The 103,514-nt window shown below is 36.1% G+C and overlaps 6 protein-coding genes across 11 annotated transcripts; 3 read left to right on the forward strand and 3 right to left on the reverse strand.

The window, feature by feature from the left end:
* Positions 1 to 11,567: 11,567 nt before the first annotated feature.
* On the reverse strand, positions 11,568 to 19,749 carry LOC575803 (ribose-5-phosphate isomerase). Its single transcript, XM_030986295.1, has 8 exons — positions 19,500 to 19,749; positions 18,520 to 18,580; positions 16,985 to 17,100; positions 14,906 to 14,970; positions 13,816 to 13,884; positions 13,263 to 13,404; positions 12,573 to 12,675; positions 11,568 to 11,780 (listed from the first exon to the last, which is right to left on the reverse strand). Exons 1-8 carry the CDS (start codon positions 19,674 to 19,676, stop codon positions 11,692 to 11,694), a joined length of 822 nt encoding a protein of 273 aa, XP_030842155.1. The 5' UTR covers positions 19,677 to 19,749; the 3' UTR covers positions 11,568 to 11,691.
* A 22-nt stretch (positions 19,750 to 19,771) lies between these two features.
* Positions 19,772 to 22,411, forward strand: LOC762611 (protein FAM136A). Its single transcript, XM_011662807.2, has 3 exons — positions 19,772 to 20,006; positions 20,882 to 21,013; positions 21,777 to 22,411. The coding sequence occupies exons 1-3, from the start codon at positions 19,899 to 19,901 to the stop codon at positions 21,969 to 21,971; spliced, it is 435 nt and encodes a 144-aa protein (XP_011661109.2). The 5' UTR covers positions 19,772 to 19,898; the 3' UTR covers positions 21,972 to 22,411.
* Positions 22,412 to 23,551: 1,140 nt separating this feature from the next.
* On the reverse strand, positions 23,552 to 65,442 carry LOC762621 (exocyst complex component 4). 2 transcript variants are annotated; one of them, XM_030986296.1, is made up of 23 exons: positions 65,272 to 65,442; positions 54,931 to 54,977; positions 54,118 to 54,206; positions 45,563 to 45,764; positions 40,781 to 40,946; positions 40,096 to 40,300; positions 39,193 to 39,341; positions 37,726 to 37,796; positions 36,662 to 36,800; positions 35,997 to 36,056; positions 35,612 to 35,703; positions 34,629 to 34,764; positions 33,812 to 33,954; positions 33,206 to 33,309; positions 32,537 to 32,749; positions 31,313 to 31,500; positions 28,397 to 28,504; positions 27,908 to 27,997; positions 27,405 to 27,551; positions 26,706 to 26,824; positions 26,049 to 26,144; positions 25,478 to 25,589; positions 23,552 to 24,960 (listed from the first exon to the last, which is right to left on the reverse strand). In XM_030986296.1, exons 1-23 carry the CDS (start codon positions 65,341 to 65,343, stop codon positions 24,802 to 24,804), a joined length of 2,907 nt encoding a protein of 968 aa, XP_030842156.1. In that variant the 5' UTR covers positions 65,344 to 65,442; the 3' UTR covers positions 23,552 to 24,801. The 2 variants fall into 2 exon arrangements, with proteins under 2 accessions (XP_030842156.1, XP_011661108.2); XM_011662806.2 differs by lacking the exon at positions 65,272 to 65,442 and adding an exon at positions 56,772 to 57,709.
* Positions 58,486 to 72,355, forward strand: LOC576064 (ubiquitin-like domain-containing CTD phosphatase 1). 2 transcript variants are annotated; one of them, XM_003724210.3, is made up of 7 exons: positions 58,486 to 58,622; positions 67,120 to 67,297; positions 68,307 to 68,422; positions 69,039 to 69,137; positions 69,484 to 69,620; positions 70,086 to 70,199; positions 70,773 to 72,355. In XM_003724210.3, the coding sequence occupies exons 1-7, from the start codon at positions 58,601 to 58,603 to the stop codon at positions 70,923 to 70,925; spliced, it is 819 nt and encodes a 272-aa protein (XP_003724258.1). In that variant the 5' UTR covers positions 58,486 to 58,600; the 3' UTR covers positions 70,926 to 72,355. The 2 variants fall into 2 exon arrangements, with proteins under 2 accessions (XP_003724258.1, XP_781503.1); XM_776410.4 differs by lacking the exon at positions 58,486 to 58,622 and adding an exon at positions 65,685 to 65,871.
* A 593-nt stretch (positions 72,356 to 72,948) lies between these two features.
* LOC105441837 lies at positions 72,949 to 76,987 on the forward strand. The gene is made up of 4 exons (XM_011673353.2): positions 72,949 to 73,431; positions 74,318 to 74,357; positions 75,022 to 75,160; positions 75,513 to 76,987. The coding sequence occupies exons 1-4, from the start codon at positions 73,190 to 73,192 to the stop codon at positions 75,650 to 75,652; spliced, it is 561 nt and encodes a 186-aa protein (XP_011671655.2). The 5' UTR covers positions 72,949 to 73,189; the 3' UTR covers positions 75,653 to 76,987.
* Positions 76,988 to 77,496: 509 nt separating this feature from the next.
* On the reverse strand, positions 77,497 to 94,049 carry LOC587307 (eukaryotic translation initiation factor 2-alpha kinase). Of its 4 annotated transcripts, none has more exons than XM_011673352.2 (16): positions 93,650 to 94,049; positions 92,223 to 92,352; positions 90,991 to 91,188; positions 90,378 to 90,508; positions 89,954 to 90,167; positions 88,945 to 89,098; positions 87,774 to 88,046; positions 86,993 to 87,122; positions 86,112 to 86,315; positions 85,361 to 85,483; positions 84,352 to 84,498; positions 82,904 to 83,807; positions 82,139 to 82,306; positions 81,533 to 81,634; positions 80,737 to 80,799; positions 77,497 to 80,211 (listed from the first exon to the last, which is right to left on the reverse strand). In XM_011673352.2, exons 1-16 carry the CDS (start codon positions 93,865 to 93,867, stop codon positions 80,047 to 80,049), a joined length of 3,324 nt encoding a protein of 1,107 aa, XP_011671654.2. In that variant the 5' UTR covers positions 93,868 to 94,049; the 3' UTR covers positions 77,497 to 80,046. The 4 variants fall into 4 exon arrangements, with proteins under 4 accessions (XP_011671654.2, XP_792135.4, XP_030842157.1 ...); XM_787042.5 differs by having other exon boundaries at positions 82,904 to 83,810; positions 93,650 to 94,047; XM_030986297.1 differs by lacking the exon at positions 85,361 to 85,483 and having other exon boundaries at positions 82,904 to 83,810.
* Between the last annotated feature and the right edge of the window lie 9,465 nt (positions 94,050 to 103,514).

Raw genomic sequence — 103,514 nt, forward strand, 5'->3', positions numbered from 1 at the left:
GCAAATGACATTTATTTGTAATCTTGAACATTCAGTGTAATTTTTGTTTGATTCTGTGAGAATTAATTTTCTTTTTTTATAACTAGAACTCACCTTTATCTTTAAAGATAAAGACCAGTATTGGAAACGCCCCAATTTCAAAAAATGAAATGGAAGCTCTTATTACCAATCATGTGAAAGAATATGTTTTGACTAATACATGACAATAACAATTTTGCCGGGAAACTGCCTACTAATTGATATATTTGGTAAATTAGTTTATCTATTGGTGTGTGAGAGATAAACGCATGTGTCGCACAAGTGTGCGTTGTCCCATATACATCTTTCTGTGTACAGTGCTTGTAACTTTACGAAGACTAGGCCAAATTTTTTATCATTTTGATGATTCCAGAACCGTGCAGTACACACCAATACTTATATGCTAGATGATAAACCTTTTCTGATCGATTCCACAACGTTTCTTTCACAAAGCAATCGCATGACCATAACTGGTCTTCATTTTCTGTGTATTTAGGAAGCTAAGGTGAGAACAATCTAACATTCATTCAGATTTAGAAATGTAGGAAGCACAAAAAAGGTCTCTCTTTTCTTAATCATTTTTTCTGAATATAACTTCTGTACCATTTTCAAATTGAGCCCAAACCTAGGTTTGACTAGCTGCAGACTTGAATTAGAAGTATGAATAATGTTACTTATTATTAGATAACATTACTTGTGTTTGGTGAACTGTAGTAATTTAATTTTATCTTGGAAGCAAAAGGGGTGATTATATAATACTAGTAGGTGACCAACCAGTGTGTACTGGAAATGGGGATAATAAGATAAAATGGTTGGGAGTTTGCAGACTAACTTTGTTGTATGTCTGACATGAAGGCATAGCTTCAATACAATATTGAAAACTTAAGTTATTTCACTCCTGAATGTTTCATTTCTAAAGGATCATGTAAACCTATTACTCAATAGAGCTCTAGATGGAATGCAGAATACAATGACTTTAAACCATCCTAAGAGCAAAAATATGAAAAGACCATGAATCATCAAGGCTTATAGTTATCCACTCTGATAACAAATAAAGCTGATAGTTCCGGGCACTTGAATCAATGCTGTGAAATGTCAAACAAAACTCCACTTTCTAGGAGCTCAATCTACAAGTTTATTGCTTAAGATTTCTCACCTTGAATGAGGTTGAAATATTAACAAAAAGGAAGTGGAAAAATGAGAGGAAATGAAAAAATATTTCCTCGCACTTTTAAAATAATTCCTTCCTACGTGAACACATCAAGCTATTTACAAATCGAAGCTTTCAAATCGAACTTGAAATCCCTCAGAAATAAAGGATATGTTAATATACAGTTTTTAAGGAATAAGAGGAAATATAAAACTATGCATTCATCTGTCCACTACTTTCAAGAATTTAAGAAGAGGGATTAGTTGGAGCTTCTGTCAAAGATATCAAAGATATTGTAGTGTTAGGAGTTTTTTTTTCCTCGAAAGATCCCATCTGTCCAGCACTTTCAGGAAAATATAAGAACAGTGATCACTTTTTTTAAATAGAACTTAAAGTAAAGTTTTAGAAATGATGGTAGCCCCAATGGCTCATAGAATTCAAGAAAACATGAGAATTAAACATCCTGTTTTAGAGCTTGACTGAATGATACAGGAAAGTTTTGGTAGTGGGAACTGCCCCATTGGTAGCAAGGATGTCTCATCTGTCTTCCAGGCTTGATTCAAAGAGAGACGAACCATGTACTGCTCTGAGGAGTTAAGACCTGGTCTTGCGGATGATAAGGATGGCATACAGACACCTTATGAATTTTAAGAATGAACGAAAGAGGAGGAAGCTTTAAAGCTTACGGACAGATGGAGTTCTGGAAGTATTTCATTTAAATATTCTAAAGTGCTAGCTGCCCAGTTCATAATACTGCAGTGTTCATTGTCTCCAAAGCCACAGTGCATAGAATCTGCAATCCATTTACTTTAAATTCTGGCATTAGATGTATACAGGGAGGGAAATCAAATAGGTTCAAGTAAAATTTGGAATTCTTCATGGTACTGATGACTCCAGTCTTCAGAAGAGAATCAAGAGATTCTTTTCTGACTGAATATTAAGAAATGATGATTAATGGATCAAAGTAGTTTGGTGTGACTAATTTGTATGTGAATGGGACCAATCTGTCTCATGTGTTCAGCATATGTAGAGAAATGTGGAGATATGGAGTAATATAGTAACGATGAAATATATCTTATGTTAAAGATAAAGAAGCAGGGATGATGAATATATATGGCGTAAAGGTTAAAAGAGGTTGCTCTGAAGACGGAAGTGGAATACTAATCATGAACTTTGAGGATCATTCATGCAAACATCTGACCAGAATTCAGATTATTTACTACAGATCACTTGAATGATCCAAACTTCTATATGCACAAAGTAAATAAATGTCATTTTCAAATTTATGTGAAAGTTTAAGAGCCTTGACAGATTTTTCATTTGTTCAGATTCAATTAACACAAACAATGATATTTTTATGGCTATTCTTTCATTGCTATATATTGAAAGGGTATAGTTAAAATTGAACTGGGGATCTCAATTGCTATTCCTGGTAGAAATCTAATTTACTTTTTCAACGACAAAAATAACAACAGCAAAAAATGATTTGAGAAACACTATTGACTGGAGGGACCATTTGTCTTCATTTTATAAACTATTGCACAGCAGGCTACCTCAATATTGACTATCACCAATATTGCTTATTTGTTCTCTTGAAATAAAACATCTTTATTGTTTTCAGAATGAAATCTTGTTGGGTGATATAAAGTCTGACCATGGGTCATCAAGAGTTTACTTTGATTTCATACCCGAACGAATATATACTACTTCAAGAACTGACCACAGGATGGCAGTATATTGATTCAGAAACACCTTAGCATGAAAGAGAAAACTGGGGGTCAATAGTCTGCATGAAGTAGCACATATTTTATGTAAGACTATATTTCTTCCAATTAATACTTCACAGAGTTCTATTTAATTCTATAATTTGTTAACATACTTTATTTCTTTTACTAAGTGACATTCTGTTCCTTGCCCCCACTTCTCTCCTCCCCCTTCCCCTCCCCCTCTCTCTCTCTCCCTCCTGTTCTCCCTCCCCTACCATTCCCTCTCTCTGTTTGCTCCTGCCTCTCTTTACATTATCTCCTTCGTATTACCCCCATCCCTCCCTTATTGGCATTCTCTCTCTCTCTCTCTCTCTCTCTCTCTCTCTCTCTCTCCCTTTCTCTCTTTGCCTCAATCTCTGTCTGTCTCTATGTGTGTCTCTCTCATTCTCTTTCGGTCAGGAATCACTTTCACCACCAAATAATAAAGAGGTAACATGCAGACAGAGTACAACTAATTATCCACCCCTCAGTCTTGATAGTACCCCATTCACACCTAGATTTGATGAAGATGCACATTTTTCTAAGCTGCTCAGATCTCTCTCAAGAGTTACAATGGATGAATGAAAGTTAATTATCATAAAATACAAAAGCAGCAACTTCAAGAACTATGTGAAAGTGGAAGAAATATGAACAATATAACAATAGAGTAAGGGGTCATTTTACCTCCTTTTTAATTTCTCATCAATCTCTTTCCATTGATTGCAGTGTACAAACAAATTCATATCAGGACAACTATCCCTAAGGATTGCCAGCCCAGGACAATTCCTCCCTGGACAACTACCTCTAATGACAATCACCCCATGCCAACATAAAACCCCTGGGAAAACTACAACTGGATAATAACTCAGGTTAACTACATCTTCAAACAGCTTCTCCTAGGACAACTAACCCGTGGCCAAACTGCTAATATCATCCTCTACTAGGTCGTGGTGGTAGTCCTACAGAGAAAATTGTTCTTAGAATAGTTTTCTTAAGGCATTGACATCTGAAGGTTGTCATCAGGTTGTCCCAACATCAAACATATCAAATCAAAATGAAAATACTTAAATACAAATAAGCATTTTTAACTTTATAAAAGTGAAAGAAATGTGAATGAAACGAGAAAGTAGGTGAGGGAATCATTTTACCTCCTTTTCATTTCTCTCATTGCTTAGAGTGAACCTGACTCTGCACTTTGAGCTAACTCACCGCTTCTTGGTATCCACGCAGGCAGAACAGGTCTCCGGGTTTCTTTGTGGTCTGTTCCATCGGACTCCAAGCCAAGGAATGCTGCTAGCTAGAGACTATTAATACCCAAGCCACATGTTCGGAGCTGTCAACGGAGGTGTCTGCTGGGCCGCCATGTCTTGTAACTGATAAACCGATGACATGATCTAGGATTAAAGACAGGGTTTGACAATATGTATCTCTCCATTTTGATTGCATTAGTTGCCAATAAATTGAAGAAATTATGTATAGCTTAATTTATAACAAAATAATTGTAAAAATGATCAAGCTATATGCTCTATTGGACCATAAGTTGCCAAAAACCAAACTGATCATTCATTTGTTCAATTTTAAATGTTGATTTATATTTTGTCAATAGCGACATCAAATTTATCGATTCAAACAGGCATTAACCAGGGGCAGGTGTAACATGAAATATATTAGACTGCTAGAAGGTATAATATTCTCCCACAGGAATTTCCTTTTCGTAGTTCTTGCAAAGATTGCATGGCAAAGATGGGAAATAAAATTTCTTGACATGCTTGATGTTAAGGGACCATCAAATGTTATGTATCAGGTAGCCCATCTACCGGGTATATTAAATTACAGTTTGACATATTTACAAGCCAGATTATAATGACAATGTCTTACCAAACAAATGCATATGGAACATACTATAAACTTGACAGTCTTGAACACTAGCTGTTCTTCTTGGAACATAAACCTTACATTTGTTAACCCTTTATCTATATCCTTTCCAAACAAGCCTTTCTTTTGCATATATTTGGATGAATTGCTTGCTCCCAAAATGGAAGTTTCAGAAATTTCAAAGAGTGGGGAAATGCAATTCTAGATGCTTAAAACTAGAATTGTATTTTGACAAGGTCTGTAAGAAGTCATAACTATATTGATCCAATGATCGGGGTAATAATATATTTGTAAAGCGCTTAGAGACATTTGTATTAAGCGCTATATAAAAATTAAATATTATTTATTATTATTGTATCTAAGAAGTCAATTTGGGTCTAGTTGATACATACATCAGCAAAACAATTTCACTAATAAAAAGAATCTCTATTGACCTCCATTTGTTGACCACATTTACCACAAGCATGCTCATCAAAGCCAAGCGGCGACATTGATGCGTTCGATGAAGATGCGAAAGGATCGAAACAGGGCAGTGTCGTCATTTAAACAGATCACCAGGGCCGTACCATACAAGATGATACACAATGAGAAGTAAAGCTTCATTGATGCAAGGTATATTTAAGTGAACCTCAGCATTATGAATGGATGAATGATGAAGCCAGACAAAGAAGGAGGAAAGCCCCCTTCAGGGGGCAATGAACCTCATATTGTAAGCAATTTGTGACAATTCATCGTCCATTGTAGCTCCCATAGATGCTACAATCTGATCTGGATTTCAATTACAGCAAAGCTATCATCCTCCTGATTCCAAATTAACCAGTACCCCAAGACCCTTGTAAAAAAAGGGAAATATTAAGCTAAAGTTTCCCCCAACTTGATTCCTTTCCTGAGGGTTAAAAACTGTTAAGGGGGTTTTAATAGCCTGGCAGGAGACAAGCTAATTTCATTTAAAATTGGATTTGTTCTGTCCACTTTGTGCAAGAATATTGCCTCCACTTACAAAGTTTTTATCTCTTTCTATCAAATTATTCCCTCTTATTATTCTATCACAAAAACCTGGAAATGGCAAAACAAGATTTTAAAAGTGCATAATGCCTTGAAGACATTCTTGTAAAGTACACATCCCCTCCATAAACTGTTAAAAGTGCAAACTTGTTGCGTTACAGAGTAGAAAATGAAGCACATGTGTTTCACATATTCCATATAGTAACAATAATTTAATTACAAAACCAGTGTAAAAATTCAAGGAGTTTGTAGGAATGATATGTATGATGACATGAAGCCTACCTGTACGTGCATACTCACTGGAGACTGTGAAGACAATTTCTATAATGAATTGTCATTTAAATCATTTGTCTGGAACAAAATTCCCAAGATGTGCTGGTCATGTCAACTGAAAAACTATTTACTTAACAATCTGAGGTCCCGCCCATATCTTCACTAAAAAAATATGATTTTAGAAAGCATTTCATGCTATTTGTCATTTATTTTACACAGACTAAACATGGAAGGGATCGCACTGGCTGAGAGGTAATGCTGTGTATTCAGATATATGCATATATAATTCCATAACTACATTACGCATGTAGTTGAAATTCTTTGATCTTCATACCGGTATGTATATCACTTGTGTTAGGTGCTTTGAGAACTCAATCTGAGTTGACTTGCACTACACAAAAATGTTACAATGCCCTTATCATCAAAAGCTTCATACTTTTTAGCAGATGTAATGCTCTCTCTTAGGAATGTAACTACCCAATGACTGTATGAAATAGACATTTTAATTCTATTAAACAGAGGAATTGGATAGTATTATACATACTTGAAATCACCACAACAAAGGTACCAGACAGCGATATGACTCAACTATGATTGTATTCTGTCTGAAGGTTAGGATAAGGTCAAAAGTAATTGACAAACCATCAGCTTTTTGTAAAAAGATGTCTCCATCATAGTACATAGTACACAAGACAAAGATTCTACTGACAAAATACTGCATGTATACCCTCATTGAATTTTACTAGATCCTTCAGAAAGTACATATATATTCTTCATGGCATGTACCACTAATGGTATCCTTCAACATTTTTGTTGCTTCATTTAAAGAATAACAAGGACTTGTCTTGGAATATTTTGCCCTTATGAATATCACCACTTTCAAAATCAAATCCTAGCCCTTGAATTTTAGTAACATTAGTCATTACCAGCTGCAAACATTACTGTTATGACAACATGCATTTTTGTGCACATGATTCCAACAACTACAAATATAATAGTACAATGAAGAGGTAGGAGTTGGTGCAACCCGTAAGTCAAATCTTTGACAATGAATATTAACCACAATTCTTTTATGACTGTATCACTGGCTTGCTATTAAAAGTTCTAATTCCGTCCCGAGGCTATCAAAATCAATTTAGCGATGCCATTACAATGAAACCACAAACTATACTTCACTATACTGTAAATAATATTTCCAACAACAAAGTTGGAAATGATTTTGAAAAATTCACCTTGGAATGACATGTCAAGTTACATTGCTAGATCTCCTCTAATTTTCACATCAAACTATCAAAGCTTGAATTATCATCACCTCATCCTCACTCAATTGTAATTAATTAGCCAATTTTTTTGTCCTCAACCTCCTACCCCTTGAGTAGCAAAACAAACAAAAATCAAGAAAAAAGGGGCATTTAACAACATTCCCCGCCTTTTGAGTAAGAAACTTTGAAAAAAATCAGGAAAAAATCAGAGAAAAAAAAAATTAAATCGGGTAATTATCATGCCTGAACACATTATTCAACAGAAGCATATCCAGAACTTGGCCTCAGAATGGGCAAAACATTTCACCTAATAATGATCCAAGGAGGGCCCTAAACTTGGGATCTCCCAAAGTCACGCGAGGTTACCCTAGGCTTCAGCGGGTCACGAGTTCGATGGACGCCCAGACTATTGGCTAGGATTTGCTGAACGTTAGGGTAGATTTCTCGACCACTTATCATGGCATGGTCCCGAATGTTGGATGGAGACAACATACTATCATTAAATTCACTTTTACATTTCACTCTTCATACTCCATGTAATCTAGTTATCACAACCACAATCTCACCTTATCGAAGACATGACTTGTGCAAACATTTGAGAATACTTTAGGACAAAGTTGATCAGCTTCGGTGTGCTGGCTCTAGTCTGGATTTCACGATCGCTAAATTTGAAATCGCATAGCGCCCCCTTCGACGTGAGACGTTATCGTCTGATCTGATTGGACAGAAGTTTTATTGCCAGGGGGAACCGCTTGAAGAGCTTGGTGTGCTCAAGTCGACAATTGCTCCGGCCTCCATTTCGTCAAAGATTTTAAGTGTGGGGTTGCATATAGGTTTTTAGCTTAAGTTAAGGATTAGGGTTCAGGTAAGGTAAGTCATCTTGACTGCAGAGCATGTGTCCTACAGTCCTACAGCCCGTCATAGTACAGTAGATATTTCCAGCCTTCTCTTCCAATATGAAGATATGATATTAATTTGCAGTCTCAGCCAACACTATATACTTAAACCAAACTTTTTTCATCTTCTCCCTTTTTGCTTTTCTTGCTCTATTCCTCTCTCAACTGATTTGTTTTCTGTTTACTTATTTTGTAATCATACTTGTCAATTTCATTCCACTCACGATTTCAACTGTCCATCTATTAACTTCAGAGAAATATTATGATTTCCATATAATGGAAAACATGATCTCTCAGATATTCTTGCTCATATAAACATGCAGTGACCATTACTTTTTTATCACCTACACTCATTATTTCCTACTGTAATTTTTGTTTTGATTTTATTTTGTGTTAACAATGTTGCTGTACAAAGTCGGTAAAATCAAAGTACAGATTTGTTAACGGTATGATAAAACCAAACATAATTAAATAAAACTTTTTTTTTTTAAATGGTTAGTTTTTTTGTAAGAATTATGATTTGCTATAATTCTTTCTTTTCAGTTCATTTTAGAAAATTTACATTGATGTTGATGTTTGAACATTTTGTTTGCCTTTATAATGCATCTGCAAACAAATTGGGACATAGTTTCTCATCTTTTACTTTAGTTTTTGTCTGTCATTAACACAATATCCACATTAAATACTGATAAACTGAAAGTGGTTATAATTGCCAATATGGTGACCATGCAACAAAAATAATTTACAAAAGACACAATAATAGATCTAATTTTTGTTAACAAAAGTTTTACTTTTGAACCTGTATTTACACGAGACAAATATACATAATCAATTATGAGTTAAAATGCTGTAAAATATATTTCATAATCATCACCTTGATAAGATCATACAACATACATGAATAATTTATGCAACTACAACTGATTGCATAATGAATTTTGTGATTGCCAAAATATAATAAAATGTTAATTTATTTGGTGGAACGTCAGGGTACAACAGGACTATTGTATAAAGTACTGAACACCCCCCGATTATGAAGAAATGAACATTTCGCAACACTTATTTAGTTCTTCTTAATCAAAATGGAATGTAAAGTCTAACATATAACATGTGAAACATAGCCACCCGGGCATGGGATGTTTGGTTGCCCGAAGTAGTATTACAAGTGCTGGTCATATGTGTACAATGGGAACTCATTAAAATAGTAAAGACATCAGGGGGGTGTTTCACAAAGATCCTAAGTTGGACTTAACAATAATGGAAAGCTGTTAGCATCAATGAAAATATTTTGTACAAGTTATTTCAAAAGGCATAAAATGTTGATTCAAATCATTCATATTTTCTCTTATCAAGGAAATTTCATGTTCTTGATGTGGAATTTATGAAAAGTCTAAAATACTTGAATTTTCACTATTGATCTTATTTTATTTTAAGGCTACTAATGACTCTAAGTTCAACTTAGGATCGTTGTGAAACACCCCCAGTTCCATGAAAATTACCTTGTTGTATTAGGTATCTCCTTACTGTAAAGCAGTTATTTTTGTGCTATTTTTTTATTTTCGTGAATCAATTATTGATCAAAAATTGAACAACACACTAAAATATTTCAAGCAGGGATCGTTGAATTATGAAATCACTAAAATAAGCCCTGTCGTATGTCCCTAAGTGGCTACCACTATAACATGAGCAGTCACCAGGCCATGCAAAACAGTTTGAGACCACAATGACCGTAATTGGACACTTCAATAGATACATAATTGGTAGTCGTTGTGGCATTACCCGAATTTGTCCTTAAGTCCTTGATCCAAGAAAATACCTTAACGCAAAAAATATTGCCTTATACGATATATTAGAGCTCTTTACCATAAGACTCCACTGTACAAAGCTCAGCTAACTCGTTACTTTCAAATTTATTTGCCCTGTACCGGTAGTCCATTTTCTTAGCCTTTGAACTTTATGCAAGCTCTTATCTAGTTAAGAATAAGTACAGTGATTCTTTTTTCCTGTATGTGTAGATATTTCTCAGTGCTTCCAGCTACCCATAATCATAAGTTTGTTCTTCTTTACCATCATAGACTGTTCATCATGCATTATTTTCTCACAAGAAAAATAAGTAGTAGTTTTTTTAAATTTCAGTTAGAGTTCCAACTATATCTATACTAGCAATCTGAGCATATCTTGAAATGCTTGAGTGTTAAATCCAAATTACCCTTAAAATAGAAGGAAAGGTCTAAATGTCTTTAAATGGACAAACACAAAAACTTAAGAGATACATTCAGCCTTAAACTACATTAAAGGATTTTTTGTGTACATAGAAAGAGGAGCCATAAAATTATATTTTAAAATTTAATATCCCCATTTCCAAATATGAAAATAACATTTTCTATGCACAATAATTTGAAATTATATCACATGGTTTTATACTCTGCAACTTATTTTCATGACAGATGAAATTGAACAAAATATAAATATTTAAAAAACTAGAAGTGTCTTAGTCATCTCAATATTGCCATGCTAATGACTAAAGCAAGGTATTTAACTGGGATAAATGAATACAAAGTACAACAAATACATTTAGAGTGGCAAAGCTACAAAAAGAACTACAAGGTAAAGCAAAAGAACTAGGTGAACTTACAGTTCCTTACAAAATATAAATAGGTAAAGAAATACCTTACTTGCCACTATTGCATTTTAATTAATCATATGTATTCAGTAGTAGGAAGGGATAAGGGAAAAATATGCCTAAAATTAAATTATTCACATTATTGACCATGTAACAAACAAAATAAAATCAACAGTAATCACATTTAATTAAGTGTGTTTGATAAATCTTACTGTGTAAGCTGTTTACAATTAACTACATGTATTTTGTTACAAGTAACAAAGATTGAACACACCTTTCCTCAAGAAAAGAATACAGTCGCCCAAATACTTCCTGAAGCATTCAAATGATGACAAAGGTAGAACCGTGATTGTAAGGACGTTTCACAGCGATGTTCACACACACCTTAGCAGCGTAGGGTCAGCTTATGATATATTTACTATGCACAATACAAAGAACTCCAGGCATTGTGCATAACCAGCTGGCCCTGTGCAGCTCAGTTGCACACAAACATTATTGTGGAGTGTCCTTAAAGCCTATCTGCACTCGTTTGGCCAGGAGGGATTGGACCTCCCTGCGTGGTCACTGACAGGTGGTCATCTCATCAAATCAGCTCTCAATTAACATAAGAAAAAGGGGACCATGGGGGACCAACTGATACCGCTTAGACATTGTTTGCTATATAGAGGGCGCAAGAAACTACAAGTAGTGAAGTCCCGCTTTAAGACAGAATATTTTTTAAATTTCTTCTAATGGAAGACTTGGATTGAATACCAGCTCATAAAGAAACTCATAATGGAAAGTCTCTCTTCCTGAACAACTAGATTTGTACTAAGAGCCTCAAATGTAAACACAGCTGATGAACTTATGGGTCCTGAATCTGAACGCTCCCATCAGCCATTCCAAAGTATGCCCTCTTTGCCATGTTGATGAACAACCCTGTATCTACCACACCTGGTTGAAAAAAAAATGATGAAAGATTGAGAAAGATGGTGAATGTTTTTTGTTTTAATTGGCTATTTTCATAACAAACAATCAGATTTTAATAAGAATATCAAAAGAAAAAGATTGAGAATGATGGTAAATGTTTTTTTTAAATAAATTATTTTCATAACATACATGTATGATCAGATTTCAATAAGAATAACACTGCAATTTTTATGATGTTACATACAAACACTATTCATCTAAATGTTAAACCTTTCTTCCAAATTGCCCTACATTGCACATCTCACTGTATCATTAATATATTTTTTTTTAATCAAAACCAAAATTAACACAAAATGAATAGCAATGTTACTCATTGTGTCTTCAGTGAATACATACAATATGATAACAACAAACTTGTTTTACTAATAGAAAGATACACAGTAGCCTGTTTGCTCTTTAATACAACAACAACCAATGCCAACAAAAATAATAATATGATCCTGTTTACTAAGTGTAGCATCACTAGTACTAATACTTCTGGAGGGTCATGCAATCATATCATCTTAGCTTCAGCCTGGCTACCATCAGGTGCTCAAGCATTCATGGATTTTCTTCTTATGAAGTACCCTTTTACTTCACCTTAGTGGAAAGTGGCAAAATGAAGATCAATAATGTCCTGCCAAAGGATATTAGTGATTTGGTAGAGATTTGAATCCCAAACCTTGTGCTTCATAATCTGGAAACCTATACACTAGCCCACAACATCTTCAGAGAGAAGAGTTCTTAAACAGAGTTTAAAATATAATGATGACATACCTGGAATCATCATAAGTTCCCTGTTGACTGTATCCCACTTCTCAGGGTTCTTATCAAACTTCCAGTCCAAGATGAAATTGCCGTTATCCGTCACTACTGGACCCTGCAAAGAAGAAGTACAAGTTTTTTTAAATAGTTAAAGTGAAAACACACAAAGGAGTAAAGTAGTAAGGTTTTATGCATTACAGTTTTATTTCATACCATTTTTTGGTCACTTTGAAAATATGCAGAGTACAAGGCTGTTCCAAACGGCTCTTAAATTTTATTAGAAACTAAAAGTGCAGGAGAAAGAGAGTATTTTCAATTCATCCCTGTGTTTGTATTGGATATGCCACATATATGTAAAGGGCTAAATGTTTAAAGAAGAAAAGTCGACATTGAAAAACCAGATGTAATAAAATCTTTCTTGACTCCTGTGGCTGTTATTTGTGGCTTCAGTTATGAAGGGTTATGTCGCCCTCTACTGTAGAATACTTACAGCTTTTGCTTTAGCCATCCTGAGTTCTGGCGAGCCACCAAATTTGGTCTGAATTGTCTTGATGACTGGGCCACATACCATTAGAAAACAGGTATATTCAAGATGTATTTTTCTGAAACTAAATTGTTTTCTTCACTACTATGACTATTATCTATTTGTTTGGTTTAAATTCTAGACGAGAGTTATGCAGCCCCCTGGTGCAAAGAACTTACAGCTTTTGCTTTGGCCATCCTGAGTTCTGGCGAGCCACCAAATTTGGTCTGAATGGTCTTGATGACTGGACGATAGGCCATGGGAATGACTTCGATTGGAATGCCTTTTGTCCAGTTGATACCTAGATCTGATGACTGTTTCCTGCAGTGAAAAGTTTCAGAAAGATGGAAATCTTGGAATAAATAGAATGGTCACATTACTTTGGAGTGAAAGTGTACTTTGAGACATCATCTCTGAAAATTATTCAGAGTTGGTGATCCTCCTTTAAATAAAAATATCTGAGTTATTGATGGTTGATCCAAAAAAGTATTACAAAAGTGGCAAATGTTGCTAAAGAACAGTTAATATGTGGAAATTTCTGTCAAGAGTCCATACTAAAGAACATAATGTGTTTTATATATTAAATAAATCATTCTCCACAGTACTTTTCCTCCCTGTGAAATTGTGTCTGCAAGGGAAATTTCTTCCAGGTGGAAAGTTTAACCCCCAAAGAAGTCATCCAGTAAATTTAAATCCATCTTATTGAAATTAGTGAAAGTGTGATGTACTTACCTGTAGTCTGCTATGACAATGAATGTATTGGCATTAGCAGCTACAATCTTTTCTTGTGTCAGGCAGCCTCTAAAATAAACACAAAGAAAATGGAAAAGTAAGTTTTTTAATCCCTGTACTGATTAACATTAAAATAGAGTTTGCATAAACTAAGACTTAAACTGTATTGCAGTTTTAAGGTACTATGTCCCATTTGCAGGCCAAAAAAATGAAAAAGTTAAATTCCAACTGCATTTGAAAGATAATACTAATTTAGAACTTCCCTAAAAAAGGTGGGGCTTGAAAATGTCTTCAAGTGGGAAAATAATGACTATTAGTTGTCAAATCGACTTCAGGGCTATAGAGCCCAAAAGTAATAGTCTTGATTTTCAGACAATTGTACCGAATGGTCATATGTTTTATGCTGTGCAAAGATTCAATCAGTTTAATCTTGGCCATCACAAGAAGTGGGTTATTGATGTAGACAAATGCTCATGTACCCTGCACAACTCTTTTCATGTATGTTATTACCAAAGAAGAAAAAAAGCCAGTCAGTCACTCAATAGTGTCTGACAGTGAAGTCTAGCAAGTAAACGGGTTTCCTTGCATAATTTGAATATGAGGACACTGCTAATGTTTAAATTTCACAGATAGGACATACATGACATATTCATAATTCCTGTAAAGTTCTACAGAATTTGAGGTTGGTTGCAAAAGGGACATAGTACCTTTAACACATATCAATTTTCCTTCAGTTTTCATATTAAAGCCATCATAATTGTAAATTTGTAGTCACATTACAAGAAAGGAATGTTCACAGGTTTAAAATTTCCTGATGCCTGCCATCTTGTAAAACATAAAAATTCACAAACTGAATAGAAGCACTTTAAGACATAGAGGTATACATTTTTCCTTGGGGGGGGGGGGGGGGGGGGGGGGGAGGGAATTTTTGTATTATTCTATCAATAGGGGACTGGTTCTTACTTCTTTCTCATCTCATCCAATACTTGATCTCTTGAACTTTGATAATACAATGGACATAAATATATTTAAAAAATATTCTCAATTGGAAGATAAGCAATATTACTTGAAGGAAGGAGTGAGTACTTACCCACCACCTTTAATACATGTCAACCCACTATCCACTTCATCAGCACCATCGATAGCTACATCTAGCTGGGGTCAGAGGTCAAATGAAAACAAACATTCCCTTTACAATCCTCATTAAAAATCATATTGACTTAAATTCCAATATTTATTACACCTATCTAGTTTCAAATTATTTCTGACAGCGATCATGAATCTTTACTTTTGCATGCTTTGTACCTTTTAACCCTTACTGTACTGGGCTATTTTGAGTACCCCGTGACTGGGGGGGGGGGGGGGCTGGGAGGCCCCCCCCCCCCTATCCCAGCCCCTCCCCCCTATGATTTTGGCCGTCGAAAGTCCGATGAGCGCGAAAATTTGCATGTTTGTAGATATTTACGTAAGGAACAAAATGGTATAATTAGTTTTTTCCTAATATGCACATTTTTGTCGTTATAGCCTAATTAATTATGCAAAATGCTAATTTTATGCATTTAACAAAAAACTCTTCATATTTGTCTGTAGACTTGTGAAGAATGTTGAAAATGTATTGAATAACTGTTTCCTTCATCTCAAATTCATGAGGTTACATTATTTTTTAAATAATAATAATAATAAATTTATATAGCGCAGCTTTTATACAAAATATATTCAGCATAAGTTAATTTGCATAAATTATGAATATGCATTCATGAATATCAAATCTAGAAATATACAGGGAACTAGAATCTTTACAAAAATTGTCAGACTCCACTTTTGAATGTTAATTGAAACCCATTATTCCTATGAAACTGCTTTTCTAACATAAAATGGTTATTTTGATGTAATTAATAATGCAAATTTATGCAAATTTGATGCAATTTTCAAATATTTAATTTCTTTTGTATTTTATTGTTTTTTATTTCAAATTATATCTATTGTTTCATTTCTAATAGATTCTTTTGTTCTGGAATACATCAAGTTACTTTGAGAAACATATAAAAGCAATTTGATATCAATTCATAGTATTCACATTTCTGCTTGTACATGAATATATGCAATTATAGCATATTTTTGATGACATGCGCATACTAATTGTTATGTAACACCTTACAGGTATATCCGATTTCAACAAAAATGGTATCAAAATGTGCGTAAGACTTGAGGGGAAAAAGTCATGAAACGACAATTCAAAAATCCAAGCGATTGCGGCGCAATCTCCGAAAATGTCGAGGGGGGGCCTCCCAGCCCCCCCCCCCCCAGTACAGTAAGGGTTAATAGCTTCTGTTTATTGTGTGATTTCGGCTTTCATTCTTGCTGTTTATTGTGATGAGTGCAAGTTTAAAACCTGAAGTATGTCAATCTCTGCTACTCTTTCAAGAATGTATGAACAAAAGAAAACATGAAAATAAATTCATTTAAAGCTACAAAGATCATTATCCTGTTTTACTTGTAACACAATCAAGGAAATTACATATAAAAATTAAATTTGGATATCTATGCCAAATTAAGCTTTACTGCTCCACCAAATAAAACAAATAATCAAAATGAGACCCTAGTCATTTTTTGTAAAATTCAGAAAATATAAAACCAATTGAAGAATGTCACATTTAGAATTTTTTGATCTGGGCCCCATTTCACAAAACTTGTCATCAGTGAAAAACTAGTAAAATCCTTGCTTCTGATAGGTTATCAGCAGATTTGTCACTGATTTTTTTCATTTGTCATTGAAACAGGCTTTATGAAACTAGTCCTTACACTTGAATTGTTGGTATCTGTTAGTGTTGAGCCTGCTGTAAGTCTGAGAGCAAACAAAAGAATGTCTAGTCAACACATGCCACATTCCCATGTAATGTATGGAGCTCCATACATTACATGGGAATGTGGCATGTGCACTATGAATATGACGAACAAAGAAAGCGGACAAAATATACAGTTCCTCAGGTAGACAAGGGAACATCCCTTCACTGCTATTATGTAAAAAGGTGAATATGCATGTGACACCTGTTCTACATAATAGCAGTGAAGGGATGTTCGTTTGTCTACCTGAGGAACTGCATATTTTGTCCGCTTTCTTTGTCAGTTATGTTCATAGTGGTGTTGACTAGACTAGAGGTTTACTTACCTCTGGTGTTCTCTCAAGGTCACTCAGGGTCAGCCCATTCTCTACGATGAGCTGCTTGGCTTGGAATGATGTAGGTACACATGTCACTTGCAGTTTCTCTTCTTTCACTCTTTCAGCTACATTCAGAGAATAAAAGAATAAAAGAGGAATGATAAAATGATAATAACTTTTAAATTGACACCATTTTTATTTCCCAAGTATCGATCCAAAAGGTTAGTCAAGGCACACATAGGAGCATCACTATCCTGGCCGTGTAGTAAAAGCTATGCTTTTGATTCTCAACATTTCAAACACCACTGTACAAAACTCAACTGATTTCACTCAAAATCGGTACTTTAGTGACAATTGATGACACCTAAATAGCAGTAAAACACATTTTTTTAAACTTACTGATGTTAAAAAGAATAATTTCAAAATTCAAAATTTAATTCAGTGTTTACAGCTGCATCAACATCAACATCATTGTGTGCAGTCTATGCAATATTGTGTGGTGTGTATATTTGTGTATAGGTCTAATAATACCTGCCTCACAGCAAGCATGCAGTACTACAGGTCAATACACATTAGCATTGACTCTCTATGCTTTGCTGGAGTGAGTCAAGGCACCTACACAGTTGATCCTGGCTTTAGTCAATCTGCCTGGGCAGGGCAATAAAAGCATTCAAGGAATAACACTTTCTACCAGGTACCCATTAACTAAGCCTGGGTAGAGAGAGGAAACTGTAGATAACTGTCATGCCAAAGGATAATGGTGCCACAATCTAGCAACACATCACACCACTACTAAGAACACTGCGATATAGTGTACTCATTACATAACACATTTAAATATATTTTGGGAATAGCCCAATGGATATCTTTAATATACAATGAATCAAAGTTTACTTAAAATGTAGTTAGAAATTACTTGTACATATATAAGTCGCATTACCTCTCCTTATAGAACTGCATCTACCCAAAGCTAATATAATGGAATGTGACATAGGGAAACATGTGCCCTTCTCACAGCAAGCAAGTACACTTAATTAGGTTTGGACAAAAATACATGCTCTGTTGCCCCCTACAAGGATCTGTTAGTGTTAACCTTTGGCAATGGAATAAAATTTGTATAATTCAATTTTATTGCGGCTTTAACTGATACACATATTATGCAGACCACACACTCATACCAAACTGTTCTGAATACAACATGTATCTATTTTGGCGGTGTATTTAATGAAGAGAAACCAATGAAAAGACATTTGAAACAAAGGTTTTTTTTTGTAAGCGATCCACTCATATTGTTCGATGTTTCTTCTCCATTTCCTATGATTTCACAAAATTTAGAATATTTGCTAATCAAATCGTTGGCACCAAATAAAATCAGACATTTTTTTCTTCTTCTCTTTTTCATGAATTTGATGTCTACCTAAATGGCTGAACAATGACCATGAACTCTTTGATGCAAATTAAGAAAACAATTTGGGAGCCCTCTCCATAAATTTGATGAACCAGCTAGGTCCGACTTAGTTAGCTTTTATGCCCATGATACAAACCTAGTCTTTCAACGGCAAACACAATGGTAGAGCCACTTCCTACTCCCAGTCTGCAGTGGTCCTGAAAATTGAGAGAATTCAAATAAATTCATATTTTGTAAAAGAGATGATAACGATGACAAAATTGGTATAGTGCTGTGATCAAACGTTTAAAGTACAAGTCCACTCCACTGAAATTTGGTTACATTACGAAAATAGCCTATTGTCAGAATTTATACTGCTGGCACTTTCGTTGTGAGGAGCATACCTCACATCCGTGGCAATTTAAATGTTTCGCTCTAAATAACCGAAACAAAAATCGCTCTTAAAAATCACCTGATTGAAGTACGCCCGTGATATTTGGCAGTTTTAACCTAGATTCTATGATTTATTTACAACATGCTATAATTTTTGAAAATTGGATTGGACTTGGGCTTTAACCGTCCGATATCCGTCCATGGCACTATCCGTTTTCAATTTGGCAGTTTCGAATACATTTACAGATAAATATATCAAAGGGGCTGTAGCATGGCATGAGAAATAGATAGGTCTAGGTCTAGAACTAGCAGAAGTCTACTGGTTGACGCCAACTATGTCTTCTTTTGGACAACTGCACATAAATAACATAGGTCTATGGACTTAATTAACTGGGTCAGCACGCTAGCATTCGCGAAACAGACCGAAGTTCTCCTCGGTTTTGTGTATGTTTCACGCACGTAACGTATACTGAGCTGCGGCTGCGTCGTCCGTATATACCTGATTCATTGGCCCGAGTCAGGCCACGGGAAAGACACATACTGACATAGTCTTGTCATGCAACAGCCCCTTTAAAACAGAGAAGAACATGAAAACATGCACATGCATCATCATAGCATGTGACAATTCATTTGTGTCATTCATTGTTTTTGACAAAATAAATGAAAATCATTACTTGTTTTGACAATGTTATCTCTTCAATCTCATTTACTTTTATAGTTTTGAATTTTTATTAGACTGAATACCTTCACGTGGTTGTTGACTGCGGCACATGCTGCAGCCTTCTTGGCCTGGTCAATCAGATCCATTGCTGAGGAATGTCCAACTCCGTTTGTTGTAGCCAGACGACACAACCGTTCTGTAGAAATGCATGCATTCCTGATGCAGTTCTTCGCAGGGTTAATTGCACTGTTCGCCAACATTTCTGAGTGGTTTTAAACAATTAACACGGAAGTGGATCAGGCGCCGAATTGGAAAAGCCGTGCAGGTGCATACAAATTAATAGAATTTGAAAGAACTTGAGTGCGGAGACAGGTGCGCAATAAATCACTTTCCAACATTAATTCACTAGCTTAGGCGGTTAGCCCATGTGCTTTTAGTTAATCAACTTTTCTCGATTGATGAGAGCTTGTTTTTTGTGAAAAATGGCAGATTCCGTATCAGCAGCGTTGCACGAATGCCAGAGTAAGGTTGACTCAGGAATGAAGTCACTACTCAATGACTTAGATAATACAGTTCTTCGTAAATTACAGGTAAATTTACAACGATATTTGATGGTTCTAATTTTACTGTCTTCGGTCCCAAGTGTTGAGTTTGGTGTGTGTCTGGTGTGTGTCGGAATTTTCTTTGTAATTGTAGCTGTGTGTTCCCTAACTCCGGGAAGCTCCAACACCGGCGCGCAGCTGCGCGCCGGTGTTGGAGCTTCCCGGAGTTATGTGTTCCCATCAAACTGGCAGAGTTTCTGAGATTTTCATTGTTTCAGCTTGTGTTAATTATTCAGTTTGAATATCTATGTTTAAAGTACATTTGGAAAATCAGATGTGTTGAGAACAAAGTTCAGATTTTAAATGTTATCAGTAGTCTACTGGGCGCTGGTCCGACAATAAGGATCGTCTGCATAAATGAAGATCGTCTTCGTAAATACTAAACGCGGACGGATGCGTCCTAAAAAATAAGGATTGTCTGCATTTTCGCAGACGATTCATATTTTTGATCGGCGCATTGGCGATGCGAAAAACGATTCCGCGATGATTTTCTTGGTACATTTTACATTGACTTTGTACAGAGACTTTCACATTATGAGCAATAAATCCTCGGGAAGACGGACAAAAAATGCAGACCATCCTTATTTTTGAGGATGCATTTTGTCCGCGTTTATGAGGATCGATATCCTCGTTTATGAGGACGATCCTCATTCTCGGACCAGCGCCACTACTGATAAAGCGCGGCTTACCACCGAAGTTTCTAACTTAGTGCTATAATGTAATAATAATGTCTATATAAATCTAGGCTCGATGATTTTTACTTTCACTTTGTCTTTGGCTTAAACTTTAAAGTTTCATAAAGTTTAAACTTCTCAATTTCTAACATTTAACATATTTTACTGTCATTGTTTTCATTTTTGTAGAAAGAGATGTATCTGTGCAGTGCAAGATGCTGTGATCAATCATCAGGAGATCGGCAAGGATGTATACAGAGATGTCAGCAGCCAGCACAACAAACAGAAGAATACGTGCAGAAAGAATTGACAGATTTCTTAGTAAGAAAGGGTCATTTTATTTCATTTTGACTTTTTAAATTGAAGCAGAAAATATGCAAGACCGAACAAAATCATTCTTTGTCAGTCAGGATATGGTCCACTGAGACCACATCTGGCTTTGCCAAATCGCTCTCCCACATCTGGGAGTTGGAGGAGAGCATGATGGACAGACATTATTGTTTGTTTTTTATAATCCATACAAACAGATTTTTTCTGTCTTAAAGCCCCTCTGAAGTGTTGGGAGCCCAAAACTTGTTTAAAAAATAACTTAAATTGTACAATGATGTGATAGAGTATGTCATTTAACACACACTTCTGCAAGGATTTTCAAAAGAAATGTTTTTGAAGATGAGTATTGATGACATAATTCCATATTTGGGTTTACTGTTGTAAGGAGAAAACCTCAAATTTGATTACCGGTAAACGTATTGTTCAACATCTAGGGTAAAAGATGAACGTGTCCTAAATAGCTTGAAAATCATGTTGGAAAGTTGCAAGCAAACTTTCCAAGGAGAAAGGAGAAATAATTCCCATATTTCTTTCTTGCTAAAGTGCACTTGAGGTATTGTAAATTATTTTGAGATGTAATGTAGTCCGCAAAATTTTGCATGATTATTTTCCAAGTTATCTTGATCATTATCTTGATGTCACAAACACTCTCTGACAGTCCACTATATATGATACTATGGATATCGGTAACATCGGGTTGAGATTATCATATTTGAGCCATAAAGTTGTACCGTCATCTTTGTTTTGTTTTCAGGACCGGCTCCAGAGGTGCACCCTCCAGTGTCAAGATGAAGCCAAGGACAAGATCCGAGACAAGATGTCGTCTGCCGATGAGGCTAAGGTCCGCAAGAACCTCGAGGGCTGCCTCATCAAGTGCGGTGACAAGCACACTGCCATGTTCCCTGCCCTAAACAAGCGATTGACGGACTATGTCAACCAGTTATTATGAGATATGGTGTAGAATAGAGAACATAGTATTCGTAACTAAGCTATTCTACTAATAATAATATAGCACAGATATAGTGAAGAAATAATTATGTTTCATGAAGTAACTTCTTATTTGTTCCTGATAACTGTGCACTATTCGTCTCTAATAGAAAATTGTGTGTGTGTCAAGAGCCAGAAGTGTTAACTCTTTATAAGTATACCGATACGAGTCAACACCTTTCTCGCTTGAAGCTATGTGACTTGTGTAGGAATTTGCCTTTTCTATTGAACATGTTGTGTTTCATGTACATTTTTTGGTCATGGCACAACATTGGCAGGCCATGGTAGACCTTTGTTCATGACATATATACACAGTATTAAAAATTCAACAACTGCAATACCTCTGCACAATGCCATATCGGGAAGTGCATTTTTTGTTTAATTTGAAGAGAGTCGACAAAATGACACAAAATTATATGTATTAGTTCACTAGAACTTGGAGAGACCTTCAGTCCACGATGCCATGTGACTATTGTATGTTGCCTACAAGAATATCGGAAAACCTGTACAAATGAAGTTTCATCTCTTTAGGTCATTTATGATTAACATAGTAAATTATTATGATTGTTTATCATTCACCAGTCAAGAAAATTAATATTTCTTTTTCTTCTATAGATGTTGTCTTGATCAATTGGATTAAGGCTTTTGGAATCTTCAAAATAAAACTTATTAAATGGGCATTTATTGATCATTAGGCTAGCTTGAAAACTCACTGCATCTTGGATATAAATCATTGTGAACAAAAAGAGATTTTTATGGAGCACATGTACATTATTAAACCAAAGATTTTAATATGGGATTGTGGTTACTGTAAATTTCATTTTTTGGATGAAGACACAGCATTTTGATGAGTTGCCAATTTGTATTTGATTGATCACAACTTCAATAATTCATAACTTTCTTATTTTCATTCAGAATTTGCTCAAACTTTCACTCACCTGATTTTCTTATTATTCTGCCTCTATCGAAACAAACTTATTTTTGGGGTGGACTTTCCCTTTAATGATGAGAAACATTTACTGAGCTCACTTTTAACCATTAATAATAAATCACCTGAAACTAGTGATTTCTTGTTTGAGACCCACATGGCCATTCTTGATCAAGCAGACAGTATTTTTGTCCCATATGTTAGAGATAGAGAGTTAGAGACCTGTACTTGATGTTCATATGAATTTTGCAGCATTCCTAGAACTTACATCAGAAGAAATATCAAGCACAATTACACTTCTGATTTAAATGTCTATTCATAATGGGGCACGGAATGAACATAAAAACCCTGGACTTACCCACTCAACATCCAAGCCACACTAAGTGGTAGAAAATGATGGACATAAGAATTTAAGCTCAATAATATCTGTCTGGAGGTTGATAAGAGAATTTGAGATGGTTTGTCACATATCACAACAGTTGGGGGCTGAAAAATACATTTCCCCCATTCCCCATTTAATGCTTCTGATTTCTCTTGAAAAAAAATCCACATCATATACAAAAAAAATATAGAGTAAAGATTGAACACACCATACGATTTTCCATACCCATAACATGCAACTTCAACATGCATAATTTACAATGAACTACATTATATACGAGTACATATTATTTGGTACAATACTCCTATTGCACATACTTTGTTCAAAAATAACTACTTTGGTTCTATAAATTAAGTAGAAGCTCAATAAAGATTAGGATATTCAGTCATAAAATAATTTAAATTATGAATACAGGAGCTCATATCCCAACAAACTTAGTTGATATGAGGGAAAACAATATTTTTCCCACCTGTCGTTGACTTGCATAAAAATAATGCATAAACACCCTGATATACTTTTGACAGCACTAAATGGAATGCCTTGTCATTGTATATAGTTTGGTATCATTTCATAGAGTAAATATAGCACTTAAATAATTTGCTAAAGTGACAATAAATATATGTATTACAAATTACAAAAATCATAAAAGCTATTTCACAGGGCAAGATATACCACATTATCATGTAAGTATATCAGACATTCAGTGAATAATGATTAAATTCAACATGGGAGAATTATTTCCCTACAAGAAGTAAATTTTGATGATTTGGGATTTTAAGATTAATAACGGAAAATGGCAAAAACTGTAAGTCTGTCATATTGAGACTCATAAATTGTTTGTATTGCTATCAATACCAATATAAAAGAATAAATAAATAAACAGTGTGCTTGTGGGAAGTTGCCGTACAAAATTGAATGAACTCAGGTATATTGAGATCAAAATAATGTTTGGAAATAAAGCAACCTCAAAATGCGGTTTACTGCATAATACAGGCCAATTGAAGTTAGTGCATTTAATCTTTCTGAATTTCTCATTGAAACTTCAACATGTTTGTAATCAAACTGATTTCATTGTACCTTTCACTTGAAATCTTGATTTATAAAAGAGCAGAGATTCCCATTTAAAGCCAGGACACTAAATTAAAATGCCCCCACCCCACTTACAAAAAGGAGGGGGAGGAAAAAGAGGGGACAATAAAGTTTGTCAGAGAATTCTTAAGCATTAAATCTTCTTTTGCCACACTTGACCCAGATGAGGTAAATGGGTACCTGGCAGGAATTAATTCCTTGATATGCTGGAGCGCTGTAATAGCAAAAAGAAGGTGCGCCTCGGAACAGAATTTCTAGAAAGACGCCGCTATAGAAATGCCTATTATTATTATTAACCTCACAAGAAAAACATCTTTTGTTTGCTTGTCACAGAATTGTGCACCCTGTCTGGCAGAGAATCCTGGGTCCACCACTGCCAAATGTCTGCTTAATTTACACAGCTTCAGTCATAATCTCTTCAAGCTTCTTGAGTCTCTGTCCGACTGATTTCTGATCGTAAGCCGGGCTGCTTCGATGAAGGAGGTTGATGATGTTCCTATACTCTAGCTCCTTGAAAGCAGCTCCTTGCTCAACGACGCTGTTCAGAATGTCCTGAAATATTCAAACAAAAATAGAGAACATTTTCATTTTTGTTGTTGTTGTAATAAATCTAGAGAATTTTCACATTAAGTTATAAATGCAGTTGGACTAAGGTTCAAGTTTCATTTGTTAAACATGACTTAGAATCAGGATAAGAATAATACAGGCCTATTCAGGGTAAATTGCACAACATATGTCAAGATGCTAAATTTTGAATTCTCTCATTTCCATAATCATAGGCTACATGCATATGTCAAAGGTTCTTGTAGCCAATAGGTCTATTTCTCACTACATGACTTCAAAGACTACCACTTCAATTCTGTCCCTCAAGGAGAAGAAAGAATTGAAAAAAAGAGAGAATAATTTCATCAAAATAGAATGAGAAATGGTGGGAGCATAGTTGCAAAATCAAATACATCCTCACAGAAAGGATGACAGGGAGATATAAAAATATAGTGAGGTAGACAGTTGTGACAAACTAAAAACAATGTTCATGTGGTCTTAAACATAGATTCATAGATTAACTTACATCAGTAGTCTTGTACATGAGTTCATAGTACTGCCTAGCATGGTCCAAATCAGTCTCTCTTGACATGGTGATGTTGGTCAGGTTCTGCTGTAAGATGAAGATGTTTCGGCACCTGTGAGGAAAAGAAGATGATTGTATGTCAGAATATAACTTTGTGCTATAATGGGAATTCTTCAACCAAAATAATAAAGTTTTAGCTGCTTTTTTATACTATATATTGAAGCACTAAAATACTTTTGACAATACAACCAATTCTATTACATACGTATTTGAACATTTCGGCTTCTCATCTCTCATCAAGGAAAGTATCAGTTCCTCATCTCATTAACTTTACTATTACTTTAGATTTATGAGCTTGATATACAAAGTATCCAAGGTATTTCTACCTGCTGTTCATCATGCAATACACCTTTGCAAATCAAATTGTTCTTCTAGGCATAAAAGCAGGCCAGATTTCAAACTAAAATATCAACATGATAATTCAATTAATACTAAATACAAAATGTTAATGTTAATGAGAATATAATTTATATTGTATCACATATGAGTCACATAACAAGCTGTAACTTACATCTTCTTGATTCCATTCTCATTGATTCTCTTGATGTACTGTGAGCTGTTGATCAGGAGATATGATACAAGATGACCTAGACCTTCAAACACATACCTGAAAGAGGGAAGGAAGGAAAGACAAAGGTATAAGTAACTTTAGAAAAAAATGGCATCACGTTCTCTCTTATAATCACTAAACACACAAACTCAATCTAAATTCTGTGAAGATCTTTTTTAAATTTTTGTTTCATTTATTATCATATCTACTGAAAATGTTGTTGATATTACAACTACCTGTACCGATAAATTATAACAGTGTTTGTCTTACCAAAAATAACACTTTGTTATTATCACCATCATCACAACAATCATATAAATCATCATTGTCATCATAATCATAATCATCAACACCACTGACACCACCAAGATCACCGTCATCATCTTCATCAGCAGCAGCATCTATTACGATAATCTATCATCATCATCACCAATATCATCACTGTATCATAGTATCACCCTCTTACTATTACCACCACCACATGCGCCACCACCAAGGTCATCATCATCATCATCATCACCTTCTACTGCCATCTCCATCATCATGTCTGATCAATGACAGGCCCATCACCATACAACAACAACAACAACAATGCCAACATCATACAAAACCACTTACTTAAACTTTGCTGGATGTAGACTGGTGTGCAACGCTTCCTCCAGACTGGTAAGATCCTTACTCAGCTTGATCACATTGGGGTCTGGATCCACGCTATCAACACTCGTGAAGAAACTTGACTGCAAGCAGATACAAAGAAAGTATTGTAGTACTGGCATGTAACTACATGTACTTAATTTCTCTAGGTATTTACATTTACACGTTCAAATTATTTTCTCCTTGTATACGCATGTACCTTTCTTATATCTCCATTAGCCTCTACTTATCTAATTTGTCTGTATGTATATCTGTATGTCTTTCAATATGTCTTTTCTTCTTTCGCAATACCCTATTCTTTTCTCTTCTCTAAATTTTTTTTTCCCCTTCTAGATTTTACTTCTTCTCCACACTTTCACATCTTGAACTCCAATGTAAACAGAGAACAATGTATAGACATGTGTAACAAACAAAATTCTTAAATTCAAATAAGAACAGAAGAAAAGCTCATATTTCACATAACACAACAAAAGGCCTTGATTACATTTATTTCTATTACTACCCACGTTTATAACAATCAAATTAAAAGCTACTAAAATGCATTTCCAACAACAAATACTGCATTGTTGTGCTGTATATGAATACAAATGCTAAAATAACAGAAATATGACGTGCTATCAGTATCTGATCATAATCCATGCATGAATAGTTTTAGATTCTTACCTGTTTAGTGACTGGCATGAGGAAGAAGAAACAGTGAAGTCTCACTTCCAGATGAAGGACTAACAGACATGTATCAGCTAGGTCCTGGAACTCTTTGGCTAGACCGATGAGGGAATGTAGAAGACTCATATCGACAGGAGGGATTTCCTGTGGTACAAACAAAATATAATAAACAATATATCAATTTAAATCATAAAACCATAACAGAGGATGTCAAATCATGTTTTTCTTCTTTACTGACTTTCAATTTTGACTTAAAATCATAAAAATAACATATTGGCCCCTATAATACTACAAAAGAGCTTACAGATTATGTCTACATGCTCTTTACATTAATATGAGCCCATATACAACAGAAATCCCACCCCTGTCCCCCTACAAACAAACTGCATTTCTCAAGCCAAGATTGTAAAGCAGATATTTAACATTAGGCTCCTCTATCCATATGAAGCCCTTCGACCACTAAAAACACTTCCAAATTAAAAATGCTGCTCTAGACTTACCAATGAGACTGATCCTTGGACTGTAAGCGTGTTGAATCCCTGACTGGGTAGTTGACCGGCAAAGTTCCTTACCCGGCAAGCAAACCATTCCTGCAAGAGGTGGAGATGAACAAATAACATTAACAAAAGAATAACAAATTATTACCGTTCATACATACACAATTCAAATTAAATTCAACATAACTTGTTATAGACAAAACACTCAAACTACTATGTAACTAGTGATTTGTACATATTTTTATCATTTTATCTGCATTCTTATCCTTTCCTTGGACAAGCCAGCACATCAAAGTAATCCTACCATCAATAACTGACCATACATTTTGCAGATGCTGCTGTTTATTCCAAACCTGAAATTAAGCACATTTGTAAATGAGGCTAATCACTTGTTGTTATTACTTGTTTGAGCTGAAACAGAAATTACATAAACAATTACCGCCTGAATGAAAATGAACAAATATCAATTGTATTGTCTTTTTTTCAACTTACCAGACTCTCATGAAGATTAGCAAGTAATCTCAAGGAACCTAGATCAGTCAAGACCTCATGGGTTTGAAGAAGTTTGTCTCCTAAATTAGTCACTAGTAATTCTGACTCCTGTTAACAAACGAAAATTGAAAAATGTTTTATTGTTATGGTTCTGCTGGTAATCTAATTTTTAGAAATAAAATTGTGTTCACATATGACTATATAAACATATAAAAGTTGAAAAGAAATCTGATGTCAAACAACACTATCACAATAGCAAATTATGAACACCATAAAATCATCCTTATCATGAGATCATTATCTCAATCTGAATATTTTGTATCCACAAAATCATCAATATCATTTACAATCACAATCACAAATATCGGTTGGATAAACCACTTTTAAACAATGAAGAAGCAATATTTAAGAAAAATCATTTAAAAATGGGCTTTCATACATTCCACAGAATCCATATATAATGCTCTTCAGGGGGTGTTTCACAAAGATCCTAAGTTGAACTTAACTCTAAGTTGGATTTAACTAGATGGAACTTCGGCTGCGCGCAGTCGAAAATGATGCCTCCGTCATAGAGCAATTTTACAAACCAAAACAGAAGAATTTTTTTAAATTCCAGTTCAATTGTAATCCATTAACAGGTTCTCAGAATATCGTGATTACAAGTGTTTCGCCGAGCGATGATTTTTGCTTGGTTTAGATTTTCTCTTTTTTTGCTCTTATAAGCTACCATAGGTTAGGTTCGGCACTGTCGCCATGTTCTTCAGTCAGCACTGATGCAGTCAGAAATGTAGTCCAGTTTGACTCATTTACCAGTTAACCCGTCAGTTGCCATTCAAGTATTCCCGACGAAGTTTTGTCCCGCCACAGAAGTGAGTGTTTAGATTAATATAAACTGGAATGTGAACTCATAAAACGGAAAATAAGATAGATTCAAGTTGTACTGTAAAATGGATTCTAAAAAACTGTATTTAACTCATTAGCATAATGCACGTGTGGCATTAATTCCAAGATGGCTGCGCCTAAAATGGCCGCGCCCATAAGACGTACTTTTATTCATGTGTTTTTTCCAGTTCAATAATAATTGTCAAAACAGAATTACAGTAATAGGCAAATATCGTTTTATGTCATTTATAGAGTAAACAGTGTATATATGTAGAAGTCCTAAAGATAAAGGATGTTTATATTTGTGCATGCTAGAATCTTGGATTTTATGCAGTTTGTTTGGGTGACAAAAGTTAGTCTGTGGAATTTGATTTAGCTTGCTTAAAAGTTGCAAGCCACCATTTATTGACTAGCTGATAGGTTAAGCTTTGCACCTCTGGCATAGTATTTGGACTGAGAATTGAAAGAAAGTGTTTAATCATTTTAAGAGTTAATAATGAAACTCGAAAGGATTGCTGTAGTGTAGTGCATGTGTGGATTACAGGAGTAGATTACAGATGTAAATTACAGGTGTAAATTACAGGTGTAAATTACAAGTTATGCCAGATAGTTTATTTTGTATTGAAGTGTAATCTCTAGATTATTACTGGGAAGTTTTATGCAAGTCAGATATTTAAGTTTAATTCATCAAACAGGGTTAAATTGTATGAAGTCATTTTATAAAACAGTTTTTCTTAGACGAGCATAAATATGCAAATTAGGTGCCTGTCAAAGTCAGTGGAAGGTCATACGATACATTTAAAGTGACAATCCAATGTTGAGGTTTCTAGAAGAAATTATTCTGTGCATATAAATGTGAATAATCAAGCTTGTGTATAGATGCAAGATAGAGATGTTTACATTTATTTTGGTTCATGCAAATTGACATTAATCTGTTTAAAGGGAAGTCAGGTCTGTTTGAGAAACTCTGAAAGTATGAGTGTTTGAAAGTAATGCATATATTAGAGAATGCAAAAGGTTTTGTAGCCATTGGCTCTGAACATCTGATAGTTAAAGGACGAGGTCAAGATTGACAGTTAATAGTTCGGAGGCAAAATGTGTTTAAATGAATCTTTATAGATTACTTGGTTTATTCAGATGTTTGGTATTGTATCTCATGTCAAGAATGATATACTAAATCTGTCACTGTTATTTTATCTGTTTTTTACAGATCGAATAAATAAGCTTCACAGCTTAATATCTCCATTTACGGCTGGACTCCCAAACTTCATTTTTCCCTTTCTTCAATTATTCAACAAGCAATTTCTCATATACATATATGACCCTTTGATCTTTGACCTCATGACCCTAAAATCTACTCAGTTCATTGGCTCTGCAAGATGTCCTGAGTTAAATAGTAATCCATCTGTCAGTTCTAATGAGAATGCGTTCACAAGCTATTTTTGCATACATAATGAGCCCATGACCTTTGACCTTATGAACCAAGAATCTACTCAGTTTATTGGCTCTGCAAGATACATAAATGAAGTTTGGCAGGAATCCATCAATCTGTTCTAATGATTATACGATCACGAGCTATTTTTTGCATACATAATGTGCCCTGTGACCTTAGACCTCGTGACCCCAAAATCTAATCAGTTCATCGGCTCTGCAAGTAATATACATGACCTAAGTTTGGCAGGAAAACACGAAAACATAATGCCTCCGGCTACTTCGTAACGGAGGCATAAAAATTATGGAGAGCCATTTGTAGCCTTAAAATAAATATATTCAAAAGCGAAAATTTAAGTACTTTAGATTGTTCATAAATTCCACATCAAGAACGTGAAATTTCCTTGATAGTAGAAAATATGAACGATTTGAATCAACATTTTATGCCTTTTAAAATATTTACAAAATATTTTCAAATGTGCTAACGGCTTTCCATAACTGTTAAGTCCAACTTATAGATAAGTTCAACTTAGGATGTTTGTGAAACACCCCCCTGGTCATTTATACATAACTAATCTGGACAATATCATCCACGTTATCTACCTTCTCATTTCTCTCTCTGATATCTTCTATTGTCTCTGGGACCTGATCGATGGAGTCTTTATCGGCCTTTCTCTCCTCCTGTAGGTTGAGCCAGTTAGGTAGGTAGCGTAGACACTGGTTGATATCGGTATCCTTCACCCAGGATGCACTGAAGATTCTCTTGTCTTCTGACTCGGGTTGCACTAGACCTGGGCAATGCAAACCAACAGTATAATAGCATTTATCCTCCATAACCTTGCACTACACCAATAACAAAGGGTAAGGGAAGTCTTTATCTCACACACCAGGCAAGTATCCGAATCACAGAAACATAAGTAGAGCTGCAGAAGAAAGAGCAAGACGCCCTCTCACACCAAGCCTGGCAGAAATCATCGGAATCGATGGATAGTGCCAACAAACCCAACAATAAGCATTGACTGACTGTTTTGTTCTCAGCTTGGATACTAAGACAGAACGTGCTTGTAAGTACGCATCAGGAGGATCTTCTTGTCTACATCTTCAAGTTCTATCTGAGGGGCTAGAATCAATGCCTTGCTAAAGGGGACTTAGGTGGTAGAGCATCAGGTCAGTCTTGAAGCCTAACTCAGAACTCAACTCTAACCACTGAGCCATAATAGCTTCTCTATTAAAAAAAAACTACGTTCATACTGTATCTGAAAGGTCGACTGACTGTTTTGAAACAGCAATCCTTTTTCAGTTTACAACTAACTGTTTTGTACACTTTGAGCTAAACATAGCCATTAAAATATAGATATTCCTTAGGAGACAACAACAAATTATTTAAAGTACAAGTCCACTCCACTGAAAAGTTGAGCTGATTAGATGAGATAAAAATCTAAAAAAGCCCAAATATAACTTGGTTTTGGAAAATGGTGCTCAGATTTATTTTCAATAATTTTGTTTAATGAGCAAAAAAAAAAAGTTTAAAATGATCGAGCAGGTTTTCCCCCACAGTGCATTTTTTGTGACGTATGGTCCTCACAACACAGATTTGTAATGTAACCAAATTCAATGCATACATCTTTCTGAAGTGCCTCGAGCTATTGGATTTATTTCTTCATCATGGCTTGTCACAATTTCTAAACTTGTCATTTATGTCAATGACAGTAGCCCTATGAAGATAACATCTTTACACACTTATTTGTTATTCTCTCCTGAATGATATTTTTTGTCTCTATTAAAAAAATTCTCCAGTCTCTTTTGAAAAAAGATTAAATTTGTTACCTCTGTATGTAGCATAGCAGGTCTCCTTGTAATCCTGTAAGATAGTGCACAGCATCTGAAGGAACTGGTCAGCATACGATGGCAAGTCAGTGGTCAGTTGACGGAGCGAGGATACGGCCTTGTCCATAGTGACCACGGCCTGGAGTAGAGGACAGGGGGCGCCCATGGTCTTCTGGGTCTGCACGTCCACTAGTGACTTCAGGGATTCACTTCCTGTGAGGTCAAGTGAAAAAAAATTGATGAATCATTCACTTCCTCTATGGTCAAAGGAATTGATCAATTTATTGTACAGTCACACATTTAGGCATAAGTAGCCTAATTATGTTCATACACTCATAAAATAAGAGCAAATTGGACAAGCAATTTAAATCACCATATTCTTAACATACTGTACATGATATCACAATTATTTAGTCTCATAGATAGAAGAGAACATACAGCATCTTTGGAAATAAACTTCCTATCAGTAAAAAAAAAAAATTGCTCTAATTGAATTGGTGAGTTTAATATCAAAATTGTCATATGTCACAAATATTATTTGTTGCAATTTTTTTTTCAACATTAGTGCTACTACAGGTATCACCAAAAAGCAACCAAAATTCTTTACCATTATTCATAAAAAAATCCATTATTTATCTTTAAAAATAAATTTGAGCTGTTTTGACAAACCTTTGGTAGCAGCTTGTAGATCCTCCTCAATGTCACCTTGAAGATAACCTAGGAAGATCTCCTTCACAAAGTCACTTACAAAATGATGTAATGTGCAGTGATTTCTGAAAAATACAACCATGAGAAATCACAATATAACCTTGATGACAATATCCATTTGCCTCTTCGATAAAAAATTCTACAAGCTACAAACAATGTGTTCATCATTGATACCAGTATTCAAAGTTAATAGCTGATATTCATGGAGTACTAATAAAAAAGGATGGATCATAAATTTTCCCACTTTTTTGAACTGATTTAATCTCTATCTTTGAGAGTCTCTTCAGCTATTTTCCTCCCATATTGAAACTTTGCAATACTTGTAGAATACATAACTAAATGTAATAATTCACCATTCTAATTCCAAAACTAATTTCTTATTCTAGAGTTGGGAGAAACATGGCTCAATATTTTACATAAAGCTTTCAGGTTTATTATGAGACAGATCCAACAAATAACAGTATGTGATATATGCAGTTAAATAGACTTACTCATCCAACTGACAGCCTACATGTACATTCTTTTTTAGCCACCTATATTTTCTCCATTTTCTAAACCCAAACTCACCCATTTGTGACGTTCATAGAAGCCTCAATATCTTTGATGAATCTGTTGAGTGGTTTGAAGATGATGGTGATGTTCTTAATACTAGGTTTACAAACCATCTGAGTCTGTTCACTTGTCTCATCTTCTGCTAGCACTTGACCATCCTATGGAAAAAACATTGAAAGACATTCTTAAAAGTAAATCTGACTTTAAAATCTACAAAGCCCTTAATGCAAATGCTTTATGAAATTATCCTGTCAAGAAAAGAAAAAAACCAACAACCAATCATAAATGATCTATATATGCAAATGAAAATCATACCTGGTACAAAACAGTTTAAAAACAATTTCATATAAGCAGCATAAAGGCTTTCCCAATTTTATTATAAATAAATAAGGATAAGGATGGTAAATAAATTCAGAAGCCTGTAATATTAATGGATTCTTCTCACTCGAGTACTGTATTTTGTTTACAGTTATCTCAAAATAGTTGTGTAACTGAGCTACAGCTGTGTGTCTTGTAGTAAGATCCACATTTTCTAAAGAAAGGAGAAATGATTTTCTGTCCCTCAGGCAGATATGTTCTGGTATTATACTATAGGAGGCGGTGATGGCTCAGTGGTAGAGCTGTGGTAGAGCAGTGGTCGAGTAAACGGGAGGTCCCAGGTTCAAAACCAAGTAAATGCCTTCATGCCCTTTGGTAAGGCTTTAATGCTTATTACCAAGTCCCTTCAGAGAGGACTTTGAGCCATCAGTCCCCTGGTTATTTACTTACAAGCATACACATACTTTCCTAGCAGTCAGGTAAAACAATCCTCTAACAACATCACACTACTTACCGAGCCATAGAACTCTTGCTTCTGTTCTCTCATGTAGTTGGTCATACTGATCGCATGAGACGACATATCGAACCGGAATAGAGGAACCTTCCTCTGTCTGGCTTGCTTACGTCTGCTGAAATATGTATTCAAATCACTGCAGGAAGAGAGAAAGAGAGAGAAAATGAATAAAGATATGAGACATATAACATGTACAGCAAAGTTATCATTTTCATGCTCCTTCTATAATATTCATTTACATTATAACAGGAAGAAAGTGAGCAAATAATAGATACAAATTTAATGAAATTGGTATTTTACACAAAAATGACTCTCATTATCCTTATAAGGCCTAAAATAAAAACTTGTTGCATTGCCCTTTGGGTGCCAAAACATGGGTCGGTCGGTCGGAAAAGTTTTTTTTTTTGTTCGTTCCGATATTTTTCGTTTTGAATTTTTTTTTTCCCCTCGCCCTCTTTTGGCTGATATTTCTCAGTTTGTAGTGCGTTAATACATGTGTTTCAGCGTCATCATTCCATTCATATCTTTTTTCACCTCATAATAATCCATGGATTGCAATGTTGTGTTGATCGAGATGTTTACGCTAGTAGGATTTTGAAACTAGGGCAGTGAGAATTTGGGAATGATTTGATTTTATGCATTTATATCCCATTTATCCCAACAAACAAAATACATATTTTTGTTTATTCATTCATTTTTTTTTTTAGGCCTAATAGAAATTAATAAAGATGAAATGGCCAACTAATTTCACAACTTACTAATAAACCAATGGTAAAATTTATACTATTTCTTTGAAAGATAATTTTGCGTCCATGCCCTTTCCATGTGTCAATGAAATGTTATTAATATTATTTAATGAGTTACCTAATATCCATTAATATTTTCAGCTGAAGCATAAATAAGTTGTTGAGAGCTCATATAGTTAAACCTTGTTGATGCCATGACAAGGAAATGAACATTGTAAGAATAGTTATAATACTTACCTAGCGCTAACTTCAGTAAATGCTGTTGTGGCTTGCTGAGCTGTAGCTGTTACATTCCTTACATCCAGGTAGCTACTCAGGATCATTTGAAGCTGAGCAATAACAAAACAAAACAAAAATTAAAAGGTAAAGTTTATTGGTGACATCAATGAATGTGCAAAGAGAAGAGTAAAGGAACATTCAAATGCAAACTCCTTTCAAGACAGTTGTTTGCCAGATTATAGGTGAGCTATATTGTTCTTACAGATTTCTAGCCAAGATGAATGTCTGAGAACCAATATATTACATGTACATGTGATTCTATGTTTTGGAAATAGGGAATTTACAACCACTGTATTTTCATAGCTGCAATACATGAAATTAATGCAAGTGAAAGTGACTTTACCTGTGTTTGAATCTTGGACCAAATATCTCCCATTGTGTACAGCTGGACATCTCCACTTGCCTGAAAAGAACATGAGATAAAGATGCAGATTGACAAAATTAGTGTAATACACAAACCATCATTCGATCATACTGATTTTTAAATTCATGTATCAAAATATCTTCTCTCAGTTCAGAGGTTGATTGCAACATTTTTCCACAAATCTCTGTTTTCTGCCATCCTAGTACACTCTTGCAGAGTCATTTCACTCCATGTGTTGATGTTTTACTCCCAGTAAGTTCTTGGTTTCCCTCTTGGTCCCCCTCCTGGTCTAGTATTTCAGATATTTACTAGATTCATATTTTCTCCAGGGCTTTGAAAAATGTTCAGACATTCACTGTCTTGTTCACTCTGAAATTTGGGTATTGAAAGAATAAACCTTCCTTGAATCATCTGAAGTGGTCAACCACTTTAATAGCTGTGTAAGTAAATATACTATATGGTATTCCAGGTTGAAGAAAAGGGGAAAGGAGGAAGAGGAAGGGATAGTGAAGAAAAGAAAGAATAAAGGAAAAGGAATAGAAACAAGGTAGATGCCAAAAACCTGAGAATTAAGACAAAGAGGAATAGGTGGGGAAGGAGAAGGAGAAGAAGAAGAAGAAGAAGAAGAAGAAGAGGAAGCTTACTGTTATTCTCTGGAGAGCTCCTAGTACACACATATGAGCAGAGGCCACACACTTGAACCTCTCAAAGATGAGATCTAAGAGCTCTTCAAGGAGTTTGGGTTGGTTCTGCTGCATGATGTTCTCTCCGCGCTGTTTGGCACTATAAAACAGAAACAAAATATTCATCCATAATCAGTTACTTTTATAAATGTAATGCTTACTGGGAGAAATTTCAATTATTTAATTGATCTTATTTACTGGGTGTAAGCCACAAATATGTTTAAATAATTGATAATCAGTTATATATTTAATAATGTCTGTTATGTGCGAAGCTTCAAATGCTATACAAATCCAGATTAATATCACTAATTATATTTTGTCACTTGTCACTTCAAATGTCTGTTTTCTCACACTGTGGGATGGGTATTGCATTTCCTTGATGGCCTTTCTCCAAGCCACCTGGTCTTCAGCATTGCCCTAGATGAGACCAGACAACTCTCATAACTTTTTCTAATGTCTCTTTCCCAGTTGTGTAAGGTCTACCATAGGTAAAGTTTTAAGCTGACCACTGGGAAATTCATTGCTTTCTGTAGCCATTGGCTTCCCTCTTTCCTAACAACAGGTCCACACCATCTCGATCTACCCATCCTTATTTCCTGTGATATTTTTGTTAGTCCTTTGGATTGCAGATCTTTATGTATTCTCTCTGTAGAGAGGACTTACACATTTCAGAAGGCAGTAAAGTCTGTGTAAGACTTCAAAAGAAACATATCACATGACTCAAAGATCAATACACCAGTTTACGGTTGTATCAGTGCGCATGCGCAGACAGTTGACCTCAGGTCATTGGCCCTGAAACAAAGCCAATAACCTTTGACCAGTGGTATTTATGCGTAAATTAAAATTGCGCCCATGCAAATGATGATGTGCGCGCAAAACGCAGCGCGTAGGCAGTGATGTCATCATAATTTGCATGGGCGCAATCTTAATTTACGCATAAATACATGACCTCTAGGTCATTGGCTTTGTTTAAAATGGCGCACTCAACCGTAAACTGGTGTATTATATACTAGACATCAACTTACTTATCTGCAACCTCTGTCGTTGACTTGTGGACAATCTGAGCCAGCTCAGACTGTACTTCACCCTTGATTGCCTATGACAAGAAAAAAAAATTGATTGCTGTTTACAAATGTAATTGAACATTTATTCCATGACAAAGCCAGAGCTGCCAACCTTGTGCAACCAAAAAAAGGAACCATGATGGCAAAAAACAAGGAATTTCAAGCAAAAAAAAAAGGAATCCATTAAAATGAAACTTACAACCACGCACGACACTTCCAATGCAGAATGTCCATCCCTAATGCTGTTATTTCCATATTAGGACCTATAGTTTATTTACAAGTAGGTAATTTTTTTTTGTTGTTTTAGGGGTATTATCAGCGTTTCATTTTTTTGGACATTATTTACGCCTTTCACTTTTTTTTTCCTTTGTTTCTCATTTACTATTTGTAAATCATAAATCTCTATTGAAGTTTTCTATTGAAGTAGTGTTCAACATTTTAGGGCATTTGGTTGATGTGGTGTATGTGCAACAAAAAAAGTTTTAAAAAAAAAGTATTTTATGAAGAAAAAACGCATTTCCGTAATTTTGAGGGAAAAAACAGAATAATTCCACGAAAAACGTAATGGTTGGCAGCACTGCAAAGCATTCCATATGGTATCATGAAGTCAACAGAGAATCAGTACTGGCCAGTGTTTAAAAATCACTGAAGATTGTTAAAGAGCAGCATGAGAAGAAAAATGGAACAACATCCCAGCTCTCATTACAGTGTATGTAAATAATTTGTCATGCTACAAAGAAAGGTCCCTACTGATTCCCAAAGAGTGCACAATATGTGAGAATGGTACTACCACCAGTTACAAGTTACTCCTCAATCTCCTTTGTCACATACCATCTTCCAGTTTTCAAGCCCATTTAAACCTTGACCTCTTGACCTACGAGTATCGTGACCCAGTGTAAAATACTATTTAAGTGATATTCCTCACCTCTACAGCTTGGGGTAGAGAGAGAGAGAGAGAGAGAGAGAGAGATTGAGAGAGAGAGAGAGAGACCAAGATGGCAATGTAATGATCTACATCTGTCTCAGGATTCTTTCACCATACTTTGGCAGATTTTGCCTCATTGAGTAATTATCATCATTCATTGTCAACTATCTACCAGATTAGTTGGGTAACACTACTGGGGAGTGTTTCACAAAGACTAAGATCGACTTTAAGTTGGACTTAACTATGACAGGCTATTCATGCCACTGGTTGCTCTCACTATTGGTCTCTCAATTATGATTTTTAGATAATATTTTTTCCTTGAATAATGACTTATCAAAAATGTAAATTTTGTAGATTTGTGACCATGATTTGTACGTCCCTTGAGAGACTAATGCCTGTACGTAGTGAGAGCGAACAAAGGCATGAACAGCCTGCCATAGTTAAGTCCAACTTTAAGTCGATCTTAGTCTTTGTGAAACACTCCCCTGGAGTGGCATTCTCACCTCCACAGCCTCTGGTATTCTCTTCAGTAATGACAGTGACTCTACCAAGATTGCGATGTAATGGTCAACGTTTATCTCCGGATCTGTTGTCAGGTCTTCTGTGATTGGTCGATTCTCCTCATCGGAGCTAGCACTCAACAAAGGTGATTCTGTAGGAGGTAGAGAGAATGGAGTATAGGCAAAATGATATGAGGAAGACTCTTCTGTATTACATGTTTAATACACATCTTTAATATCAAAGGGCTAAGTCATATATGACTATTATGTCATATATGATATGATTGGTATTATCGGCATTTCATTTTTTTAAAGAATATTTTTCTCTTCAAGTATGTTTTCAAGTATGTTTTAAACTTAGTTTTCTATTGAATTTGTGATCAAATCAGCATTTTATGACAGTTGTTTGATGTGCGGTATGTTTAAACAAATATTTAAAAAAAAATTATAAATAAATAAATACAAATTTTAAAAAAAAATTAAAAAACGTATTTTATGAAGAAAACAGGTAGTACCGAAATTTGGAGGAGAACACAGAGTAATTCCGGCCAAAAACGGGAAGGTTGGCAGCTCTGCGTATTGTTTTAATAGTAGTTGCCCTGATTATAAAAGGGTGACAATCTTGGTGTATTTCGCAAGGGTGTAGTTGTCTCAGACTCTTACACTGGATGTATCAAAGCTTAATGCACTCACAAGAGTCCTGGGCCCCCGTCTTATAAAGAATTGCAATTGATCCAAATCAATCGTAAGTCCAAGTCCTCTAATCAATCGTAAGTTTGCAGCCCCCTATCCCTTATGTACATAGTTGCGATTGATATCGATCGCAAATAAGTTGTGATTAATATTAACTCTTTGTAAGGCCTTGATGTACAATGCAATAACACACCAAATGAAAGATATACATACTTCTTGGTGTTTTAGATGCAGCTTTCCTGGCTGACCCTGCCATCTCGATGAGGGCCTGTTTCCGTGACAACTTGGGCGATACTTCTCCGCTGATCCCTCCCGAGCCTCGAAGGGATCCTCCGCGGCTGAAGTTTGTTTGGAATGTGGTGGCCGACTTCTCATAGAGGTGCTCCCTGAGCTCCTTCAGGAGGGTTGTGTTGAGTTGCTGAAGATTTGAGAGCAAGAGGAGGGTGATTAATATTCATGATAGGATCATCGTTATCATACAGTGAAACCTGTCTATACAGACTGCTTTAGAGTCCTCCATTGTTGTTACCCAGCTGGTTTTAGCTATTTGCAATACCAGAGGCCTCTTTATTATAACTCATGGTTTTTCATGAGTCTTAAAATTGAATTTCAATCAATTGCATGCTATTTCAGGTTGTGTAGCTGATTTGTTTGAATAATATCTAAACTTCAAGGAGTACATTCTGTGATTAAAGACTTCTTACAAAGTTCTGACCTTTGACGATTACAAATAAATCTTCCTGAACTGAAATGTTGGTTCTAGAAGACCAGTGTAACTAAAATTACAATGCACTAAAAATTACTCTAATTAATCTAAATTGTCTTTTCAGCTTTGTACATCACATTCCTCTGGGGAAACCATGGATTTTAGACCTCTGTGACTGTACTGCCGACTTACATCTTTCCTGGCAAACATCTCTATCCTGGTCTCACTGAGGGCCTCGACTCCCTTGAGGTCCCCGTCCAGCTGGCCCATGGTCTTGGTCACGAGCTCCGTGGCATGGAGGTAGTGCTTGTTGGCAAGGAATGTGGCTAGGCGTGCTGAGACACTCTTTACATCTTCACTGTAGATAAAACAGAGAAAGAGAGTTATAGTAAAGTAATTTTCTATGGCACAAAATAATATCAAAATAAAGCCCCACTGCACTACTTATAGCTACTTGCGCCCTCTATATAGAAAAGCAATGCCTAAACAGTGACCATTGGTCCCCCATGATCCCTTTTAACTTATGTTAATTGAGAGCTGATTTGATGAGATAACCACATGTCAGTGACCATGCAGGGAGGTCTAATCCCACTGGCCAAAATAGTGCAGCGGGCTTTAATGCTAACAACATTTTCTCATCCATCTACAACATAGTGGTCATAAGCTCAAGGGCATGTACGCTGTGCTTGTTGGCAAGGAATATGGCTAAGCGTGCTAAGACACTCTTTACATCTTCACTGCAGATAGATTGAATGTAAACAGAGAGAAGTTGCACTCAAATGTTGTACTAAATGGGCTGAAATAATGTCAGTAATATAAAGACTTGATTCAACTTTATTTATATACAACATGTCAATCATAAGCTCTCTGGTATGAACTATGAAGATATTACATGTCATGTCATGTCAAAAGAATATTAATGAAGGAAAAAAGGGAAAAATCATGTTGCCATTTGCAAAAACTTATAACAACCGATTTCCTTTACAGAAAATAAATGAACTTATTTTTATAATCAAAATTATAAAATCTCTTCCCAAAACAAGATCTTGGTCATGGTGATTCTGACAGTTGATGGGGAACATGGATGATTGTTACTGGACAGCCTACCTAGACTCTGAATATCTTTTACAGGAGAAAAGCAAATGATGCTACATAATGCCTTACATAATCATTGGCAAAACTGTCCTTTATAATCATTCCTACAGACCTCATGAATTTTTCGTAGTATGATGCATGGAATGACTTCACTCTTTTTGATGTTCTAAAAAGTCAACATGTCATCAAGGAGTAAAAAGCAAAAGCTGTTATTTGAACTATCGTCATAGCCAACTTCTCAATGGCACCTCTCAATGGCACCGCTTTAGGCAAGGGAGTATCACTTCCAACATGAATTCATATGTAGAATACAACTTCCTGAGGATGTGTATGTCTGCTGAAAGAACAGCATCAAGGAATTGTCTGTGTGAAGTCGGAAAGTGATTCTCAAAGGAATATTCATTTCTAACAGAATTGGCATGGACTCAGCAATGACAGATGTATCTTGACGTCATCATACCGGGTATGCATTCTAGATTCTAAAGAGTAATGAAATCAAGTTCTGAGAGCATCAAGAATCTAAGATGCTGTCTTCCACCTCAAGTGTTAGTCCATTTGGTAGAACTTCAGTCTTACAAAACATGAAAATATGGGTTATTGTCAACATGGACATTGTTGTCTTAATCTTTAAAATGTGCATGCGATATTGACATTAATTAACAAACCTTATTTCCATTATATGCATGTATTTGTGTGCTCCTTTCAAGTTTGTGATAGAAAGAAACTTCCTAAACCGACAGTTGTGCTATTAAAATAACAATGTACAAATGTAAACGGTGTGTAATCATCAAACTGATAAACATATAAGTGTATGTATTTTGATTTCTGAGAAGAGCAAAATTTCTCTTTCAATGTCATAAATGATGTTAAAATTTTGAAAATCATTTTTTCCCCCTCCAACATAGCATTTAAAAATAAATTTAACCACAACAAAATCTTTCAATATTGTTGACTGTGACCTTTAAGTATCAAGCTTGGCTTGTCCCTGTAAGGCTTTCTCCTTTGGCAATTACCCAAACTCTTTTATGTCATGTGTATTGTCAGTTTGCTGGTACGCCATAGGCCTTCATCTAGTGTTTACATGTAGGCAACGTCCCATTATTATCCATTGCAAAAGGAGATATATTACCCAACTTGCAGTTTATCACTGTAATAGTGTACTAAAAGAGAATATTTTAGAATGAAAATCAATTTTATGTTGCACTTCATTTACCCCTCCCCACCCCCCCCCCCCCCACCAACGAGACACACTTGAAAGTCCATCTCTATTAATAGTTGTGTAAATGATCAATGTTTTTCCTGGTGAGAAAATGTTTCACAAACACTTGACAATGACCTGTAAAGACCGTAAGGTTTACGGAACTCATTACAATTTTTGGTTGGTCATTGTATGGCACATGCTCTAGCAACAATTTCAACCCTGTTCCTCAAGGTATTACCCTAAATTTGAATTGGAACCCAACCCAAGCTCTGATCGTTTATCCTATAGATATTACCATTACATTTTATTTAAAGCCTGTCTGCACTAGTTTGGCCAGGGGGATTAGACCTCCCTGCAAGATCACTGACAGGTGGTTATCTCATCAAACCAGCTCTAAATTAACATAAGAAAAAGGGGATCATGGGGGACCAACAGGCACCGATTAGGCATTGTTTGCTATATAGAGGGCGCAAGTAGCTATAAGTAGCGCAGTGGGGCTTTAACAAACAGACATGTATTATCAGAAAACCATCTAGTACCGAATGGGTTAACAGGTCTCAGCCGGTCTGTGCAAGGATGAATAACTTGATCTATACAAAACCAATCATTCTGATGAATCCTCAATTAATTTGACGCCATTAGATGTCATTGCATGCCTGTCTTTCCATTACAAGATCCATGACCTGGCCAAGTTCAGATCGGAAGTTTGGCACGAGTACAAAGATTTCAAATGTGAAGCAGAACTTCCACGGTACCCCTCCCCCAATATATAATTTTGATTTCACTGACCACAACTTTTGACGTAACAAGTCACGGAGAGCCCGATCGAGCTCTGTAACTCTAGCCAGCACTGCACACAGAAATGGGTACATGGGGCCACATGTATGCATGAATGTTTATAGTCCAATCCTTTCAGCTCTTTCTTATCATATTTAGAATATGAGGGCACTTAAAGACACTTTTCTATGATAAAAACCTTTCACATTAACAAAAAGACTTTAAATACAAATTACTGTTCATATTTACTAGAACTCAACATTCTCTTTCCTGATGAGGTTACTCCCCCCCCCCCCCTAGTTCTCATTTTACCCCCTTTTGCTGAAAAAATACTACCGTGACTCATGGTTTATTGAAGAATTCCTCTTGCAAAATTGCTGACACAATTTGTGGTAATGGATACTCAAGCTGAGCAAAAAGAGGAAACAATCTAATATTTAAAGAGATCACTAGAATTAAGATGACTTACAACTGACAATCCGAAGGAAAACCTTATTTGGGCTTAGTATCTGGTTGTTTTCCAGAGAATTTCACAGCCTGTATTTTAAAGTTACTTTACTTGTAATAATGAAAAGAGAACTTGCTTGGGTACTTACGGGGGAAACTTGATATACACCCTGTATATTGCTAAATTGAGAGCTTTGTAAAGAAGCTAATACATGTACATTTGTATATTCCCCCAAAATCTGTATAAATGTATCATGACTTGAAAAACATAATTTTGTACAAAGAGGGATTAAATTGTTTAACCAAATATATGTTTTTTATAATTTATTACAAATCATAGAATGACATTTTTGTCATCATAAATTCACTAAAGAAAGGGCTTTAAAATGGCTTTATTTTTGCAAAATATTCTCTCCTAACCACACTAATGGAAATAAACGTAAGTCCATTGACGTTATTTACTAGATGCGTCATTTCCTTAGAGAGAAAGGGAGAGCAGGATAGAACAGGATAGAGAGAAAAGAGTGATAGAGCAGAGGAAAGATTGAGATCAAGAAATAGGAAAATAGAATAAGGAGAGGGAGGAAGAGTGGAGGGGGGGGGGTGAAATTAAAAGAGAGGGAGAGGGAGAGGGAGAGAAAGAGCATGAGAGAGAGGGGAGATCAAGTGACATGAGACAAAGAGAGAGAGAGATAAAGGGGAAGTAGGACAACGGGAAAGAGTGAGAAAGGGAAAAAGAGAGATAGAGAGAGAAAGAGCGAGAGAGAGAGATTGAGAGAGAAAAAGAGAGATGGAGAGAGAGATTGCGAGAGTAGAAAGAGGAGAGAAGGAGATAGAGAAGAGAGACAGAGAAGAGAAAGAGACAGAGAGAGAGGGAAAGAGAGAGAGAGAGAGAGAGATAAAAGAGGGGGAGGCAAATTTGACATGAGGAAGAGTGCTGTTGAACTAGGTCTGTTTACACATATGACGTCAAACTCTCTCACTGCCTACACTTGTCACAGAGCGTTGGCATAATACAGGCTGAAATCGTTTCCTTCCCCCTCAACTGAAGCTTAAAATGGGAACACTTAAATTTTTTTTTTTTTCATTGCACCTGTTATCATTGTAATGCTAGAGTTCTTGTTCCAAAAGTAAGGGGAGCCTTAAATTATTTGTAAAAGTGAAATGATGAACTGCTACTTCGGTAGTTTGAATGTGTTATGTCTAAAATGATTCCTGAAACTAAACCTAAGTATGTTGTTTAATTCCTCTAATATTGTGACAATGAAATTACGTGAATTTCATAATATTCTAACAGCAATTCCATTAACTACAATTTTTTTTTTAATTCAATAATTTCTTGCATTGACCCATCTGATATATATATTTCCTTATTAAATAGAACTACAGAAACCTCCTGTTAATAGTTGCATTATCAAAATCTCCTATCAACCTCTTCTAACAAGTCTTCTTACATCTGGTCTAGTAGTGCCAGGACTTGCTTCTGTTCTATCCCCTCCAGCCATAGCTTGCGTAGCTCGTCCCTTCTGCAGTGGAGGAGTTCCTTGCATGAGAGAAGATCAGTCTTGACGAGTTTGGTCCTCTCCCGTGCGTTCTTGATGCGCCCTGAGATGCTGCTGTATGCCTGGATGGTCTTGGTCAGGGTGTCGTAGTTAACTACAAAAACGAGACGGGGGATAAGGAGGCAGACATTTCCGGTTAATCATCAAGGAGAGTAATATTTTGCTCAAATTTTGAGGAAACATAATTATCATTGAACTAAATACAATTACACAAATGAGGCAATGTGATAATTTATATCATTCAATGTAATGTATGCATAAGCACCTTCATCATGGCAGCTAAACACTCCTTGGAAGCGCATAGAGACATACATGTAGTTATTAACTGTGAATTGTGCTTACAAGAACTGAATAATATTACAACTACAGTCATCTTACGCAATTTATGATGTACATCATTTACAATGAACAAACCTGACTATGGGTGCGCTTATCGTATCTTGCCACTAGATATGTACATATCGAACCCCACTATACAAACGTGATTTGTGGGATGTCGCGTTTATCGTCTCTTCACGATTCAAAATAAAGGCCTTGTCTCTGCGCAGCTGCTTTGCGCCGTTTGACCCGGGAAGCAGACAGTTTCTCGGAGGTCAACTAAACACACATGGCAAAAAATTGGTCAATAAACGCACCCTATGTTGAACATTGGACAATGTGTGTTCGAAGACTAGGAGATGGATGTTTCACAGTTCCTTCCAAGAAAGTTTGATATTACTCATTTACATCATTCTGACTTGCATATTACACTGTTTTACCAAATATTGAAGAAATTGAAGGAAATGGAGACATTGAAGATATAGGCATTTAAAAAAAATATATCAGTCAGCGTTGTTGAATTTTGAAAAAATTGATTGAATTGGATATACTGAAGAACTAGAGGAAAGTACAAGACAAGGTGAGACAGTTTAAAGCCTAGAAATGAAATTTGGATGTACACATTTATTTCTTGCCTCTGTGAGGATAATGATGTAGGATCATGAGTCATATTTGTATAGGTGCATGCCTGACCTACCTATCGTGACTCTGCTGGTTCAAAGACAGTGCTGATCTATGACTGATTGTGACTGTGTTCACGAGGCATCATAGTAGTTTTAGAATTAAAGTTAGTAAAATATTACAGTTTCTAAACAACAAACCTCTAACAACGATGAAGGCTCACACAAGTGTTTGAAGTTATAAACTAAAAGCCGCCGAAACCTCAAAGTTAATTGAGAGGGCACGGATAAAACTTCAAGTGAGAACCCCCCGCTGCTTCATACTTTTTTAATCAACGATGATATCATTCACCGTGGTTTAAAACTTTGAGTAAACTGTTCATTTTTTTTAAACCATTAGTGTGTCAGCATGGCCCTACAAGATAACCTTTAATGTTTAAAACCAAGAGCTGAACTTAGTTTCTGGACTTCTTGTGTGACCCCAGCTAATATTGGCATAGCTGTCTGAAGAGAGGTGCAACACTTTGACACTTTATCTGGGAGTGGTATCCCTTCTCTGCCATAAAACCACATCCTGAGATCTAGTGGCTGATTTCCAAACTGGGGTCACAGTTCTTTTTTTTTTACAGTGTGGCCCTCTGCTCCTTTCTATCTTTATCTTCCCACGTGTCCATCTTTGTCTCTCTCTGTTTCTCTCTCTCTCTCTCTCTCTCTCTCTCTCTCTCTCTCTTGCTCTCTCTCTCCCCCCAATATGTATCTGTAACTAATTTTAAGTGAATATCACATGATAAGCATGTGACATTAATCACTGGATGTATGATGTATTGAAGGTATTGAACTTTCACTTTGTAGCATATGACGAGAGGTTCTTATTTACTATTTGCTAAAGAAAATAATCTTTATTTACGATAGAAATAATAATATCATTATCATCATCATCTCTATTATCACTATTAATTGATCGTGTGGCAGACTAGCCTTGTGCTAAAGAAGTTATTCTATATACATGTACTACTACTGTATGATGTATTGAAGGTATTGAACTTGCACTTAGTAGCATATGAAGAGAGGTTCTTATTTACTATTTGCTAAAGAAAATAATCTTTATTAATGAAAGAAATAATAATATCATTATCATCATCATAATCTCTATTATCACTATTAATTGATCTTGTGGCAGACTAGCCTTGTGCTAAAGAAGTTATTCTATATACTACTACTAATACTACATCATTATCATCATAATTATATTGTCACTCCATGGAGTTATAACTGGAAGATATGGTTTAACTAACAAGCATGCAAATATTGTAACTTCTAATATAACATTCAGTTCAATATCATAACTGGGGCAGGGTCCAACTTATATGGTACCCATGTTGTTTAGATGCTTTGTATGACCTGATGTACATGTACACTGTAGCATACAATTTAATTTCATAGGATAGATCGGATATACATCTACTGCAGAGGAACTGACCCTGGCTGAAAGAGGAAGGAAATAATTCCTGTCTGATAAACCCCAAATCAAATCTGGTCAATTAGAATGGGACAGCTCATCTTCAACTCACTCCCATGTACGTGTACAAGCCAATCCTAGAAAAATAATGTCTTACTTCCGAAAACAATCTTAATCATGAGCCTGTATTTTACTAGAATGTAAAACTTAACAATGGTCTAAGCTCAGTCTTAACTCTAAAGCCAATTTTAAAGGATGAGAGAATAAAGTCTATGTGTTCCCCAAGTAGTCTCTAAGAACTTGACCTAACAGTAGTCTTTTTTCTTGCAATTTGCATAAGTTTCTTGCCATGAAATAGACATCTTGAAAACTTTTCACAAAAGTTTCTAGTTTTACAGTATGGCTTTCACTGTCATTAGATTAGATTGAGGAGGCAGAATGGTTCAGTGAGTAGCGGTAGAGCAGTGGTCTCATAACTGGCAGGTCCTTGGTTTGAAACCAAGTCAAGGCACTCGGTCACTTTGGTAAGGCTTTAGTTTAATCCTCATTACCAAGTCCCACAGAGAGATCTCAAAGCCGTTGGTCCCCTGGTTGCTCACTTACAAGCATATATACATGAACATGTACATCTTAGCAGTCAGGTAAAACGATCATCGATCATCAAACATCAGATCAAGCAATAAACCAGTTATTTAATTTCACTTCCATGAAAACACTGATAAACCTACTGACATATCAATAATCAAGTAAGAACCTAGCTAGCAAGAACATTTTAAACACTGTCTAACTAGCCTATCCTGTTGGAACCTTGAAAACATTTTCAATGCTAACCAGTCCCTTTAAGAGTGATTGTGCATTGAATTTCTTGTAAGGATATCCTCTGGCACGGTTATCTATTTCCTTATAATTCCATTCATAAGTGCTTAACCTTGGCACTCTGAATTCATTATAGCTTAAGCATGATCCCCCCCCCCCCCCAGCTTTTAACAGAGTAAGGGCTTGTGATACAGTTTCTATGCAATGAGAAAGAAATGGACAATAATAAAAAATATGATGATTGTATTTTTGGACTATTCGTTTATAAAGATGAAATTCAATTCAAAATCATGCCAAAGCAAGATGTAGGTGTAGATCATTATTGTGTTAAAAATGCATAGGACACAAATCAAAACATTTGAAGAAAAATATAGAGATATTTGACAGTCAAGATTAAATCCTACGATATGTTGATATGTGAAGTATGCATTAAGGTAGTTTGTAAATACTTTGAAATTTCTTATAGATTCTCTGTTTTATTTCTAGTTACTGATCATAGCTTAGGGATAGTTTACTCTTGGTTCAAAACTCAACGTGCATAAAGACACATACATGTACACCTTATTTAATTATCTGTTTAGAGCCACTTGTTAATACTTATCATACCCATATAATTCATATTACAGGAGTTTATACCTTTCTTGCTCTAATCAGAAAAGTCACAATATCATCCCATGTTTAACCTAAATGTCTCTTTATTCTATAATATATCAATTTCATTATCTTCCTAAAGATTGCGGTGCACTACACAAGAAAGCACAATATAAATGAACAAGTACATGTTGTGTATGTACATGTATTAATCAAATGATTTCTTCTGTCATCTGTCATTGTTTATAATTGATTGCTTGATTGAGAAGACACACTATGAGGTTGCTATCTGGGGAGATATACTGATTAGAATCCCGGCTCAAAGGGTGAATCTCTTAATCTACAGGATGAGGTTTGTGATTAACCCTCCTGTTCAGACTAGCACAATTCATTGTATCACTACACATGATTTGTATATCTAAATGTATCTAGGTAATTTCCATATTTCTAGAATCTCGTATATAGCCGCTTAGCGGAATGCATGATTGAGCATTGTTTCAAAGTAAAAGCTTGACAGAGAATCAGGGTCCAGTTTTAGACTGAACGTTGCATCGTACAAAAATTGTATAACTAGGTGGGGTTTATCGTGAGCAGGCACTGAGGATTGGCCAGCTGTCAGGTCATCTGACCTATTCATAACTAATAATACATGAACTATTAATATAACGTTTCTTTGCACGATGATTTAATCTAGTCTGTATGCCCCTTTTGCTATACATGTACATGTAGATACAATGATTCTATACATATACGAAATTTCTTTACACGAGTTTCATATAATCTGAACAAGCTAATAATCTGCAGGATGAGACTTGTGATTAATCCTGTAGCAACAGGGAAACCAAGCGCTGTTTGTTGTTTTTCTTCTAGGTTCATCGTCATGTCAATGGAAGGTTGCTAGATTGGGTTTCATAACATGGTTTCAATGAGTGACAGAGATTTAGCTTGCTTTCAATGTTCTTCACGTGACAGGAGAAGATCAGTTTATGGAAATCACTGGTTTGTTGTCACTGAAGCACTTTTCTCTGGTTTACAAACGATACCTTTTACTATGACATTGGAACACTCATTGAAGAACTTAAAGGGAACCAAAACCTTCATACTAAGTTACTTTTATTGTAAAGTTTAAAAGATTTAAATAAAATCAGTGAAAATTTGAACAAAATCGGGCAAGGAATAAGGAAGTTAGAGCTTTTTGAAATGACTAGTCACTAGAGGGCGGTATTCAATTTGATGACATCATCTGTGGACAACTCTCCATGCCTTTTGTACAGAAAATTTCACCATTTTTTCGTTTTCTTCGTATTTATTTGTGTTCTTGATCCGACTTCATAACATGTGAAGTAGAATATCATTTTGCATTCTATACCTTGCTTTCAGGGGAGTACATTATCTCAATCACAAGAAAGAGGGACAAACATGAAATTTGATGTACAAAAGGTATGGAGAGTTGTCCAAAGATGATGTCATCAAATTGAATACCGCCCTCTAGTGACTAGTCATTTCAAAAAGCTCTAACTTTCTTATTCCTTGCCCGATTTTGTTCAAAATTTTCACTGATATTTTTCAAATATCTTACACCTTACAATAAAAGTAACTTAGTATGAAGGTTTTGTTTCCCTTTAAGACAAGATGAAATACTCTTGATGCTTTCAAAACTAATCTCCTAAAGCGTGAATATAACAATAAGAGTGAAACACATAAGCATTTTCAATGAAAGAAGGCAGATCTATTCATAAATACAATTATCAGGAAATCTCTCTGTTAACAAGACTGACAGATAATGAGCCCCTAATGTCGAAGTGAAAATGGAAAAAAGACTACGAAGTTGAAAGTTGATAAACTACTTGTGATAAGATTCCATGAAATGAACCCTCTAAACATTCATGTACAAGTGTAACGAGTGTACCAATAAGTAACTTTGCCATCTATATGCCGAGTTTAACATTCTTGTGACCAAAGGATTAAAAGGCACTCAATTTTCGTTGTTAAAGTCTCTCTAAAAAAATCAAAATGCAATACAGCTAGAAATTTCTTTAATGAATTATTTCATGTTATGCCAGGGTTTTGTTATATTGTTCTGTAAAATTGCAACCACCTTCTTATGTTACTTTTTTCAATGGAGAAGTAACGCTTTAATCAAATTCAAAGCTTATTAACTGACTAGTCATCAAGCCCACATTATTTCGCTCATTTTTCTCTTCATATTTCTTACTAAAGAAAATGCCTTCACTACAGAAGTGGTTTCAAGACTCATGTTTTCCATGTTAAAACACCTAGCTAATCTCATGTTCTTATCCACCAACCCTTTCCTCCCGATTTTCACCTGGCAAATCGTCCCGTCCTGAGGAAATTTCTGTACGTCATTAACATAGTACATGACTGAACTGGATCATAACTCCTCTACTGAACATGCATTCAAAAACCCTGCACATCTGAGCATCCTCTTGCCTAGGTAACATTGTTGTCTATCCTAAATCACCATGGCAACAATCATGGATGGAAATGCCAAATTAGTCACAACCAGGAACCTAAAATAACACCGGTTGAAGGTGACTGTTGCACTCTTTTATTTTTACGGTACCGGTAGTCAGGATCTGATAAATCTGTAGTTGATTCTGATGGATGGATGTAACAGCTAAAGGATTTAGACTTTGACAACTTCAAGGGAAAGAACATGAAAGGTGTATTAAGGTGTATTAAGTATATTAATAGCCACATTTAAAAGAAGGGCTTGCAGGATTTTTATGTCAAAATACCTTTTTAAAAGAATTATCCTTTCACATCTCATTAGTGGTTACATCATTTTTTATGATTCATTTACCGTATCTGTTTGTTATTATTTGGTAGCTCCTTTTTTTTTTCTTTCTTTTTTCAACATATTTTCTTGGAGTACCATTAGGAGACAAAATACAATATGAAATAATTTGATTATTGCTGAAGATTAAATTATGGGCCCTTGAGTTAACCTGAAGCCATTCTAAGCACGCATGTGTGATGCAGATCTTACATGTACCTACTGATAAATATTAATAATGGCCAATTATATAGCACTTGTATCCATCACGTAGTGACACTCATGGCGCTTAGACATCATTAAGTGGGTTAAAGCCGAGCCACCTAAGTAACTAACACTCAAGCATATTAGGTAACCATTTACACCTTGGTGGAGAGTAGCAAATGTAGATCAATGTCTTGCCAAAGGATGTTAGTGCAGGGCTGGGACTTGAACCCTGTACCTCGTGATGTACAGTCCAGTGACTTGCACACTAGACCACAGCATCTTTACTATGAAACACTTGTGAGCCTCAAAAAACATGTGAGATTGGATTAGTCCTACAATGGTCCAGAGGGGATCAAAAGCTACTCTTCTTGATCATGGCCTACTGTGAATCAGAGTCACACTAAATACAAAAGTTCATTATATTCTGCAACACATGTATATCTGACAAAGTTGTACCATGAATTTACACATTATTTGGATGCCTTAGAATAGAAAGGAGAGACCAAATTCAAATTCAATCATCAATTCTGCTCTTCCCGTTCTATCTGTTCAATAATGGCAGGGTATCTGTGCTTCTCATTCATAACACCACAACACATGGTATGTCTGCTCTGGTCTGGTCTAGCTAGACAAGTCCAAAAACTAAACATGTCTTATTAAGTATAAAATGATTTCTATCTTAATTGGCAAGCAGATTAAAGAATACAGACATCAGAAAGTTGTCTTTCGTTGTGCTAGGGCTACACCAAGTCTGGAAGGTAGGCCAGGGAAGACAATATGAGCAGGAAACCCACATGTGATAAACCTTTTCCTGTAAACCTATGTAACAAGTTTGTTTGGAGGGTAGACTACAACTGACAGACAAGAAAGACACATCCATGTATCAAGTTTGAAGTGTAGACAAGGAAAGACAGACACAAGGAGGAAACTCATTGGTTGTGATACACCCCCTTGTGATAAACTTGTCAAGTTTCCCCTAAACCCACATCACACATGAGTTTGGGAGGCAAACTATAGATAATACAAGGAACCTATAATACTGGACCCGCACCAAGTTTGAAATGTAGACTAGGTTTGACAGACATAAGAAGGAAACTCTTCAGTTGTGGTAGAACCACATGTAAAAAGCTTGTCAAGTTTCATATAAACCCACATGCAGGTTACAAGTGAGTTTGAAAGGTAGACTACAGAGGAAAGACATAAGAAAGGAAACTCTTGGTTGGGATAGTCCAAACATAGTTCAGAATATAGACTAACAAAGACAGACATTTAAAGTTTGAAATATAGAAGACAGAGGTTAAAGAGAGGAAAGTTTTGTTTGGGATAGTCCAAACATAGTTTAGAACATAGACTATGGATGACAGACATTTAGGCCTGAATTCACAAAGGAGGTTTAAATTTAACCCATGGTTTAACATAAGCGCAAATTGAGGCGAACCTTGCCTTGCAGGCTTGCACTCGTCTATTATTGGACCTCTGACTTGTGTCACGCTTATTTTGCGCTAATTTTAGACCATGGGTTATGTAAATGAGGGTTTAAACCATGCGTTAAATTTAAACCTCCTTTGTGAATTCGGGCCATAAAGGTAGACTGGAGGACAGCCAAGAAGAGGAAACTCTTTGGTTGTGATAGACCCACCTGTGATAAGCTTGTCAAGTTTCCTGTCACACTCCCTGTATGCCTTCTCTAGCCTCGCTTTCTCTACACCCCTCTGCTGCTCATCCTCACTATCATACGGAGGCAAGAAATGGGAAAACAAAAATGATTCATCGTTAAAAATAATTAATGATTGGTGACTTCAATGACATGACCTAAATAATAAATAAACACTTTAATATACATCCTCAACACATGAAATGTATACTGTACACTGTAGAGTACAGCACTGTTTCATGACACGTTGGTGATGGATCAATAATAGCCTTTAATTAACAAAATATACAAGGAGATTTCTCATGTACTGTTTAGAAACACAGGCATAAACTAGTTTTGTGCTCAACTGCTGCTTAATATAAAGTGGAATAACAGATGCAATGAATACTAGTAACAAAGGGACTCATCCCAAGAATCCAAGTTCACCAATTATCTTGCAACAGCCCCCCTGCCTATATATATAATTGCAACAGGTCCACAAATATTGACCTGTCAAGAGAGGCCAGATTTGAGGGCTAAAATAATAGTTCAGTACAAATTCAAAGATTTAACCATTTTTCTTCCAAAATGATCTAGTAAGGATAGGAAACTCCAAATCTTTTGTTTTTATTGGAGCACAGGTCCTGTTATGTACATGTAGATTGCATTGGACCATTAATATTTGACTTAATTCTTTCAGGGATAAATCTCGCAGGCTGAATAAAAATTAGAATAACTACACCACTTTTTTTTCTCCAGCATTTTGAAATAGATTCAAGCATAATTCACTAAAAATGTTAAATAGAATGATCAACTCACCTTGCAGAGAGTGTCCTGATGACAGACATCAACAGCCCAGTTCCTGACTGAAATGGAAAAGAAAGAAAACAAATGTATTTATCAATTAATTATTTAAAGGCATCGTTTAACAATGTTAAATCTGAGATGCACTGCCCTATGTGTTATCAGTGTTTGTGATATGGTGTAATATTGAAGCCCTAAAAAAAAAAATTGCGCTTCAGAATGATGAAGAGGTGCCTCAAAAAAGTAAAAATCTTTGAGTGACTCGTTTTCGCCAATAGACTGTAGTGTTATGAAAACTGTTTGGCAAACGCAAAATTTGGTTTGATTTCAAATCATAAATATCTTGATAATCAGACTTGTGATTGGCTTGTAAAAGTCATGGGGTTCCTGACTGACCTAAAGGTTTATAATCATCATTGCAGCATGAGCTAAATCCAGGATTTTGTTTTAGAATCTGAGACAACGTTACTGGATCCCTTTAAGAGATAAAATGAAACAGAATGCTAAAGTGAGTAGAAATGTAAAGGATGATATAATGAAAAGTCAGCAAAATCAGCATAGTTCATCTATAACATCAGAATCAGAAGAAAAAAAGAGCCAAGACCAAATTTGGTGGACAGAGGCATATATAACAATTTTTTTTTATTTTTTAAAGAGAAGATGGAGCTGATGTCCATAATGTGCAGATTTTTCGTAGCAGTTTGGACATTTGAAAACGGATCTTAGTTGCCCCGTTTATCATTTTATAATAATCAAACATGTAATGTTACCTCATAGATTATTTACTTACACAATTGTATGTTAAATCTATATCCATCGCCTTTCTTTCTCTTGTTTACCTGTCACTATCTCACTGCTAAATATATTTTTTCTCCTGTTTATTTACCAATAAACTTCTTCTCTCCCCCTCTTCTTCCCTCTCCTTTTCCTTCTCTGATTATATCTTTCTTTCCATTTCCTCTCTCCTCTCTAGTTTTTCTTTTCTTTTTACTCTCTTTGTTTCTATATGTTTTCCTTTTTTTTCATTTACTTTACCCAATGTTGTTCTTTTATAATTTTGAATATCCTTCGTCCTCTGTTTCAATATCTTTGATTCTCTTTGTTTTTCTAATGCCAGGTACTGTACTTCATTTGCACCTTCACTCCATTAAAGGTTTAGTATTTTTGTGAACCTATTTTTTTTAAATCATGGAAGTAATCTTATTCTCCTTCTGCCTGTTTTATCTGTTTTTGTTACTTACACAATATGTTTTTATAGTTTCAAGCTAAAATCATCAGTGCCGGTATCTTTTTCATTGTGATTATCACAATTTTACTTTTCAACTGACACATTACATCTATTTATATCTGCAATAAAATACCCAAGTATTAAATGCTAATTTATGTGAATGTACTAACATTCCAAATGTAAACTATGAGCAAATGAAATGGCACACTTATTTCCTTTTCTCAACACAACCCTTCTCTTCCTCTATCTTTTCTCTGCCATCTTCCCAAGCTTGTCCTTTTTCATTTATCCTTTTCTCTCTTTATTTTATAATTCGAGATTTGTTTGATGTTTATTACCAAGTGAAATATGTTAAACAATTACTCTTCATTTCTAACCTCCATTTTTGTTTCTTGTCAATTTTGTTGAATTCATTGGATTCTTTTATATAATAAAATATGAACAATGCAACTACGTAGTCTTTGTATGTATCAATCTTTGGACTGTTGTAATGTTTTTTGGGAACAAATTTTCTTTCAATAAACCCAAATGAGTGAAATCGTGAATGAATGAGTGATAGAGCAGGCAGCAAGAAAGATACAATGTTGTTTGCTTTTGGATAGTCAGAGTAATGATTTAATAGCCTTACCAAACCTTTTAGTCTTGGTTTGGTTTTAACCACCCTCAAGACGGGCCTGTACCCAGAGGACCTGTTTCCTGCTCTCCTACTAGGGGATCCCCCTGGATGGTCAGGAGGGGACGGGGCCTGCCTCTTCTTGGTACTCTCCCGCAATGACGACCACATACTGCTGCTCCCCCCACTGCTCAATATCCCACCGCTGCCACCGCTGCTAACACCACTGCTACCGCTACTCACTCCGCTGCTACTACTGCTACTGCTGCTGCTTACACGGCCGGAGAAATGTCCAGTGAAGCTGGGCTTGCGGAAGAGACCCGAGCTTCCTATACTGGCCGGTCTGCTCTTGGACATGGGCCTGAAGACGCCCGATAAGCGATTCAGCTGTTTGTTCTTGAAACTCTGGCTGCTCCGGTTTGGGGTAGAATCCTCCTCCATTTTGATTCACTTGATGACCGGTTATTTGAAAAGTTAAATCTTACGGTATGGAACACTGCTCCTCTTTGACTCGCTTACAATGGAGCAATTAATGAACTTCAACATGGATTTCCACTCAGATTATAATTTCTCTCTTGGCAACTTCGATCATTGGTGATCATTGATGACTACAGAAATCTATGATATTATCAACATTCATGTACATTTCCAAAATAAATGCACTCTATTAAAGAGTAATGTAAGCAGGGAAGAGACGACTCAGAGCTCTTATGAAATCAAATGATATCCAGATTAATCCATGAACATATATGAACAAGGCTACGGCCCATGATATCCTCTCATAAGTATTACACATTTAATAGTTGACCTAAAGGGTATTCCGGACCAGCAAGTGTTCCAATGCCTACCAGCACATTTACAGGGGGCACCGTAAATTGCCACTAGGAGGTGCCTTGTATTATGAAAGTTGTACAATAAAAAGACCCTAAACAAATTTGATTATGACCGACTCTATACTACTCCACAGCATAATTTCCATCCTGTTGTGTAAACCACATCAACAAAAACAATCAACATGGATAATCCCATTAATTAATCCACTAATCCATTTCATAGGCCGTGGTTTCTCCAAACGTCTGATCCAAAAGGACACAAAACACTATCCACAGATCTTCGTAGAAACACGACTCAAGTTTGTCTACGCATGGATGATGTCAAGAACTGATATGACGTTGAATCTCTAGCGTGATTGTTCTCAAGTCTACTCTAGAGCATGGGCAGGATACAATTGTTCCAACTACATTGTACATGTACATGTACATGTACACAGGAAAATACAACCAACCAATGCATTGACCGAGGGACATCAACGAGATAAAGATCAGCGCCAGGAAGTTGCCAACTGCTGGATCACATAAAAACACTGATTAGAATGGCGCAGTCAAACTTCATGAGCCTTCACCCCCACCCACTCCAAAATACTTTTCCTATAACTTTAATGGTTCAGGACAGGAAAATGTAGTGTATCCTTTAAGAGGAAATCCGCAGTGCAGGAAACAAAAGTTTTCGAGCGCTGTATACACTGTAACTGTAGCAAGCCAGGTTGGTTGGTTGGTGTTCAGCTTGATCAGTAGATTTTGTCTGTTGATTGCCAAGTTTAATTTCCTGGATCTCATGTCCATGCTCTGCGGTCGTGCTTGACACGGTCGATGTCACTAAAGAGTCCCATCCTTGCGGACACACTCCATGATGCAAGCTTGCACAGACACAGCTCCTTGGCTCTCAGAGTTCTTCTGTTAACTTCAAGGAATCACTTACTCGCTCGGTCGTCTCTACCAGCAGCAGAATTGGAGAACGACACACTTTCTCACCATGGGTGACAAGCAAAGAGACGGGGGAAAGGGATGGCCTCCGTGCCGTTGTTGAGTGAGTAACAGTATTCAAACTTTCTCCCCTGTTGTTTTTCACTTCCCTTTGGAGTGCTATGTTGTGGCTAAGTATGACACAGAAACGAAAGAGCCAGTCAGGGAACTAACTGTCGTCATACTTCAGATTGCTACCAAACTTGAGTGTTCCAGCTCTGTTGTTACCTTCATCAGGTGTCATGTGATGTGTTAGTCAATCCAATCTGTCTACTTGATCTTCTGATGATATACAACTTGCTAAACTTATAATGTATGTAAAAGGCACTTTGGATTTTTGCAAAAATATCATTTTCAACTGAAACACGATTTTGAAAATAACTTGTTGTTAATGAGCAATGCTCTAAAATATTAAAAGCCAAGCTAAATCTACATCATTTCCAAGTTTGTATGTGGAAATCGGTTCTTTTCCCACTAACTTCTAGGATTCCTGGTTGAGTGCAAGTCATATTCCTATGTAATGTTTGTACTGTACAGTGAATTTCAATTGTGTACTAGAATTAAATGCATTATATTTTGGCATTGCACGGTCCCAGCACTATAGGTGGCAGCATTGTATTATCATAGTAGTATGCATGATGGAAAGAAAGCACTGTCAGGGTACTAATGGTAGTTTTAAAAGCAAAATGTGACATGTAAAACAACAGTTTGAAGAAGAAAAAAAAATGACTATATCTGGCCGATTTACTACATTGTTTTAGATGTGTATTCGGGATAAAAGCTATTCATAGCAGATAATCATCAATCATATATCACACTCTGGTCCAAATATTCTGTCAAAGACATTTATGTAAGATCCTAGATGGGGATAGGAATATTGATATTTGTAGAAAGCTGCAACTTAACATGCAAATAATGTACATTGAATAGTTGATTTATCTGGAATGTCCATATTAGGAGTAAAAATTGACATTTAGAGTAGACTCCTGACATAGTTCTAGCATGGACCTACCACAAGAACTTCAAGAAGGGCCCCTGATAGTTCTAGCAAAGTTTCCAAATAGAACCACTAGATGGCAGCATTGCATGTCTCACAGTGTGCAAGATAGCCCCAAAAGGTGTTGTGAACTTGTGAAGACAGACTGGCATGCAGACTGGTATAATGATCGGAGTTGAGTTGAATTTATAGAGAGGGAACTGGAAATAATATATTTAAAGATTAAACTGTTTTTAGAATTTACTACCTTTGTTTAAAAAGGAAATGTTCTCTTTTTTAAATTATCAATCATTAAACCACAAACAAAGTATGAAGATACGTAATGAGAAATTATTCTGTGATACTAAACAAATAAACGCTTTGAAAAAAACAAATATTGTAAAACAAAAACCGACTTGATACACAGGAAGTATACAAACACTGTCTGAGTTATATTGACTAACAGACAATACAGTGGTGTTTACTGTGAGTTAAACACAGAGAGTGTGTGCTGGATAGGTCCATAATATAGCAGTATGCCCACACAACGGAGACACCTGATTTGTACCAACGTGTACATTTACAGTGCATTCGCCATGTAAAAATGTCTTTTCTAAAATGTGATTTGGTGTTTTAAAAAGCCATTACATGTATTACTTTACTACAGTATACTATATACATGAAGAAGTACATTCCAAAGAGAAAGGGAGAAACTGGAGCAAAGTTAAAGTTAAATCATGTATATCATTACTACATGTATGTTCATTGACTGCATGGTTAATATTTCTCTATTGCCTTAATTTAAAGGGATCGTTTAACAACGTTAAATCTGAGATACACGGCCCTACGTGTTATCAGTGTCTGTGATATGGTGTAATATTGAAGCCCTAAAAAAACTGCGCTTCAAAATGATCAAGAAGTGCCTCAAAAAAGTAAAAAATCCTTGAGTGACCGGTTTTACCATACTCATTTTCCCCAATAGACTGTAGGCCTAGTGTTATGAAAACCGTCAGGCGAACGGTTTTCAAAATTTGTAATTCCAATCATAAATATCTTGATAATCAGACAGGCGATCGGCTTGTAAAAGTCATGGGGTTCCTGACTGACCTAAAGGTTTATAATTATCATTGTATCATGAGCTAAATCCAGGATTTTGTTTCAGAATCTGAGACAAAGTTACCGGATCCCTTTAAGAAATATTCTATCATTCATTCACCCTACAAAAAGGCCTATATTATGACAAATATCTTTTTGTACAACCACTGTACGAAATGAAAAATTGATGAAATATTCTGCACAAAGCAAATTGGAGAATAGCTTGCAAGATACGTCAGTGTTGCCAATTTGTATTTCACTGATGACAACTTCAACAATTCAAAACTTTCCTTTCTTTTGCAATCAGATATTGCTCCAGCTTTCACTAAATTCTTTCTCTAATTTTTCTGCTTTTGTTGAAAGAAAGATATCCGGGTGGACTTCCCCTTTAAAGCTGCCTGTATTAAAGAGTGTTGTATTATAAAGCACAGACTGTACTATGGAGTCATGACTAATCATCATACACCCTGGTACACCCTGGCTTTCCTTACGCTTGACAGGAGGTACGCCAAGCATAGCAGGATGTGGTTCGCTAAGCAGTACAGCGAGGGTCCCCCAAGTGAGAGTCGGATACGAACACATTTGCGCAGGTTTCACATGATCATGTTACATTGTTCAAGACTTGAACCAGGCACAGTGTATAACTGGATATATGATTGCAAATCTTATTATTACTAATTTTACTGGTACAAAATGACTGTAGGTAAACTCCCTGGATTAGCAGGGAAATGCACCACAAAAGGTATACTAGACAAAGCAAAAACATTGAAGGACATACAGTACATGTATCCAGACAACATACTAATTTTATTATGAATTAACTCACAAGGTATTTAAGCATCTTTAGGAGATCAAGGAATGCCACAATGTTCAAGTGTATATATTATGTAGGTAAAGTTGTAAAATTAATCGGCAATCAATCTTTTGTTTTTGTATTCTGTTTGGACTGGTTTTGAACATTTTTTATGACGAGATCATGTTTCTATCACAGTATATTTTACATGTTCTAAATCTAGAGACAACAAGGCTATAATATGTTCTTGTAAAATATTGTGTTTGAAATAATCTGTAACATTTCTGTTTAATTCGGCATATAATCAATTGTTCTGTCATTTTTGTATGGACTATCCTTTATTTACAATGCAGATACTTTTATGTAATCTCTCTCTTTTTTCTTTTTTTTTTCTTTACATGTGCACCTTGAGCACTGGATGTCAAGTGGATTCGACAGTAGAGTAAACAAATTATCTTTAAAATAAGAACCTTGGTTTTTTCTGAAATAGTGTATTGTTCCGTAAAACATGCGCTCAAGGGATATCAAGGACAAAGGCTAGACCTAAAGAATTTTGCAGTTTAGGATGTAAATGATGATAATAATCAACAATTTCCTGCCTGAATAAAAATAGCATGCATGCAGTTAGAGGTATCCTTACAGGCTGGATAGGATGTGCACCTGTTTTACTTTAGACTGTACTGGATCTACCTTATGACAAACTTCATAACATGTTTATTTACAAATAAGAAAGTAAATTCATATACAATGTATATACCGGAACATATGTCCTTTTCCCAGTATAGCTTCCTGAGTGAGCTGCCAAAGGGATTACCCAACCAAATACCAAGTGCTTGTACATATAGATACATGTAGTATCATATGTTTCTGTTCTTCTTTAAGCTATAAAGAAACTCTGACTTTTCTTTACATTCATGGAAGCAAACTGTACTTTTTTGTCGTTCTTGTTGTTGTTACTGTTAATTGGAGCTTTATGTAAGAAATACATTACAGAAACTATGAATTTTCCTCAAAGGAAAGTGCTATGTTTTGGGGAGACTTTCCTCAGGACTCATCGCCCCCTTCCATTTTTCTTCTGTAGGTAATCAAAAAGTGCCCTATTCATTTCCAATCAGAGCCCATTTTCACTTCTTATATGTTCCTCTTTCCAATGTACTTGCCCTATTTTTAATAATAACACAACTTCAAACTATCGAAAGTTAGAGCCTTCACTTCTATCCGAATGGGATCGTTTTCACAACGAGTCGTCAATTTATGGAATGCGCTTCCAGCTTATGTAATTGATAGCCCATCTGTAAACTCATTCAAATCCAACCTGGAAAAAGCATGGAGAGCTAAATATGTACATGTACTAAAGAAATGTTTCCTTGCTATTGCATTGACCGAAGCTCCGACGTGGGTGCAATCCCCAGTACATACAGACATTAATCCTGCTGCAGAGGGGCATATAAGTAATTATACTTGAAGCCAAACATCAAGGTAAATCAAGGTAAATCAGGTAAAAAAAACCCACTCTAAAGTCTGATAAAGATCTAGAACTCTTAAGAATTGGAGCAGCTCTACATGTAGGCTTTACGAACAGGCACCCCTACCAATACTATGAAATGATAGAAGAGTTGAATGCAGCAAGGGTAAACACGCCTATGTTCACAGGCATATTTCTCTTAGTTAAATCAAAAATTCATATTGACCACTTATCTTTGTTATTATTATGTGTTATTGAAAAGAAAAAAAAATTGTACTTCATTTGAAATATATGTATGTTTATGAGAAATATGAAAATAAATTAAATGAAATGAAAATTTACAGTGCCACTTTTCAAAGATCAAACAAGCACCTTTTCACTGTTTCAAATTTTGTTGTGTACTTTAGTAGAAAAGGTTGGAAGAAATACCGGTATGTCCCCTTCGTACTAAAACATGCCTGTTTTTAAAAACTACATGTGTAACATGTGACATCCCTAGTATAGGGGCAATTTCAGACATATCAATCAATATTTAATACCGGTATTTCTTCCTGGGAGTACACCTTTCAGCACTGCATACATGTACAAGTAGATGTACAAAATTTGACTTTTTCAAGATTCTCATCTTAATGATTTTTCTACGCAATTGCTCAATTGTGCAAACTTAAACATTCATGTTTCCATAATTTTTCAAATGTCTTTCATACTATACTGTGAGCTACTAATTTTGAACATAATCATTTGGTAATAAAAGGTAATATTAACTTGAGGAGATCTTTTAAAAAAAATGTCGCTGCATGTGCCTCTCCGAACTCTTACAAAGTGCTCTTTTGAAGAATTTAGAAGTGATTGCCCTTGTACCTAAAGTTCCTCTTGGTCTTCACACTTCTGTAACCTCTGTTTTCCAAGTACCATTATCTTCTCAATTTTATTCATGATTTTGTGAATATCCATGGTAACATTAACAGGCAAGACAGCTAAAAATGTGTCCTTTTTTAACCTGCAACTCCTTTCTATAAAAATCATGCATATTCATTCCAATTCCATCAGCAATAAATTCCTGCCTACCGTATTTACCGGCGATAAGGCCGCACCCCCGATTTTGACGTTTAAAAAAAAAAAAAAAAAAAAAAAAAAAATTGTCGAAGTCGGGATTTGATCTCTTGCGTTTAAATGTTGATGTGACTAAAATCAGCGCCTTAGACCGCTCGGCCATGCCGCATTGATGCTAGCATATGGAGTTTTCTGTGATGTATACATTGCACCTCTCTCTTAAGTATTGAAATGGATTCAAAATAGCGACTTCGCGAGCTAGATGCTTCGCGGCAGCTCCGTTAAACGGGCCCTTCTTTTACTTTTGCAATGCATTGGCACGAACTTAGATCAAGATCTATCGGCAGATGTTGTTTTTGGAAGTTTATTTTCGTCTTCATGTCAACAATGCAAGATAAAATTGTCGGTAAGATGTGTGGAAATGTATAGTTATTGTACCGTTCGTAGATCTAGTCCCATATGTGCAAAATCGTGTTGGTTTTGATATACTTTTTAAAAAAATTTTTACTCTTTCGCCGCATAGGCCGCACCCCGACTTTTTGATATTTTCTCTTCCAAAAATACTGCAGCCTTTACGCCGGCAAATACGGTATTCACACAAATATGTGCACCAACTGAGTTGGCTCTAGACCGAAAATTTCTGTCTCTTTCGTTCTTTAGCCTCTGATTTCGGTAGGGTCGACTCCTCCTCTTTAGACGAGCCGACCTACCCAAATCAGAGGCTAGAGGAGCCAACCCTACCCAAATCAGAGGCTAACGAACGAAAAAGACAAGCCGATCCTATCCAAATCAGAGGTTAACGAACGAAAGAGACAGAAATTTTCAGTCTAAGTTGGCTCAAGCCTCTACGACACTTGTCACTAGACCGAAGATTTTTGTCGCTTTCATTTGTTAGCCTCTTAAGTCTTATTTGGGTAGGGTCAGAGGAGCCGTTTCGCGACCCTCCCCATTAAGAGGCTAACCAATAAAAGACAGAAATGTTTGGTTTTCTACGACACATGACAATAATAGTTTTTCTGGATGTGACAATATTATCATGATTATTATCAACAACTTTCTTATTTAAAATCAAAAGTAGGGTCTACTGCCAAGAGTCCCAATTATACCATTGGCATCCAGTTCACATCAATTTACATTTCATTCATGCATTCATTCATTTGAGTTGACAATTTAACTTTCATTCAAAACAATGTAGATCTAGATCTAAACAAACAAAAGACAAAACCAATTCAATTCAAATTCCATTTTTATTGTAAATTAAATCGGTTTTCCTTGGTTTGTTTTGTTTTTATTTGTTGTTCTTTTCTGGTCCTTCCTTAAATTATGCTTACCACATCTTTCTTGGCTTCTGCTTGCCCTTGGCCCCTTCCGCTGGTGGGTTGTTGCTGAATTTGGGACTCCATTATTTTCTCCGGATGTTATCTCGTCCTAAATCGTAGTTTATGGCTGGCGCTGCACTTCACCTGCACTAAATTAGCGCCGAGGTACATGTACATGTAGCACTGTACACACCCTCCACTAATGCAGCAGACATGTACATAAGCTCAGCTGGATGTGGCCGTTATGCAGGATTTAGTGGCAGGGACACTGATTCCAGTTTAAGTGAAGAAAATATTAGACTTATCATGTCATTTAATAGTCAAAATAAAATTTAAAAAATATTAATTTTGACTTAAAATATTTGTTAATTACTTATATGAGATATACTAATTAAAAATTATTTAAATTTAGAATTTACAAACTGATACATTTGTCTCATTCATATTCCAAGATGGCAGCGCCCATGAAGCTCATTGTTAAGTGGAGCGGTCAAGAATATGAATTCACAGAAGTTACTGGTACCGATACCGTGAAATATTTAAAAGAAGCAATTCATGAGAAAACTGGGGTATTACCACAACGGCAGAAAATTCTTGGATTGAAGTTTAAAGGTAGGCCTAGAATAGATCAATTGTTGTTTATAAAATTATGCAATCGCGCAACCCAGCGCTGGCTCAGCGCGCAGGCCCAGCTAGCAGAACCTCTGGCCAGGCCCGCGGGCGGCCGTGAACTGCCCTTGTCACTCGAGCTCTGGCCTCCGGCCTCCGCAGCACTGTTTAATAAAAAGTGTGGCGCTTGTTCAGCATTATGATTATCGTGATCTGGGTCGCCTCTTTTTTCTTTACACAGCTGGCTTTATTGCGTCTGCGTGTGGGGGGCTTCGATCCACCTCCATAGACTTAGCACGCAAACGTGTGTGTACAGTGTGAATGAGATAAGGCCTAAATTAATGAATCTAAAAGATGGTCGCAAAACTGTGTCATTGTGATTTCGATAAAATAAAACGTAAAACAAATACAAAGTCAAGACAGCCTCAAGAGTCAAAGTTCTAATTCAAAGACTAGACAGTGACCACATAAAACTTAAGTTTAGGTAAGAAGACCTCTACATTTCTTTAGCGCATGCGCATAACGTTCATCCAATCTCCGACAAGGGCCCTTCTTATTGGCTATCGCTGGCTTCCGTTCACTCAATATACTTATAAGATAGTGGTGCAAGGAGAAAGCTTGCGAATTTCTGTTTGATCCGATACCAAAATTATGATGCAGTAAACCCTCTATTTGTTACGATTTTTTCAGCATCCTAAAAAGGTTATTTTCCTTAAGTTTAAGTCTTACATAACTATTTTTCAAGTTTGAACAATTCTCATTTTTGTCATATTTAAGGTCCAAACTGGAAATTTTTTCTGAAATGTTTGTTGATTTTTTTATTTTATGTGTGTGCAATTTCATGTGTGCGTCACCTTTTAAAAATATGACATATCAAAATTGCCACTGAAGTTAAGTTGCGCTTAAGTTAAGTAGGCCCTCTCTCACTTAAATTTGAAGCCACTCGAGCAGATCGGCAAATGGAAGCGCGTAAACTCACTGTACAGCACTCAATGCGCAAAGTTCTTTGTGGTGAGTGGGTGAGCAAACCAAATACAAAATGTATGTCCCTTCAACTAGTACAGTACTAGTCTACTGTGTGTATAATTGGGTGACCAAAGTTAGCAGAGAACGCCAGAGATTTTATTGAATTGGTTCCTTCAAAAGTTACAACTAGTCGATTACAATGACTACAGAGTAGTATTAGTAAATATTTCAAGGTCTAATAATTATAGTTCTAATGGATTTTCTTACATAATTTGATATTTGAAGGCAAACCGCCAGGAGACGACGTCCAACTATGTGCCCTCAACATCAAACCCAACACGAAGATCATGATGATGGGGACTCGAGAGGAGACGATCATCGCAGCCAATGCCAAGCCAACTGACATCGGCGAGGTGGTGGATGACTTTGACATTGAAGATGAAGAAGTGTCAACAGAAAGAAGGTCAGTGAGTTAGTTACATTCAAAAGATGAATTTTCTAAAATCAAAGTTTCTCATCCTATTTGTCTTTCCATCTATAAAATAGCATTGGAGAGTGATATGTGGACATAAGACCAGTGGGCTTAGGATGCAGGATCAATTTTAGCACTATAAAGGCTTAAAGATAAAGTTGAGTTCTGGTCATGTGATTGCATTGTGAAAGAAACGGTGTGGAATCTATCAGAGAGGTTGATCATCTAGTATATAAGTATTCGTGTGTATTGCAAGGTTCTGGATTCATCAAAATGATAAGAAATTTGGCCAAATCTTGGCAAAGTTACAAGCACTGTACACAGAATGATGTATATGGGACTACACGAGCAAATGGCGAAAAAACCTACCCCCCGATTTTTACGATTTTTCATGTCATATTTAGAATATGAAGGCATTTGAAGAGCCATGCTTTTCAGGGAACATGTTCAATCTGATGTTCTTCCACTCTTGCATAATAACAATGATAACGCTCACAAATTATTTTTTACCTCTTCCCAGAACTCAACCGTCTCTTTAAGCTTAATCTCCAAATGAGATATAAAATATAAATGCTAGATGTTTAGTGCAAGTGGGAAGTAAGAAATAAGATCCGTTCCTTCTTCCCCAAACGAGGGCAAGATTTTCCAGCAAGGAGCATATTAAACATTCAGATTCAATATACTACATGAATAGCATTACAATAGCAAAGTGGGATGAAGAAAGATTTTTAAATTAGAGTCATTTTGAGAGTAGGGAATCATAGCAGAAAATCTATTTGAAGCCTGCCAATATTAGTGTTATGTTCTACTGACAACTTCATGACTATGAAAAATATAATTTTACAGTATTATTCAATTGTCAGGTGCTATGCATTTGATTCTCTGCTCCATGAAATTTGTGATGTATTCAGTATTTTGTCATAATATAAAGATTCACTAATCATCTTTTCAATCTTAAAAGATTGAATCATAAGTAAAACTGTGAATTGATTCTAAACAGGGAGGAGTACTTGCAGAAAGTGGAGCGGCGGGTCAAGGAATACGAGATCAAAGTAGTGAATGAGTCCAGGCCGGGAAAGAAACTCCTTGTTCTAGATGTGGATTACACTTTCTTTGGTAAGCTGCATTACATAAAAATTATGTATAGTCATCATACTTGTCTATTAAGGCCACCCAAAGGAAACATATTAGGTGACCACTCTAGACAGGTGGCCTTTATAAGCAGATTCTTCAATACATGTTTCCTCTTAGAGGGAGCAAATACAGGTGGCCACTAAGACAGGTTTGACTGTATAAGTTAAAGATGCAGTATAAAGCAAAGCCAGTGAAAGATATAGCCTGAACTCTCAATCATGACCTATTGAATAATACATACCTAATACAAATGCCTTGAGAGAAACTCAAACGATGTATGTCGATGTTCAACAGAAAATAAAAAATCAGAGGCATTTGTAAGCCCAGGCATATTCAAGACATTGATCTAAAATCCAAAAATGTTGATAGATGTTGATAAATGGATAAGAAAAGTATTAGGTAGTTACTTTATATAATAACATCATGAATTAACATTTTTTGTTTTTTCTCTGGACTAGGCATTTCTGGTCAAAACATTCACCTGTATAAAGATGGTTTGTGAACCATTTTAGTTTGATTTTCCATTTGCACAAATGTCTCTCTCTTCTGTGATATATATATTACTTGTGATTATGATTGTTTTCTGTCCTTTGCTTAGATCACCGATCTGTTGCTGAGAATGCCTTGGAGTTGATGAGACCTAATCTACATGAATTCCTTACATCAGCCTATGAGGATTATGATATTGCCATCTGGTGTAAGTTTTAAAAAAAGTGTACAGATTATGAACAGTAATGGTAGCAAGAAGAAAATTGGAATGAAACTTGCTAAATATAGTCTCTACTTGTATCAAAAGCTATATGTGTCATATATTTTGATGTATTGTCAATGGCTTTCTATAAATTCAGCGCAAAATATCTGAAAGAATTGTCAAATTGCACAGCAATCACAGAATTACGATGAAATTGTTGATGCCCTTAACAAAAGTGTACATAGGCTTACATGGAAATATTATTGTTAGATTTGTAAAAGTTCAATGTAGCTTTTGATAGATTTTTGTATAATATAAATATTGCTTCCTCTTCATTTTCACTTTGGTACAGCTGCCACCAATATGAAATGGATTGACGTGAAGATGAGAGAACTTGGAGTTGCTGATAATCCAAACTACAAATTAGCATTCATGGTAGACAGCAGAGCTTGCATCACTATACACACTCAGAAATATGGTATAATTGAGGTATGGAAACAACAGTTATTGAGTATTTTTGTATATCTCTTATTTATAAAAGATTTTAGGCTTTACAGTTAAACTCTCTCTCTCGCTCTCTCCCTCCTTACTCCCCCTACTCATATCCCTTTTCTTTTTTTTCTCATTCTGTATCCTCTCTCCCCGTCTCCCCCCCCCCCACCTCCTTCCTCCCTCTCTCTCTATTTCTATCTCGTTTATTCTACAAAATGGTAACCAATCTCATGATCTCATAGTGAATATGAAAGCTTCTAATTAATGGGTATATATATTACTTGTCAAATCAACATCTTGGCATTTGCTAGTCACTCAATATATCTCCTTTACTCTGTTGTATACATTTTGATGTACGTATAGCATAGCATTCAATGGGTTATGGAGAAACAATTGTTTAATTCCAGCTTCCCTATTTAAAATTAAAAAATCTGTTGACTGTTAATCTTTTTCAATTTTCAGACTAAACCTCTGGGTGTTATCTGGGGCAAATATGAGCAATACAACCCCAAGAACACCATCATGTTTGACGATCTACGGAGGAACTTCTTGATGAATCCACAAAATGGCCTCAAGGTAAGGGCAAAATGTATTTGTAATGATTGTTGTCTTGTCCTTTTTTCTCTTTAATTATCAGTTATCATCAACAACAACCACATTACTACATCACATGCTACTTCTTCCTAGCTTCTACTAATACTACTACTGCTACTGCTACTTCTGATATTGCTGCTTCTCTTCTTCGTCTGGCCCCCCCTTTTTCCTCCGTTGCCTTTATTCTTTTTCTTCTTCAAGATTTCTTAGGAGTAATATAATTTTTTCATATTCATGCACCAAAATGTGGAGATGTAATGGAAGTATATGTGAAATATACTTCTGAATTATACGTTTAAATTTTCTTCCCCATGACATCTTTAGAAGCAACACATTTTTCATCTTTTTACTCCACTAGGGACATACTCAAGTTCATAACCACCCAAGCCCCCAAACTAGTAAATTTCATTAGAACGTGAGTCATGGTGAAATTTTGAGCACAGCCTTCATCTCAATATTCATATTTTTCCATTTCTTCCTCCTTTTTTATGACTTTGTCATGTCGAACCTTTGTGTAATGACATTTTATTCTCGCATATACACCCTTATTTCCAGATCCGCCCTTTCCGGGAGGCCTATAAGAACAGGTACCATGACAAAGAGTTGATGAGACTGGCCAAGTACCTTCGTGATATCGCACCTCTGGATGATTTTAGTCATCTTAATCACAGGCACTGGGAGAGATACAAACCACCATCGTCACGATGATCATTTCAAAGAAGGGATTTTTATTTTTTGTATATTTTATTTCAAACAAGGACATTAAATTGAGGATATGTTGCAGGAACTTGTTTATGGACATTGAATTCATACACACATTTTTTTCATCATTATTTGTTTGGCGTCGCACAAAAAAGGAGACAAATTTATTGTTTGTTTGTCTGGATACTCCAGCACAGGTAATTTCTTCTTTGTCTGTATAATCCATGTTCATACATATTTTTTTTCTCTCAAGCATTCTATATTTGTTTCTGTTAATACTATTTGTTTATAAATTGCAATATTCATATTAATGTTAAAGTGACCTCTCTAGCTCTTTGGGAAAGCATTGTATTCGGATGGTGGAATTATTTTCTATTTGTATACAGCACAGGGGGAAATGCTCCCCCCCCCCCCCTACCCCTTGATAATTTTAGAATTACGGTAATTGTTCAAAGTATGGACTTTGCTATTCCTATTTTTTATGCCCGTAATCATAATGTGGAAAGAAGCCTGTGGCTGTACTAGAAACTTGAATTGGCACAAGCAAAAAACAACATATTTGTGATGTATTTATTTTGTGTACAACTAAAAAGGGTAAATTAGCTGTGCTGTCTTCCAAACAAATGTTTGCCTGAAGTTCATCAGATATATCTCATGGCCATGTGATGATTTAAGAGGTAGCATACAGTATGTATGTTCATGTTGCAGGACAAGATGGGTTTTTTTCCCCCCTAGGTATCATTTGTGTTTCTACAATTTAGGGAAGATATCATATTTTGTTTATTTTTACAACTGTTCCACGTGTTCCACGTGTCCCATATGGTTCTTGATGAGATTGAATTTCTGTTTGATAAACAAAGTCTCAAAAAGATTGCTGAATGTTTAAATTCCAAACAATTCTCTATATATGGCAAAAATACAGTCAACTCTGCAGAAGTTGAATCTGTTGAGACGTGTGCAAAATTTCTGCATAATTGGTGTAAATAAATGTTTAGCACAGTTTGGTCGGAAAATTGATTTGACTTAAGGAATAATTGACTTGTGCAACTTGGAGTTATGCAGAGTTAACTGTAGCAGCATATCTTCATTCCCGCTTTAGCCTTGAATGTTGGAAAACACTTATAATCATATTCTTTTCAACATGAGATGTGCTCTTTCTTCTTTGTATATGTTTATGCTTTTCAACTGAGTTGAACGTAAATATTAGTCATGCATGTTTTGCTTGAGAGATCAAGCAACATTGGTTTTTGTATTAAAAGAATGTATTGCAACTATGCACCAAGTCCAAATAGACCAAACTGCATATTGTTGGACCTTATGTTTGAAAGTAATTGTAAATGTGTAAATATATGAATATCATTTGACATTGTAACAATTTTTTTTAAATGACTTCAGCCTGATACTTGATAATAAATCTCTTTCAGTTGCGTACAATATTCTGTTTCTGGGTTCGTTGATATGTCTTTATAAGAATTTAATCTAAGGAATTTTACCTATAAAATGGTATTGAGATCATTAGTTAAATATGGTAAGGTGATATTTTTATAGGATGCCCTCAAGATCTGTATCTGTATGATTTGGTCAGCAAAATGTCCTTTCCAGACACATCCACGCTAACGTATTTGTAGACAGAGCACGCTGTGTGTGGGTTGACTCAAATCAAATTATTGGGAATGTTTAAGTAAATTGTTCTTAAAAGTGGTTAACGATGGGCTGTTTACTATGGAGGTTGGGAGGTTATTCCAGTCCTTGATGGTTGACACAAGAAAGGAATCCTGGTAGGCTCTAGCTTTGTGGCGAAGTTGTAGGAACTTCTGGTTGTTCCCCCTGGTTTCTCTGGGATTCGGTTGTACATAGTCATACAAAGGAATGTCGACCAGTCCATTCTTCATTTTGTATAACATGCTGAGGTGTAAAAGTAGCAGAGGAGAAGGAAACAGAGTAAAAGGGGTGGAAGGGGAGAGAAAGTGAAATATAGAGAAGATGTAGAAAGAGGAGATGGGAGAGAGAGAGAGAGAGAGAGAAAGATTGGGAGAGATGCGGGAGAGATTTTAAAAAAGAGGGGAAGCCAGAGGAGGGTGAAAAATAGAGAGGATGGAGAAAAATTAATTTTTGTAAAAAAAAAGAAACGTGAATTTTTTTTTTAATGTTAATGGATATAGATCTATGTGATTGACCAACTGATTGGTCGATTCATTTATTTATTCATGTATTCGTGACAAAACTTTCCGATTTCTTTGCTTTGCGAATGTGGTGCGCGTATTCAATATATGCGCGCGTGTGACGTGTGTGCATTCCTAGATTTGCATAACAAATTGATAATAATGGCGTTGGCGAACAAAGTAGACAACGGAATTCTGACATCGATTTCCCAGGCAACAACACAAGATATGACAGACAAAGGGAACGGCATTAGAGAATTGTTTGAAAATACATCTTCACGAACCGGAATGCCCGAATCCATTTGGTCATGTGGAGATTTAAATTCAGAGCAGCACGACGAGAGCAAGAAGTGAGTTTAGCCGAAACTGAAATTTTCCTCTTTTATTTACTGCCGTTCGGCTGCCGTTGGCTTTGGCTAGATCTAAGCCTAAGGCTGCCGTGGTCTTGGGTGGGGTCCAGTCAGCAATAGGGTCTAGACTACTGTGTATTATTTGCATTGAATGTAACTTCACATCTTCTTTAGATAGACTCAACTAGATGAGACGGAAAATTATTCGAGAAAGTTTTTATCATCTTTTGACTTTTGAGTTTGAGGCTCTAGTTTAAGCAGGGATTTGGTGAAAGCAGAAAGTCTACAGACTACAGTCAGATGGTGGAACATATCTCGAAAGGCGAAACAAACTTGGGCTTGGCAAGAATTGCAGAACTTACTTTTAAGTTTTACTTTTAGACAGGGCAGAACTTGGGTTGGGGCAGGCTTAGTTGTACTGGGTCAAAGCTATCTAGACCTAGCCTTGTTTGGCGCTACTGCAGTTCCGTATCCATTTTTTTTAGCAGTTTCATATCCATTCTTAGCAAAGGAATTTTAGCCCAATTTTTTTACGGAACTGCAGTAGATTCTAGCGCCCCTTGGGCGTTTTAGGTCTAAGAGTAAGATTCAAATTTGTTATCATTCCAGATTGATGTTCCCCATACCCAGATAGAGTCTTGTAATTTGTATGACTCGTCATTTCTTCAATAACTTAACAATAACAGCTAACTTTAATTATGTTTAAACTTTAATCTAAATGACTAAGATATGCTACATTAACATTTGTGTTAGTTTTACCATGAGTGTGTGATTTTATGTATTACTTTTTGTGTTGCTGCTGCCTATAGTCTGGTAGAACTAGTAGAAGCCTACTTGTTTGTTGTTTTTGTTTTTTAACTACAATTTTTTTTATTTTCTTTTGCAGGTTCATGCTTTCAGGAGAGCCCATATCAAAAACATTGCAGGCATGTATTTTTAATTTTCTTTAATACATTATTTTATTCTAGATCTACTTCTCATATTCTTCATTTTATGAGGAACATATTATTAGATGTAGATCTAAGTCTATCTGGAGAAATGGGTAGATTGAATTGGTATTGTATATGATGAAAGATTTGGGATTCATAAAGTCAAAATATTATCTTTTGAACACAAAAATTTAACAGATAATAATTTAACAGTCCTTATTATATAGGCTAGGCTTTATACATTTGAAGACTTGACCCTAAATATTGTCCCCTTTATGAAAAAAAAGATAAAACTTGATACTTTTCAAATAAGACAATAAACAATAACATCAGCGTTGACAAGTTTGCACTATATGCATGTCTGATTCAAATTCACTATAGGAGTATAAAACCAGAGACTGGTTTGGTAATTACCAGATATCAATAGGGGGCGTCATCAGGCATGAATGCCAAAGACTAATGTACATATTGAAATGTTTACCTTATATATATAACCAAATTCTACACAAAACCTGTTTCAGAAGCTACAGTTTCCTCTTTTCTTTGGTAATGCAACTAATTTAGATGATACTTGGGAGGTAAGGACCAATGATAAAGACAATTGGCTGATTATACTTACTCTTTCCTATGAATTGCTTCCTCTGTTTTCTTTGTTCCAAAGGACATGCCTGCTACAAGCTATGGGATGCCAGACGGGAAGAGCAGTGAAGGGGAATTTGATTACCAGAAAGAAATGCAGGGCTTAGAAAAGCTCTCTGCCGAGTTGGACTCTGTCAGACAGCAACTCATGGCTGACATCTGTGAGTAGACCTACCCCCAATGAGTTATTTTCTGTATATGTTTGAACCTCTATGTAGAGCTTTGCGCTTAATGAAAAACAAGAAAAGCAGGAAATTGAACTCTTTTTTGGGGGTGGGGGGGGGGGGGCTCTTCTACTTTTATCCACGGTGAGCAATTGAATTAATAAAATTATTATTTGTTTTATTTTTCTTTTCTTTTTTTCTTTATCAACTCAGTAGTACAGAGTATTCTGTGTATTCCCCAACATCATTCTATGAAAATCAATGTCAACATACCACATGCACTTACTCTGCATCTTGTGAGTAAAGAGTTAACGCAAAATTGCAATCCCCGTATTTGATCACCTTGCAGTACGTTGTCAACTCTTGCAAGTGGACCTGGCTACCCAATTCAACCCAGGACTTGTTCAACAGATGAGATCCTCCAAACTCTCATGTGAGAAATGTGAGGATATTTTGGATGACTCATTTGATGCTGAAGTGAAGAACTGAAAGAAACATGTAGACTTTCACATTGGACTAACATAGTAGCCTTGGAGTGAAGTTTAGTCCTGTAAATGCTTCTGATAAGATGTGCACTTTGGATATATGAACACATTTGTTACTGTACAATATACATGCATTTATAGAAATGTAATAATCATCATTTTGTTGGTTGACCTTCTAATTTAAAATTTGAATTATATGTTGCAAATATGTATGATTACCTCATATCATATTTCTATTACTGATTTGATCTTGTTTTTCTTTTCTGTTTCTTCTTCTCAAATCAATAATTTTACTCAAAGATTGCACCGGTATTCATGTAGTGTGATAAGTGTTTTCCTTGTTCAAAGAAAATTGTACATAGAATAAGAATATATGGTAATTTTGTACTTTACTAGCTTAGTGCATCGAGTTGGTAGAGTGAAACTTCACCAATACCCCCCCCCCCCCCTGAATAGCCATACTGTAGTATGATCTCAGTCTCAAAATGTTAAGAACTGAATTGAAGAAAAATTATGTGTAACAATACTGAGGTAATATTCTTGTTCTCACAACTCCTGATGTGCCCTGTCCCAACTTTCTCATAAATGTACTGATGAATATGCTGATAAACTATACTGTATGTTGAATCCTGCAGATTCAGTATTCTGCACTATGGTCAAAGCATTGTTATAGCAGGGTCAAGGCATGGTCAAGGCATGGTCAGGGCAAAGGACATCAATATTTTGGCTCTTAATCATATTTGCTGCTGGCTTTATTTCATCAAAGATTTAAGTGTAGTCTAGGGTTGGGGTTGCAATTGGGATATGGTAGGATCAGGTATAGTGTTAAGTTTCAGGATGAAGTTAGATATTTGTTGCAAAATGTGTGATAAAATAAACCTCAATGTAGAGTTATGAAGGAAAATACTTTCTCTCTACTTGTCATAAACTAAATTATATTTGTTTCTTTGGTTCACCAACATTCCACGTTGGTGTGAAGATTCAGATACCTCGCTAAGAGCCAGAAGAGTATTAAAAGGCAATCCAACCCTTGTTATAAGTAGATATACATGTATGAAAGAAAAATAACAGAAACAGAATGGCAAAAGTTTGCAATAAATCAGACAATTAGTAAGAAAGTGGATTGTGACGTAGGACGTGGATAAATCTCCCATTTGCAGTCTAAAAAATATCATTAATTTCTATTTTTCTCAAAAGTTCCTTCTCCCTTGAGGCTCTACCAGTACTCAGAATATATTGTAGATAGCATATTATTATAGGTCCTCTAAAAAGAATAGACCCTCTTGAGCCATGAAATTTTTGAAAAATTTAAATTGTAGTCATTTTATATGATGGAACAGATGGGAAAGTAGTCCGGCACTACATCACATTGACATTACTGCTTCAGCCAATTTGAAGTGCCCATACGTATAGTGATTACAACTTTCGAAAATTCATAACCTTCTTATATTTAGTCAAATTTAATTAAAACTTTGGTCAGTTTGGTCCTCTGATTTTTCTGCTTTCTTTTAGAGTAGTTGTCTAAATGCTACGAAGAATGATACAAGTAAATGCCCTTCTGACAACCAACAGACAATATGGTTTTGATGTACAGTATTATACCAACTTTGATTGAAGAAATAAAATATTTAATTTTCCCCCTTTCATCTGTTTTAAAACTTTTTTTATTTTAAGATTCTTTTGCAAAGAATGTATAATTTACAAGCCTACACTGGAAAAGTAATTCCGGTGATCATTGAAAAAATAATTTAAAAAAAAATCATATACCAGTAGAGGTAAATGACTAATGCTGGCATAGACTTGTATATTTTTAATACATATCTGTAATGATAAGACTGTACAGGCATATGAATTTGATCATATATTTATTTACATCATAATCCTTTAACTATACTTTACATTACATGTTCCTGATAGAATAACGCATCACAATGCTTACACAAGTACTTCAAATATTCATTTAAAATTTGCTATGGCTATAATTGTGTTGCAGTGAAATGGTTTACCATTGCTCAGATTATCCAAGAACATTGGACAAATATAATTGATATGGCATATATTCTCCCCCAAAAAATGATTTAAAAAAAATAAAGTTCTGAAAAATGAACTTACAAGAATAAAACACTTTTCATAATCAACTATTCATTTCTGAAGACATATGCATTTAAATGGAAGACATCATGATGTTAGGGTATAACTTTTCGAATGGACAAATAACAATAAAACACAATTTTTGGTATCATTAAAACCTATATGTAATGGAGGTATGAAGGAAATTAAAGAACTGTTTGTTTATGAAACATTCTATTTTTATATTGCTTGCTTGGAGAACTTATACAAAATAACAGGAAAGAAATTAAAGCCCTGTAAAATGTTAGCTGTCATTAAATGTAAAATCACAATTGTTGATCGACTCTTTGCACAATCTTAATCAAGATATACAATATCTTGTCATAACATAGGAAAAATCATGACCGGTTCATATTCTGTTTTTCATATTTCAAGTTTTTATGTTTCATTAACACTACAATGTATTGGGTTGTCTACTTTAAATCAAAGAAGGTACATGTAATTTGGGAAACAAAAATAAATACAAAGCTTATAAAGTAGACTGCAAATATACACAAATATAAAAAAAAAAAAAATGCAAAACTTACTTTACACTTGTTCACAGCACAAAAATGGGACATTTCAGTTTGAATTCTTGCAAGCTCTTTGCAAGAAGAAAATGTTGAGCACACTTTCATATGTACTAAACTTACAGAAAATATTTGTTGGATATAACAAAAACCTCTAATATACCATCGCCTATATGTATGTTCACAGAGCAATGATCATGTGACCGTAACATGTGACCTTACGCCCCCAAACTCTTTTTATTTCACCTTTCCATGCTGAAACATACTAGAATAGCGATGAATGTATATCTAAACTTAGTTTGGTTTAATTGTTACAGAAAACTCCATTAAACAAACTGACAAGGAGGTGAGCTGGTACAACAGTGACACATATCTCATACTACATACTAAAGATAAACACACTTCTATAAATTGCACATTATGGTGTTTACTTAACAGTTTCACAACTGTATTAACTATTCACCATTGGGACATATTGTCCAACAGCACTGTCAGGAATGCAGAAAAATCATAATTGATGCAATGCAATTATGTATTGATTCAATTCCAGTCCATTCATCCATGACAAAGTAGCAGCAAATTTACTTAGTCTCATTTACGGCCAGTCCTATTCATCCGTTAACAATAACTACATATAAATCCATACCAAATCAGTCTCCTGATGTTCATGTGAAAAAAGTATTGGCTATTGGCAGTGTAGGTCACATTTCAATTATTTAAGTTAACACTGATTTTCTCCTGGTGGCATCTATGCATTACCTTTTATGCATAAACTTCAGTAGGCCGATTTTACAGTTCTAGTTTATCAGTCAGATAGGACTGGTCATTTATGTTACCTCTCTATTACATGTAAAGATATTATTGCAGAATTCAAGGAATTTTGTTACTACCTCCCCGTAACTTTTTTACCAGGTACCCATCTTCTAATCCAACACAACCAAGTTGCTTCAAGGTATATTTAAACAGCTCAAATCATAAAACTAGGGTCGGGTGCAGTGAAGGTGACTAAAACACTTGATGTTCCATCACATTCTATCTCTAAAACTACCCTTTTCTTCTTCTTCCAAGGAAAGTGCTGCTTCAAGGCCTTGATGATTGCACTATTTATCCACAACACTTATATACAGCAGAACCATGTTATACAAACTTCTTTGGACATTACATCAGGGCTTAAAGACACAATAGAATAAAAGAAGTGTGACCTGCAAAGCAACCATGAAATAATGAACTTGTGTCCTAACAGTGTTCCTTATGATAAGGTTCCTAATACATATTTCCCTCTAATTTTCTAATGAAATACATAAAAGTGCATGAAATGCAACATGTCCAATATATGCAGTGAACTGAGTATTCCTTGTGCTGAATCAACATTAACATTTGTTAAAGGGGCTGTAGCATGACGAGACTATGCGCTGCCCCCGAGGCCCACTTGGGGAAAATCAGGTATAATACGACTACGGACGACGTAACCGCAGTAGGCCTACGTATTCACGTGCATGCAACATTATGCAAAACTGAAGTGTGAGGAGAACTTCGGTCCATTCGTGTACGTGCAGTTGTCCAAAAGGAGACGTAGATGGCGTCAACCAGTATTTCCCATGCTACAGCCCCTTTAATTGACTCCTGGAATGTGGATAAACAGTTCTGCAGGCTCTCTCCTGCATCTGTTCCTCCTGAATATGAAAAAAACTGGCTCTTGAATTCACACTGAAAATGTTCGACAGAGTCTGTATATATTTAGACTACCTTGCTGCCATCATTATCTCGATGAATTAGAAATTCCTCTGTTCCTAACATTGTGATAGGAAGGTGGAACGTAGTCCTCGTATAGTTGGCTAAAGATGTCACTGTCGCTCTCACTTATTTCATCGGTGTCAGGTCGGAGGTCAGGGTCGTGGGATAGCAGCCATTTTGCAAATTTCGCCTGGAGGAAAATGGAGACAACAAAAAACGAGAGTAGTACATTTATTCATTTTGGAATTTATTACACTTTATACAGAAAAGCGGATTCATCTCCAAAGTTCTCATTAATTAGGCACCTATTTCAAACAATTTGTTTCAATAAATTTGAAATTCATAACTACTACGATAAATAATTTTTTTTTCAAGATTTAAAACAATTATATCTCTCCACACCTTAAAATATACAAATGAATTATTCTATATATAGGAGTAACAACTGTCTGAGAAATACAATTTCTGTCATGGACAAATAAATGTATACTGCATTAAATTAAAATATATTCCAATGACAATAAAAGATCAAACACGGTTAGTTCATTTAAAATGTGAATCCTTCACCGAAATGATTACCATATTTTTTACATTTACTTTCGGTAGCCATTAAAAGTGGAAATTGTTTCTTCGAAAGTGATCGTAAGGATAATGAAGATGAGATTGAGGTTAAACTGTAGAAATTTGGATGGATTTTTTTTTTCTTCCATCTCACCTCTAGGGGTAGTTCTTTGGTGAATCTTTTAGGGAAATCCTGTCTCTTGGCTTTGCACATGACCTGAAAAAGCAAGATGAAATGGATACAAATCATTCATATACAATAGCGTTTGTTCTAAATGTATGTTTCAAAACAAATGTTCCAGGATAAATAGTGATATAATACAACAGTGCCAATGACAAAAAATGAGGCTCTAGTCTCAGTCTCATCAATAAATTAAGAATTTTAAAATATACATCACACAAGAGAAATTCCCAGACAAGTTCCCCATCTGGAGGTCAACACATTCTTTTATGGTATAATAAATCACAACCCACGATAATCACAAAGTTGAACCTGTTAGATTCACTCTACAATCCTCTTATTAATTGCTGCCTAATGGCTTTGCTAATACTCTTTTTCACAGTTGTTTTGCTTAACCCCTTGCTTTGATTAGCCCCATACTATCCTTAACCCCAGACTAACTTTTTACAAAGATCCTCAGTCGAACTTAACTCTAAGTTGGACTTAAAAATTATGGAGAGCCATATGTAGTCTTAAAATTAAATATATTCAAAAGCGAAAAATCAAATATTCTACATTTTTTATAAATTCCACATAAAGAACATGAAATCTCCTTGAAAATGGAAAATATGAATGATTTGAATCAACATCTTATGCCTTTTAAGATAACTTTTACAAAATATTTTCAAGGATGCTAATGGCTTTCCATAATTTTAAGTCTAACTTACAGGGTAGAAATAAGTTCAACTTAGGATCTTTGTGAAACACCCCCCAGAACAGCGTGACTTACGGTGATGCGTTCCATCTGGGTTGAGAAGGGATGGAACAGCTCAAAGAAGATGAGTCCAAGAGAGAAAATATCCACCTTGTGATCGTAGTTCTGACCAGAGACCTACATGTTTCAAAACAAGTAACAAGAAAACATGACATGAACACACTTTCTACCAGATGCTACACTGACATAATTCTTTGACCTATGAAAGCTGATTTAATGTCTGAATGTAATGTATTTATTCAACACACACACCGGGACCCTGTCTTATATTTAGGGTATGCATACGCATGTTCCCTCTTTTTGAAAGCACCCTCCTATCTCTAGTGTGAAAGTCAATGGCGGGCCCGATTTTGTCACGCGAAAAAGTACCCCTTTACCAGAGATTTTGAGAACACGCATGCGGTCCCTCCTAGTGGGGGGGGGGTGGGGTTGATAGTAGCAAATAAGTTGTGAGTAATCGCAACTCTTTATGAGACAAGGACCAGGACCATGGCAGAATAAACATAGTCAATATGTGTACTAATGTACTAATCCCAAATTACATTGGATCATTTTACTCTGAAGACAAAATAAGCTCAAACCACAATGAAAACTGCATGATCTGACTTAATTTCTTAGTACCTGTTCTGGGCACATGTACAGCTGGGTTCCTACTCTGCCAGTATGAAGATGTCCAGCAGCCCCATCTACAGAGTCTTCAGCTCCTTCCATGCTCGTATCAATGGCCGTCACCAAACCAAAGTCTCCTACCTTAATTTTCCCATCCACAGAGAAGAATATGTTGGAGGGCTGAAAGATCGAAAAAGATCATAGATGATATATTTGAGGACGAGAAAGCATGATAGTTGATTGGACATGGGTACATTTCGGTTAAAGGTATAGACCAGTTTTGGAAATGCCTCCCCTCTCAAAAAATGAAATGGAAGCTCCAATCATGTGAAGGAATATGTTTTGACTAATACGTGATGATACAAATTTTACCGGGAAACCGCCTAATAATTGAAATATTTGGTAAATTATTATATCTATCCAGAATGGATAGATATAAGGTTGTCTCATATACATCTTTCTGTGTACAGTGCTTGTAACTTTACCAAGACGGTGCCAAATTTCTTATCATTTTGATGATTCCAGAACCTTGCAGTACACACCAATACTTAGATATGCTAGATGATCAACCTTTGCTGATCGATTCCATAACGTTTCTTCCACAATGCAATCGCATGACCAGAACTGGTCTTTACCTTTAACATATTAAGATAGATATGTGCATAGTGTGACCCCCCACCCCAACCCCCTTTCCATCCTAACTTTGAAAATGAGAAATTATGAAAATAATTTCAGTAATATATTTAAAAGACTTCGAGAAATACTGAAATATCACACCTTGAGGTCTCTGTGAATCATACCACATCCATGGATGTAGTTGACCGCTTCCAGGATCTGATGGAAGATATGAAGCACTTTGTTTCTATCCCTGGACAGCGTGTTAGTACTAAGCCAATCCTTGAGGGTCTCCTTACGGCACAGCTGCATCTGAATGTACAGGTAGATCTTCTGCACTTTCATCACTGCCAACGATGTCGTGGTGGGGGTCTGGCTTGGATCCGTGGCATGGTGCGAGGACGTCTCTCTCCAATGTCCTTCCATGCAAGGAGCGCTGCTTGGTGTTGAACTATTTTTGGAGGATTTAGAGGTGTCCGACTGGGTGGACTCGGAGTCTGAATACCTAGGCTGATCGGTGCACCCTGAATCCTCAAAGACTATCTGGAATGATTCGCTTCGATCAAGGTCTCTGATATCCTTCGCATCATTAGCATAGTGCTTGAAGGGTACATCCATTGTATTATCAAGGGATGTGTCGGTACTTCTGTTGGATATGCTTTCATCAAAGGTGGCTAGATTCTGTGGAGTCTCTTCTCCTGTGTCTGAAATAACACTCATATTTTGACTGTTTTCCTCTTCTGTGCCTTGGAATACAATACTGAATGAACCACTCTCCTCAAACTCACAAACGGCTCCGGGAAAGAGGATGTCAGACTCCACTCCCGCTCTCTTGTTGTCTCCTTTTTGATCGACCCTGCCCTCACTGCTAACATTGCTATCATCCGACAGGTCAAATTTAAGGATGGGACTTTCCCTTGTTTTGCTGAAAGGAACATAGCTTGGACCCATGCTTGATCTGCCGCCCGTCTGCTGCATCAACTGATCATGGTTTCGGATGAGCTCGCTGTTTTTGTTGAAGAAGGCTGGAGTATCCAGAGAAGTTAGACCATCATTCCCACCAAGACTGCTACAAATAGACGGAATGAAAATTTAGTTAATGCCTTTGTCGTTGTCTGAGGTATGGAATAAATAACATGATCACAATGATCACAATGTCACATGTTCTTCCATCACTAAACATAACACACTTGAACAGCAGCAGTAAATTTTCATGCAGAGAAGTCTAACCTGACTGTCGACAAGACTGTCATGATTTCAAGTACCACTGAAATCCCAGATGACACTAGTAACATGATACAGTGTCCTCCACAATATCAATTAAATTCTTTATATATCTTATAAACATTTCCAGGTATTTTTGTGCATATCCCTAGATGCATATGACACTCTTACATCACAGCATTCCTGAACAAACCAAAACATGTAGAGCAAATTCACTTTACAATTCAATAAAACAAAATGCCCAACAAAAAGGTTTTACATCATGTTTCAATGTAAGATGGACTTCATTTGTGGGGAAGGGAGGAGTCACTGCCCCTAAGAATAAAAACCTTCCAAAAAAGAGTAATTTTATGAAAGTATCAAAATATAATATTATCTCCACTTACCTTTCACCCACAAATTTCTTATCCTGGATGTCTTGCCAACCTAGAGGGGGCTCTTCAAGCCAGGAGTTGAAGTATCTTACAATGCCTGAATGATCCAGTATAGCCAGGGTCCTGGCCTCTCTTAGGACTTTATCTCTCGCTTCCTCTCTGATAATGAACAAAACAAAAATGATTTTTGCTGTAAAGGCATCGTTTAACAATGTTAAATCTGAGATGCATGGCCCTACGTGTTATCAATGTCTTTGATAGTGTAATATTATAAGGTGTAATATTGAAGACCTAAACAAAATTGCGCTTCAAAATGAGCATGAAATGCCTCAAAAAAGTAAAAATCTTTGAGTGACCGGTTTTACCATACTCATTTCCCCCCAATAGACTGTAGTGTTATAAAAACTGTTAGGAAAAAGACAAATGAAATTTCGATTTCCAATCATTAATATCTTGATAATCAGACAGGCGATCGGCTTGTAAAAGTCATGGGATTCCTGACTGACCTAAAGGTTTATAATTATCATTGCAGCATGAGCTAAATCCAGGATTTTGTTTCAGAATCTGAGTCACTTTAAACTGTCTGCACATATCATAAGAAGTAATCATTGTAATAATTGTAAATACCAGCTGAAGAAAATAAATACCAAATTTCTTGCTGGTATAATAGGAAAACAAAGAAAAAGTCAATCCTTTCCTCTTGATAAATCTAACACCATAACATATTCATCATGCAGAGTTGCATCGAATCAAGGTACCTATAGATTATGTGCTCTGCAACCAATGCAGCTTATATAGTAGGACAATAATTCGATACAGAATCAAACTCGGGAATTCCCTTCCACCTATAACTCATGTGACATTGTCTCCAATGACCAGATTCTCTTGTTTCTATAATAATTTGAGCAGTTTTTTAGTAATCAAGAATTTAATCTGTAAGTCTGTTACATTCAGCTTGGGTGCTACAGGGTTAACATTTCTTCAATCTGCACCATCAATATGTAATGGTACCGGTATGTACCTGTTTGGGAGGGTGATTCTCTTGACGGCATAATTGTTTTCATCCACCTTGTTCTTTGCTCTGAAGACGATTCCAAACCCTCCTTTACCAAGGCACTCTGTATGCTCAAAGTCAGTCAAGTACCTGTAGCATACCATCACAAAGATGAAGGGGAAACATGTAATGTATGATATTGGCATCTTGCATAGCCCTCAACCTTGTTATGTGAAGACACGTCAGGCAACAACCCATCACAAACATATATCAATCTATGCATGAATGTGTTGCATGGTATTGGTACAATATGCAAAAGTCCTTTTGAAGGTTTTGAAAGCAATATGCAATTATGCATGACTGCAATGTAAGCAAGGGCTAATCGATGATGTAACAATGTAATGCAGTATCGTTTATGTAGTCACTGTAGTTCTCTAAGCTGAGCAATGTAGTGACTGATATCCTTGAGCTTTGTGTAATCAAATTGAGGGTATTCATAGAAAGTGATAACATGGTATATCTCTTGAATTGTTAGTAATACAATTGTAAGTGATAAAGGAAAAGTATTGAAAAGAAAGATACAGTGTGGTACTTCTCAAGATTTATCTTGATATAAGATTTGAAAGATAGAGCAAGTAGAGCAACAACCATTTTAGTGTAATTTGTCAGCTATATTTTTCAAAACAACGCCAATAAATTGTTAACATGAGATACAAATTGGATGAAGAGCAGGTATCGATCAAGTTTCAAACTATTTCCTTATGAAATCACCATTTACCTTGACTTGTACTCCTGAGCTAGAGGGTCGCTTGAACGGTCCAGTTCAGGGCTGGATGGTTTCCCCTGCTCCTTTTCTGTCTCTTCTCCTTCATCGTTCAGTTCTTTCTCAGCAGCTCTCCTTTTCCTTCGTGGTTTCAGAACGTAATGGAAGAACAGTTGCATCCCAATAGCAAGTAGCATACTGGTTCCAAAGATTTCCCTCCTGGAATTAGAACAGGATATATATATGTAACTTTTTTAATCTTCTAGTATTCATAACAGCGTGTTAACTTAAGTACAGGTGTAAACCCTAAGTAAGTCTGCACAAAGGGTCTACTAGTCTATGGAGTGCCAAGCGTTAACCTTTTTATTCTGTGAAAAATGAAATTACCATAATTCAGCAAATATGTGAATAAAGGGAAGTCAAGTCATCATTAATCAATTCATCATTTGATTCATTCCATGACTTAATGGCTTACATTTATTCATTTTGTTACAGAAGAAAGTAATTCTTACACTATAACAAGGCCATTGGCACTTAAATGAACCACCAATCAGTCGACTTAAGCAAAGTTGTTATCGGCCATCTTGGAAAATATGAGCTTATGGCTCTTGGTGTGTAATAAGAAATTTTGTATGGCTAGAAGGTCAGTATCTGATTAACAACATTTCAGACTGATTTAAGCTATGTTGAATTAATTGAAGTCATAGCATTTTTACATCAACCTGTCAAATCGGATTACTCTTTCACCAGCCCCTAATGAACATACTGCAGAGGAGTGATCCTCACTGCTACCTGCATGAAAGGAACCTGTCTATACAAAGCTCTATTCTTGCCTCCCTTCAGCAGTCTTTTTTAACAGTTTAGCTAAATTTCACCATTCTTAACTGATGACTTACCACCATGTCCAAACAGACACACTGAAGAGTATTTCTAAGCCGCCATCTTGACTTTCATTGCCCTCTAGCTGTCTATTCTGTGGCATCATGTGCATAGGGGTCAGCTGGTGCAGTAGGTAGTATCCATTGTCTGTAAGAAGAAAAAGGAGACATAGAGTGTTATTCACTGTTATACAGTGCGTCCCAGAAAAAATGAAACCGAGAATTATCAATGTTTTATCATAACTTAATCATCACAATTATAATTAATAAATTACACATATTTGTAAAGCTTAGATCTTCCTTTTTCATTTGATGCGACTCACATGATGCATATTTCATAATGAGCGATTAAAAACAATTTGAAGAGAGGGTACCAAATAGTCATTTGACGGGCAGTATCTGAATTTCAAAGAGAAAATCACATTTCTAGAAAGTTCATTTCTGCCCTTTCATATGACACCTCAATCAGGAAAAATGAACCAGGAATAACAAAGTTCTGTTTGTTTCAAGTAATGTTGCATTATTATAATTTGATTAAAAAAATTCAAAAGACTTGATGCATGGCTGAAAGTCAACGAAACGAAGTCAAGTCTTTTGTCAACTCTCTTTGTTGCTACGGCAGGCAGTCAGTGAAAACGAATTTGTTTAATCAATATCTAATATTCTTGGAACCCTTACATCAAGTCCAAAACATGTTTTTGTTCTTGATACAGTTTAAAGTAAAGTCAAACTTTTTCCATTTTCTTACAAAAATATATACAAAAAGTTGAAGGAAGGATTCAGAAATCCAAGATCTCACCAAAGGGGTACTGATTCCACACACTGACATCCCTGTTAGATTCTCCCTTGTCCTTGTTGCCAGCAGCCTGCAGGTTCTCCTCATTCTTGGCTGCTACGATGGTGGGTGTCCTGGAGACAGAGGTGTATGCATAGGGCCTCCAGCGTACCCTAGGTGCTGTAAGGCTACCGTCCTGAGGGTTAGCCTGCCCTCGCTGGGCCGCCCAAGCAGCCTGGGAGATCTCAGAGTTGGTGTTTGGTGACGGCTGGACGTAGAGCTGGTCCTTGTGCTTTCCTGTCAAGAGTGAATTAAAGGACCAACAAAGTTATTACTCTGCTCCACTAAAGGATCCACTTTATTTTTCCTCATTTAGTTCAAGCTGTAGCTTGACTACTTCCTACAAAACAGACATCTTTTCAAGGTTATCTATCTAATATCTTTCATAGAGAAGATACCTTTTTAGATTAACCTTCGACAACTCTTACAATATGAGGAACCTTTTTAAGGTTTATCTTTTAAACCTATCTTTTTGTATCTGTAGGAGATTTAATTTGCTACTAACGAATACACCAATTAGGATCATAGTTTTAGATCCTTTATAAAGCTTTGGGTACCACTTTAGTATCTAAACGATCCCCAGGGGTAATATAAAACTATCAGGTATTTCCTACTTACCAACTGATATAACAGGTTGAAAATAATCACAGAAAAATGCGGATTCCCCAGTTGAGAAAGCACCAAAGTAGTGCTAAGGGGCTAAATTTTCAACCATTGAATGCAAGATGTAGGATCATATTTGCATAAGATACAGGTAAACCTGTCTATAAAGACCACCCAAGGGAGACAAGAAAAGTGGTCTTTATAGGCAGGTGGTCTTTAAGTACAGGTGCCTATAGTACAAGGGAAACAAAATGTAGGATCATCTTTTCATAAGATACAATGAAACCTGTCTAAAAAGACCACCCAAGGACGACAAGAAAAGTGGTCTTTTTAGGCAGGTGGTCTTTATGTACAGGTGCCTATAGCACATATTGCAATGAGAAACCATTTTTCAATGGAAGCAAAAAATGGGGTCTTTGTAGACAGGTTGTTGCTATAGCAGGTTTGACTGTACTTTGAAAAGCTTGGGTACTACTCCACAATTAATTACCCAGCAAAAATTATCATAAGTAAGAACAAGTTTGCTACTCACCTATGAACAGCATAGGTTGGGAATAATCAGAGAAGAATGGGGTCATCTGAGGGTCAGCACCAGAGGAAAGGCCAAGGGTCACAGGTTCAAAGAGGTCAACCACCCTCACAACGCCATCTTGGATTGTCCATGCATTTGCTATGCAGCTCTCCAACTATGAAGAGAGAAAAAAATAATGACAATCCAATGAGTTGTGATTATTCACTGTACCTCTGTAATGTTTGTGGTGCTAATGCTTTCTGAAAAGTTATGAGTATTTTGTTCAATATTTTGTATAAACTCCAATGTATGTGTATTACAAATAAAGTTTACAATTTCTTTGGGTTTGTAGATAATGGATAAACAGAACTACATCCTAAAACAACACTAAAATAATATTAGATATGCATCAAACTTGTGTACACATTAGATTGTGATGATTACGAAAGTTACAGATGTCCAGAGGGATGAAAAACATCTGTTAAAAGTAAAGGGTTTGAATCTTATCTGGTATGCAAACAAAGGAATGGGTGAAATGCAAATATAACCTTAGATTCACACAAGTGATATCTCACCAACTGGACTTTGTACTAATAACAGCATTGATCAACATCCTATTTATGTTACATTTATGATAACATTAGATGTACAATGCACCCACCTCCCCTGGTGCAAAATAAAATGGAACTAAACTTTGTTTAAATATCAGTCCCTTTCTGCTTTTGGACATACTTAGTCCAAACCCATGCAGAACCTGTCTCTGCTGTCCCAGAATAACAGGTAATGGCACCATAACGTAAAAGATTATAATTGTCTGCCATGGCTCAGTTTGATAAATCTGGATATAAAAAAAAAGTTGCAATTAAAAGCATCTGAAATCATTGCATGCGCATTGTTGATTATTTTTAAAAAGAAGTTTGACAGTTCATGTTTTTTTATACACAATTCCCAAAGCGGAAATATCCTCCCAGATCTAGGAAACATGAAATCCCCTTAATAATTAATTAAATTCATATTTTACGGAACCTACCTCGTGAGACCAAAGCAGTTGTCTCCCACTAGCCCCGCCCTGAGCAAAGACTGTTTTGGTTGCCATGTCTACTTTCACTGATGGGATGTTATCCTCAGAGTCGTATTCATCGTCCACTTCGCACACCACTTCTTCTTCCTCCGCTAGATCATCGTTTGAGGGCTGCTTTCCTTTCAGGAACGTGACATCATGCTGGCCCACGCTGAAGTTCCATCTGAGGATGTTAACATTACCATTAGGTTAGAACCAAAAATGTAATCAACACGTCGATTGTGAACTACACAACAGTATTTACTATACATGTTGTAAATACTATAGGCCCCTCCTTCTGCAAATTAATAACTGTCATGTCACAAAACAAATGACCATTATCCTTCCCCCCACCCTATTCTCTTTCTCTCTCGCTACCTATCAATACACTCACTTTTCCATGCCGTTTCTTTGGTCTACTGCCCTCACAGTTTGCCTGGTATGCTGAATGACAATGATATCCTGGTCATCTTCTGCTTCATCTCCATAAAGCTGACATCCGCCAGTTCCACAAATATAGTGCAACTAGAGAGAGATTGGAATAGATCAAGGAACTTAATCATTATCATTTGAATTCAAATTTTAATCATGAACACAAAAAGAGCCGTTTTCTTTAAAAAAAAATAACTTCACTATTGTGTATAATGTTCAATATGCCATACCTGAAATATAAAATATCATGTAAAAGATCTTAAAATTTCAAATGTATCTGCATGACAATTATTGCCACTCCATAGGTATACCCAAGGGTATACCACAGAATTTTGCCCATTTTAACATTATAAGAACTTTCAGTAATCATTTTGTAAAGTCTACATAATTTTATGTAACATAAAGGGAGAAAAAAAATCGAACAACTTGCTTCTTTTAAGTATAGCAGAACAGTGTGTGGCATCCATTACAAGCATTCTCATCAAGTGAGAGATGTTTATGTAAGTACGAGATAATTTACCAAAGAACATTTCCCTTGAATTTCTCGGAATATTTCAATGTTTACCACAACGTACCTCTCCAGTTCTAGCATTAATACCAAAGGTGTTAATCTCCTTTCCACCGACCATCATCGTCTCCTCATTGAGTCTGTAGGAGGTACTGAGAAGAGTCTCTGCTGTGAGCGGAACTGCTTCTAGAGTCTCTCCATCCCATTTGAACAGACCTCCGTTCAGTGAGGGGATCACCTTGTATAATCCCTCTGGACCCATGATCTGAAATAGAAAAATTGTGAGTCAGGTATTGTCCTTAAAGATACTATGTCCCTTTTGCAGCCAACCTCAAATTCTGTAGAACTTTGCAGGAATTATGAATATATATGTCATGTATGTCCTATCTGTGAAGTGTAAACGTTAGCAGTGTCCTCATATTCAAATTATGCAGGGAAACCTGTTTACTTGCTAGACTTCACTGTCAGACACTATTGAGTGACTGACTGGCTTTTTTTCTTCTTTGTTAATAACATGCATAAAATGAGCTGTAAAGGGTACGTGAGCATTTGTCTACATCAATAACCCACTTCTTGTAATGGCCCAAATTAAACTGATTGAATCTTTGCGCAGCATAAAATGTACGACCAATCGGTTCAATGGTCTGAAAATCAAGACTATTTCTTATTGGCTATATACCTCCTAAGTCGATTCGTCAACTAATAGTCGTTATTTTCCCACTTAAAGACATATCAAGCCCCTCTTTTTTTAGGGAAGTTCTAAATTAGTATTATCTTTCAAACCACACGATTATTTATGGTTTTCTTTGAAGGTGTCACATCACTGTGCAACAACCTCTAACAGTAAATTCTCCCAACCTTTTTTGAATTTTCCCAACCGTTTTTCCATGATAAAACAGGCTTCATAAAATCTTTCAACACTTAAATGTCTGGAAAGGTATATAGAGCCAATTCATTGCTTTGAGACGACTTTCATGAACCTAAAATGTAATTAAATGGTAATAATATAATTGGGGGAATTAAGGAATCGATCCGATCAGTTTTACCCAATTTGTATCATAAATAATGGTCTGTTTTCACTCAAACTTTCAGATTATCTTTATTTGTACATCTAGCATTGAAGTCACAACCTTTTCACCATTTTATAGCATCTGAACATTGTTACCAGGTCCCTTTAAGCTTTAATAGCTCATACATACATGTGTGGCTAAGAAATCCACAACAATATTATGTAAATATGTAAATGAATGGCAAAGGGGATTAAAACAAAATAAAGGAATATCCTGAGCTAAATCTTACCTCAAATTGACTGATGGATGATGAGAGAAGAGGACCAACCCCAGCATCCATACTCCACTGCTGTTGACCGGCATTCTGGATGTCCAGCGCAAGAACCTTCCCATCCACAGTACTGACGATCATCATCGGTCTGACATTGAAGGAGAAGTTTGATAAAAAGTCACTGAAGAGTTATCACTATAGCGTTAGGCAATGATCCAAATGAACGCTCAGATACTTTGTAAACTAGGGCAACATTTCACAAAACCGTTATCAGTACAAATTCACCAAATCTGATTAAAGTGCTTGTAAATTTAATACGCACGTTTCAATGGAATGGCATTGAGCTTGCACTTTAAAGCCTGTCTGTACTAGTTTGGCCAGGAGGGATTAGACCACCCAGCGGGGTCACCGACAGGTAGTTATCTCATCAACTCAGCTCTCAATTAATATAAGATAAAGAGGATCATGGGGGACTAATGGGCACCACTTAGGCATATAGAGGGAGCAAGTAGCTACAAGTAGTACAGAGGGGCTTTGATATGATGGTTTTGCGAAGCTACACGCTTTCTTCAACATTTTAAAAAAAAGGCATGTATTGTGTGTGATACAGCCCGTGTTCGACCGCAAGTGCCTCTATCTTTTTAAGTTTTAACCTCTTTGGACATGTTGGAAGAATGATGTGACAAAAGCTGTCAAGTTTTACAAGTGATGGACATTAGAATTGATGATGGTGTTGGCTGCCCGTGATCAGGATCGTCCTTCCCTTTATTTAACTCTCACCTTCTCTGCTCTCCCTCTTTCTCTCTCTCTCTCTCTCTCTCTCTCTCTCTCTCTCAGGTCGGTAACAAATTAAATCTTGTTAACGGCCTGTACAGTAAATTTTCCTTATAGTTATAGTATAGATGCCTTTAAAAGGGCATTGAAGGTAGCGTCCAACTGATGGCAGCACACCGCTTTCCACGTTTTTAACAGCACATCACTGTATATATATATTTTGCATTGGATTGAGGCCTACACACATTTTGGACATGGCACACACCACACTGCAGTGCGTAATCTCCGTAATCTCTGTTGTATGAAGGTGCATTTACCGAGGAAGAAGAAGAAGAAGAAAATGGTTTCCAAATTAATGGGAAAATGGTGAGTCAATCAACATCAACACACAATTTAAAAAAAAATGCAAACCCAAAACAAATTCATTACATTATCCCTAAATCTACATAAGATTCTACTATTTTTCCTAAAAAATATGTGCACATATTCATAATTCCAGTGTGATTCCCTTGCCCTTGGCCTCGACTTGTGGACAGATTTTTAAATTGTTTGCACAAATACAATTCAAATTTCAAAAATGTTTGTTTTAATAATCAATCTCAAAATCCAGCAAATTGTAATTATTGAATTGTGCATGGCATTACAATAAGAATCAACGATAAAATTATTACCTGTTGACACCTTGTGAGTGAGAGGCTGTACACCTTTCTGATGACGGGCGATTCGCAACATTTCCAATACCTGCGCCATCTCCCAAACGGTCACTGTCATTCTCGCCTAAAGTCCCGGGGTTCCCCTCCGTTGACGCAATGCTGTTGCAGACCACTGCAATGCAAGCTAAAAGTGAGCAAATTCTCCTTAGATTTGCTCTGTTGTTGGCTGCATCCATCAACCATTTGTTAGTTCCAACCAAGGGCAACCAAAAGGGGATTTGGGGAACGATGACTCACCACTCCTGCAATAGGTTTCACTCTATAAAGTCTAACATTGTTCTTGAGACTGGATCTGAATGATGTGGAACTTTCCGGGCTGATTTAACCTGACGTGTATTTACGTTTTGCTAGCTATGTCACGTGACCATTGATCCATAACAGGTCATGTGTACGTGTACCATCATCCGATCCGAACCGAACGCGCGCATTTGAAACCGGTTAAAAGTTCTTTGTATTTAATTCCAGACTCAGCTGCAAGAGCAGAGATCCATATAACACATTTACATGTAGATATAAACAATGAACGATAAGGCCTAATAATTAAGGGAGTTTACAGATAGCACATGGTACAAATGACCCCAAATATCCACAGATCTTTTACACATGGATAAGTTCCACTTTGAGCATCCAATCCAATCCAATCTTAGAATAAGTCCTAGATGTGCTTCATGAATACCATTTGTTTGCCCTCTTGAAAAGAATACTTCCAACTGCGTATCTTAGAATGTAGCCTTCCGTTGGTGCATAAATGAATAATGTTACATAACTTTCATGAGCTCATATCCAGTATTCATCTCGTGAGTTTTACCTTTTTGGTACAAATCGGACCTTTATCTGCCCATGCGCAGTTTGTATCTGTAAACTTTCTTATAGAAAACGTTTTTGACTAAAACGTGCATGTATGAAAAGGATGGGAGTTTACAGGAGTAACGGAAATTTTCCTTAATTTGAAATAAACAGCTCAAGACGAGATAAAAAAATATACCTACCTTTCTCACCGTTCTAAAAGTGACGCCGCCCCCCCCCCCCCAACCAAAAAACCCACAGCAATTATCACTAAGGGAGAAATATCATTATTGATTAATGAGGAAATCTCGCTGATAATAAGTTATAGTTATTGAGTGATAATCAAGTGATAATCAAGATTTTCATTTAATTATTAACTTACGTGTAATTAGCCTATATAGGTTTACATGAACGGCGTAAGGGATGACCTGGGGCAGAGTGTTTGCCACATTGGATTTTGCAAATACCTCCACGGAAATCACCCAGTTTTTTCTCTCTCTCAATCTTGCAATTCTAGAGACTAACCTCATTCACTTGACACAGTGAACTATTTGAGCTATCAGTACAAAAGTTTTTGGACAACAAGTCTTTTCATACTAGGTTATAAAGGTCTTTTATTTTCAAATACATGTAAGACTATATTTTACAGGGACAACAACAAAAAATGGTTACAAAAACATTTTTGATATATAGTGTAATTCATTTTGCTTTTTATTCATGGAAAGGAATAATAATGATAATAATAATACGATAATAATCTACGATGTCTCTATAAGCGCTTTGCAAAATAAATGATATACTATTACCCCGGTCATTGGATTCAAAACTTGCCCACACACACTGTGTGCACAATCTCCACTTCCTGGGGCAGGCGCGGATCCAGGGGGAGGGGGCACCGGCCAGCGGCCAGCTCCGCCCCTTGGACCCAACGCCTATTCGTGACCTGCCAGTGTCACAAATAAGGTATCAAAATTTGCTCATCTGACGGTAATTTAATGTATAAACCTCCTGCGCTTCTGGGGGCTCCGCCCCCTGGACCCCACACCATTTTGTGTCCTGCCAGTGTCACAAATATTGAAGGTATACAAATATGCTCATCTGACCGTAATTTAATGTATAAATCCCCCGAGCTTCCGGGGGTTCCGCCCCCTGGATCCCACGCCAATTCGTTACCTGCCAGTGTCACAAATAAGGTATCAACATAAACCACCCCCACCTACTTAAAGAAATGTTCAGCGGGGCCTGCATGTAAGAATGGGATGATGCGTCTTTTTTTAACCCCCGCCCCCCCCCCCCAAAAAAAAGTTTTTGCTCATTTCGCCACTGCTGGTGTCACCATTACGTACCAATATTTTGCTCGCATAATTTCAAATTTGGGCCCCCTCCCCCTAAGAAATCCTGGATCCGCGCCTGCACTGGGGAGTGTTTCAGCCAGGCGTTACTGGACGCTCAAACACTGTTTTACCAACAATTATGCATAATTCATATCATGAAATCTCTGCATAGCTGACAAAACAACTGGAGTGAGTACTTTGTAAAACTACATGTATTTCCAGACTATCATGAGTTATTATTCTCACATATTTTAGAATCAAGAGCAGACTGTTTTAGAAGTCCATTTTTCTAAACTTAGCGCAGTAGGTTGAGGAATCAGACAAAAAAAAAGAGATTCTTCCTACTACTGTCTATACCTAGTCCTCCCCCTCGTTTTTTCTCTCTCTCTTTCTGCCTCTCTCTGTCTAGGCTATCTGTATATCAGTCTGTCTGTATGTTTCTCTCTCTCTCTCTCTCTCTCTCTCTCTCTCGCTCATCCCTCGCTCTCCCTCTTATATCTTTGTCTCTGGGAAGACTATTGCGACCCGGCCGACCCCATGTCACAAAAGTCAAGACAAGTACTCCATGAGATAGTTTGGAAGAATATCATTGGGTTTGTACCCCCGGCCGAGTACAGTGTCACCTGACAAAGTGAAAAAAATGGCTCTTTATATGCATTATGCGAGGTAAATTGGACCATACTTTCATGCCACATGTGTTTGTAGTCCCATACAAAAATTTCAGTGTTCAGTCGGGGCACAGGATTTGGGGCAAGATTGTGTGAATTTCTTGCTCAACAATAAAGACCCACAGTCTTGGGTAAAGAGGTCCATTATTGTTTTCAGTTTTTTTATTCTGATTGTGGGTGTCTATTGGGTTTTTACAGACGTGTATCAATCAGATATGATTATTTACGTCTGGGGACCGACCTTTAAACGTCACCATCCGAAAGACGTGACTCAGTTTCGAGCTTGCGTCCTCGCCTGAATCAGTTTGTGAATTTCACTGTTAGTGTTAGCTGGATTACAGGCGCACGCCACAACGCCTAGTTGACTCCCATTTTGACTCCCAGTTTCTCCTTTATACCCCATGTTATTGGTGTCATTTTTTTCTTGTCCCCCATGATATTGGCTTTTCCTTCTCTTTTTTTTAATTGGACACTCTCTGAAGTAGTTAGAATACGTCTTTTGCTACATCTACAACAAAAAGTATCAATATGAAAAAATACATGGGGATTACCAGTGTGACACATTAGTCTAGTGGATAGACAATCGCCTGGTAACTGGAAGGTATCAGGTTCGACACCCAGCTAGTGTTTTTTAATTTATTTTTGAAGAAAAAAAACTGATGTTAAAACCCATTTTATCTCATTCAAAGTCCATATTTACTGCTGTTCTTTTAATTGATCGATACAAAATGTCTCTCAAAATACAAACGACAATGAATGTTATACTGTAAATACTTTTCTTCTTTAAAAAAAAAGAAGATTTTAACGAGATGGTCACTCTCATTTCAGAAATGGGAAATGACAAAATGTAATTGTTAGGGAGGAAGACAAAAAGAAAAGCTTCGTGTAGCTATAGGTTGGCCACGTATGTGCTTTAATACTAGGTTATTATGTTCCATTTAGGTGTTGTACGAAAGGGGTTTTTTTTTTCTTTCTTTTCTTTATAAATAGCTATAAATCTTGGCTTTCTTGGCTTATTCTCACTCTTAGTATTATTTTTCCATCTTTCTTTATTCCTTTTCTGCTTTTCTCTCTCGAGTCTCTCTCTCTTTCTTTCTCACCTCCTTTTCTTTCTTCTCACTTCTCCCCTTTTCCCAATCTTTTAATATCAATACATCTTACTCTTGATATAATTTTCTGTTCATTCATTTCTCTTTTGTGGGTCTCTCCTATCCTGTGCACAGTCTTGAGCCCTTCTATTTAATCCCATTTTGTCTGCACATCTTCCCTCATAGTCTTTCTGTTAATGAGTTTTGCATACGCTTGTTTATAAGGCAAAAAGAAAATACGTGTTCATGCATATATTCTTGCAAAATCTGTATCATTTATTATCTTCTTGTATACTTGAACAGTACATCTTTAGCTTCAATTTCTGTGTGAATGATAATTTAATGCTCTGGTTTTTAACCTGAGCCAGTCTCCAAGTATCCCTCCCCTGCCCTTTTCTTCCCTCTCACTTACGTCACATTTCCACTCTATGTTACCTACATGTACACCCCCTCCTCCTCTCTCTCTCTCTCTCTCTCTCTCTCTCTCTCTCTCTCTCTCTCACTCTCTCTCACACACACACACATTTTCTCTCTCCCTTCTGCTTCCTCTTCACTTTGTTTTCTTTACAAATTCACATAGGAATAACATTTACTTTGATTATGATACTGTTACTTTAATATTCTCCACGTAGATATTATCTACGATGTTGTACAAGTATGTTATATACACAATCATTTGTAGTAATTAAACAGATAATAGGCACATTCAATCAAGGAAGAACACCATTTTACAGATTCTTTTGCAAGTGAACTATAAAGTATCCTGCCATATTCGGAGAACAAGCCCTTCTTGTATGATGTGATTTCAACCATTTACATTCAAATACTGGGATGTTCAAGTCCAGACCGTCTTCCATGCACCGAAAAGCTCACTTCAGCTTCAAAGTGCCTTGTCTTTTCTTTTGAATAGTTAATTCATGACATCTAATTCTCTGTGTCAAAAATCAAAACATCTGATACATAAAGATCTACCTGTACGTGACATCTGTTCATAGATGACACCGTCTCGGACTGACGATGTAAAGATGGGTCCAATTTTCACTTTTTGCTATGCTGCATAAGTTTATCTATTTTTGTAAGCCAGCATTTAAAATATTAAATATATAAAATATTATTATAATCATCATCATTATTTTATGTGATTGTAATTCTAAAAAGATCCTGTGCATCATGATAAACATGACTCAGTGTTATTTAGGGTACGCATATGCATGTTCCCTCCTTTTGAAAACACCCCCAAGTCCGGTGTGTAAACTCAATACGGGCCGGATTTTTGTGTACTACGAGCCGGACTTTGGTGCGTGAAAAGTACCCCTTTACCGGACATTTTGGGAACACGCATGGTATCCCTCCGTTCGGAGTGGGGGGGGGGGGGGGGGACGGAGACAGAGTTAGATATGAGGGATTCAGAGAGATGGCAAGTGAGAGATAGGGGAGAGGTGAGGGATGGAGAAAAAAGGAGAGGGACGGAGAGAGAAAGAGAGGGGGGGTTCTAGATAAAGGATTGAGAGAGAGAGAGGGAGAGAGAGAAGGGGGGGGGGTATAATATGTTTTAAATCTAAGTTTTAACACATTTATTTAAGGCTAGCCGAATATCCCGTAAAATTATCAAATATCTAGACTATTTATTAGTTGACAAGGATCGAGATCCCGCATGAGCGTCAAGTCGTGACGTAACATTTAATTCAAGTCTGTTTCCAATTCTACACTTGTTCACCAAATCATACACGAATACAGGTATACAGTGCGTCCCAGAAAAAAACGAAACCGAGAATTATCGATGTTTTATCATAACTTAATCACAACTATCATATTTGTAAAGCTTAGATCCTCTTTGCATGAGCGATTAAAAACAATTTGAAGAGAGGAAACCAAAATGTCATTTGGAGGCGGTATCTGAATTTCAACGAGAAAATCACATTTCGAGAAAGTTCAATTTCTGCCCTTTCATATGACACCTCAATCAGGAAAAATGAGCCAGGAATAACAAAGTTCTGTTTGTTTAAAGTAGTGCTTGCATATCCATAATTTGATTAAACGAGTTCGTTTTCACTGGCTGCCTGCCGTAGCAACAAACAGAGTTGACAAAAGACTTAACTCCGTTTCGTTGACGATCAGCCATGCATCGAGTCTTTCGTCTTCTTTGTTCATGGCTACCATTTAAAACAAAACCATTAATTGACATTTGCTCATGCAATCATTTTGAACTCTTTAATGTCCACCAAACCTACCATATTAACTTATACATTCATGTTTGGGTGAAATTCCCCGAAATGTCAATATAAAATGTTCAGTTGTTTTAGAACATAGCATTTTTTATTTAAACTTCAAAATGCTAACTCCAGAAAAATTAATACGCTTTACACTTAGGCTCTAAAAACTTCTTCACAAAATGATGAAATGTTCAATTACCAAGTCCATATAACTAATAGAAACACATTTCTGACTTATGAAATCAAAAGTCATTGTCTCAAACTCTTTAACACCATTTTAATAGTTCCTTTCCTTTCTCTTCTCTTGTTTTGTTTAATTATTTTAATTATATAGAATAAGTAATACCAATGATTATATAAAGCCCACCTTATTGAGTATATGAAATGCAAATAGTTGTAAAACATTGATGAATTAACATCATTTTAAATACACCTGTGTATGCTAATTACATCAAACTACTATTGTTACAGTGCTTTCCATATAGCCAACAATCACTACTGCCGTATATTCAGCATAGTGGAATAATTATTAGTCAACTGCAGTACTTTCAGTATAATGGGATAGTATAAAATTCTAATAGCTTTCAGCAGTTGCATAAACATGAAGACACATTGAAAACAAGTACTAATGTCCTTTGCTTTATAATTGGACACATACTTTCTTTTTTTTTAATAAGGAATGTCAATCAATAATAACAATAGTAGTATTAAAGGAAACCAAAACCTTTATATTAAGTTACTTTTATTGTAAAGTTTAAAAGATTTGAATAAAATCAGTGAAAATTTGAACAAAATCGGGCAAAGAATAAAAAAGTTAGAGCATTTTGAAATGACTAGTCACTAGAGGGCGGTATTCAATTTGATGACATCATCTGTGAACAACTCTCCATGCCTCTTGTACATAAAATTTCACAATTTTTTTTGTTTTCTTCGTATTTATTTGTGTTCTTGATCCGACTTCATAACATGTGAAGTAGAATATCATTTTGCATTCTATATCTTGCTTTCAGGGGAGTACATTATCTCAATCACAAGAAAGAAGGAAAAACATGAAATTTGATGTACAAAAGGCATGGAGAGTTGTCCACAGATGTCATCAAATTGAATACCGCCCTCTAGTGACTAGTCATTTAAAAAAGCTCTTAACTAGGCGTTGTGGCGTGCGCCTGTAATCCAGCTAACAGTGGAAGTTACAAACTGATTCAGCAGAGGACGCAGGTTCGAAACTGAGTCACGTCTTTCGGATGGTGACGTTAAAGGTCGGTCCCCAGACGTAAATAATCATATCTGATTGATACACGTCTGTAAAAACCCAATTACACACACACACACACTCTTACTTCCTTATTCCTTGCCTGATTTTGTTTGAATTTTCACTGATATTTTTCAAATATCTTAAACTTTACAATAAAAGTAACGTAGTATAGGAAGGTTTTGGTTTCCTTTAACTGGTACTTATATAGCGTTACCATATATACCAAAGCACGTACTATTATCCCGGTCACTGGATTAAATAACTATTCCGCACATTATGGAACACTTTCTCCACTTACTGGGGAGCGTTCCTGTTGGTCGCCTTTTGAACTTCGTATATTCTACCGGAATGTCTTATAAGACATTACTCAAGGACATAACTACCGTGCCGGAGTTCGAACCCAAGACCTAAGCATTTCCAATAAAGAGATTGAACCACTCGACTACGACACCTCTGCAAAACAAACGTTTCATTTACTGTTGGTCTCAATACCAAATCTGTATCTTCGAATTATTCAACTGCCGACGTCACCAATGTGACCCAAACTGACGTAAGCCTAATTGGCAAACAAACTACCGTTGGAACGTGGTCAGAATCTAAAACAAAATATATTCTTAAACATTTGGCAGAGAATTAATGGCTTTATCGTATCCTCTGTTACCCTTCAACATTATCATATTGAGTAAATGTAAATCGCGTTTGAATAATTACAAAATGCGCTAGATAAATTCATTATTATAATTAGAAGTAGTAGTAGTAGTAGTAGTAAGTAGTATAGTATGAAACACAGATTTATATCGCGTTCTCAAAATATATGTACAATCACTCTAGTGGCTGTAGACTTCTACCGAAACACCACAAGTCAGATGTGTCACCCATATATCAATCATTTTGCAGAATGATTCGGGGGAATTTTTTCTTCCTATAACGCTGCAAATATACTCCTAGTTGACCTTCGGATTTGCCACTTTTAGTAAGCATCTACATTCTGGTTCAAAGGGGAAGTCCACCCTGATAATAAGTTGGTTTTCATTGAGTGGATTTCATATACATGATACAAGTTAAAATACATTTAACTCCGTTTTCCCATCTTTATTTCTAACGAACTTTCTCTGGATTTTAGTTGGTTTTGCACATGACGGAGAAGTAGTTCTTTCCCCCACATTTAGCAAACGCTTTAGCGAATAGCAAAGCATTTTCCGTGCAGCTTTCCCTGCTGTTTTCTACAGTACCTGTAGCGTTTCAACATCTGTGGTGGTGACTTTGACGTCTTTTAATCTTGTTAATTAATTTTTTTCCATCATTCACAGGTGTTACAAATAAATATTTGGTAAACATTCAACAAAAATTGATAATAAGCCAGTTCGTAAATAGCTTCGGAACGCATGACCCCCAAATATCCACATATCTTTTACACTATGGATACGTCCCACTTGTGCATTTTAGAATGATCACTGTCGAAGTGATGGCGGTGCTTCATGAATACCATATGAACAAAATCAACATCATTATAGTTAAGTGTATGTTAAGAAAAATTAAAGTGTTGAATTTACATGAGAAAATACACCCTTTAGCACTAACACCCATGAATCGGAATCTATATAAAAGACAGACAACAAAACAAACAAACAAATAACCATACACTTAGTCTTTAAGAAGAAGAAAAAAATAAGAAAACGAAAACAAAAGAAAAGAAAAAACATTAGAGATAAACAAAAAGTACAAATACAAACAAAACAAAACAAAAGAAAGAGCTTAATTACTAGTTATCGTGTATACGAATATCGATATCGCAAACAGCGAAACTTGATGTCCCACCGAATCAAATTACTCTAGCTTGTCTTTGTGTCTCGGAGAGCATTCTGGATGGAGATTTATGATGATGAGCTTTCCATAGGAGTAGGGTTTATCGAAGTTTGCCGTATATTGTTGATCATTTCAGACTTAATTATCACTCCATCCTAAATGTAAAGTTTACCTTCGGTTATCAAATACAGCTAATATCGGGTAAACACCCGGTACAAACATGGTATAAAATCTCCATGAAAAAAAAGAAAGTAGATTATTTATCTTTAACTCTAAAAAGGCTGGACTATTTGAGGTTTTGATGCGGCCGGGGGGGGGGGCATTATGGCCCCCTTAAGATCTCGGCCGTGAAACGGCCGATCGCTGCGAAACTTTGCACGCATTTTAAGTGAAGTGTATAGAATACTATGGTAAATTTAATTTTTTGAAAAATTCACTCATTTGCATATCTATGGTAATGTATGCAAATAAGGTCATAAAATTAACATTTTTACCCATAAATCATATTTTCTTTATATTTAAGGATTCTTTTTCACTACATGTATTCGTTAGACTATTTGAAACAATAATACGACATAAAATTTGGAAGAGACAGGTTATTCATTATGTTATCTCTTGTTTTGATAATTTCTTATGTATTTCATTTTTTTTTTTGTATTTTATTGTATTTTTT

This window comes from Strongylocentrotus purpuratus, unplaced genomic scaffold (assembly GCF_000002235.5).
Source record: "Strongylocentrotus purpuratus isolate Spur 01 unplaced genomic scaffold, Spur_5.0 spur5_scaffold_15, whole genome shotgun sequence".
Classification (NCBI taxonomy): domain Eukaryota; kingdom Metazoa; phylum Echinodermata; class Echinoidea; order Camarodonta; family Strongylocentrotidae; genus Strongylocentrotus; species Strongylocentrotus purpuratus.

Coding starts and splice junctions, on each gene's coding strand:
- LOC762621 (XM_011662806.2), bottom strand. CDS start 57,197: ATGGAGGAGGATTCTACCCCAAACCGGAGCAGCCAGAGTTTCAAGAAC. Junction 33,310..33,811: donor TCTATGAACGTCACAAATGG/GTGAGTTTGGGT, acceptor TGTATTTTTCAG/AAATCACTGCACATTACATC. Junction 27,998..28,396: donor CTAATCTTCATGAGAGTCTG/GTAAGTTGAAAA, acceptor CACCTCTTGCAG/GAATGGTTTGCTTGCCGGGT.
- LOC587307 (XM_787042.5), bottom strand. CDS start 93,867: ATGGATGCAGCCAACAACAGAGCAAATCTAAGGAGAATTTGCTCACTT. Junction 90,509..90,990: donor TTAATGCTAGAACTGGAGAG/GTACGTTGTGGT, acceptor ATCTCTCTCTAG/TTGCACTATATTTGTGGAAC. Junction 86,316..86,992: donor GTGTCTGTTTGGACATGGTG/GTAAGTCATCAG, acceptor TTCTAATTCCAG/GAGGGAAATCTTTGGAACCA.
- LOC105441837 (XM_011673353.2), top strand. CDS start 73,190: ATGCGCGCGTGTGACGTGTGTGCATTCCTAGATTTGCATAACAAATTG. Junction 74,358..75,021: donor CCATATCAAAAACATTGCAG/GCATGTATTTTT, acceptor TTTGTTCCAAAG/GACATGCCTGCTACAAGCTA. Junction 75,161..75,512: donor GCAACTCATGGCTGACATCT/GTGAGTAGACCT, acceptor ATCACCTTGCAG/TACGTTGTCAACTCTTGCAA.
- LOC575803 (XM_030986295.1), bottom strand. CDS start 19,676: ATGTTGGCGAACAGTGCAATTAACCCTGCGAAGAACTGCATCAGGAAT. Junction 14,971..16,984: donor ACCTTGAGAGAACACCAGAG/GTAAGTAAACCT, acceptor CTCTGACCCCAG/CTAGATGTAGCTATCGATGG. Junction 12,676..13,262: donor GGATGGCCAAAGCAAAAGCT/GTAAGTTCTTTG, acceptor TCTTCTTTGCAG/GGTCCAGTAGTGACGGATAA.
- LOC762611 (XM_011662807.2), top strand. CDS start 19,899: ATGGCAGATTCCGTATCAGCAGCGTTGCACGAATGCCAGAGTAAGGTT. Junction 20,007..20,881: donor CAGTTCTTCGTAAATTACAG/GTAAATTTACAA, acceptor TCATTTTTGTAG/AAAGAGATGTATCTGTGCAG. Junction 21,014..21,776: donor AAGAATTGACAGATTTCTTA/GTAAGAAAGGGT, acceptor TTTTGTTTTCAG/GACCGGCTCCAGAGGTGCAC.
- LOC576064 (XM_776410.4), top strand. CDS start 65,712: ATGGCAGCGCCCATGAAGCTCATTGTTAAGTGGAGCGGTCAAGAATAT. Junction 65,872..67,119: donor TCTTGGATTGAAGTTTAAAG/GTAGGCCTAGAA, acceptor TGATATTTGAAG/GCAAACCGCCAGGAGACGAC. Junction 67,298..68,306: donor GAAGTGTCAACAGAAAGAAG/GTCAGTGAGTTA, acceptor GATTCTAAACAG/GGAGGAGTACTTGCAGAAAG.